This window comes from Pipistrellus kuhlii, unplaced genomic scaffold (assembly GCF_014108245.1).
Source record: "Pipistrellus kuhlii isolate mPipKuh1 unplaced genomic scaffold, mPipKuh1.p scaffold_m20_p_4, whole genome shotgun sequence".
NCBI classification, from domain to species: domain Eukaryota; kingdom Metazoa; phylum Chordata; class Mammalia; order Chiroptera; family Vespertilionidae; genus Pipistrellus; species Pipistrellus kuhlii.
The window spans coordinates 51,305,016-51,449,194 of record NW_023425540.1 but is presented as its reverse complement, the minus strand read 5'-3'; the positions used below and the strand labels follow the sequence as shown (position 1 = coordinate 51,449,194).

Here is a 144,179-nt window from a genome sequence, read left to right as displayed (position 1 = left end):
CAGCCGTCATTTTCTCTGCTGCCCAACTGTACTAAAACTATTAACATAGTCTGAAGCTGTATGTTTTTACTTGGAGGATACTATTTGTATTCAAACTCTAACAGGGATTTTGAAATTGTGTTGATTCCACTAACATCTTAGAATTTCTGGGGTGTGTTAAATGCTGGTATGTGATTTGTCCTCTACTCAGAAAAAAAAATTGATTTTGCAGTGAAATTAATGTGAACTATTTTTCAGAGAATTTATATTGAGTCTTGCAGACCCCTGATGACCATTTAGTCACATAATGGTGCTATTTACTAAGAGTCATTCAGGGACCTTAAGAAGTCTGCTGAATTATATATAAGTCAATAACTTTATAAGTGGCTAACACATATTTGTGTTTAATTTTTTTTTTTTTGTAAAAATAAAAACCAAGAAAGTGCATATTTAGTTGTTTTACAAGTTATAACTAACTGTCAGACAACACAAATTTTAAAAGCTGTTCTTAAACAGCTTATTATTTATTTGTTTACATTTTCCCAGGAGACTATTTGCTTCTTGGTCAGTTGCTTTTCTACAACTAGAATCTCTGAACTGTCTTTCTCCAATGATCTGCTCATATATATATTTTTAAATGTCACAACAAGAGCAAGCATTTTGTACTAAATGGTATGAAACAGCAAATCCAATCTGGGTGGGGCAAAGTAGTTGTATTTCATGTTTACAACAGTGCTGAGGACTAACTTTCCTCCTCCCTATTTATCTCTGTCATCGGAATCAAACATTGTCCTGTTGGTTAGAAAGGCCAAGAAAAATTGCCTACTGATTTATATCATCTGTGCAAGTAATAAGCTGAGAAATTACACCGCAAAAAGCTTAGATAAGTAAGAGAAGGCTGAATATCTCTTCTCAGTAATGAATAATCTATAAGTTCCCATCCTTCTGAATCATGAAGTGCTTATCCAGCAATTCTGCTACAGACATTGTTGGGTCCAGCATTCACTAGGCTCACATACACAGGGTCTAATTGGAAAGCCTTTAGCGAAATTCTCCCTTTGCTTCTCCACATTTCATAGACAGTGCTTTAAAACAAACACACACCACAGAAAAAAAAATCACATATGAAATCTGATCATTTTAATGTTATTCAAGCTAGCATAACCATATATTGCAGTGTACCAGTTTTTACTTGTTTTTTCGAAATCCTATCTTGTCTATTAACTTTCATCCTAGACAAACGTAGGCTGGTTTAGATATCTACCCAAAAGGCAAAACATTTTTTTGAAATATTTTTATCTTCTTAGAATATGTTGAATATGTGTGTAGAAAAATCATATAGATATGCTTAAATAAACCAAGAAGCTATTACTTATCCAAATGAGAGATCCTTCAAAATTATCCTGTTTTAAAATTATATCCATAGTGGATTTTAGGTCAACTGATGGATTAAATATATACTGAACTGTCTGTTGCTCAAAATTTGTTATGATTTTTATGCTTATAATTTCATAAAAATTCCCAAAAAGCACTAGCCATAATAATAAAAATAAGTATTATTATATGAAAAATGAAGCATTTCTCATTAACCATAGGCAACGTAAGTGAGGATGACAAGTAAACAAGTATATGAATAGCTTATCAAATGACAGGTATACTTTGCTGAAATTTTAAAATAAGGTAACAAGCGTTAATAGAGTATTAAGAAAGGTGAGCATTTATTCACTACTGGTAATAAATGGCATAAATCAGTGTTATAGAGATATTTCTGGATTTTCTTCTTATGAAATTAAGTATATGTTTCAATGCTTGCATCTAAGACACAATCCCCAATGGTTTCATGAAAGACGTTCTCAACTTGTTTGTGGGGCAAGAGTTGAAGAAAACTGAGCCACCATCATAAAGAAAAATATTAATAAAATGTTTTATGACCATACTATTTATTATGCTTAAAACATAAACTGAATTTTTAAAAATCAGAAAACTATTTAGCATTATTTGGTTCAAATAAGCAAAATTATAAATCAAACTAATGTATTTTTTAAGTATATTCTTATCTAAAGACATACGTTAATATATTAATAAGATTCCTCATGTGAGGTGTGGGAGAGAATAATATTGGGATAGAGGCAAGAAGTGGAAAATAATCCTATATAATAAAGAGGTAATGTGCAAATTGACTGTCACTCCAACACACAAGATGACCCCCCTCCCAAGATGTCCAGCAGGAAAGGGCAGTTGGGAGGAATCAGGCCTACAATGCAGGGTAGTTGGGGATGACCAGGTCTGCAGAGGAGGGCAGTTAGTGGTGACCAGGCTGGCAGGGGAGGGCAGTTGGGAGGGACCAGGCCTGCAGGGGGAGCAATTGAGGGGAACCAGGCCTGCAGAGGAGGGAAGTTGGGGCGGGGGGGCGGGGTGTGTGTGGAGAGAGACCAGGCCTGCAGGAAAGAGCAGTTAGTTAGGGGCAATCAGGTCAGCAGGGGAGAAGTTAGGCATCAATTAGGCTGGCAGGGAAGTGGTTGGGGGGTGATAGAGATAAATTGCCTTAAATATTGGTGATATGTAATCTATCTGATAGTTTGAATAGCTAACAGAATGGAATGTCTTAGTAAAGAAGAAATAGTCACTGTAAAAGAACCATTTCAGGTTATAAGTTTGGTGACTTGGGGCAAATTGGGAGAGACAGTACTTTGAGGAAATAAGACTGCGAGGTCCTCTCCCAGTCATAGAGCAGATAGAACACCTTGCAAAACTCAGAACCAAGAGACTACTGAGCCATGAGAAGCCCACAAAAGCAGAACCAGTTCTGTTCTTGTCAGATCCCAATGACACAGCACAATCAGTTTTTTTTGTTTTTTTGTTTTTTGTTTTTTTTTTTTTTTTGTGTTTGTGTGTGTGTGTGTTTGTGTGTGTTACAGTAAATTGTAAAGTGAAGAAATATTCATGGCAATGTAAAGTCATCTTCCAACCCCTAAAGAGAAAAAATGTCTGACTATGTGGCAAAAGACTGAGGATCATAGTGGGTGTTTATACAAAAAAAGCAAACCTGCATCTTCCTCTGCTTGTCGGGCTCTTGGGCAAGTATTGGGTCGGCAACTAAGTAATTGCGGGTTTTACAATATATGGCTTCAGTTGAATTTTTAGGTTTGCAGACGTAGTACAAATGTAAAACACATTTTGTTTTTTGATAGTTGGCTATTCAGCTGTTAATCAGTAAAAAAAAGTTTTTTGATCTGTTTTGTAGTTTTCGTTTGGCGTTCGTTGAAAAATGGAAAATCAAAAGGAACATTTTCGTCATATTTTGCTTTTTTATTTCCGCAAAGGGAAAAACGCATCGCAAGCTCATAAAAAGTTATGTGCTGTTTATGGTGACGAAGCCTTAAAAGAACGGCAGTGTCAAAATTGGTTTGCCAAATTTCGTTCTGGTGATTTTTCACTCAAAGATGAAAAACGCTCTGGTCGTCCAGTTGAAGTTGATGACGCCCTAATCAAAGCAATAATCAATTCGGACTGTCACAGTACAACACGTGAGATTGCAGAGAAGCTTCATGTATCACATACATGCATTGAAAATCACTTAAAGCAACTTGGCTATGTTCAAAAACTCGATACATGGGTTCCTCACGAACTGAAAGAATCACAGTTAACGCAACGCATTAGCAGCTGCGATTTGCTAAAGAAACATAATGAAAATGATCCATTTTTAAAACGACTGATAACTGGCGATGAAAAATGGGTTGTTTACAACAATATCAAGCGGAAAAGATCGTGGAGCAGGCCAGGTGAACCAACTCAAACAACATCAAAAGCTGATATTCATCAAAAGAAGGTTTTGTTATCAGTTTGGTGGGATTACAAAGGAATTGTCTACTTTGAACTCTTACCACCCAACCGAACGATCAATTCTGATGTCTACATTGAACAACTAACGAAATTAAACAATGCAGTTGAAGAAAAGCGGCCCAAATTGACAAATCGAAAAGGTGTTGTATTCCATCATGACAATGCAAGGCCACACACATCTTTGGTCACTCGGCAAAAATTAATGGAGCTTGGTTGGGATGTTTTGCCACATCCACCATATAGTCCTGACCTTGCACCATCTGATTACTTTTTGTTTCGATCTTTACAAAACTCCTTGAATGGTAAAAATTTCAATAATGATGATGATGTCAAATCGTACCCGATTCAGTTTTTTGCTAATAAAAACCAGAAGTTTTTTGAACGTGGGATTATGATGCTGCCTGAAAGATGGCAAAAGGTCATTGATCAAAATGGGCAATACATTACAGAATAAAGTTATTTAGTTCCATGAAAAAATTGTCTTTGATTTTCTTTAAAAAATCCGCAATTACTTAGCTGCCGACCCAATAGATATCCTGATATATATCCATATAATTTAGAAGGAGTCTGGAATAAAGAAAAGCAGTGTCTTGTATACCATGTGAAACTTGAGTAAACAAATTAAACAAAAGCAAAATGAAAAAACAAAATCTTTACTTTCAGTACACCAGTAACACCACCATTTTCTTTTGAATATGAAATGGCATGGAAAATTATTCCCAGGTATTCTGTATCTCCAAAACTTGTGGCTAGGGGTAGGAAAATAGGCCTGAAGACACTGCTCCATTGGCTAAGTGTAACAGCACTGAGAGTGACTAGAGAACAAATATGAGGACAATTCAATTATTGGTGTATAAGTCCCTTCCAAGCCTAGAAAAGAGAAAAAAATAATAATAATAAGGGCAAATATGGAATTCACTGATTAACTACTAGGAGAAAAAAAAAAGTAGAGAAAGAGAGGGAAGGGGAAGAGAAAGGAGGGACAGAGAGAGAGAACTGGTTTGACCTTACGTTGACAATAATTTTCTAATAAAAGCAGAAATTGGGACCCAATGCCTAAGTACATTTTGAAAATAGAGTTTTACTTTGGCAGTCTTTGTTTGCCGACCACGACCTCTGTACCTGCTCTTCCAGTGAAAACGCCTCCGTACATTAATGACCATCTTATAAAGTCAGTGTCACTGGTTAAAAGCAGCACTAGCACGTTGTACCTAATGCTTTCAGAATGTTTGAACAAGAGAAAATACTAAGAAAAATGCCTAAAAGAAAAAAGGGGAAAAAATAGCTCTCTGTATTATTAACTCTGGAATAGGGTGACCTGCAAGGTGGTAGAGATGCCACGCATGTCTGCATGAGTAAAAGGGGAAAGGGAAAAATTGTATGCGATAGCCACTACCTAGACTGCAGTTATTAACCTTTTAGAAGGAGAGGGAATAAAGTAGATGATTTCTCAAAGTACAATCTAGGGCTGTCAGTCTATCATACTTTGGCTCTTTGATGTCAAAATGCAATCCGGAACTTTTGAAGTATATTAGAAAACCCAGTATAACGTGCTGTCTCCTGGGCCCCAAGCCAACATGAGGCTTATGAAGGAAAGTGTCAGGGATGGCATTCACTAAGGATGCAAAACTCACCCAAAGAAATAGATGAGAGTGGAAATGGATGGTGAAGGATACATTAAGAAGGGAAGTAAATAGTGGAGATGTAAGAAACTCAGGCTGAAACAACCTGAATTAAGATGGCGTGTAAGGAGTTTGCTTATCTGGTTTTATCCACTTCAGATACCTGAATTTTGAATGTTAATAGACAAGCACTTTTCAGATACAGTATGGGAAACTATACAACTGTGTCTAGAGGAGTGTTTTAAAATAGAGTGATATGACGTAAAACGCTTTATTGAGAATATAAATCCTGGAAATAAAGTGTGTGAGGGGGTGTGTATGGGAGAATGGAAGAGAGAATGCAGACATATATATGGGGACACTGACATTATTAATCCTTCAAATGAATGCTTATGAGCACCTACAGTAAAGTAGGCATAAGGTAAAATATTCTGCACATAAATTAGTAAACAGGACAAATTCTTTCTTCTCCAAAAGCATTTATACAGTAGTCAGTGTCCCCTACTTTCCCCACACTCTGTGTATTGCAGTGGGGCTGATGCTCACAGAGAGCATCTCCCTGGCTCCCATGTCACCAGGCTCCAGTCTAGGACCTGTCACCGAGAGAAGGGGGAGAGAGAAGCTAGGATATTCCTTGCCCTCTTTCTCTACTTCTGGCCATATTTCCAATGGTGTCTGCAACTCTTCAATGGTTCTCACTTCTTCCAGATGGTCCCTCTGCACATGATCCCATATGAGACCTCAGACTCACTGCACCATCCTAACCATGTGTTTAGCTCTCATGTTCTCATCCTGGTTTGGGGGCTCTCCTAACACCACGTTTTTCTTTGGTTGCTCAATAGTCAAATTGTTGCTAATATCTTGGTGGCTTTTCAGCACTTAAAAACCTCTATTAAACTTCACCCTGTATACTCCGTTTTCCTGCCTTAACCCCAAATGATTCACTGCCTAATACAGTGGGATTATAGAGGACCTAGGATGATATAGACACATTTATTACTGGGGCCTATCTTATTCTTAGGTCAAGGAAATGTCTCTTAACTCAACTGGCATTTATGCTGGCAACCGATGAGTGGGCAGCAGCCAGTTACAATAAAAGGAAGATTTTAGACCTGACAAGAGCAACCTCAGAGTTACTGCACACACCCGTGTGTGTGTGTGTGTGTGTGTGTGTGTGTGTGTGTGTATGCAGTGAGAGCATTTAAGTTCCACTCTTAGCACATTTATTATATACAATAGGTTATTAAGTATGGTTGACCTATAAGTAAAAGTTTGTATCAATATTGCCCATTTCCTCCAGCCCCTGGCAACCAACATTCTATTCTTTGTCTAAGTTCAACCTTTTTACATCCCACATATAAATGATATGATACAATATTTGTCTTTCTGTGTCTGGTATATTTCATTTAGAATGATGTCCTGTAAGTTATTTTGCATTGTCAGAAATGACAGCTTTTCCTTTTTTTAAAAGGCTGAATAGTATTTAAATTTAGCTGTCAGGTTCCAAGAGCTGTGGATATGTTAGACACAATTGGAAGAGAAATAGATACAACGCAAGGTAAGCAAGTGAGGAATTTGAACAATGAGAAGAGGGTGAGGCATGGACAAGTAAGGATCTTTGCATTTTTCCACAATAAGAAAGCAAAGAAATGTTAATGCTTACTATCACTATAAAATCTCTGTAATAATATTTTCTAGTACTCATCTTTCATTTTCTTCCCCCAAATAACTAGGTGGCTCACTATATCAGCTCATTCAGATATTAACTCAAATATTATCTACTCATTTCTTCATTCAGTTTAAATCTCAGACTCCACCCAGCATGACCTATTCCTCTTCCTTGCTATTTTTCATCTTTGTTTAATTCCAATAATCACTAATAAAGAAGATTAGTTTTTACTCTATGTGCTTTGCTGCTCTGTTTCCAGGATCATATCAGTGACATAAAAATATAGTAAGAATTTAATAATTATGTATTTAATTCAATTTGATTAAATTATCTGCTAATTCTTTTCTTTCTGGCAGTAATTTTAATGAGCTATTATCACTAAATACTTAACCTTTGAAAAAACAAACAAAAAAACCACAGTTAACTTTAAGTAGAATCTACATTAATTGATTCCATAGAGATATTGCTTCCCTATGAGGTGTTCTATAATATGCCAACAGCTTTCCTTGTTAGTCACAGGAATAGTGTCTGTCTGTCTGTCTGTCTGCAGAGGCTGCAGCTCCCTCTAACTTGAAATCCCCTACTTCTGGGCTCTTTGTCATGTTACATGAGGGCCAGAGAAAGAATTTCCCTTGTGTGAGGTGTGTACTAAAAATGGGCTCTCTTTTTATATAGGGCTTTAATATTTCCTCTGTCATCCCAATAAATATTCCTTGGAAACAACTTTGCGTAATCAGTTTGGCATGTTCCCAAAATAGACCCAAAGACAGAGATGTGTGTGCAGAGGTGTTCTACAGCACACTGAATTTTATTTAATATATTATGAACATTTTAATAAATTAGAATATTCTTGCAAAGTAATATTTTATTGTTAGACATCATTCTATGACCCAGAGGTATCAGGTCATGTTGTTAGGGATGGTGTCTGAAAGGAACACCTAAAGCAGGATTGGGAGGGGAGGCGAGAAGAATTGGGTGCAGTAGGAACAGAAGCTTTAGATCTCCCCAGAGAAGATCTGAGATGAGGAGGGCCCTTCAGAGAAGTGCAGAACAGGACTGGCCACCTGCATCCCACATTTGTTATCTTGAGCGATGGCCACTCCTATGTCCATTCTCATATATCGGGTGACTCAGCTCCTTTAGTCAAAGGCATTTCTACCAGTTGTCATCACCCAGCACTCCTGGTTTCTAATGGTGCAAGTATGACTTGAGTGCACACCCAACACCCACCACAAACTTCATACTTATTTATGGGATTAGCAAAAGAAGAAAAAGAAAATAGAAAGAAATTAGAGATACAAGAACAGGATTCCTTTCTCAGAGGTAAATAAAAGAATGGGTATAAAATGGAACAGATAGATCGAGAACTTACAACAAGTATAAGATACCATAATATCTTATTATTTGATCTAGGACATAGAAATTATTAGTTAATATTTGTGTGTTATCTTAGAAAAAAGCAGTTATTTTCTGTTGAAATAAGGCATTATTAGTATAATATGTTTGAAACAATTATTTTTTTCTTCACAGTCATTACTGAATATTTCACTTGAAATTATCATCGCTTTACAATTATTATATTCAACATGAAAACATTTAAGTAGTAAAAAACAATAAGGAAAATAAGAACACATAACCCCACTACCCAGATGATGCTTGTTATAGTTGGTCATAACTCTTTCAGGATGCTAGCTAGTAGTGTCTGTCTGTCTGTTTCTCTTTTTTTATAAGCATTATACATACTAGTACATATACACTGAGTGGCCAAATTATTATGGTTCAGAGATCATAATAATCTGGCCACTCAGTGTATATACACATAAGGCATTCACCCACACTATTTTTATCATGTCATATATTTTTTGTCATTTTATTTACTACATCATGAACATTTTAATTACTTCAAATATTCTGATAAAATAGGTTTCTATTGTTTACACATCATTATATTATATAAATGCATCTTAATTTCTATGTTCCACAAGATTATCATAATTTATTTAACTGATAAACTTCTGCTTTTGATATAGACAGCTAACACTATAAACCCTTTTGATTTTTTCGTAAGCCTTGGGCAGGTTTTCCTGACACTACTGCTTTTGATATAGACAGATAACACTTTAAACTTGTTTTTTTTTTTTTCTTAAGCCTTGGGCAACTTTTCTTGAAATCAAGTTACTGCAGAATATATGACAACATATTTCACATGACATGTTTATAATTTCTCAATATGTTCCTCAGCATGTTAGGAGGCTTTGAGGCAGAATATATCTTTGAAGGTAATTAACACATTAAAATGTTGAACCACTTAAACATGATTATTTGTATTTCATATTTGATTGAATCCAATTTTTCATTATTAAGGAAACTCAGCAATTATTACTAAGTTCCCTGAAAGAGAATAGTACTTAAATCTTCTTCACATAACTGAGAATTATTGGATATAATGTTCCTTTTGCTTTATTTAAATCCTTCATTTAATAATAAATGCACAATCTTTAAATATTTAATTCTGAGTAACTTGTCAGCACGTGTATTGCTACTGAAGGCACCATAACAAGGGGTAATTAAATAAATTGGTGATGCATTAGATAGATTCTTAACATTCTTTTACAGTAAACTCATTTTGTGTAGTAATAAGTTTTGTCATTACAAATGAAATGCACCACCTGGCACAATTAGAGTTATGCCTCCTTTTTTTTTTTTTTTTTTTTTTTTTTTTTTTAGTAAGTCTCAGAGCTGTAGTGCAATGTTATAATTTGCACTGTTATAGCTCAAGAAAAATGTTAGCACTTGATTCAAAAATGTATTTCATTCAGAGGTCTAGGTGCTATGAACATTTTAAAGGTAACTTGGGTTGACAAAATTATGGCCAAAGTATCATCTAAATATCTATATCTATATATCTATATATCTATATATCTTTATATCTATATATCTATATATCTATATATCTATACATCTAGATGTCTATATAGATATATAGATATATCTATATTTATATCATTTATATCTATATCTATCTATAAATATATCCTATATAATTAAAGAGTAATATGCAAATTGACCAAACAGCAGAAAGACCAATCGCTATGATGTGCACTGACCACTTGGGGCAGACGCTCAATGCAGGAGCTTCTCCCTGGTGGTCAGTGCACTCCCACAGGCTGAGTGCCGCTCAGCCAGAAGCAGGGCTCATGGCCGGGAAGCACAGAGGTGGTGGTGGGAGCCTCTCTTCCCTGCGGTGCACTTTGGGCAGTAAGGAGCGAAGGGTCCCTGACTGTGAGAGCCCAGGATTATGAGAGGGATGTCCGCCTGCCAACTTAGGCCTGATCCCCTTGAACTGAACTGCAAGAGGGCACAGGCTGGACTTAAGGACATCCCTCACCCTATTCACAGTGTACAAATCTCATGCACCAGGCCTCTAGTGTGTGTGTGTGTGTGTGTGTGTGTGTGTGTGTGTGTATGGCTAATTTTCAGGTAAAAGAACCTGAACCATGTAATTCTGTGAAAATTAGAAGGCGATATGCTAATTAAAATAAAAGCTCAATACAATTAATCATGTAATTTATTAAACTATATAAAGGTAAAATTTTAATAATATTCAACCAAAAGATATAAATTATCCTTCCAACATATGGGCAGATGGGAGGAAATCTTAAAGGAATGGTCTACTCAATGGGCTTTATTAATGAATTTGAGAACAGCTCTTTGCAAGATGAATATAGCACTGTCACCATTAAATTTAAAACAATGATTACTCCAGTACAATCGTCAAAACTACATATAGTAAATCTCTCAACAATGAAACAGGTTACTAAGTGTATATCAATCTCTATCTCCAAAATTTCATTAAAACTACTGAATGGGATTTTAAAGACAGGACAGGCAGTTTTAGGGAATAAGAAGGGTCCATAGGAAAGGAATGCATATGTGAAGGGCAGAAATAGCTCCAAGCCATCACATGCTTATCATACTCTCACCAAGGACAGGGAAAAGTCACAAGACATTGGGAAGAGGGAAACATATTTTCACAGAGAATAGGCGAATGTTGCAAGATAAGGGAGGGGGAGCACAAGATGGGCTTTGACCTTTGAAACTGATACTATGTAGCAGAATGGCCCATGGGGAAAGCATTGAGGTCCTAAATTAAGGAAGGGCCCAATTAGTAGGGGTCATGTTCAGACAAGGAGCTGCAGCCTTTACTAGGTGTACTGGATAAGAATGCGGATTTTTTTTTCAATAGATGGAGTTACACATAAGGTGATATATATGTGATTTATTATGTATGCTATTTTGTTGTATTGACAACAAGCTTCAAAACTTCATATGTCCAATTTTCTGAAGGTGTTAACATCATAGATATTTTTACGCTTAAAAAATGTCAAATTTCATGCCAAAAAAAAAAAAGCATTTGCGGGAATTACTTTATTTGAAGAAAAATGCTGCTGAATACTTTGGAAAGCTTATGGTGAACATGCTCCAGCTCAAGATACTTGCAACTGATAGTTTAAAGGCTTTAAAAGTGATAATTTTGGTGTGAAAGACAAAGAACATCCAGGTCAATCAAAAAAGTTTGAAGACCAACAATTACAAGGATTATTGGATGAAGATGCATTTTTTATTTAATATATTTTAGTCTGCAAGTTTATTCTTCACACTTCGTAGTGATAACCGGCATGGTGAGCCAATGTGTTTTGCCAGGTTGTATCTCAGGAAACTGAAGAATGAGCTCTGCAAACCAGATGACTTAAGCAAAGTGTGGAAGATTTATATTACAAGCAGATTCAGACTCCCCGAAAAGGGGCGGGGCCCCCATCCAATAATGGGCTGCCCATTAAAGCCTAATAGCCCAGCGATGAGCCTGCTCTGTGTCTACCTGAGTCCTCAGCTGATTGATTCCCTCAATTGTTCTTGCCCAGCAAGGGACCTAAACTTTCCCTGTCTATGTGCACTTCCTCTGATCCTATGCTGAACGCTCCCTGTCTCTATGTGCACTTCCTCTGTTCCTATGCTGATCTTTCTCTGTATGTGCTCATAGGTTTTGTTTACTGCAGCCCCCCCACCCCACCCCACCCTCCTTGGTTTCCCATGCCTCCTGCTTTGAATCTAGAAACAATTTATTATTTCTGTGATCAGGCTGCTCAAACTGCCATGTCTGCCCCTGCCTATGTTTCACCTGCCTTTGTTTTCCCTGCCCTGCCCTGCCCTGTCTGCCTGTGCTTCAAGTTAACCTTCTCAATTTTGTCTGCTCTCTCTGCTCTTGTAAGGTCAGGCCTGTTTCTAACTGCCCGGGAAACGGCCAAGAGATTGCAATCTCAACCTTATGTTTGCATTTCCCCAGGCCAATTTCCCCAGGCCACCTGGGTGTGGTTTCTGCCTATAAAAGCTTGTAACTAACCTCTGTTCAGGGCTCTCAAGCGGCAGTCTTTTTCTGGACCGCTGCTTGTGGGTCCCTGCGCAGCGCTTGGAATAAACCTCCTGCTCTTTGCATCAAGACTCGGGCTCTGCGTTTGATTTGGGGTCGCCGCTCATCCTTTGGACCGGGGGTCTTTCAGGCCTTACATTCTGGGGGCTCGTCCGGGATCGAGCGGCCCCCCCCTCAAGCCCAGAACCGATCTTGGAGGTAAGAAGGGGTACCCCAAAGTTGTCTGTCTTTGTCTTGTGTTCTGTTATCTGATCTGGTTCTGTGTGCGCACTTCTGTAATCTGATCTGGTTCTGAGTTCGCAGCCGTTCGGCAACTCGTGAGGGTGGCCGAACAGTGGTCGGTAGACGTGTCGGAGGGCCACAGGCTGCAACCCTGGGGGACGCCCCAAGGGTGCAGGAGAGCCAGGGGCGCCTGGCGGTCTCCTATCAGGTGTCGGGTTCGAGTCCCGGCAATCAGGTGTCGGGTTCGAGTCCCGGCAATCAGGTGTCGGGTTCGAGTCCCGGCAATCAGGTGTCGGGTTCGAGTCCCGGCAATCAGGTGTCGGGTTCGAGTCCCGGCAATCAGGTGTCGGGTTCGAGTCCCGGCAATCAGGTGTCGGGTTCGAGTCCCGGCAATCAGGTGTCGGGTTCGAGTCCCGGCAATCAGGTGTCGGGTTCGAGTCCCGGCAATCAGGTGTCGGGTTCGAGTCCCGGCGAAGATCGGATAGGTTTGGTTACTGAGACAGTGAGGCAGCCGCGACCGTCTGCCCCAATCGTGTGTTTGTGGAAGAGATTCAAGTGGAGACTCCTTGGCTCTGTCTGGGTTTGGAGTCTGGAGATTCCCTGGTTCTGGTCTGAGTGAGTGTTTTGTGAGTGTTGAGAGAGTGCGGCCGCAATCGAGTGTGTGGGAATTGATAAAAGTGCAGTGTTTTTGTTTTTACTCTTTTGGATTTGTTTTGGAATTATTTGTTGCCTAACAAATTGAGAAGAAAGAGAAAAATGGGGCAAGGAAACTCAAAGGAGAGTCACCTAAGTCCCCTTGAATGCATGGTTAAAAATTTTCCGGACTTCAAAAAACGAGGTGAAGGCTATGGTGTTTCGGTAGATGCCTTCACTCTCCGGAGACTGTGAATTGGAGTGGCCGACATTTGGGGTTGATTGGCCTTCAACAGGGACCCTACCCTAGACATGGGGCCCTACACGGGAGTCCGGCGGATAGTCTATAGGAGCCCTGGGCATCCGGACCAAATTCCATACACTGATATCTGGATTGATGTTCTTTTTGATAACCCCAAATGATTGAAGGAGTGTGGTTGTCTCCTTGACAAAGGAAAATTGGGAAAGAGACCTCCCAGGTCCATCTTACTCGCCCGGCCACAGGCGAGCAGAGAGAAAGAAAGAAACCTTTAATTTGTTTAAAGCTGAGTGCTCTGGTGGCAGCACCGCCTTCGTCACCTGGGACCCGTTTGCTCCCTGCCTCCATTCACCTCCAGGAGTTGAGTAGCTGGAGGCAGCAGATAAATTAAAAACTGGTTTCCCAAGTCATTGTAAGCAGCTCTTGAAATTCCCCGCCATGAGGCGGAAACTAGATGGTAATGGTAACAAGTTTATGTGAATGGTGGTGAATGGCCCTGAATGGCCAGGAGTCTTTAGGTAAAGAATGTGTTCATTTGCATTTGAATGCTGCTCCAGCAGCCCACAATGGTTAGTCTTTGTCATTGGTATCAGCTAAGCAGAGTCATATAGCTACTTAAGTATGAATTGTGATTGAGAAATGTAATGTTGCTTGCCAGCTTTAAAGGTTCAAAGTATAAATTGAATTAGGAAAAGTTAATTGCAGTAACTAAATGCCTAGAATATGGCAGGCTAAATTGTATTACATGTGATGAGAATAAGCAGTAATGATCAAAGATCTCAAGGATTGGTTTATTCTCATTTGTCAGATGAGGAATCTATATGATGCTTGAGCCCTATCCAGGTTGTTTCATACAGACCTAAGTAAGAAGTAGGCCAAGTCATATATTTTTCTCTTAATGTAGAAAAAGTGATAGCCATATTAATTTGTTTTGTTTTGCTTTTCTCATATGCCATTGTTATCATTTCTAATTGCATTGTAAGCTTGAATTTGGGCTTGTACCTGCATCTTGTATTTTGTTTAAACTTTGGGAATAATTTTTGGTTTCAGTCATGTGTGACTACTTTATAGATTTAAGTAGACTTCAATAATTTATTTAGAATTGTGTTAAAACAATGTGAAACTGCTTGGACACTTTTCACCGTGTTCTATTAGGGGATTTAAAGGCACAGTTAAAATTCTCCTGTGCCCCTTTTCAGTCTTATCAGAATCTGAGATCTTTATCTGTAGGAAGAATGTGGCAGTTTAAAATTCAAGCGGCTATTGGGAACAGAGTGCTAGACCTGCTCTCTCTTCCCTCTGCCTTTCCTAAATATTCTAAAATAATGGTTATAGATTTTTGAAGGACATAGGAAGAAGGTTTAAGAGCTAATGTAAAATAGTGAAAGTTTTTATAAAAGTTGTACATGTGATGAGAAGGTAGGGAGCGACTGACAGTCTATCTCCAGATTCTAGTGGCCGGCCTCAGAGGAGCCGCGCGTCGGCCCACCAATTTGGCTAAGGTAAGGGATGTCCTTCAGGGACCCACGGAGCCTCCCTCGGTCTTTCTTGAGCGACTAATGGAAGCATTCAGGCGGTACCCTGCGACCGAGGGGCAGCGGGCTTCGGTGGCTATGGCCTTTATTGGCCAATCTGCTTTATACTTTGCAGGACTTAGTTAAGGAGGCAGAGAAGGTGTAGACAGGAGAAGAATCTCACGCGCATCTTGGCAGCAGTGGTAGGTGATAAGGGAGAGGTAAGGGTAGAACCTGGGCGATCGCCTCCCACTCGACCGAGATCAATGTGCCTACTGTAAAGAAAAAGGACACTGGAAGAGAGAATGCCCAAGAAGGCAGAGGAAGGAGAAGGAAGCCAAGACCATTTTGGCCTTTCATGAGGACAGTGACTGAGGGGGACGGGGCTCGGAACCCCTCCCTGAGCCCAGGGTAACCATTCAAGTGGAGGGGAAACCAGTAGAATTTCTGGTGGACACAGGAGCACAATAAAAGCTCCCTTGGGGCCGATATCTAAGAAAACTTCTTGGGTCATTGGGGCCACCGGTAATGAGCAATACCCGTGGATGACTAACCGGACTGTAGATCTTGGGACTGGGACGGTCACCCACTCTTTCCTTGTGACCAAAGTCTCTTGTTGGACGAGGGGAGAGTCCAATTCGGGGCCCCCGTGACATTGAATCCTGCCTCTCTGCTACCAGAAGCAGACTTGGAAAAGAGAGAGATTCTGCATTCCTGTCAGAAGATATTGGCTGAAGAAACGGGGGCCAGGCGGGATCTCAGAGACACACCCCTACCCGGGTCCCCCCTCACTTGGTTCACAGATGGCAGCAGCTACCTCTCGGACAGGAAGAGGAGGGCAGGAACCGCGGTAGTCAGCACGGATGAGGTAATCTGGTCTAGCAGTCTGCCAGAAGGCACCTCAGCACAGAAGGCAGAACACAAGCCCTCAGGTTGGCTGAAGAGTCAACATCTACACTGACAGCAGAGGCCATACATGCCCCCAAAGAAGTTGCCCAGGGCACCAAAAGGGGACGTCTGAGGTGGCGGAAGGGAACAGGAAGGCAGATGTTGAAGCAAAACAGGCTGCCTTGGGACTAAACATCCTGCCGCTAGCAAAAGTCTCTTTGGACCCTCCTAAGTCCTTCTCTTACTCCCCAGAAGAGGAGGGGGAGATGGCCAGAAAGCCTGGCAAATACGTCAAGGATAAGTACGGGGTCTGAAAGGATAAGGCAGGTGAGAAGATAATCGTCCCTGAAGAAATGGCAACACCGCCTCACCCATCTGGGTCCAAAATCCGAAAGCTCAGCTCCCTAGCCGAGAGAACTGTCGCTAGCTGCAAGGCATGCTGCAAGGCATGAAATTCCCACCCCTCGAAAGGGAAAGGGGAAATAGGCCGGGCAGCTATTGGGAAGTTGACTTTACGGAAGGAAGTCAAGCCGGCCCGGTAGTCTTTAGCGAAACGGCAACCACAGTAGCCAAGATTGAAGACATCTTTCCCCGGTTTGGAGTTCCAGAGGTAATTGGTTCAGATAATGGGCTGGCATTCATCGCCCAGGTAAGTCAGGGAATTGCCAAGGTGCTGGGGATTAATTGAAAATTGCATTGTTCATGTAGACCCCAAAGTTCAGGACAGGTAGAAAGGATGAATAGAACGTTAAAAGAGGCTATGACTAAATTATCCTTAGAAACTGGCGTGACAGACTGGACAGTCCTCCTTCCCTTTGCCCTATTCCGTGCCCGGAATACGCCCGGGCCCCTGGGAGTAACCCCTTTTGAAATCCTTTTCGGGGCCCCACCACCACTCACTGTTGACCCGTGGACAGAAACTCACGCCCCTCAATCCCTGCTCGCTAGGTTGAAGGCGTTGGAGACGGTCCAAAAGGACGTGTGGGTCCCTTTGGCTGACCACACCAGTTCCAGGTTGGGGACTTTGTCTACGTTCATCGTCACTGGACAGCCAACTTGGAACCCCGGTGGAAGGGACACCCACCGCCATCAAGGTAGACGGCATCACCTCCTGGATCCATGCCTCTCATGCCAAACCTGCACCACCGCCTGACGATGGATGGACTGTGGAGACTGCTTATAGACACTCTTTGGGGATGGTGGCTGCCACTGACTCCTACTCGCGGCGGGTCTTGATGATGCCCCGCCCAATCAGTTCCCCTTTTATGGGAGAACAAGGAGTGAGGCCCGGCGGTGTGGAGGGGCTGAGGTTTTCTTTTGTAAGAGCTGGTTTCAATAACCCTAGCTGTCTTGCTGGGGCTAGGGGTAACCGCCGGGGTGGGGACTGGGACAGCAGCTTTAATCCAAACCCCACAGTATAGAAGGGCTCAGAGTGGCAATACGAGCCATTGAACAATCCATCACTATCCCTGACCTCGCTGTCTGAGGTAGTAAGGACGGTGGCCTGTGTGCAGCTTTGAAAGAGGAGTGTTGTTTTTATAGATCATTCAGGCATGGTGAAGGACTCTATGGCCAAACTGAGAGAGAGACTAGACAGGAGGCAAAGAGATAGAGAAGCTCAACAGGGGTGGTTTGAAAATTGGTTTAATCGTTCCCCGTGGCTCACCACCCTAATCTCCACCTCATGGGGCCTTTGATTACTTCTAACCCTCGGGCCCTGTATCGTAACTGGGCAAGGGGAAACAGAATATGAGTTCCAGGGTTGAAACTCAGTCCTGAGAAGAGGAGGGAATGTAAGGTCAGGCCTGTTTCTAACTGCCCGGGAAACGGCCAAGAGATTGCAATCTCAACCTTATGTTTGCATTTCCCCAGGCCAATTTCCCCAGGCCACCTGGGTGTGGTTTCTGCCTATAAAAGCTTGTAACTAACCTCTGTTCAGGGCTCTCAAGCGGCAGTCTTTTTCTGGACCGCTGCTTGTGGGTCCCTGCGCAGCGCTTGGAATAAACCTCCTGCTCTTTGCATCAAGACTCGGGCTCTGCGTTTGATTTGGGGTCGCCGCTCATCCTTTGGACCGGGGGTCTTTCAGGCCTTACACTCTGAGCCCTGAGTGGCTTAGCCAGAGCCAAAGGGAGAGAGCCGGGGTGCTTATTAACAACTGCTCTTTTGTTTGCTTAGTCTGGCATGTCTTAGGTTGCAAGTCTCCTGAGGCTGGAAGTCGGGAGTTTCTTCCTAACTGGATGGCACTCAGCCTGGGGCAGGGTTAATGGCAAGAGTGTGGCTCAGTCTTTCCCAATCGGTTTTATCTCAGTATTTTTTTCATTCACCTGTGTGTCCCTGGGATGAGGGAATTCAGGAGTTTAACTATATTGCTATCTTGGTTGAAACCTAAACTTTTTTTTAAATTTTTTTTTTTTTTTTTTTTATAAATTTGATGGCAGGCATTGTGAATTTAAAATTGTTCATTACTGAATTTTGTTGTCTGACCTTCAACAATTTTGAACTTTGTTCTAATAGACTGGTGATTTACCTGAATATCCTTTTGATCAGTTTAGAGGAAAAATCAGCAAACTTTCTGTAAAAGGCCAGCCCTTATCTCTCTTAAGCTTTGAAAGCTATGTGTCCTCTATGTCAACTCATCAGCTTTGAGGTCATAGCACAAAAACCTCCGTGGGTAAGTAAATGAACAAGAAGAGATGTGTTCCAACAAAACTTTATTTACTGAATCAGGCAGTGGATGAGATTCTGAACCCTGGTCTAGAGTCATCGGTTTTATAAGAGTAGCTCAGCCTAATTACTACTGCATGACTTTTCTTTTTTTCTCCACTAAGTTCTCCATAAACTTAATATTTTTTCAGCTTGGTAGCTGGATTTGAAAGGATTCGTGACCCTGTTTGAGGTACAATTGTTTGGTTTACAAAATACCTGGCAATTATTCTTTCCTCTGAACATTTTTTGTTTTCTCTCAGAGTTTCCCCCTATCCACACAGATTGATATTCCACCATAGACTACAGAGCTCATTCTCACTGCTTATCAGCTTCGATCATTCTAGTCACCTCAACACGTAATGTGGAGTGATACTCCAAACTCAGCTCCTCAAACAAAAGGTGCACCAGGGGTCTTTTGAGTTGGGTCTCCCTGCTCCAGGATTTAGAAATCACCAGTAAGCAGAAAGCCAGAGTGACTGAGAACATTGACCTTTTTGTTTCTCTTATCTAATAGTCTTGTGTTGACTGTTGTTCAGTATCCAAAAGCAATTGTCTAATTTTTTAGTTGTTTCTAGAGGTAAATAAGACCTTACTGAGAAGCATATATTTATTTTTTATGAAACTCTTTTAATAGAAAATTCTCTACCAAGACATTTTTTTTCCCCCCTGAGGAACACTTTCGGCCACTTCTGATGCAGGTGTCTTACTGTGCGTTCTTGGCTTTGCACAGGAAAGAATTCAAATTGCAGCCACCATAGAGTTTAAAGAGAAAGATAGTTTATTGGTGAAGCAGTGGGACAGAGAGAAGGCTGCTCCACAGACAGAGCAGCTCTTCCATAGTGAAACTTACTTTTTTTTTTTTTTTAATTGAGGCTCATTTAATCAAGGGAGAGGGCACTCAATAACGGAGAGAAATGTTCAGGGTTTTTCTCGGAAAGGACGAATACTTCTAGGAGAGCACCTGTGCCATTTTGTGTCTTATATGGTTTTTCATTTCTTATCTTGGCAGCTCAGGGTGTGATGCTTAGTCTTACAATTTGCATTTAATAAGCTAGAGATTACTGCAAGGTGAAATTAGTCACTATGTTGGATCAAGCTGGTCTTCTGACAGTTCTATGCTCTAACTCCATTGGGGGTTCATCTTATCTCTGTAACAGCCCTTGTAACCTTTACTAGTTATAGCCATTTTGCCAACTACCCTATTTTACTTCTATAAATAAACAAACAAACAAACAAATAAATAAATAAATAAAGTTACAGAACAGACAGAATATTATTCTTCCCTAACAATCCATAAGAAGTTAAGGGGCTGTAGAAGTTTCTCAGTATTTTAGGATGGTAGAGTCCTACTTTTGAAGTTACCTTAAGAATAGTTGCTATAGTTCCAATTGTTCTTATATATTAAGTTTGTATTTTGCTCCTTTGGAGTATTAAAAACACCATTAATTTAAAATTATTTTATGTATAAAATTTTATTGTATATTTTGACTGATTCTCCCAGGTAGAAAGGTGTTAAGCAGGAAAACTTAAAAGAAAAGTCACATTTTAACAATGACTTTAGGAGTTTTTGTTTGTTTGTTTTACTTATCTGTCTATTCTATACCTATATGTTGTCATTTCCCACCTAAAACAGATGGTATTAATATTTTTAGTAATTTTAAATTCCTTCTTTCCTTTTCCATTTCATATTGTTGTATGTAGTGTTCTCAAATATTTAATAAGAGGCTTTCATTGTCACTTTCTTGAGAGTGATAGCTTGTATATAATCATAAACCTGCCCGGCAGTGCCATTATTGATACAACCTCTCCACTAAGCAGATCCAATAAGATATATACTGGTACATATAGCTATAGAGATATAGAGATATATATTAGGGCAGACGTCTTCCGGACAAAGTCATAGTGGCTGTGAGGTCTTGGGTTCAGGCAGCCATGAGCTCAGGCAGCTGTGAGGGGGGCCCATGGCAGCCATGGGCTCATGACAGTCATGGACTCAGGCAGCTATGTGCTCTGGCCTGGGGCTCAGGCCTCACAGCTGCCACAGCCGGCAGAGGCAGCAGCAGGGTGATGGGAGCAGCTCCCTCCCCTGATCGGCCTGTCACCTCCCAGGGGGAGGGCCTAAGCCATCAGTAGGACATCCTGAGGGCTCCCAGAGTATGAGAGGGGGCAGGCCAGGCTGTAGGCCCCCATCCACCCCCGCCCCGCCCCCCAGTGCATGAATTTTTGTGTACCGGGTCTCTAGTGTGTGTATATATGAAACCCACCTACATTATAGAGAGCAATCTGATTCACTCAGTGCTCATCAACTTAAATGTTAATCTAATCCCAAACAACCTATGTATTGACATCTAAAAATTAAGCATCCTAATAGCATTTATATTAATCCTGTAAACCTTATTAAAATACTGACAAGAAGATAAACTACTTACAATGAATATGCTTAATAAACTAAAAAGATATGCTGCTTTTATATAATGTAATGGAGTACAGGTATTATGAGGAGGAGGAGATAGAAGTGATAGAAAATGCATTAGAATATAAAACACTCAAGTTGAGATAAAGAAAAACATACTTTATATATTTTTGTATCTTATTATTAAATGTCTAGACTCTAGAGTATCTATTATTATCCCAAAGACTTTACATACTGATGGCACATAAGAATATCTATGACGATTCATGAGTACTAAGGATTGCAGATACTTAAAGGATCATATGTGAAAAACCCACAATTAGTGTGATAATTAATTAGTAGTTTTAATCACACAAGGGATAAGGGATTTTTTAACCTTGGCTTTGGTGTAAACATTCCTAAAGAGAAAGCAATACTATTCACAGCAATAATGAAATAACTAAAGTTTGTTAAAAGATTCCTGGTTCTGCCTCCCAATCTATAAGAATCAAATTGATTTTATGTGTGTGTGTGTGTGTGTGTGTGTGGGGAGCCTTTTTTTTAACCTCTCTTACTGGCCCTAAAACAAGAGCCAAATAACTAGTGTTCTGACTTTTTTGTAAATAATTCTTGCCAGCTAACTTATTTTCTTTCTTTTTCTTCTCACAGAATACTTAGAATATGTAAAATTACCATTCTCCCTTAATTCTTATCCCCACTCTCAAAACTAACTGCTTTTTCCAGCGACTAGAAATATTTGGTTTCATTATATAGTCACACTGGGTGAGACAGAGAATAAAGAAACAGAATCTTGTGCCTTTTATCTCAAAAACATCACTTTTCCAAGTACTCAATGGTAATTGAGCCACATCCATTTTCACAAGGTTTGACACTTTATTTTAAAAGTTTATATTTAATCTATGAAAAAAAATAATAAAATGTTTTTATTCTGAAAAATATTTTTATTTCAGAATAAACTGTAAAATATGTATATAGTTCTCATAGTTTTATATTTGGGGGGGAAAAACAAAGACCTATATAAACATTAGTGAGTCGATGATGCTAGTAAAATATCAACGAGGTCTGTTTTCAGTAATCGTCCATTCAGCTGTGTACTTTCAGTCTTTGTATAAGAATCTATCCCATGGCAATATGAAACATTTAGGTAAGTGCTACTGAACATTATGTACAACTGGGTGATTATTCATGGATGTTTATATGAATCTTTCATTGCCCATCCAAATAAATGCTACATTGAGCATTCAATATCTTTGGATGTAAAACCTCTCACAAAAATATTCTTTCTCCAAACCATAATGTTATACAGTGTCTTACTATGGGGATTTTACTATATTAGAGTATCATTCTGCACACATCCTCTTTGGGATTTTGTGCTGTGAGCCATGAGATGCTCCTATACAGTGGTACCTGGATCAATGGACCTGATCTTTATTATCTCACTGCAAAGAGAATATCAAAGTGAGGTCCTTGCCACTTATATGACTGTCTCTTATTTTGATTGTTGTAATTAGACAATAAATCTCGGTGGCATTAAAGGTGATCTGAAGGTTAAACACCAAGGATTTCCAAAATTAGCAATGGATGCTTTAAAACACAAGATTAACAAACAAAACTATAGAGGTTATTTATTTATTTTTTCTTCCCTTCTTTTTTATTTTCTTTTAAGTAGGAGGCAGAATAATTAATTAAATAGCCCATTTTTTCTAAAGCCTACAGAGAAACTGAACTTGCTGATGTCAGCCTTTGTAAGAGGTGTCAGAAATATGTGTTATTTTTTGCTATAAAATCCTGAGTTTCTTGAAAAAAATCCCATAGTGTAATTCCCATCAAAATGTTAAATAAAACTTTCCAACATGTTTTGCTTAAAGTAGCCATAGTATGCATCAACGTTGATGATAATACAGAATAAACTTAATAAAACTGAAGCTAACTTACTTCATACTCTCAGAAACTATGGCAGAAATAGGAAGGGAGTAAGCCCCTAAAATCATTATGCATGCAAAGTCAAGGTATGACCAATGTCATCCTCAATCACTTTCAAATGTAGATAATATGAGTGCCATGCAGACCCCTAGATAGGTCTAAGACACTCATTCCTTTTTCCCCTTTTGGGAATTTCAGCAGCTGAGTTTCTCTCTAGAAACTTTACCTGAGAGAGCTTCTCTTCTCAGGTCATGTCCCAATCCAAGTGGGAACCCACTCATCGTAAATACAAGAGTGTAAAGTTATGGTTCCCTTGTCTCAAGGCAAGACAACTCTAAAAGGCCATCCCAACTTCAGTGCTTCCCATGAAACTATAAAAGTTTATCCCTGTGCCTGGCCAGCGTGCCTCGGTGGTTGAGCAACGACCTATGCACTGGGAGGTCATGGTTTGAGCACATGCCCTGGTTGCAGGCTCAATCCCCAGGGGCATACAGAAGGCAGCCACTCAATGATTCTCTTTCATCATTGACATTTCTCTCTCCCCCTCTCCCTTTTGTTCTGAAATCAATAAAAAAAATGTATTTTTAAGAAGAAAAAGAGTATAATATGCAAATTACCAATAAACATAACGTTGAAAACTCTCAAAGACCAGATCACTAAAGAGCATGTACACATAAGTTCATCCCTATGGAACTCAAGAGCAAGAGAAACTAAGCTATGGTGAGATAAATAAAGAGTTATTGAAAATTATAGATGAAGAATGACTGGAGAAAAAGAAAAAGGGTATTTCTAGAATGATGGACATGTTTCGTGCTCTGATCTGAGTACTGGTTATTGCTTATACAGTTTACCAAATTCATCAAAGAAGAGTACATTTTATTATTGGGGAAGTTGAGATATCCCTTTCCCCACTTAGTGCAGGGGATGGCGTTCTTACAATACCTCGAGAAACATAATTTTCTGAGACTTGCAGGGAAGAATGATTTTTATTTGCGCGGAGTAAAACTCCCATTTCTCTTAACCCAGAGAAACTCTGCATTACCAAACTCCCATTTCCCTTAAGCAAGTCCTGGAAGAAGAGTAGCTGGGGACTCAATAGAGCTAAAAACAAAGCCAGCGTCCAGAGTTTCCTCTCCACGTTGCAGTCAGGTTCCCATTCAGCATCAGGCTGTGTGCAGCTCATTAGTCCATTGTGTGTGGGAGCACACCTGGCGGTGGGCCACACCGGAGAATGCCAGGAAGCAGGACAAGAGCCCCACCACATGGGAGTTAACGAAGAAAGCCAACTCCTTTGTTCAAGAGACTAAACATTCCTTGCAGTGGCCATGACAACTCTGGCCAATGATCTGTTCGGGGTGTGACTGACAGACAAGTACCTTCCCCGCATCACCCCGACTTTACTGGGCCTGTGTCTGTCTTCCCTGTCTAGTCCCTTCCCCCAGAGATCTGCAGGAAATAGACGGCTGGCTCCCTGGGGAGTGTAAAGCTGTAGTTTCCCGGTGAAGCTGTCTAAACGACATGCCTATAATATTTGGACTTCCCTTTGCTCCTTTCAAGTGTTATTAACAGCTAGGTTAATCACACAGTATCATTTTCACTGAATGTAAATTATTATATTAATAAAATAAGAAGTAGTCTTCTTAAAGTCTGTAGTGGATAGTGAGTAAAATAGCTAAACCCATTGTTATACCTTTGTGAATATCTCTAGTCTCATAACTATATAATTGATTCTTTGCTTAATTAAGTCATTCTGTCTTGATCAAATAAATGTTTTGTTTAATAACCCAGAGTTTTGATGCCTATCTTTCAAATAAATATTAATTTATTGAGGTGAGTAATTAAGGGGAAACTTCCTCGAAGATTGATTCAGGAGTATGTATATCATGTTGGTTTTCTGGGGTTACAATGAGGTAAAACCTCTGCATTTTTAGAATGGCATGGAGTGAACGTTGCATCCTGAGAGGGAAATTTTAAAAGGGAAGAGTGGAGATACAATGCTATGTGAAGGAAACGGGATAGCTACATAGCCATGAATACATAAATGTAACCTGACTGCATGGATAAAAATGCTAAAGAATAAATGTGTCAGTCAGAAAGGGTAAAGGTTAAACCAAGTACTGAAAGGAGTTAAAGAAGAATTAGGTAAACAGGGAAAGGGCGGGGAGGGGGAGAAGAAGGAGGAATCATGCTGAAACAAACATACATACAAACAAACAAACAAAAATGTTTGGCAGAAAAACAGGATAGCAGAAGAACAGGTTGGACAGCAGAAAAATGGGGTGTTTTGAAACAAGGATGTTTTTCTTGCAAGTATAAAACAAAATGTTGTAAAAAGCCCAGGAACCAATCAGAGAGTGGCACAAATAGACAAAGAGTTGGCCTTCAGCAGATATAAGGGGAAGAACAGAATGCTTCAGGGGGATAACCTATTTGAATCCCCTCGGAAGCAGGGATCTTGTGTTTGTTTGCAATAAGCTCCTGCCTTGTAGAACTCCTCTGGTCTGTGGCTTCATTCTTTGAGTTCAGCTTCATTCTTCAGTTCCGTGAGACACCCCGGGAAGAATTCCTATTAACTGGTTCCAGTACCAGTTCTACAGGAAAGAAATGTGAAGATACAAGTTTTGTCAGCTTCTAGTCAAGCACAGTCCTATGGAAAGAGAGCTTTGGCAATCAGCCCTTAAATACATTTAGCCCACTGGCTAAACCTTTCTTATGCTGAGATGAATAAAACAAGCTATTAGCTTCCAGCGCCGAATAACGTGTCTGCCCTCTGACACATGGAGCACTTGTAGAATAATGATAAAATCATATATCTGAGTCAGTAAATTCAGTAGCCAGACATTGGATCATGAAAAATTTACCGTATAAGAATTGCCACTTTGTGAAGGTTTTAGGGATGTGGACTAGCTAACTTTTATTTTCTAACAGTACTGTACTCATTGCTTTGTCTATTTTAATTTTCTATAACTTTTCAAAAAATATTCTTGACATTATTCTGTCTTTAAATCTATCCTTTTGGACCCTGAAGACTTTGTATTTGGATTTCTATCCATGGCAGATACATGTCTATCAACCCAGATATGTATTTATCTCCTGAATATTAGGCTCTTACTCATCTATCCATTATAACCTTTTATCTTGTGTAAGGTATCAGAGCTACTTTCCGGTGGTACACTTTATTTTTGCTGCTAGTATTTTTGTTTGTTTGTTTCTTAAATCTTTGCTTTCTTCTCTTCGTACTGAAAGCTTTACCCAGCCCCATTCATGGGCACTTGCCGTGCAGAGCCCTCCTGAAGGAGGTGCTACATTCCAATCTCATTGATGTAGGGCTTGGTCACAATACACAAATTAGCCAAAGAAATGTGAGGAATAATAATTACAGAACTGAGAAGAAACTTTAGAAGGCATCCATAGTTTCTGCCTGCTCTCTTTCGGAGGTCCCAAGTAAGGCCAGCTCCTTGAGGTTAGAATCTGGAATGAGAACACATATGGAACAGACACAGGGAAGCTGACCCCACAGCCACTGACAAATATCAGGAATAAGAAATGAATGTTTGTGTTGTAAGCCACTCTAATTTGGGGGGGGGGGTGTCTTTTTTTAGTTAATAAAGCTAATGAAATTAATGTGCTGGGTTAGGAAATAATAAAAATAAATATCTTAATGGCGAATTTGAATTACAAATTTACATCCACTTCAGATGACCTGTCAAATGAGTGAAAATACAATGTTTAAACAAGAGTGAAAATAAGATGAAAGTTATTTAAAATTCATATTAATACAAAATTAAATTTTTTAAATCCAGAATTACTAAAAAACATAATTTACCTGTTTTTTGGTTATAATATTCTACGATTAATTTAACTAATCTCATCACTTGATGATCATTCCTGACCATTTGAGGCGAGATCTCTCCTTCTTCAGTAAGGCTTTGCATGTGAAAGCTGGTTTTCCTTGAAAGGACATGTAAGTCATGGCCAGGAACAGGAACACTATTCTTTTGGTACCCATTGGAGCTTATGCCATCAGTGGTATCTCCATCTGCCATCCCTCATGCTGTCATCTACAGACCACTTAATCACCTGCCAGTAATTAAAGGATTACTCAACTCATGTAATTGTTACTTATCTCCATGATGCTTAGTGACTTTAAATAATCATAATCATATGGATGATCCAAAACTCTAGTCTCTATTCAATTCTTGTCTTTTTGATACCTAGCAAAATTTGGTTTCGCCTCAATTTAATCTTCCATTAGTCTCTAATTCCCATAGTAATTCTGTATCTTGCACCAGCATTAGGGTTTTCTCTCTTTCAGAAATCCAAGTTGCAAGTTTCTCACTCTCTGTGTGCCTATCACCTTTTCAACTTACTTCTCTAATAGCCACTAAAACTACTTCATTATATTGAGATTTCATCCTGTTGGGTTGTAGACTTTATGCATCTCTCCTCTTCTGTTTTCACTCCTCTTTTTTACATTTTACCATCTTAGGTTAGGTGGCTCATCATTATTTGCATGATTTTTTTAAGCAGTTTAAACTCTTGATTTCTCTCCCTCTCCCATATTAACTGGCAAAACCTCAACTCTGGCTGAATGCAAGTATACACATTCTGTGTGTACTACCTGTATAACTCAACTCAGCTAGAAGTACTCATGTAGCCATACAGACAAATATCTGTTTTAATTCATGAGCTCTAGCCCTAAATAGACAAGTAAATAGCACTTCTCCAAAATAATACTACATGTCCTAAATGATTTTGATTTCCCTGGCTTTGGTAAAAATATTTCAGGTACTCCCTTTCAACAAATATCTTCTTATATGGTCTCATAGTTTGCTTAATTGGTTATGCACAATATAATGGCTTCCATTGTGTTCTTTATTTTCTGACATTTTTTCCTAGCCAATCTTTTACTTCCTTGCATTTGCATTGCCTATACTCTCACCCTATAATGCTCTTGTTCAGTTCTGTGCATTGCTAGCTCCCTCTTATTCTGCAAGTCTCTCTTCAAATGTCACCTCCTCCAAGAGCCCTTCCCAAAAAGTTCACCACCCTTACTTAAACTATCCTGTTGAGGCCTTCACGGCACTTAACACAACATGGAATTACCTCCAGGTTTTCCTTGTATTATATCTATCTACATCTACATCTAGAAATCAAACTCCTCAAGAGGATGACATTTGTCTACTTTGTACTCTACTATATCTTCAGTGCCAACATAATGTCTAAGAGTATGTACTCAAGAAATATTATTGACTAATTAATACCACATGTAAACCACTAGATAACACTTTTTCGTTTTTTAAAATATTTTTATTAATTTCAGAAAGGGAGAAAGCTAGAGAGATAGAAACATCAATGATGAGAGAGAATCACTGATTGGCTGCCTCCTGCACATCCTCCCCTGAGGGGGATGGAGCACGCAACCTGGGCATGTGCCCTGGCCAGAATTGAACCTGGGACACTTCAATCCACAGGCCCATGCTCTTTCTACTGAGCCACACTGACCAGGGATTTATTCATTTTTTTTAATCTATAGAGTGAAAAAGTGATAGTACAAGGTTTCCAAAGTGTCTTGTGGGATTTTAGTTCCATCTTTAACTTCTTGACTAGGTTGTGGATAATTGTACTATCATATTAATTGGGTACTTTTGAAGTCTCTTTTGCACTTGCTCTACCATTTATCATAAGAGAGCTGATGAGATAAGTCTAATTTTGATGCTTTCTATAGGGGACTTCATCTTACAGGGATATCAGTATCCATGTGCAAGAATCAACTGCCAGACACCTCTGTTCATCTTAACAAACATGACAGGTGCCTGAGATACTAAGGACACACATTCAGTTCATCTTCACAGGAATTCTCCTCATTAGGAAATTTATAATAATCCATTTACTGTTGAGAATTTCATGTAAATTTATTCCTCTGTCAAAAAGATATATAAGTGGTTAAATCTAACCTACTTTCTTTTTCATATCTCCATTTAACACACATGGTCAAAAGGTAGCTAGTTTTGCATTTAGGTTACACAAGAGAGGTTACAATGATCAAATAATTTGGATTTTCCCCAAAGGATTTTAAAATGTATTTCTTTATTTTCCTAATAATAGAAACACAATTGTAACCAATATAAACTATGACAATTTGCACGAGTTATGAATATATTAGCATATGTTTAATCATAATACCTATCTTAACTTTAGGTATTTGCATAGTGAAGTTTTCTGGTGAAATGTAGGTAAATATGATTGTGTTTATGCAGAATACAGATCAATTATTCAATGATGAGGCACAAGTCTGATATGAATTAGACTCATTATTTTTCCTTTGTTTCCACAGGCTCCCTCCAATAAGTATCTATTTATTCATTCTCCCACAGCAGCTTTCTCCTGCTGTCAAATTAAGCATCTCTGAACTTAGCTTTCAAAAGTTTAGTTCATAAGGACTTAAGTTATTTGCTCAACTATTCACTTAACAAGAGCCCAGGTTATCAAAGTTCCAATCCATTAAACAGGTAAATCATGAAATAATTGTGTATCGTTTAACAGAATTATTTAATTGAAAGATTGTAAATTCACGTACTTGCAGGGACCAAGTAGATAGAATAAATGAATTGAGATTTTTGGAATAAACACAAATTGTGAAATGAGATGAAACAATTGTTATTTAAATGCCTCCTAATCGTTACTATCAGAGTAGGTGAGTCTGGTATTAACAAATCTTATGATATTGAAAATAAATTTGTATTACTGGCACTTAATTGTGTGTGTGTGTGTGTGTGTGTGTGTGTGTGTATTTAATTTTATTCCATTTTGTTGGAAAACAAGTCTTCTAGAAGTTATATCATCACTAGTATACCAGCTAAAAAGGCCTCAATGTTATTTTTCTTTAAATATTTTAGTGATAAACAATAAACCATTTAAAACATCTGGTTCACAAAGTTCATTTTACACACAACTGTTCATAGCAATATTTTCCAGAGATACTTATTATATACTATTATAACTATAAAAGTGATTGAGTAGATAAAAAGAGATAGGCCTACACAAATAATTGTTTTAGCTTTGAAAAATGTATAATACTATTTCCCTTTGCTTCCTTTATGATCAATTGAAAATAATACAAAAAGAAGGTTGGTTAAATTAAAAAAGAAATTAAGTGGATGGTTGGATTGGGCAACATGAGAAAAGAAAGATGAGAGAGCAGAAAGAAATTGGCTAACACAGATATAAGAGACTTAGAAAGTAACCTAAGATTAAAAAATTATGACTCAGCACTAACCTGTTTGGCTCAGTGGATAGAGCGTTGGCCTGCAGACTAAAAGGTCCCAGGTTCTATTCTGGTCAAGGGCTTGTACCTTGGTTGTGGGCACATCTCTAGTAAGAGGTATGCAGGAGGCAGCTGATCAATGTTTCTCTCTCACTGATGTTCTTAACTCTATCCCTCCCCCTTCCTCTTTATATAAAAAATCAATTTTATATATATATATATATATATATATATATATATATATATATATATATTTTAAATTATGACCCCAAAACAATAAGCTCTCTAGATAGTGACAGAGAGAATTGCTTTGGATGTGACCACCATTCAATAGGAGAACAGTTTGGGATAGGTAATATTTATCCTGATAATTACCATATTTTTTGACCATAAGACGCACTTTCCCCCCCCCCCCAGAAGTGGGGGGAAAAAGTCCCTGCGTCTTATGGTCCAAATATAGCCTACACATATACTTTAAAAAAAAAGTTTTTTTACTTGCCTGGCTCTGTGTGGTCTCTGTGTGCTTGCCCGGCTCTAAAATGGTCCTAATTGCTGCTGTTTACTTTACAGGGTTGATTACATGTGTTTATGACTGTGATGTTGGGTTTTAATGCATATAAAATATTTTAGGACACTATTTATTTCAGAATCTTTTTTTCTTCATTTCCCTTCTCTAAAAACTGGTGCGTCTTATGGTCCGGAGCGTCTTATGGTCCGAAAAATACGGTACTCTATTTCTACCCGACAGTTCCTCCCCTCACCACTGAGCATGGAAACACAGGAAAAGTAGAACAGAGAAAATATATCACTAGGTAATAAGGTGAGACTTTAAGGATTTCCCAAAACATGTGAGGAATAGTGTGTCTGTTTCAGGGGTCTTTGCAGTAGGGAATAAAATAGCAAAGAAAACTATAAACCAAATGAGATAAGAGTTTAAAAACAATAAAAATGTGTACTATGAGCAATTGAAGTTCTATTCCAAATTGGAGTACATTGGACTAGCAGTTGTTAAAAGATATCTCAGAGAACATTTCAAATGGATATTATAAATTGAAGAATATTTGACTAACAGTGTGTAAGAACTGTCTTTTCTAGAGACATTTATATTTAAATAGTGCTCAAATAATAAATGCAAACAAAACTGTAAGTGGTGGGGTTAGATAGTGGAGAAGAAGTGAGAATGGCAATGATGGGATTTTTCCTGTTGTTCCAGAAATTATATTAATAATTGTATATTGTACCGATAGTCAAGATCACCCTTCTGTTATTATTACATTTCCTTATTATGGATAAAAAACACAAAACACAAAGAAACAGAAGGACAATGAACCTACATAACTGAACAAAAATAAGTGAAGTTTATGCATAGTTATATGAGCAAAATGAATTAATTCAGAATAAATTTTTAAAATGAGATATTTTGTCCAGAAAAAAAATTAAAAGAGACTGAGTTGCCTAGTGGTGAACAGCTAACTTTTCATTAACATGTCTCTTGTTTTTCCTGATCATTGACTCACAGGTAAAAGGCTTTCATGAATAATCCTCAGTATATTGTAAGGTCATTAATAAGAATTTTAACCAGCCCATCTGCATCTGTGATGATTTTATGTGCCAACTTAATTAGTCCATAGTACCCAAATATTTAGCTAAATGCAGTCTAGATGTTGCTGTGAAGGTGTTTTTTAGTACAGAGTAACTTTTAAATATAAAAATTTTGAGTAAAGCAGATTATCCTCCATAATGTAGATGGACATCACCCAGTAAACTGAAGGCCTTAAGAAAATAATAGATTGAGGTTCCCTAAAGAAGAGGGGTGCCTGCTTCCAGATGTCCTCAGAGTTGAGCTTCAATATTAACTCTTCCTTCTTATAATTGGGGAATGCTAACCTCCACAATTACATGATCAGTTCTTTAAAGTAAATCTTTCTCTTCTCTGTATTTTCACACGTCTTATGGTTCTGTTTCTCTGGAGGTTCTGGACTAATATATCAACATTCCCATTGTAAAAATGCCATGGGTACTAACAAGGAACAATTGGAACTTGAAATTACAATAAAATACATTTATGTTAGCACTCAAAAAATAAAATACTTAGGTGTAAATCTAACTAAACATATACAAGATCTATATGATGAATACTGACAAAGTTTGATGAAATGAATCAAAGAGTAACTAAATGAAGGGATTGCCCATGTTCATGTTAGGAAAGCAATATTGTCAAGATGCCGCTTTTTTCAACTTGATCTACAGATTCAACAATTCCAAGTTATTTTGAAGATATTGACAAACTGATTTTAAAACTTATACTGAGACAAAAGATACAAAATAGACTACATAATATGCAAGGAGAACAAAGTTGGAGCACTGAAACTACAAGATTTTAACTCTTATTATAAAGTTAAAATAATAAAGACAATGTGATTGTTTGTGAAAGAATGCACAGATAAATCAGTGGAACAGATAAAGTCCCAGAAAAAAAACCATTCTAGTGTATTCAACTTATCTTTGAGAAAAGAACAAAGACAGCACAATGCAGATAACATTGTCTTTTTAACAAATGATCCATAAACAACTAGATAGCCACATGCAAAAACAAACAAAAACTTAGACATATAACTTACACTCTTCACAAAAATTAAATCAAAATACACAGTAGACATAATATAAAAAGGGAAATTATGAAACTCCTAGAAGATAACAGGTGAAAAATTCTAGATGACCTTACATTGACAATGACTTTTTAGATTCTTCAAAGGCAAGAATGATGGATAAACTAGAAGAGTTAATCAAATTTGAAATGTCTGCTCTGTGAAAGATGCTGTCAAAATAATGAGAAGACAAACCATAGGCTGAAAGAAAATATTTGCAAAACATATGTGGTAAAGGACTTTATCCAAAAATATACAAAGAACTCTTTAATTCAGCAGTAACAAAATGAAAACCCCAATTAGGCAAAAAATCTCAATAGGCTTCTCACCAAAGAAGATATACAGATGGCAAATAGGCATATGAAAAGATGTTTTATACCACTTGTCTTCAGGAAAATGCAAATTAAAACAACAGTGAGATACCACTGAACACCTATTTAATGGTCAACATTGAAAATACCAAATGATGGTGAGGATGTAGAGCAACAAGAACTATCATTCATTGCTGGTGGGATGGAAAATAATACAGCCACTTGGAAGACAATTCAGGTTTCTTACAAAGCTAACCATAGTCTTACCATCAATCTTACCAGCTACTATACTCATTTGGTATTTACCCAAATGAGTTGATAACTATGTCAACACAAAACAACTTCACATGGATGTTTACAGCAGCTTTGTGATTGCCAAAACTCAGAAGTAACCAAGAGTACCTTCAGTAGGTATTTGGATGCATACTGCAGTATATCAATATTAAGGAATATTATTCAGCATCGAAAGAAAAGTGAGCACACATGCCATAAAAAATACAGAGGAATTTTAAAAGCATATTATTAAATAAAAGAAACCAATATAAAGGTGTTACATACTGTATAATTACAACCATATGACTTCTGGAAAAGGCAAAACCATGAAGACAGTAAAATAAAACAAACAGTGTTTGCTAAGAGTTAGTGGGGAAGGAGAGCAGAGCACAGAGGATATGTAGAACAGTGAAACTACTCCATATAATACTTTTAACTTATTGCACATCTAGCAAAGTCCATAGAATGAATAGTGAACCCTAAAATAATCTATGGACTGTGGGTGACAATGATATGTCAATGTAGCTTCATTGATTTTAACAAAGTACTTCTCTGGTATGGGATGTTGATAGATGGGGGAGGCTGTGTATGTTTGGAGGTGATGGTATATGGTAAGCCTCTGTACTTTCTGCTCAAGATGCTGTAAATCAAAGACTGTTCTAAAAATAGTTGATTAAGAAAAACTGTCATGGGCCATTAAAAACTCCACTCTGAAACCCCAACTGTCTATCCACTTATTTCTAGCTAAAGTTGAGGGCAGAGGCCGCAATTAAAACATGATTTACATTAAGTCAAAAGATAAAGCAGCATTTTAAAAGCAGCTGCCATTATTTTCATTATTTATTCATAGGGTACTGTGTAATTGCCGAATTGTGCTGAATAAAGATAAATGTGTTCTCTTTATTGAAGAACTTACAGTACAAAGATAGAATGGAGATTTAGGAACAACTTGAATTTTTCAGGATCATCAAAACAGGCATTCTGATGGAGTAAGTGAATCCAAAAGACTCTTGTGTGGGTATGTTTTCTTGCAAAGCATTTATGTTTATGGTTTTTATGCCTAATTACATATTGAAAAGAACCAAACTGTCCTCGATTTGGACCAAGTGTTGGCCTGTATGCTTTTTATTAACTTCGCAAGTATAGATGCATATTTCATGAATCTAATAACATGATTAGACAAATGACACTAAAATACACTCTAAACACTAAAGTGTCCAAATATGGGAAGTGGAAGCTCTTGAGTCTCACTGATCCATTATCAATCATTCAGAAGTGTTTACATCAATATAAAAGGTGCCATGCTTAAGGAATTTGGAAATAGCAACATTATACAATTCAGGCATTCATTTCCCCCCTCTTCTAAAGGGGTAAAGAGTTAGAAACATCAATGACAGAGAAATATCAATCAGCTGCCTCCTGCTGGGGATGTGCCTGCAACCAAGGTACATGCCCTTGACCAGAATCAAACATGGGACCCTTCAATCCATAGGCCGACGCTCTATCCACTGAGCCAAACTGTACAGGGTCTCTTCTAGGTGTTTAAATATGTTTTCTGTGTTCCTATAACTTGTACTTGGTGTGCTTTTCTTCTGCTGTTGGTGTGTTTGTTTTGTTCTGTGAGGGCCAGATGACCAGTTCCCCCTAATTTAACTTAAAGCTTAATACAGGAATTAAACACACTTTCTTCTGGCAGACTTTCTTGTTGCAACTCTCCCATTAGAGGAGACAGCTTGACCTTGTGGAGCTACAGAATATGATGATCATCCTGAAGCCTTTGTTCCACTAAGCTTCCTTCCCATTTCTATTCCCACAGTGCTAAACTACTCCAAAAATCCCCAAAGCACACGCTCTTTTCTCTACTTGTTGTGTCCTAACCTCCTCTGTCTGGCTCACTCCTTAGCTTTGCAAACCTCGGTTTATCTATGCCCTCCCTCAGGAAGCTCACTGTCCTTGCTGCCCAAAACTTAAACACTACCTTTGCTTCTACTCAGTAGTTTACCTACATACCATGCACATGCTTCAAATGCTGTTGTTAATCATGGTGCCATATTGCAATTTACCTGTTTTACAATCTGCCCCCAACCCTCTGAGTGAGGGAACCTCATGTCTGATGCTGTATTTTAATCATCTGAATGTTCAGATGTCTTCCATATTGCTTTCAGTAACTGCTCAAGATATGTTGGCTAAATTTAAGTGATGCACATTACACTATCACCATCAGTGAGTGGCGTTTTATTTAAAATCCAAAATTTATTTACTGTTTCAAAATCAAAAGTTTGCCTGGAGGATTTAGCATCCTAACCAGGCATTGCTCATGTCCTCCCCTTCTAAGTTTCCTTTTTAACTGAAATAAGCTTTTCCCTTACTGAAGTTTCTCCAAGTTAAGAAGGCAGTGTGATAGAGATGCATTAATGCAAGGGGGAGTTGCCTAGACATCAATAAACTGGAAAGGCTCCCAGCAGACCACTTGTAGTGTCAATAAAGGCTCATAATTACTTGCTCCTTTGAGCATTTTAGACCCAACCCCCTAGTTCCCTAGTTTGTTCTGCTGTGAATAGAGGCTGGTTCTTAACTTCCCAAACCGTAGGCAAAGAATGTCAGACTTGGTGAGGACCTGGTTTCCTATTACAAAAAGCAGTTAGATGTTATCATTATTTTAAGCTATCCTGAGACTGGTAACTCATAACTCCTTTTCCTGCTCTCCTCCAGCATAGGATGGGTGGTGGGCCTCACCGTTTCTGGCTTGTGGAGGTGTAAAACCCCAGGGACAAGAGTGGATGACTGCTGGAGCTGCTGTAGGCCAGGTACAAAAGGTCACCAGAGTGGAAAGCCCCAGGTGGCTAGCATGGGACAAAATATAGGGTGGGACCTCACCCTGGGTGACCTTTCCTCCCCTAACCTACTGCTGCTGGTCTTGTGTTTGGAACCCCTGACCTTTCCCCTTAGAGATAACATCTAAGCCTGGGTTGTATTTCAGCTCCAGGCCCAGATAAGCAACAAAACCAAGGGCTGCAGTCATGAGGACCAGACCCATGGAATAATCAGTGCCGGCCAATCAATCAGTGGAGACGACCACCCTGACATGACACACCTGGAAGAGTACTGGATATTCTATTAAGATCATTCTCTGGGACCTCTCCTAAAATCTCCACCTTTATTTATTTTTTTTTTCAGATTTGTGCTGCACTTTAATAAAATAATGCTCATAATATAAACACCTGTTAGACAAAGAAAATACCATATCTTTTTTTTTTTTCTTTTCATTGTACAAATCTCTACCTTTAAAACCCCCAGGATGAAAGACCCAGTGTGCTTGCCCTCCAGGGAGCCTGCCCATGCCCTCCTCTCCCCCTCTCTGGCCCAGGCACATTACCCTTAGCTTCCTCACCTCAAGTTCCAAGGGCCCTTCCTTCACCCTCCTAACTTGTATCCTGAGCCTCTGCTTCTCCTAAGAATCACTACCTCTGTAATTTACTAAACAAATGTTCTCTTACAGTTTGGGTCTCGCTCTGAATCCTTTGACTCCTTTTCCTAGCCAGAACCCAAGTCTGGAGGTTGCTAAACCCAGGTTTGGTCTGACCCCACAGGTCAGACACCTGTACCCTTCCTGCCACCTACAAAAGAGCCACTGCTCAACCTGAAGGAACAAAAATTTCAACTGACAAGTTAGGGGTGCAGGGAGGGGGAGAAGAACTTGGGATCCTTGCCTGTACATTACTTTGGTGAAAATCCTGGGCTCCGGGCACTGTCTCCTGCCAGGAGCGCTTTGGATCCACACCACCTGCCCCATGCTGAAGAGCCAACCCAGGGTGTGGGATGGTCAGAAGCAAACTTCTCTCTGAGTGAGGCCTTGGCCCAAAGGACAGTGGAGAAATACTCAGACTGAGCACTGGAACTGGATGGGGAAAATGCCCCTGCCTTAGAAGCGAGGAAACAGTTGGAGGGAGGAGAGGGTGAAAATCAGAGGATAAATACTTACTGAGACTTTTGAAGAAGACCTTCCTTCCTTCCTCCCTCCCTCCCTCCCTCTCTCCCTTCTTTTTCTATTTTCCTTCCTTCCCTTCCTAACTTCTTTCCTGTTTTCCTTCACGTGTGCAGGTGTACTTGAATTTTTTTTTTTAAGTTCCTTGGTGATTGCTTTTTCTCAGACTCCTGTTTCTCCTCAATGAAATGTAAAATGTAAGTTTGCTTGACTTCTGTGGAGTTTCCGAATGACAATGAAAGAGAGTCACGTAAATATCCATCAAGTGCCTCACGTCATCACTTGCTTCCTACAGGATCCTGTATGTGTGTGTATTGTGGGGGGTCACACACCACCACCCTAAGAGGTGATGGGCTCATCTGTGCCTTCATGTATTTACACTTTCCAGACTGAGCTGTGCTTGGTTTAGAAAACGCCTCCTTTCTACTCTCCCACCCCCTACCTTCCCCTCGCCCCCCAAATCACTCTATTTGAGAGGCATGCGGATGCCTATGGACGCGCATGTGTATGTGTGTTTTCAAAAGCCTCGAGCGTGAGAACCCTTCTTGCAACACACCCCTTCTTTATCGCTAGGATTTCGCCACCAAGAAGCCTCTCTCATCTGTCCGCAGCAGAAGTGCCTTCTGCACGCCGCTAGGGCCAGGCCACCTCGGCGGGCGCTTCCCAGTCCTGCGGGCTTCGCTCTGTGTGCAGGGAGAGCCGCCTGCCTGCCTGCCTGGTGCTCCCTGCAGGGCCGGGGGCTGGCTCCTGAGCGTGTGAGTGAGTGAGTGTGTGTGCGGGTGCACGGCCGCCCGCCCGGGAGCCCGAGGCTTCCCCTCCCCGCACCGCGCAGGCAGCCGGCAGCTCCGCCCCCTCCGCCGCGATTGGCTGGCGGCGCTCGGCGCTCCCTGCCTGGGAGAGGGAAGGGCCAGCGACGCCCCCAGCCCCGCAGCAGGAGCCGCGTCTCCTTCAAAGCACAAGGTGTCTGGTCTCGGAAGAAACCGGAGCCCCCCCGGAGGCGAGGCGAGGCGGCGCGGGGCGATCCCGCGAGGGGCGGGCGCGAACCGCGAGGCAGGGCGCAGGGCTGCGCTCCGGGCGCCGCGGAGAGCGGGGCGGACCCACCCCCGCGCCCCGCGCCGCAGACCCCGGCTCCAGCTCCCCTCGCCCTGACCAGATAAAGCCCCCCGCCGCCGGCGACTGACATCTCCCAAAACGGAGCTTCCAGACCCGGAGAAGGCGCAGGAACTGGGGCAGCCACGCCTGTCCCAGGCTCCCAAGATGCGGTCCGTTAGGAAGCGGTGGACCATCTGCACGATAAGTCTGCTCCTGATCTTCTACAAGACAAAAGAAATAGCCCGGACCGAGGAGCACCAGGAGACGCAACTCATCGGGTAAAAACTCAAAGCTTCCTCTTGGGATGCATGGTTTTTTGGAAAAGTCGAGGCTGAGAGGAGAGGTGGACGGAGACAATAGAGGGAGGGTTGGGGTCCTCTGTGCGTTCCTAGGAGCCTATGAGTGTGTGTGTGTGTGTGTGTGTGTGTGTGTGTGTGTGTGTGTTTAGTCTGGGAATTAAGTAACAAAGGCAGTTGCCGAGGTGTGCGTGCTTCCCTGTGCGTGTTCCCAGGGAGAGTTGAACTTGCTGCTGAGAGGCGGCGTGGGCTCCAGGGCTCGCACGCCCAAGGGGAAGTCACTGCACAAGTGTCAACAAAGAACGTGTGTGTGTGTGTGTGTGTGTGTGTGTGTGTGTGTGTGGTTGTCCTTTCAGTCCGCGGGCGTAACTCCTGGGAGGTGTCCTGATGCACCCTCCGGTTACCCTTCCTTCTGTCTCCGATTGCTGCAGAGAGGCTTGGGGGAGGCTGGCTCTCCCAGAGGCTGAAGTTCAAGCCCAGGGGCAGGACATGTGTCTGCACCCTCTCCCGGCTCTTCTCCGGCGTGGGGTGGGTCTGGGGAGCTCAGTGTGAATGAGAAACTCCACTACAGTGAGTTGCTCTTCTGTTTGTAAAACACATGGACGTCCTGGGTACTGTAGCTTCAGACAGATTGTATTTCTGCCTTGGTGTGTTTTTTCTTTTTTCCTTCTTTAAGTTTGTCTAGTTGAGTTCAACATCTTCCTCCACCCCCAGTAACTTCTCTAAATATCACACTTCCTTCCTCCTAGCCCCTGGCCTCTGTCTCTTTGAAGTTTCACCCAGCGGGGTGGCTGCAACTTTGTGTTGCTTTCAGGGCTGGGGAGCGTTTGCTGAGGATTGGAACCTGGTTGTCAAAGGACCCAAGTCCTGTTTTCGGAAATCCTGCCTCATCCTGGGGTGCCCGCTGTGGGAAACTACACACTGGCGGAGATGCCCGCTTTGCCCGCTCGGTTTTTATCTTCCTCGGCATTTATTAAAACGAAGATAGAATCTCTCTCTCTCTCTCTCTCTCTCTCTCTCTCCCTCTCTCTCTCTCTCTCTCTCTCTCTCTCTCTCTCTCTCTCTCTCTCTCTCTCTCTCTCTCTCTCTCTCTCTCTCTCTGGCATAGGAGTGCTAAAACGTGCACAGGCACGCGAACTTCATGCACCCCATTTGTTCATATCCCTTCTCCCTGAGAAATGATCCTAAGCGAACGCAGGCTTACCCTGAGGGAAGTAATTTGCTATTTTATAGAGAACTAAGGTAGCCAGAAGTACAGTGGAGTGGACCTGGAAGGTGATGAGAAGGCTAATGAGGAATGGCCTGGATGGTCGCGATGCACCCACAAATCCCCAAGTGGGTCTGTTCGTGGGGGGCGGTGTGATGAGCTCGATCACATGGAGTGGGGAGGTGGGCTGCGAAGGAGACCCAGCTCCGCGGCCAGGAAAGGGGGACCTGGGGCGGGGGGCGGTGGAGGGCTTCCCAGGCAGACAAAGGGGGCTTGGGGAAGGTGCCGAACCGGCGCGCTGGGGAGAGGCGGACGCCGGGGTGTGGGGGAGGCTCTTTGTTCCCTTCCCGGCCGGTGGGCTCCGCAGACCAGCCCGCGCCCAGACAAAGCGGCCCGGCCTCGCCTGGGCGCCGGGAGCGCGCCCCCCCGCCGGCGACCGGGAGGCAGGGGGAGGCGTCCCGCTCCGGCCCCGAGGGACGGCGGCGCGCACTCCGGTCCAGTCCCAATTTGGGGGTGGGGGGTAGCAGACCTAGGACGCCCCCCATTTCCGGGGCGATGTCGCTCCCGGGACCCCGCGGGGCGGTGGGCGCTGCCCAGGACGCGGGGAAGCGGGGGTGGGCGGGCCGGGCGCGGCGGCTAGGTGGCTGGGCCGGGTTTCACATCGCACCCTTTGCGGGGTGAGCCGAGGTCTCTTCCCTGCTCCCCTGAGACAACACCAGCCTGGGACTGGCGCTGGAGCTCATCCCTGGGAAGCGAGGTGTCTGCTCGGTTTCTCCCCCTCCTCCTCCTTTTCAGAGCTGGCCGCGAGGGTGGGAGGATGATGAGAAGACAGGGCGGGCGAGCCTTTTGCAGGAATCGGGCCCCTTTAAAAGAGCATCTTGCTCCCCCGCCACCTGCTCCTCCCCCTTCATTAAACCCGCAATCACAGGTGTGCGGGGCCCGCGCCTCTGTGCCCACCGCGCACAGTCTGGGCAGCACGGGCTTCCCCTGATTCCGGGAGTTGGACAGCAGCACCTGTAAGCGCTCCCCCTTTTTCTTCGGGATAAAGTGTTCAACAGGAAAGCTCGTGATGTCAGTGAAGGATTGCGTTTCCAACGCACAAATGGTGCTTCTGGTGGAGGGGTGGCTCATCAAAAGATCCTTTCCTTGATCCTCTACCCACGCCACGTGGAGGGGCTAGTTTCCAGACCAGTGAACCGGAGTGGAGGTTTGGTCCCAATGCCCAGACCAGTATTCCAAATGGGAGGGGGGTGGGGGGTAAGGGAGGCAGTGTCTGACCTTTGGGGGGCACTGCGTGCCTTCTGAGCAGGCTAAGAGGATTCAGTGAAGGGCATTCCATATTCCTCATCTCTTAGGACAGCCCCCTAGGCTCCTGTTTAGCTGACTGCTACCATTTCTCCATAGGCAGGCAGTTTCTTTGTCTATTGGACTTGTGCCTTTCCTAACTGCGAGTCCCAGCTAGAACCAGCGCGGCGCTCCTCCCAGGCACCATGTGGAGCAGTCATTCCGAGTGGGAGTGGAAGGAGAGAGAGCACAGTTTTCCTACCGCCCATCCACAATCTCATCTGTCCACAGGAACACTAGCAGCGTGGTTTTTCTAAGGGGCTGTGTGAAAATAGATCAAGTAATTATTGGGCATTTAAAACGGAAATTCCCTTCCTTGCAAACCTATTAATAAAGTTGAACTGAAAGGGTATGAAGTGGTCTATTCTTGATGAACAGTTTTTCCCCTATAAATGGGGAAAACGACACTTGCTTCGCAATTGGCCCAGGATTTCACTGACCCTGTGAGTGCTCTTTGGGTGTAATTGGAAACGTGTTAAGTGTCCTACGGGTAACGTGTATGGGGGTATGCTTATTTAATGAGACAATGTATTTGAGAGAGTATGACAGCAACTTGAATATCATTCAAATGTTTGTTTTGATTGTGATTCTTTAAAGTTTGCCACATGCCATTTTCCTGGCTGACCACAAATGAGGCTCTAACTGACATTTCTTATCATTTAGAGATCTTTTTAATTTGACTGTGTATCTTGTGTTGTCTTACGGGTATTAGCTCTGAAACTTTTAACTGAATTGACTGCGCAAATAAGCATTCCTACTTAGACTGCGACCATTGCCGGCAAAGTTCCTTTCAGAGTGTCCTCTTGTACATCAAGAAACCCAGGGTCTGTGCGTCCCTTCACATGCTCCCTTTGGAGCTCTGCTAACAACCATCAAGTAGTGAGTTACGGTAGTACATTTCTCAGTTTACTAGTATTTTTCGTTGTTTGACACTAAGGTAGTGAAAACAGAAAACTGACTGCTGTTTGTGTTCACGCTAACTTGGGTGCAAGTTCTTTTCTTTTAAATGATTTTCAAAATTTTATATTAACCAGGAGATTTAACCTAATCCAAAGGAGACACATTCATTCCAAAAACAAAGCATGAAGAGTTTTTCAGTGGGGGTGAATTCAGGGCTATTGGGATCTGATTTCATGAAACAAAATTAGTATGTGTTATGTGACTTAATAAATTGTAGGGATGCCTGACAACTCATATTTCAAATAGAAAGATATTTGTAAGTATTAGTAACCTAACTATTGATTAGTTTCTGTCACTAGCATTGCATAGATGACCATCTAAGAGGGTTTCTCTTAGCTTCAGACAAGCAGGAAAATTTTATATATATATATATATTGCTTTATGCCATATTATTTCCTCGATGTGTCTTATATTTTTCCCTGCAGAGGTACATAGTGACTCTTACTGTATATAGATAGCCCTATGCAAATGTTTTCAGTGCAGCTGTTCAGCAGTCATGTCTGACAGGGAATGAGAAGCTAGTAGAGGGGGTGGTAACATCCTTGCACGCACGGGAAGGAAAAGCCTTTTCTAAGAGAATGCTACCAAGTCCCAAGTGAAAACCCCTTTGGGACCCATTTAACTTTATCCAAAGAAATTTGCTTCAGAGCCTCAGAGTGCACTACGCCAGGCTCTCTCATGCAGGAATTTCATTGACCTCAAGAAGTTAACTAGTTGCAGCTGTTTGCATTCAAAGCTCTTTCCAATGATAAAAACCTGAAATGTGGCTTATCAGCAGTTTTAAGTGAAAATAATTCAAATGGAAGAGTAACCTAGTAGCATTTCATTAATATAAATTTGATTTAAACTTTAAACACCCCCTTTTTTTTAAATCTGAGGGGTTCTGAAAAGGCTCCACACAGCTAGGTACCTCATAACAATCATCCTGTCATGTAAAAATATATCAATAGTAATCTTCCATGGATATTTTAAGATGTCAGCCTGTGCATAGTTTTACTTCTCCCATACAAGTTTATTAGTGAAAATAATTATAATCATAGCAATCTATGGTTAGAAATATATGATATTGATAGGCCAGTTATTAACAAGATGTAGATTGGAAAGATTCGTATCCCTGGAAATGGTCAAAGTTTGTGCCACACTCTTAAAGGCATACCTACAAAAGTGTGAAAATTAACTTCTGTGTATATTCACATTTTCATTCATATGTAGTTATTAGATATATAATGTAAAAATGGACTTCTGGACCACTGAGTAGTAAATTTCTCCCTGTGTTTTCTTGCATCCTAAATGACCTCTAAAAAATGATCACTATTTGCCATATATAGGATTGCCAATCTATCATTTTCATCAGTAAGATAGGTTAAATATTAATTTTTACAAAGTTCTAAATTTTACAGTGAGTAATTGCATTTGATGCCGTGAGTTGCTTCAAATTGGAAGTACATGTTTAAAAAAGAATGCAGACCAAAATATCACACTATAAACCTCTAATTACAGAATTCATCCAACAGCTGTTACACAAGCAATGTTTCCACTGATAGTAGGAGAGGATTGCCTACGTAATAAACAGATTTAGGCTTTCTGATTGAGCAAATAGTTATGCTATTTTTAAATTATACTTTTGAGAGTCTAAAAATTAAAAGGTAATATATAAAGACATAAATTCAGATGTTGAAAAGGCTATGCCATAAAAAGGTGGCTTTCAGATCCTCTAAGCCTGGCTTTACATCTATAAAGTGCCAAGAAAATTGTTTAAACAGTCATCTAGTCAGCTATTAATGTTCCAGTGGCATGGATGTAATCAGAGATATCTGTCACCCTCGTCATTATTTCCAGCACCCCTGCTACTACCATGACACATGTGATACTTGATTGACACTATGGATTGAGGGGAGTAGTACAGTTAATTTCTTTAATGTACAAGAAATACCAGTAATAATGACTACTCAATGAGTTTTCTCCCCACTACAGTCTCTATCTCCCTACCACCATCAGCTGTCAGGAAAGTGTCTCTTGTTGAGATGACTTAAAGTAATCTTAGCAAGTAGCATGTTAATAGTGCTTTATAAATTACTTTCACATTCAGAGTCCCACACAATCCTCACAAAGTCATTGCAAATTAGATAATTTTATTGCAGTTTCACAAGTTAAGATAAGGATTTAGTGGCCTAGAAAGAAAAAATTGTCCGAGGTCATACAGGCTAGCAAGTGATAGAATGACTAACATATCCAGATCACCTGATATCCCAAGGCCTTCTTACTATAAAACAAAAGCGCTTTCCAGTATGCGTGTATGCCTTCTGTGAAAATAAAATTACAGTCTTGGGAGTCACAAATATACAGATGCAGAAGAATTGGCAAAACATCCTGTCTCCATTGTCTAAAACAGTGGGGAAGGATGGGCTAAACTGGAACAGGGCTTTGATGAGAATTTTTTACTTCTTTAAATATCAGAAAGGTCTTTACATTTTTTTTTAGGATCCTTTTATTTTTTTTAAATCTAGATAACATTGGTTTTTATTGGTTAACAAGGGTTTATTTTGGTATATAATATCATGTAAGTTTCAGGTGTTCAACATTATAATTTAATATGTGTACACTACAGCATACTCACTACCAAAGGTCTAATTTCCATTGTCACCATGCAATTGACCACTTTTACCCATTTCACTCTCCCATCACCCCTTCCATTCTACTAACCACCAAAAAAAAAAAAAAAGTTTGTTTTTACTTTGTTTTAATTTTCTTCTTTCCACATATGAGTAAAATCACATGGTATTTTTCTATCTCAGTCTGACTTATTTCACTTAGCATAATGCTTTCAGGATCCAACCATGTTGTCTTGAATGTCAAGATTTCATCTTTTTAATGGCTAAGTAGTATTTCAATGTGTGTGTGTGTGTGTGTGTGTGTGTGTGTGTGAATCAGATCTTTATTCATCTCTGGGTAGACACTTAGGCTGTTTTCATATCTTCTGCATTTTAAATAATGCTACTATGAACATACGGGTGCATAATCTTTTTTAATTCGTATTTTTATATTCTTTGGATAAGTAACTATAAGTGGAATAGCTGGATCATACGCTAGTACTATTTTTAATTTTTTGAGAAGTCTTCATACTGTTTTTCATAGTGGCTACGCTAATTTGCAGTCCCCCTAACACTATACAAAGGATCCCTTTTCACAGCATCTTCTCCAACACTTGTGTTTTGCATTTTTTATAATAGCCATTTTTACAGATGAGCAATGATATCTCACTCTAGTTCTTATTTTCATTTTCCTAAAAATTAGTAATGTTCAATGTTTTTTTTTATGTTGTTGGCCATCTGAATATATTCTTTGGAAAATGTCTGTTCAGATGCTCTCCTTATTTTTTATTGGGTTGCTTGTTTTTGTTGTTGTTGAATTGAATGAGTTCTTTATATATTTGGATATTAACATTTGTATAATTTGAAAATACCTTTTCCCATTCAGTAAATTGCCTGTTTTGTTGATGGTTTCCTTTATTGTCAAAGGCTTTTTCTTTATGAAATAGGCTCTATTTAAAAAAGAATAAGTGTAAATGATTGTCCTGATAAAATCATATTCACTTAATTTTTATAATACTTTTTATCATGGTTATTTAACTCTATTAACTTGTAGAAAAGATCTATCTACAATTTGTCACTAATTATCTAAATCAAATTATGTATTATGCTACTTAGATAAATGCTTATTTTCACCAAGCTGGCATTTTTTATTTTGTTTCAGAGATGGTGAGCTATATTTGAGTCGATCCCTTGTCAATAGTTCTGATAAAATCATTCGAAAGGCTGGCTCTTCAATCTTCCAACACTCTGTAGAAGGTTGGAAAATCAATTCTTCTTTGGTCCTGGAGATAAGGTGAGTTTCTTTAATTAGCCATAATACATTTCACATCATGTTCTTGGATATATTGGGCTTGGCAAACTTATATTGAATATTTAATTTATGATTTAAGTATGAATACTTTAATATAAGAGTGAACTGAACCAGTTATACTAAATGTTACTCACTGAAGAATATGAAGCCATAAAACTGAAATCATTATACAGTCAGAAATCTAAGGATGAATATACGAGTTTGAATATACTGTCTTTATAGTAATGGAATAATATATTTAAGTGAGTACTAATGTTTAACATACTTTTCTTCACTCAATTACTCAGGATAGCCATATTTTTGTGAATTATCGTTTACTTCCCTGTTAAGTCTTCATACTGATTTTGAGAGTTTTCTCGCACTAGATGAAAATAGAACTTATTCAACTCCTATTTTGCTGACAATTATAAATGAATCTGACATTCTATCACTGAGTATTTCTATATGAGCTTCTGTAATAAAAGTCTCAGTAATTATATCCTAAATAGGTAAAAAATCAGAAAATAATTTTTCTATAATACTGATTTATTCTTTGGAATATTTTAGGTGAAACAAGCTCTTGAAAACAAACTTGGTGCCTACGTATATCCACTATAGCTTGTTTTTTTTTCCAGTTATAATCCTACTAGAGGCTAGGAGCATGAAATTCGTGCACTGGGGTGGGGAGGGGATGTCCCTCAGCCCAGCCTGCACCCTTTCACAGTCTGGGAGCCCTTGGGGGATGTCCTTAGCACCACTGTGGAGGCAAGAGAGGCTCCCGTCACCGCCACCGCTGCTGCGCTCACCAGCAGTGAGCCTGGTTTCTGGCTGAGCAACGCTCCCTCTGTGGGAGCATACTGACTACCAGGGAGCAGCTCCTGTATTGAGCATCTGCCCCCTGGTGGTCAGAACATGCTATAGCAATTGGTCATTTTGCTGTTCAGTTGATTTGCATATTAGCCTTTTATTACATAGGATTACTAATAAAGTTAGGGTTAGACTTTCCTAATTATGGGGAAACAGACATAATTTTTCTCTATAGTTACATTACTGTATTGGTCAGCAGGTTTTAAAAAGAGCATTTTAGTAAATCAGAACTAGTGTACTGATTGATTGTTTAATCTTTATTGTTGATAGTGTTACAGATCCTCCCTCCCTTTTTTCCCCCCCTTGCTTCCCACCACCTGGTTCCCACTCCATCCCAGGTTTGCACCACCCCATTATCTGTGTTCATGGGCAATGCATATATGAATATAAGTTCTTTGTTTAATCTCTGCCCACCCCCTCTTCCCTCTGAGGTTCATCAGTCTGTTCCATGTTTCTATGCCTCTAGTTCTATTTTATTCATCAGTTTATTGTGTTCATTAGATTCCACATTTAAGTGAGATCATATGATATTTGTTTTTCTCTGACTGGCTTATCATAACCATCTCCATGGTATCTCAAAGGTTAATGGATCCCCTTGTTTTATAGCTGAACTAGGGACCCAGTGCATCTTGAAAGGAACTATGGGCCACAATGATGTGGAGGGCACAGGGGTGGGTCTTGGCCCATCCTCTAAGCCCCTGCCTGGCTTCTTCTACCACAGCCCCTGTCCCCTGTCTGCCAGCAGCCCCACTCCCACTGCTGCCACACCCACATGCTGACAATGCCAGTCTCACTCATACCCATTTCTGGCATGGAGCCATTGGGGCTGGTGCCAGCAGTGGGTGTGAGCGGGGCCAGTGCTGACAGCAGGTGTGAGTGCCAGGCTAGACTGTGGTTGCAAGGCTGGACTTTAGTAACTAGCAGAGGCTCATTCCTATGACAGCAACTGGTGCCCCACCTTGGTCTGGAGTCCCTGCTCACCTGTTCCACCATCCCACTAAGACTGATGCCTGCCATGTTCCTCGCTCTGCTGCCTGCTGCTGATGCCCTCCATGTTTTGTATGTGCCCCCTGTGGTCAGCATTTGTTATAGCAACTGGTTGTTTGATTGTTCCACCATTTGGTCTATTTGCACATTAGACTTTTATATATATAGACTAGAGGCCCGTGGATGAATTGGTGGGGAGGTCCCTCAGCCTGGCCTGCACGCTCTCCTATCCGGGATCCCTCTTACATCTGGAATCCCTGGCTCCTAACCATTCACCTGCCTGCCAGCCTGATGGCCCTAACTGCTCTCCCCTCCTGGCTGATCCCCTTAACTACCTAATTGCTCCCCCCTCCTGACCTGATCCCCATAACTGCCTATTTCCACTCCCCTCCTGGCCTGGTCCCCCTAACTACCTAACTGCTCTTCCCCTTCTGGCCTGATTCCCCTAACTGCTCACCCCTCCTGGCCTGATTCTTCAAGCTGCCTATCTGCTTTCCCTTCTTCTCCGTGCCCTTTGAACACCAGGCACAGGCATGCTGAGAGCTCTCCACCATGCCCCAGCCTGATAGATTGCTACATGACAGAGTCACGGCCAATTTGCTTATTCCTCTATTATTAGTATAGACTAGTAGCCCAGTGCACAAAATTCATGCATGGTGTGTGTGGGGGGTGGGGGGGGGGGGGTTGTCCCTGAGCTTGGCCTGCACCCTATCCAATCAGGGATCCTTCAGGGGATATCTCACAGGGATTAGACCTAAACCAGCAGTTGGACATCCCTCCTGCAATTCAGGACTGCTAGCTCCTAAGCGCTCACCTGCCTGCCAGCCTTTTCTCCCCAACTTCCCTCCCCCCACCCGCTGGCCTGCTTACCCACAAGTGCCCCCCCTCCCTGACCAGATCATCCCCAACTGCTCGCTCCCAACTGTTCCCCCCCCCCCCCCCCCCCCCCGGCCTGCTCACCCTTAACTGCCTCTGCCTCTGCCTCAGCCCCACCAGAAAGACATCTGGAAGGTCTCCCAGTCTAATTAGCATATTACCCTTTTATTAGTATACATTATTAGTATAGATAGTACTCCATTGTGTAAAGATACCACAGGTGGGTTTTTTTTTTGTATCCATTCGTTTACTCTTAGCACTTGGGCTATTTCTAGATCTTAGCTATCTATAATAATAAAAGTGCAATATGCTAATTAGGCTAGACATCCTTCCAGACAAGTGAAGCCAGGGCTGGGAAAGCATGGGTCCTGGGTGCCTGCTGGCAGCTGAAGGAAGCCCGGGTACCTGCTGGCATTTGGAGGGAAGCCCGGGTCCCAGGTGCCAGAGGAAAGTCAGTGCTGGCAGCCAGGGAGAGGAAGGCCTACTCTTGCACGAATTTCGTACATCTGGCTTCTAGCTGTAAATAATGCTGCTGTGACCATCAGAGCGCAAATATTTTTTCTGATTGGTGTTTTGGGATTCTTAGGATATATTCCTAAAAGTAGGATCACTGGGTCAAATGACAGTTCCATTTTAATTTATTTGCTATTAATCACTGCCTGAGGATATATTTTCACTGATTTTTAGGGTGGAAGGGAAAAAGGGAGAAAACGGGAGGCAGGGAAGGAGAGAGAGAAAGTGTGAAAGAGACATACTGATTGGTCACCTCCCACAGGCACGCTAACCAGGGTAGGGGATTGAACCTGCAACTGAAGTGCATGCCTTTGACTGGGGCACCCAAGACCCTTTGGTCTGCAGGCTTATCCTCTAACCACTGAACTACATTGGCCAGACCCATTTTTAGTATTTTGAGGAAGCCACACTGTTTTCCATAGTGGCTGTACCAGTCTACATTTCCACCAGCAGTGTGCTAGGGTTCCTTTTTCTCCACATTCCCACCGGCACTTGTTTGTGGATTTATTGATGGTAGGTTGCCATTCCGAATGACCATCTTTACAAAATAAAATTATTGAATACTTCTAGTATTGACAAAATTCTAATTATCCATTTATTAGATATTAATGTGTATGATTGGATAAAGAAAACATGGTGCATATACTAGTAAACAGTGGAATAACATTCAGCCATAAGAAAAGATGAAATACTTGCAAAAACATGGATCAATCTTTCATGCTTAGCGAAATACTAAGTCAGGCAATAAAAATCAAGCACCATGTAATTTCACTCATGTGGAATATAAAACTGAAAGCAACAAATGAACAAATAAGACAAACAAATAAACAAATGAAACGTGACAGACACAGACAACAGTATGGTGGTAACCAGAGAGGAAGAGGGGTGGGGAAGGTGGTAAAGGGTAAAGGGGGTCAAATATATGGTGGCTGATGGAAGGCCACCATATATTTGCCTTTGGGTGGTAAACATGCAATGCATTAGAATGTACAACTAAACCTATATAATTTTACTAACCATTGTCACCCCAATACATTTAATAATAAATAACATAAATAAAAAGGGTATATTTGTTTTTTAAGGATGTCTCTAAAGAGAATTTTTAAATGGAAAGATTTGAAAAGGGAGACATGTAGGTAAGGGAAAGATCAGGGGAAAGGGTAATGGAAGATAGCAAAGTAAAATAACTAATTGGCAATAGTTCAATTAATGTAACTGGCCATGCCTTCCTAGCATCTGTAGAAAAATGAAAGTGTAGTTGTGCATGAGGCTACAGAGCTGTATTTTGCTATTATTAAGATATTCAAATTAAATGTATTAAACATAAACTGACTCACGCAGTTCATTATAGTAATTTTACAAATTAATAAGGGTTGCATTCATATCTTTTAGGGTAATAGTTTATTTTTAATTATAACATCTGATACTATGTGTAAAATATTAGTATTCTTTTCATATGTTTCTTGTTAACAGATAAAGAAATAAGCAATAATACGATTAGCAAATATTAAGTAATGCATACAAAGCTGTCACATACATTGAAATACTACTCAGTGGAATGTCAGGGAATACTATTATTAGGGAATACTATTCCACATCTACAGAGGAATACTATTATTCTTTACAAGGAAATATTAATTTCTAAAACCATTATTGCACAACATGCAAACAATTCATTAAAATTATAATTGCCTCTAGCAGTAGTGACTAGTGATTATTAATCAGTATGAAACTTGTAATAAAAAATTTAGAGTACAAAATGTCTTATTGTTGTTCACTTTTATTTTTTAAGTCACACTGGAAACTAATTGTACAGTGTTTTGAATTAAGTTTTCTATTTTCTTTCCATATCTATAGCATTTATGTAGAACCATATTACTTTGTGTCTGTGAGTGGGTGTGGACATATTTCATAAGTGTTTTCAAAATTCTTTCAAGTTATTGATTAAGAAATTACAACTAATAATTTTTTATCTTATGTGATTGAGCCACGCTTACAAATCTTTCTCATTTAAAAAAAAAAAAAAACCTCACTAAACAAAATGCTCTTGTGACATTCCTAGTAAATTATCTATTTACATTAAGATGTAAAACAGCTACTGAAAATACATTTTTCCTTACATTTATAAACATGATTTTCTTTTTATTACTAATTCTTTCAACCCCATCTGTACTCTGCTACTATCACAAACATATCAAGAAAGCACTCATATATATTCATCAAACACTGTACCTTTGTTTCTAAGTACCTTTGGGAACTTAGAAAAGAGAGATGGTTTCCTGTACTGGTTCATTGTATTTTGAAGATTCATCATGGTTTAGGGGAGTTTATTCACACTACAGCTAACTTTATAATTAAAATAATTTGCGTAGTTTAAGGCTTGATTTTATTAGTTCTGGTTCTTCATTATTATAAGCTAGGAAATGGCACACTTAAGATGTGAGTAAGTCTATGAGCATTTTACTGAGATGTAATTTGGTCATGTCCAACATTTGTGACTTGACTTTGCTTTTCCCATCTTTAAGTTGTATCTTGTCTTTCTTTTTTACTTATTTTTCATATGTTGAGTAGAAACCTAAAGTCTTATAATGCCAAATATAGATGTACGGAAATGTATGAGCTCAGCTACTCCTCAGGACAGATTAAGCATGTCATAATTAGTCAGAAAATATACTTTCAACTCTCAGTATTACCACATATCAACGTTCTCAAACAGAAAAGGCTAGCAGAGCAACTAAACATAACTGCAAATTTATATGTGCTTATCTGTAAAGAACGAATTATCTGTTGCCTTCATCAATTTACTTTAGAAAAGAGTCCCCATATATTTTGTTCAGTGAGTGACCAGTAGAACACATCTTGGGTCTCACAGCTTCATAATGGCAGAGTCAAGCTTTAAAACCAGGTCTAATTGGAAAACAATATTTTAGTACTAAAATTATCAAATGTATCTTTGTGAAGCAAACAATAGTTTTTATGCACCAAAATAATAAAAGACACATAAGATAATGGGAATCCAATATTACCAAATGCTGGGTCAAATAGTAAATGGCCATCTAAGTGGTAAATTAAACCAAGAAATGCTTTTCTTTAAGCAATTAGAGACAACTCTGCCTTTTTATTTGTTTGATTTAGGATTTTATTTTATGTCATAGAGGACCCTAACTAAGCTCAGAAGCCTGAACAACCTATAGGTTATGTTCATTCAGAACTGTGAGGCAACGTGCTCACGGAAATAACCTTTTGAGTTAAAAACATTTGTGTTATTCCTGCTTTCCCTAGGCATCATGAAACACTTGGCACTCCTTAAATTATTTTTTTTTTCTTTTTAGTAAAGCATAACAACTGATCTAGCAATTCTTGTCTGGAGTCAAAAGTTTGTGTGTCACAACCTAATTTGCTTCTCAACTTGTGATGCATTCCAACTGTAAGATCTGTCTCCCAGTATTTGCTGATGGAGTCCACAGTGCCATTTGGATTTTTTTGTTGCCAGAGCACATGTGTTTGTTGTTGACAAGTAAGCTGCAGAGAAGAAAGAGGGGCACCTGGTGATAGGTTCGCCCTAGTTCACATTTCACAAGTGAAAACAACATTTAGCAAACTAATTCTCTGAGAGGCTGCAGCTGCTGCTTCGAGTGATGGCGCTTGTTGAAAGGGAAGTTCTAGTTGAGAATTCAGTTGACAAGTTTCTGTGTAGAATCTATTTCTGTCAGTTCAACTGTCTACCTCAACTTTTCAGTTGAAGCCAGCGTTGCCTAACCAAAAAAAAAAAAAAAAAAAATGACCTTTCTGACTAGGAGTTAAGTCTCACTGAAAGTGAAACAAGTATTTTTGGTTTTTTTTTTTTTTTTTTTTTTTTTTTTTTTCAGTTAGCATTAAAACAGTCGCTGAGTTTAGGTGTGTCCTTATCCAATGGGATTTCAAAAGTTACTTGATGTTCACAAAATGGCAAAGACATTAAATTAAGTCTTTCTGTTGTTGTTCTTCTAAGTCACAAACAGAAAGCACAACCCCCTGCTTTAAATATCTAGTAATAATAACCTGACTACTTATAGGAAAACTTGTTCAGCAGGTCCCTGAATAACATGGTTTCATTCAGTGTCAGTCCGTTATACATTGATGAGAAAAAATAATAATTTCCTGGTTGGGCCACTGTTTGTGTGCAGTTTGCACGTTCTCCCCACGTCTTTGCGGGTTTTCTCTGGGTCCTTTGGTTTCCTCCCACCCCAGATACATGCATGTTAGGTGAGCTGGCTTGTCCACACTTTCCCCATCTGAGTGGGTGTGGGTGTGAGTGGCCCTGAGCGGGAAGGATGAACCCTCCAGGGTGGGTGCCCGCCTTGCCCTCTGAGCTGCTGGGATAGGATCCAGCTGCCTGTGACCCTGCACTGGAATAAGCGTGATGGGAGAGAATTCTCTTATTTTAATTCATCTTTCTTAAATGTATATACAGTTCACATTTATTTCAGTGTTTTAATATTTGAAATGTTTTGGGTTTTTACTTAGAAGTTTGATGATGTTTTTGTGACCAGAAATGTCTCGTCGGAATTTCACTCATAGATATCAGTTAGACTGTGGCAAGATTGGCTTGATTATATGTCTCATTTCTCTTGAAGTCACAGTTTCGAAGAACCTATCCACTATATTAAATATGAGGACTTACAGTACTGGTTCAGCCTGCATATTAATAAATAGCTTTTGTTGGTTCATGATTCTTTAGAGCCCAGAAGTTAAACTGAGTTTTCTTTCCATCGCTCTCATTCTGAAGTATAATAAGTTTGTTTAACCTGATCTTTTCATTCATATTAATTATCTTCTGAGCAGAATATGTCAGTTATCCTTGATGACACTTAAAGGTTGTTTCAGTTGCAAGTAAGTTCACTAGTTTTTCATGCTTCCAAGGATATTTAGTTAATTGTACTTAAGCTCTAGTTTCCTTCTTTCTTTTTTCTATAGTTCAAACAGCAACTAGACTTAGCAAATCCACAGAACATTGTATAGTCTGTCACACCTAGAATCTAAAAAATAGCCCTCGCTGGTTTGTCTAGAGTAGGGGTGTCGAACTCAATCAGAGAAGGGGCCAAAATCTAAAATCCAGCCTAAATCGCGGGCCGAATGGTTTTCTGAACAGTCATAAACTGTCATTGTGATGGAAACGCAGCCGAGTGCAGTGATGACAGCGCGGTGCGGGCCACATTGCAAGGCCTGGCGGGACAGATTTGGCCCGCGGGCCTTGTGTTTGACACATGTGGTCTAGAGGGTCTGCCAAGGACTGAAGGGTCCTGGGTTCAATTCCAGTCAAGGGCATGTACCTTGGTTGCAAGGCCCTGGCCCCAGTCAGGACTCTTGCAGGAGGCAGCCAATCAATGTGCCTCTCTCACATCAATGTTTCTCTCTGTTTTCCCCCTCCCTTCTACTCTCTGAAAATCAGTGGAAAAATATCCTTGGGTAAGGATTAACAACAACAAAATGCCTATAACCTGCTAAGGAGAAAAAGAACTAACATTTTCTCTTTGTTTTAAAAAATAAGCATCAAAATACAAATATTATTCGCTAACTAATTATTTTCAGTCTTACTTGCATCCTACATCAGAAAGCTTAGCTCAGATCAAAAGTCTCCAAGGTGGGTTCAATATAAGAAAAAGAACAAACTAGAAACCCTCAAGATTTTTCCCCCTTCCCCCTCAGTTTTAAAAAACAAATACTACACAATCATTCTGAGTTTTGCCTACAAACTTATATTTTTATATTTTGATTAGTCTATGTGAATTGGTATTTTTATTCTGTCTTGGAAAGTACTTTTACTATTGATATTTTTTACTGCTGCCAATAAAACACACACACACACACACACACAAATTTTGAGGCTATAACAGTATTGGAGGAACACTCACAAATGTATCATCTCTACTTAATAATTATGTATTTCATTAAGCATTCTTTTCTTCCAAGAGTAGGACATTATGTTGTTTTTCAAAAAATTTCTGAACTCTAATAACCCACTTTATTATATGAACTTTTCTCTGAATAAATAAATTAAAGATGATCATTGATAGTCAGGGATTTAGAAGACTTAATGCTTTAAAATATTTTTACTGCTTTTGATCACATGACAAAGGTTCTGTAATGTGAAAGTCCCTCTCAAACCTTCTTGCAGTCAGCTGACAACATTTAAGTGTTAATTTTTTTTCATGAGGAAAGGGATTTCCAGGCTCTAAAGATTCTTCTTTCAAATCTGGGCCTGAAATCTATTCACTTCTACTTGCATACTTGTGAGTACATCTGCAGATATCTCCTGCAACTCCTTCGAATTATGTTCAAAGGAAAAATGATAATATCATGGCCTTAGGTAATCTGACCACATCCGTGCAGCCTTTATTTTAGAGCCAGCCTTGTCGTTTTCACAGGAAATGAACATTTTTTTTCATTAAAATACAAGTGTCAAGCATTACTTTTTTTTTCTTAAATAAATTTTATTTTATAAGTCTGTATAAAAAGTTATATAAATTGCAGCCAATTGTTAACTTTTGTTAAGAATCATATATACTTAATGAAATGAAAGACTTCTCAATTTTCTGCAATTCTTATGCCCTATAGTTGCTAAATATATTGGTTGTTTCTTCTCATATAATTTGTACTTTGTTAAGATAAGTTATTATAGTGTCTGAAAACATTTCTATTAATTTTAAAATTTCACTATAGTGCATTTATACAGGTTTTCCTGTACAAATTCTACTCTTTGTGAACCTAATATTCCAAATGTTTGAGAAATTTTTTCAAAAAATCATTTTCTTTTTCAGAGAGAATATATCTATATCTATATCTATATCTATATCTATATCTATATCTATATCTATATTTATATCATTTATAAAAATCTGGCAAAATTAACTTTTAATCACCTGGCTTTTTAATTATACCACACATTAAATTGGGACTTATTTTCTCCCTCTTTCCTAGTCATGATACTGGCTTTTGTATGATTTGATGAATTGCCTTGCTGGTGGATTGATGGGAGGACAGCCATATTTTGTAATGAAGTATATAGACTGTGAGGGAGCTTAAATAGTAACAGCACTAGAGGAAAAAATATGTCTATTATAACTTGAATGTAATAATAATGGCATTGTATACCAGCTGCAGTAGTACACTTTAGTAAGCAATATCCAATTCTCAATCTAGAAAAGAGCTTTCTCAAATTGCTTCTAGCTGGTTTATGTTTGGTAGTTTAAGGATAAGCAATCCCAGACTTTGTAGACCCAGTACATAGTGTCTTTGGCAATATAATTCCCTCAAAAATTTATTACACTGCTGGGCTACTTCTTCGTAGTTAGTGCCTGGTATAGTTAAACCCACCCCAAATATCTTCTGAACAGGGCTCTTCACTGATTTTGCTCCCTCAGTTGAATGGCAGCTACTCTTACATCAGTTGAATGACTACACTTAGATGGGAAGGTGATATCCCTCTTGCTGCTAGGATGGCTCTGATTTGTGGTTGCCTCTCTTGCTCCCTGGGGTATTAGAAACATTGGGGAGGTCCCAATTACTAGATTCTCACATGGTTTAGATTATAGGTCGTTACTAGAAATTATCCTTTCCATCTCAGCTTGCAATTTGGCTATTCCTAACTTTTAGTGCCTTGCTCAAAGGAACAAGCAACTTACACTTTAAAACCAATTTTCCAAGAATGACAGGCTTTTAGGTATAGACTATGACTCCCAAATTATTGCAGATAATAGTTTTTATCAGGAGCTTTGCTGTATCATGCTAAGGGTCACTACCTTTCTAGCCTACTATATCTCTATTTTCATTTTCCATCATTACTTAACATATGTATATATGTTGATGTGGCATCTCACATCTTGTATTAATTTCTTTACTAGTTATAGGCTAAATTTTCTTTCAAAAGACCTTAAAATATAGTGGATTAAACAAGTTGAAATTTTATTTTTCTCTCCAATAGTTACTTTCATGATTCACTCATATACCATTTAAGAAAACAGACTGCATGACCAAACCCAGCGGCACTTGGGTTTGAAAACTTGGAAATGTTCTAGATGACCATCCATGTGCTCAATTAAAACTTAGAGCATTCAAATACTGAAAGGAAGCAGGGGAACAAGAACACTAAGGAACAATTAGCTATCACTGCCCGAGTCCAGTGTTTTATCTATCTTTTCATCAAATTTACCCATATTACTTCCTGAATCGTTACGCTCAGAAGAAAGCTTTTCTATACATACCAGGGGCCCAGCATGTGAAATCGCATTAGGCGCCCCACAGGGCACTGGGCCAAGAGCTACTCCATGCACTTCCTGATGACCAGTCGTTTGGTCGTTTTGGTCTTGACACCTCTTGGCCTTTTATTATTATGATAGTGCTATAGTTTTAATTCTTCTTCAAATAATTATAATATTCACATAATTTGAGTAAATGTGTATAAGTTCATTGGAGGGTTCAATTATTTTAATAGAGTTTATTAAGGTGTAATTTCAAACAATTTCATGTTATTTCTATTCACCTTGAAACAATATTAAACAAAATAGATAACTATAGAGCATTAATTAACACTAGTAGAATTAATTATGCAAAATCAAATCATCACAATTGCATTTTATTTATTAAACTAATCTTTCTGTATATTTTAGTAAATGAGGGGCTTTTGCCATTCCACAAATAGGTGTAGATACTATGTTTATTTAGAAAATCATTGAGAAACTATGTGCAAATGATTTTTAAAACATATATTCTATTTCCTGTAGAATCTGTTTAACTTGTTGCTTTAATTACCTAATCACAATTTGAGATTATTAATAGTAATTTACCAATTTACATTTCATCATATGCCACTTTGTAAATTATATCACCAGTTCCTTGGTATGTTGTCATTAACAGAAAACTTTGTGTTTCAAATATAGGAAGAACATTCTTCGTTTCCTAGATGCAGAACGAGATGTCTCTGTGGTCAAGAGCAGCTTTAAGCCTGGTGATGTCATCCACTATGTGCTGGACAGGCGCCGGACACTAAATATTTCTCAGGATCTGCATAGCTTGCTCCCTGAAGTGTCACCGATGAAGAACCGCAGGTTTAAGACCTGTGCTGTTGTGGGAAACTCGGGCATTCTGCTGGATAGTGAATGTGGAAAGGAGATTGACAGTCACAATTTTGTAATAAGGTGAGTTTTCTTTTTTTCCTGAAGATTGTAATTTCTTCAAAGAAGTTTAATTTAGAAGTACAAAACTGGCAGAAATGTTTAAACCTAACATTAATATCAAGGATTATTGAAAGCTCAAACAAATATTTATCTACAGTATATTTTTCTGTGTCACATCCAAATTTACATTTACCCTGAAATATAAAATTATTATATCATTGAAATAAAAGATTCATACCAGCATTTTTCATCAAATGGCAATTTTATTGTATTTAATACTATATAGAGAAACTTTTTATTAATATTTATTCTTTATATTTATCAATTTAATATTAAAGAATTCATGTGTATGGGAAATTAATTATATGTGTGAATGAATTAATTCAATTAGTTATATTCACAGTTCTCTTTAAAGGAAGTATATTATATTACTTTATTTGTTTACAGACATTACAAATATTAATATGCAGTGATGTAATAGATGTAAATTAATTTTACTTTATTCTGATAATTATTTAGCAAATTTCAAGGACATAATTTAACAAGTTTATATTTGATATATTAGGCCAAATTATTTTCATTATTCTTTTATGTGGTATTTGTATTTGTTAGTATATTTTAATTTTTGAATTTTCATACACAATTAAACACACCTGATGGTTTGTCATTGAGGGTAAACAGATATTTGATGAGTCTTGTGCTTGGTTAACTTTAAATTAAATGAAGAAAACACAACTGTAGACATGGGATTGTGATGGTATCATAAATATTAGTAACTTATAATTCCTGGTTTTTGTATTTGAACAGAATTTTTTTGCTTATTTATTTTTTCTAGGAAATTCACTGAATAAATGAAATATGTATACTGAAATGTGTAACAGAGCAGTATAATGATAGATAAAAAGTATGCTGACTTGCCATGTTGACAAATAAACTGATCATAAATAGGCCTTTATTGTGCCTCCCATTTTCCCATTCTCTGTTGTTCCCATCTTCTCTTTAGCCTAGACCACTTTCTTCTAAGTGTCCCCTTTTTTCTTTTGTTTCTCAGTTCCTGCCATGCTTGACCAATTCCCTCCTAACTTCCTCTTGGTTTATATTTTTTCCCTAAAATTTAAGAACAGCAATGAGAGATAGTTAAAATATCCATTTAAATATATCCACATTTATATAAGTAAATCTTGGATGCTCAAATCACAGTTATCATCTACCAGCATCAATATTATCTGGTAGCTTGTTAGAAACAGAATCTCTGAACTTGTACTGGAGCTGCTGCATCCGAATGAGCATTGAGCAGATGATTTTTATGTGCATTAAGGTTTGGGAGGTACTGAACAGCTCAATATGCCTGGACAATGCTCTAGGCCAGTGGTTGGCAAACTGCGGATCGCTGCTCTGTTGACTAATGAGTTTGCCGACCACAGACCCAGACTCTCAATTCCAATAATTACAGGCTGTTGTTCCTTGTGATTAAGCCCCTATTCAGTGGTTGGCAAACTCTTTAGTCAACAGAGCCTCAATTTGCCGACCACTACGCAAGCTGATATCTCCAACAAATCTGATTTATTAACCCTGTGTCTTAATGATCTAGTACCGTAATTGGTATGAGGTATATAGTACTTATTAAATTAAAGAATTAATGTAGGATTTGAGAAAATTTTGGTTCTTGTTCATGTATTGTTGTCTTAGATTTATACAACACTGTATTCCAAATTTAACATCTAAGTAAAATTCATTTAAACCCTTACAATGAAAAAGAAAATATAGGAATATGAAGAGTAGTTTAATGAAATGTTCTAGATATTAAGGATCAGAAAATTGGGTTCCTGACAATTACTAGAAACATCATATTGGACAAATATCTTAAGCTGCTAAATAATCATTACTTCCACTCTCCAATGGTATTAATAACAATAGACCTATTATTTCAAAGTGTTTTTCTAAAATTGAGATGGAGAAATATAGTAAAGAAATGCATAAACTGTAAAGTTAATAATGATTGATACTAAAGTTCATCTTGTTTGAATTAAATGTTGTAGTTGAAAATTAAATTTGTCACTGCATTTTCTAATAGCAGTGTCCATGGATTAGAAATAGAAATTCTCATTGTCTGATATAAACAAAGGACAAACTTTCCCCATATTTACCAGATATGTGAATAGTTGCTGCTGAATAATATGAAATGCAGACACATGAACACTGCTCAAACAGAAAGGAGTATCTATAAAATCCGAATACATAAAATTGGAAATAGTTGTAGTGAATGTATGTATTTCTTTAGGAAACTAAAGAAATAAGATAAACAGGTTTTACTGTATGATGTTGTAGCTTCCTAAGAGAAGAGATGCTATGTTTCACAAAAGAAAAAGATGGAGGAATTGACTTGCCTTGACTGATACAATGTGGTTTTATATTTCAATCAAGTTTCATTCTCCACTAGTAGATAATTTACAGCAAACTTTAAATCATCCTCTTGATATTCTATGAATGCCTGCTCTCTTAGAGCAAAATAGACTCTTTTCTAGAAGAGGGGGGAAAAAAGTCTGCTTTTCTGTGTGTTCACAAAATTTTTTTCAGGCTCTCTCAGAATATGTTTGTTTTTAATTCAAATGTTTTACATGAAAACAGCTAATTTTCTGGTAGGGATCCAAGTCCAGGGAATTATAAAGATTTTTTAAAAAATTCTTATTGATTAGAAAAAGTAATTTATATTTTAAGAATAACAACATTGGTTATGCGATATTACTACATATGTGTTCTACCTTATTTTTACTTAATATATTATTGATATTTTTGATCAGTGACATTTTAACATTTTTAAACTAATTTTCTTTGTGATATGTATTAATTATAAAATATAGGTAGAAATCAGAATTTTTATTTTATTCTTATTATTAATTATTTAAAAAATTTAACAGTGTGGTTATTATGGGTGTGGAAGGAGATAATGGACGTGGTAGAGGACATAGAGAGTATAAAAGCTTATGAAAAAATATAACAAAATAAAATTTAAAAGGTCATCTTCAAACTAAATAAGGAATTTCTTATTTCTTATGATGTGAGGTAAAGCTCTAACGTTTTTCTTCCAACCATGTCACTCCTTGGATAAAGAGGTTTTATTTACAGTAGATAATTTTTAAAATGGAAATGACAATGACTGATAAACTATTTTAACTTTTAAAACATTTTTTTAAACTAGAGTATTATAAACAGATACAGTAACTCATCTATCAATCCAGCAAGAACTTTAAAGTTCTGCATTTTCAGTACAAAGTTTCAGTGATACTGGAACTCATGTAAAACACTTTAAAATTGTAAATTGATAAAACTTTTCTAAAGATCAAGTTGATAATTTCTAACAAGTCTTAAAAATAGTATGTTTCTCTAATCAGTATTTCCAGGAACAAGAACCTGTGCAAATGTGTATAAATATTTAAGTAGAAAGGCATTTTATAATGACAAGAAAGGACAAATAAATCATCATACACCTGGATGATTAGTCATTCAACACATGGAAAAGAGGAATCTCAGGCACAGGAACCAGTAAGCACAAAGACAAATGCTTCCTGTGGTCTTTGGATAAAGCAGAGTTTGTGACCATTCTATTATCACATTCATAATGAGCATCTGTGTGAAAGGGGAAATGGCAAGGAATTGGTGCTTAAATGATGAAGTTGTATTACACCATGTTAAGGATTTACATGATATCCTGTAGTCCAAGAAAGAACCTTAGAGTTTTTTTGGTTTCTTGGCTTGTTTTTGTTGAGGTTTTTTGCTGTTGCTATAAGCCAGAGAGGAACGGATTTAGAGGTACAGAAGCATGAGCATGTTTGCAGATGGAAGGACCATGCAATAAATAATCAAAGATCAGAAAGAACAATCAATAAACTACAAGAAGCAAAAGATGATAAAATCCAAGTCATAGGACAGAGTAAGGTGATAAACCAAGCTTATTTGGTATGATTGGTATTAATGTCAAATATTGTAGAGATCATCCTTTCCCGACATCAAATGAGCATTGGTAAATCGGCATTGATCCGTCCTTCTATAGATTTCAAAGTGTGGCTTCAGTTTTGGGTTTAAGGTAGTTGTTATCTTTCATCTATCAAACTCATCTGTAAGTGATCATAGGCCTAAATATGTACTCCAAAGCCAAATGCAAAGGTTTCAGGTCATAGATAGCATTGCTTTGATTTTCCTTATAATTTATTGATGATCCCCTTCACTTTTTTATTTGCCTGTTTTAGGAAGAGATACAGAAATGGAGAGCAGTCTGTACATTGAGATGATCACAGTCTAGTAGAGATAAAATAATGAACTAGTAAGGTGCATATTGCTTTATTAGAGGTACGCAGAGAAGTAGGCACTGGTAACAAGGCACAAAGTAGACATAAGGGGTGGTCAAGGATGATTTCCTGAGAGAGATAGCACTTGAGCTATGTCATGAAGGCTGAGGAGGCAAGTATAGAAAGGAAAGGAAAAAGCGTGAGACCTAGTCCACACTGGATCTATGGTGTGCAAAGGGACCTGGGCCTGGGATCAAGTGGCTTTCCCAGGACCAGAAGTAGTGTCAGCATGCTGGAATAAAGGGTTGGGTGGGCATATGGAAGCAGGCTGGATTGGAGAGGAAGCTGGGAGACAGGTCATTCCTTCCTAAGGGGGTTGGGCTTAATTTTGCATAAGGTCTGTGGAGACACTCAGTTGAGGAATGGCTTGACCAAATTTAAATTTCAAAATGCATCTAGGTGATAACTAAATTAGTGGAAGACAAGCACAGTAATACTGAAAAGAGTTTAAAAGTAAAAATAATAAATGACAAAGTAAGACAGTGACAGTGGGAGTCACTTGGAAGCAAATTAGGAAAACTAATGAATGATATATATATGAATAGTAAAACAAATGGAGAGTGGAAATGATAATGAATGTGAGTATGCTTCTCCTTAAAATGTAACTTTTTAGGGGGACGACAGAAAATGAAGACTCCAGATAATATTCCATTATATTTGGGTTTAAGGTATTTGTTACCTTTCATCTATCCAACTCATCTGTAAGTGGACGTAGGCCCTAAACATGTACTCCAAAGCCAAATGTAAAGGTTTCCTCTAAGGTACTTAGGATTAGGCTTACAAACTATATTTTCCCATAGAGAGTTTTGAGTGTTTTTCCTGAGTGTACACAATAAGTTGGAGAAAGAAGCAACAACATAGCTTTTTCACAACTATCTTAGGTGATGAATGTGTTAACCTTGTTCTGGCAATCATTTCACAGTATATATCTGTATACCGAAACATCATGTTGTACTCTTTAAATTTACACAATATTATTTGCCAACTATCTCACACTAAAATTGGGGGCAAAAAACAATTTTAAAAAATCAAAGAAATAAAATATAAAAAAAAAAACCTCAAGCTGACTTTTGAGTGTTGAACAGTTTCTCCAGTTGTGGTCTATGGCCCATCTGTGAGAACTTCTTTTTGTGTGTCAAAAGAATGTCAGCTAAGTGTGCAGGAGACTCAAGACCTTTTCTCTCTAGGGAGCTAACCTCAATCAAGCAGGTAGATGTGATTTCAAGTTTCAGATTTTTCATTATATATGTATATTATATTCAATCTTAAATGATTTGTTTGCTTCTCTTAACCACAGATTCTTCATATTTAATATGAAGAAAATAATCCCTACCTTTAATTTTATAAATTAAATGAGATAATACTTGTGAAAGGGTCTACTATAAACCCAAGTATAAATTAGCTATTAAAGAAATGTAAAGTTTTCTTCTTCTGATGGCATAGGATTAATATTCATTCTAGAAAAATTGTATCTGTGACCTGGGTACACAGAAAATGTAAATATTTGCAGTTAAATGGCCGTTTGTTACTAGGCAGTGTGTATTCTCCCATGAAGTAAAATTAAAATGATACTTATCTGAGAGTTCAGAAACCTGGATTCCCCTGCTGGCATTGCTGCTCAATATAGCTGTGTGACTTGGAACCAGAAGGTAAACCATTTTGGGTTTCAATTTCCAGATATGCCAAATGCGGCAGTTGAACTAGATGGAAGAAAAAATTCCTTTCTGAATCTGAAACTCCATGACACTATTTTCCTATGATTCAATAGATACCTTTGGAATAAGTCCTGTCAGCTTGCATTGTTGTTTAAATTTTTTCCTTCTGGTTGCCATGCTTTATAAAGATATTTCTTCCTCATCAGTCAACTTGTAGAAATATTTCCACTTCATACTGTATCATCTGATCTGGCTGTTTGTTTCCTTGGGCCCAGGAGTATTGCCTTTCCTCATGATGTATGCACACAAAGGGTAAGTCTTAAAATCAGGAAAGGATAACTTCTTAGCCAAAGAAAAATAAGGGTAAATTTTAATGATTCATAATGATTATTGAAAGGTCAGGAACTTGGAAAGTCACAGTGCGTTCAAAATATGTAAAGAAACAGTAAATACAAGTGTTATTACAAGGATAGAGAAGTTATTTCACATCAGCATCATTTAATATGCTGTTGACATTTCTCTGGAAGATAAGACCTCCCACTTCCCATATCTACTTCACTGCAATCACTAAAATTCTTGGAACCACAGAAAAGAATATTTTCAGTATATAATTTGACTCATGCCATTATTGGAAACTTAAAAAAAAATAATAGTGGTATATTATCAACTATTAACAGTGATTGTATTTTAGAGGGAAACTTACCAGTGCTTTCTGTTTGAAAATTAGTTTAATTTCTGTTTTTGGTACTGATGTTTATGTGTGTGTGTATTTTCTCATGCAGTGAACACAAATAATGCTTTTCAATTGGGAATGAAAGTAATTTTAATTAAAAAAAATTATGTTAAAATCTGGAGTATGGACTAGTAGGATGCTGTACTATGGGTTAGGAGAATTGGATTCATATTTCTTTCAACTCTGACACTACCTGAGTGATCTTAAGAATGATATATGTTTTTATAAAAATTGACAATATAGAGTTTTATAGCCTGTAGTTTTGAGTATTCTCTCTTAATGTCAGGTGTGTCTTATTTGTGGAGAGGGAGAGGGAGAGGGAGAGGGAGAGGGAGAGGGAGAGGGAGAGGGAGAGGGAGAGGGAGAGGGAGAGGGAGAGGGAGAGGGAGAGGGAGAGGGAGAGGGAGAGGGAGAGGGAGAGGGAGAGGGAGAGGGAGAGGGAGAGGGAGAGAGAATTTGTATTTTGGATAATCAAAATCACTTGATTCTGAAATATTGTGTAGTATTTGGCATAAGATAGATAGTAACCATTGGCTCTCATAATGGTTAGCTAATTATATTGGACTGAACAACACAGCCTTGAGTCAAGAGCATGGTGATCCTATAAGCATTGGGAGTAATATTTCTGCTGAGATTCATAAATTGTTTAGGAAAGATGTTAAAAATTAGAATCCCATAATTATTTTTGAGTACTACTTTGACCTTTGACATTAAGTGTATGGCACCTAAATATGATTGTGTGTGTGTGCGCGCGCGTGTGTGTGTGTGTGTGTGTGTGTGTGTATATATATATATATATATATATATATATATTGAAGTTTAATAATGGAAGTGGTAGTTTAATTCATCTGGTTGTTGCATAATTTAACAGGTATTTCTTTCTTAAAAAAACAATGAGCAAGCATCCCCTAGATGCCAAGTTCTGAAGGACCTCAGGAGGTTTTAGGGATACAAAGCTAAATTGTATGGTCTATCTTTCTTGGAATTTTCAGTCTGATGGAGTAGACAGACATGTAGAAAGAAATAAGAAAATAACACAATAGCAGTACTAATAACAAAGCTAGGAAAAAAAGTATTGCCACCAGGGAGACAAAAGGAATTAATTATAAAATGAAAGAATTTAAGTTTTATTGCAGTTCCTTTTGGAAGAGGAAAAATAATTTCCTTTTGAGGACTGTCATATTTTTATGCACATTCTTGCCTTTATTCTTTGTGCTTATCATCTTAGCAATGTATTGTGTGGATGTGTTTTTCATGATGCTCTTTAGCCTCAATGATTGAGATCATTAATAAAAATCCTACCCAATTTCTTAACATACTTTGCCCTTCATTTTAATTTTTCAAATTCTCCAGGCATGGCCTTCTATGTGTATTTAAGGAAACTATTAATATATGAGAAGCTTAATTTTGTGCATTTTATATTAAAATACTATATCTATTCTTTAATTATCTAAGGTATTCTTTAATTTCTAATGTACAATATGCTTTTAGGCATATTTTAATATTTTATGTGATGTTCAACAGAAAGCAGAACATTATCTGGATTTAGCTAGAACTGGAAGTTTCATTTTTACAAACCAAAAACTGAATCTGTAACGCTTTAATAAAATAAAAGGGGGGAGAATTGAAGGATCTAAACTCTGTAAGGTTCCCCCACACACACACTTGCTATCCTTATCTACCATATTTTCTAATGGTTAAATTTTGAGTTTTGAATGTTTTAAAAAATCAGGATGTTTTAAAAGTCAACTTTTAGAACTTCTGTAGTTTCCTAATTTGTTCTGAATGATGATGATTGTGCTTTCAGAAAACAGTAGTCACCTAAAATAGTTTGTATTTCCTGTTTACTTTTAAATAATTCCAACTTGAAAGGATGATTAAAAAAAAATGATTTTTGGTCTATTTTAGTTAGCACCTGTGGTTAAACTGCAGCTTAATATATCATATTTGTTTCAACTTTAAAAAATCACACTATATCAACTTTCTAATGGAACATCTTTAACATATTGATTAGAACTAACATTTAAAAATGAAGATTGACGTGACTGTCCAGGGAATCAGAAGATTTAGTGCAGATCTCACAAACTGACAGCCTGGGGGCTCAATCCAGGTAGTAGATTTTGTTGTTGTGTTTGTCATTTATCATCACTGTCCCTTTAAATAGGGAAATGTATAAGCAAAATTACCCATTCTCCAGAGTTACGTTAATCTCTGGTCCAAAGGCCTGCATGTTTTCAGACCTGCTTTAGAGCATCAGTGGTATTCCGAGAAGACTAGAGAGATCAAATATCATTGTATATAGTTCTCATTTCACATACACAGTTCCCTGTTTATGACAAGAGAACCTAAAAAATACATTCTAAAAATTCTTGCTTGGTTTCCTACCATCTTGTCTTAAATATTCCTGTCATGGATTTCTGCCTAGACAATGAATAAGAAATCTCTCAACTGTCAGAAATTACCCTTCACATCCTTTAGAAAAATTAAAGTTATCTATACTAATAAAAGGGTAATATGCTAATTAAACCAGATAGACTGGGTGTCTTCCTCATGTCACTGTAGGATGTCCTTCCTGACAAAGCTGGAGGCATGGCCGGCCTGCAAACAGCCTGCAGCCCCTCGCCCAGGCTCGGCTGCCCCCCAGTGTGGACCCCACCCTGATCTGGGACCCCTTCAGAAAAGGCCAGCAGGCCCCCACCTGCGCACCATGCCTCTGTCCTAGATAATGAAAGGGTAATATGCAAATTGACCCTGAAGGCAGAATGACCACTGGACCAGTCACTATGAGGATCACTGACCACCTCTTGGTTCCTTTCCCTGGCCGGCAGGCTCTGATCGCCTGATGGACACCTGTGGCGGGGGCAAAGCTGGTGAGCAGGCAGGAACAGCTGAGCTCTCCGTCCCTTTCCCTGGCCGTCAGGCACCAATCACCAGATGGTGAACAGTGAACATGGGGATGGAGAGCAGAGGGGATGGGGCCCGCTGGGGGCACCTGGGGAAGATGTTGCTGATCACAGGCCAGGCCTAGGGATTGTAGCCACGCACGAATTTTGTGTGCCAGACCTCTAGTTTAATTATAAAGGAAGGATTAAGAGAGTATGCTTAGTATTTATTCTATATGCTATTGCAAGAAACATGACATTTATAATAATTCATAATTTATTTTTTTATAAAATAATCACATGAAATTTCTTAATTATAATAATGGATTAAATGAATAGCTCATAGTTAAATTACTTTGAAAATCCATGTGGTATAACAATATGTTTTTCACAATGCTCATGAAGTTTATTAACTTTTATAAATATATTGTGAAGTTCTAGATAGAGAACAGCTAGTTTTTACCTTAAAAATCACTTAGTGCACACAACCACACACTGTTATTCAGAGGCTATAATATCTTATTTTTAATGGAGAAAAATATATTTTTAAATTGTTATCCTTCTGATGTCTTACTTTTTCCTCTTTTGCTTCTCCTGTTACTCCTTTTACTCCTCCTCTATCTTTTATTTTCTTGAAAAATGGGTGATGACTTATAAGTAGTCACCCACTCAAAATTAATTGGGATTAAAAGTGAAGGATAATAAATGCTAAGTTTGAGCTTGATTAAAAATGTGAACTCATATCCTAGCTGGTTTGGCTCAGTGGATGGAACGTCAGCCCTCAGACTGAAGGGTCTGGGGTTCAATTCTGGTCAAGGATAGGTAACTTAGTTGCAGACTCCAGACCTGGCCCAGGTTGAGGGCTCATGAAGGAGGAGACCTATTGATGTGTCTCTCTCAAATCAATCAATCAATATGTCTCTTTCCCATTAATGTTTCTCTCTCTGTCTCTCCCCCTTCCACTCTCTCTAAAAATCAATGGAAAAATATCCTTAGGTAAATATTAACCAAAAAAATGTGGACTCATAGTGGAAACTGACTATAACCACCTCCCCTGATTTCCCTAACTCTTGCCTTTTCATATGCTAGGATTAGTCATGAGAGTCATAGGCAGAGGTCTATGGAGTCAAATTTGTATTTTTAGCTGAAATCTTTAAGTCTGCACTTTTAGGCCTTATTTTTAATCTATTTTATCAGAGGAGATGCTTGTATTTTATATCACATTTAAATTCATTGAAGTTACAAATAGCCCTCCAGTACTCCCTTAATATTTTGAGATAGTTTCAGTATCCTCTCATTATGTTAAGATCTGAGTTCCAATGCTAAAGAATATTTGTCCTTTCAGCAATACCACTTGCTCATATGTAGTTTTTCATAATGGGCACTTTTGATAAATAAATCTCCAAAAACAGAGAAAAGAAAAACAAAAATGTATTTATTTCTAAGTTAAGCTCAATCAGTAGACTTTACTTCTTATTCTCACCGTAAACAATTTCCTTCTTTTAGGGAAAAGAACATAGTCTAGTAATTTTGCTATAGAATTTTGATTTGAATTCACAAGTGATTACAGGAGAGATGAGGAAGGATTGAACCTCTATCTTAGCCAACTAGACTTTTAGGCCAGACTTGTGAATCAATGAAATTAATGAGATGGTAAAAACCACAGCTATACTAGTATCATATTCAAATGTAACTAAATTTGTGACTGAATCCTCTATATTTGGTCTGTGGTCTAATTCTTACTTTTCATTCAGAGGGATTAATGGGTACTCAATATTTAAGAGCTTAAAACCTATCTCTACTACTTACTAGCTATGTCAATTTGTGCAATATACCACAACTCAGTTTCTGTCTTATGGGATCATTATGAGAGTTGCATATAATATCACATACAAAGGAAATAAAACAGTTTCTGGAACATAATAAGTGTTTAATAAAACCTAGTTTTTATTCTTCTTAATATCATAATGAAAGATCTTTGCTACCTTATATATAAACCATTTTAAAGTTCTAATTGTAGAGCCTAATTCCCTTACACACTTATGTCATAATATTTTTTTATTGGCGTGATACTGATTAACAAAATTATACAGGTACACAATTCCACAACACATCATCTGTACACTGTATTGTGTGTGTGCACATTCTAACCCCAATTAGTTTCAGGGGTGCCTAACTTCCAAACAAAATGGTTTATTAAATGACCTATAAATAAATCTTTCTTTCCACACTGTTGCTCAGTAAGTCCTTCCTATTTGACATGCTCTTTAAATTGTTTGTATGCTTTTCTTTTGACTCTCACAATAGGCTGTAAGAGGAAAGAGCATGTAAAAATGATAAACATTAGCTAATATTTATTACCAATTCTAAGCAATCAATTCTGAGGATATTTAGATATTTTGTTCCTCCCTCAACCCCATTATCATTCCAATTAGTGTTGATAGGTTCAATTATAGAAAAAGTTGGATCTCAGAGAGGTATTATAATATATGTGAAGTCACATAGATTGGAATGTGAAGACCAATGCCCATATAGCTACTAATTAAAAGATGGCTGAGGGCAGAAACTAAGCTAAATACCTTTTATTTCTTAAAGTAAGCCAAAGTTGGATATCTTTAAATGCACATTTAACATTTTATTTGATTAAGCATAATATATCAATTTCTTGGCATCCCTTCTCCTACCTCCTTCCAAAAAAATGTTATTAAATAATATGTGTGCAGTTGTAGCAGATTTTCCCAGCGATTCCATTTTGGTTTTGGTTCCCACTGGAATGTGGGAATGCATAGTGTAACATTTCTGGGTATTCAGATGTTTATATTTTATAATAAGCTTGATTGTTTTTTTCATTCTGTGATTTCCCTAGAAATAATATGACACTGTTCTCGCCAACCTTGCCAGTAATGTAAACAAATCTGGATTTGTGAAAAAGTCTCTTTTGTGTTTAGTCAGTTGTTTTCATGACATATGTCATTAGTGTTTATTTCTGTCAAGCTTAGGATTTTATTGATATTTTACCATCAAACATAAAGTGTGATGTGCACATTTTTGTGTTCCCCCACCATACTGAAAATGCAAATCTTCAATATGAAATTTCATCTCTATTTCTTACACACTGTTTAATTTTTCCTCCAATATCATTACAATTTCCCTTCATATTTCAAAATGACCTAAATTAGATAGGTAATCCTTCTGATTGCATTTTGAAAAATTTTCCTCAAGAGATCTGAAGTATGAATATTATTTTCATATTTAATATAATTAAAGCCCCTTGTTTAATAACTCCTCAGGATTTGGGGAGTGTTTATGGCTGAGTTGCTTTATATAATATGCTTAAGTCCTGGGAGTCTGAGACTGGAATCTGAAACTAAATGGTAAAGTACTCTTTATCCTACAGGAAATTAGGGTGAATGATGAGCATATAAACATTTCCTCTGACTCTGAAAGAAATCACACGTGTAAATTATGTCATTTAGAACTTCTGTCCTGAGTGATTCTAAAGTAGCTGTGCTTTTTCTTTTATATGTACTATGGCCTAGGACATATTTCTAAATGACTTTGACCTTACTTTCTCGTCTTCAAAGTGGAGTTAATACTACTTACCTGAAAGTGTTGCAAAAAGTATTGGTTTCAAGTCAGTGAGAAGCCTAATACCCTCACCTTAAGAAAGTTAGAAAGACTGATAGATTGCATGTTCTAGCAATTTTGAGAGGATAACCACAAAACCTAAAACACCAAGGTAGCAGAGAGTATTTATTCTCTTGGTTCTTCAAGCTCAAAGTATATAGGAACCATAAACTTCCTCTGGGAGCAGAAAAGAGAAGAGGCTAGCTCTCTTTTCATGGTTTGTTGACAAATGTGGTTCCATTGGTAACAATGGTTTGGGCTAAGGGATTTTAATGCTAGTACACAGACACACACAGTGGAGTTGGTCAAAGGAGAGAAATGATGCTAATCATGTGTTTGGAACTTGTCTGTACATTAACTAGTAGTGAGGAAGAATAGAATTTATTCTTCAATGCACTCAATTTTATTTCCTTCTCACTTAATCTATGTTATATATTATAGGGAAGTAATTAAAACCTTCTATATCACAGTGCATGCTCTTTTACCTCAGTATTGTGGATGACGAGACCTGTAGGTAGCACAAATGTATAAGATGAACCATGGCATGATTAAAGATATGGCTAAATCAATGAGCATTATCTTACTGGTATTACTGATAATAGCAAAAAATACTGTATTTTGGCCAGGTTATATCATTGTAAAAATTACTATTAAATATTAAGATAGCTGGAAGAGTTCTGAACATATGGTGTAGTATTTTTGGAATGAACTCTCAAGAGAACCGTTGAGCTATTGAGAGAAGAACTTCTCAGTTGCTTATACTGTTGAACTATAACATAAGGAGAATGTAGGGAATATCAATAAATCTAAAAGATATGTCTTCCTAGGGAATTCTGTGATCTTTAGGTATTATACATGAAATAAGCATTTCTTCACTTAAAAATTAAATGAATTAATGTTAAAATGAACGTTAAAAATTACATAGCCTTTAAATAAACAAAAGCACCTTCAGTTCTGCATAGAAGGAATGTTGAAAGGCAATCACACCTAGTCTGAGATTATTGAAGAAATTATAGAGAATAAGAGGACCTAGCTGCCTTTCTTTAGCATTTTCAGTTATGATGGTAAATAAACCTAGAGAATATTTTAGGCAGCTTAGAGTAAACAGGAAGTTTGGATAATACACATATGTCTTCAGATTTTTAATATGTCAAAACTAGTTGGACAGTTAAAATTTAATTTGACTAAAGAAATTGAGCTTAACTATATTAAATATTCTTATGCTCTTAGTAATTTTGACTCACAAAATCCATCATTTATAAGTTGTCCACTCTTAAATTTTCTGAGATTAAGAATAACATCTAAAATAATGTGTTACTTCATAAATACTTGCGACACATTCTGGGTACTTTTGAATATTGTGATCCCTAAGAAGATTTAAAGAAAAGAAGATGAAGTGCATGTGATTGGGAATCTATTCATAATCTTGCTCAATCAGCAGTATTGCTACTAGTATCGCTATGTGGTTTGCAAAAAGTCTACTGAATTGCTGGAGTACAACACAGCTGGTTGCTTATTCTGACTTGCTTAATGCTTGCCCTGATTATGTAGCGTTCAGCTAAATATATGACTAAATATCTGACTCAGCCACAGAGTAGTTAATTTATTTGCCACATGTGAGCAGGATGTTAATCTTTCCTTCCAATGAAAAATTAGACATAGTCACCCCAAGGAAAATGAACCAGCTGAACTCCTGGAGCCAGCATAGATAGTATTTTACTATGTGTCCTTCTGTCATGCGATTTCCATCCCTGGAAAAGCCTGGTTGGGCTGTACTTAAGTCATAAAAACTTTACAATAAACTCATGTGGATTAATTACTCTTTGATCTCTTTGTTCCCTTTAGTTAGCACCACAGTCATTTAGCATTCCTTGATTGCATCAGCTATGTTGTTTTGTCTACTGGGTCAACCCTATTCTCCAGAAATGTTCTTCTGTTAGTTTCCTTTTACTTCCAAGGTGGAAAGTACCTGTTTTTCAATATCCAACTTTATGGATGAATGTCTTTCTAGCTCTGAAATTATACGTGACCAAATAATCATGTTTTAGTAACATGCTGAGTCAATTCTTAAAAAGTGGGTGTTAGGAAACTTGGGGGTGGAATAGCTTTTAAATATGTGATAAAGAAAAGTAAAGAAAAGCATAAAGTAAATGAATGATTTTTTTTTCCTGAGAAGATAATTCAGTTGAATGTTTTTTTTGTTTTTTTTGTTTTTTTGTGTGTGTGAGTGTTCTCTTTAACTGGGTTGGCTTGGATAATTTTTATAAGTGTAGAGAAAGTGAAGCATAGATATTGTTTTTCTATAGTGGGAATCCTCTGAAAAGAATTGCTGAGGAATTGTTATAGCAAAAAGAATATTTGATGCTATCTCTCCTGACTGGAGCATGTTAACTGTAATATTAACATTGCCTATTTTTTATCTGTGGAAGTAAAAGTGTCTGTAATAAAGATAATAAGAACACATTTTCCCCACAGTATCTAAATTCATCTTATAATCTGCTTGCTTAGAATTTTAGATTATTTTAAAAGTTGTAGTGGAGTACATTTTAGGCCCTCAAAATTCACCACATCCTCAGTCTTCCACGAGTTCCATTGCAGTATGCTCACTTTGGTTTCTGTTCACATGTGGCTGTTCTTTTCCAGGGCAATCCCATCCATAATATTCTGACTGTGGTGGGAATGAATAGTGTCTAATATCAAAGAGTGTGTGGATCATGGATAGAGACAAAAATACCCTCTCATATTATAGTGGATGTATTTAAATATGCATAACTTGAAAATATTATCCTAATATATAAAAAACCAGGGTCCATCACAACTGAAACAACCAGACAGACAACTGAATACAGACTGTATGGGACAAGCAGGTGGGGGGGGGGCACCCGTTTGGGGCAACCAGGCAGGCAGTGGGGCAGTTAGGGGTTGACCAGGCCAGCAGAGAAGGGAAGTTTGGGGTGACCAGGCCAGCAAGGGGCGAGCAGTTGGGGGCAATCAGGCAGTCAGGCAAGTGAGCAATTAGGGGCCAGCAGTCCCAGAATGGAGAGGGTGCAGGCTGGGCTGAGGGGGAACCCCTACCCCGTGCACAAATTTCATGAACCAGGCCTCTAGTTTCTAAATAATATGATGTATCAACTTTTATTTGTTTTATCTCCGTAGCTCATCTTTGATAAGACTTTGCTTAATTCTGTAAGATGAAAGATATTTGTTGTGATAGCTAAATGTTTTTAGAGATCTAAGAAGTAATAATGCATATATTAATTAAAAGAGATAAGAAAGGATACATATACCAGTATTTTTAATAGCAGAGCATACACTTTATTTTTTAATTAAATTTATCTGGCTTAAGAATTTAATGAATATGGCTAAATGCATAAGGAAGAGAAATGTGAGAAATTTTCATAATGCAGTCAAATCTGTAAAATGCAGAAAGAGGAAATCATTCTATTTTTCCTTCCCTTGAAAGGCTGAGATGAGGAGAGAAAAAGAAAAGGAGAATTCTGTATGACTTTGTGTGTGTGTGTGTGTGTGTGTGTGTGTGTGTGTGTGTGTTTGCTAGTGTGTGTTTTGAAGGTGTACATTGAATAGATTCAAATGATTTTTTTTCCAAATTAGCAAAATCTTGTTTGCTAAACATCTAATTTTTCACTAATCAACTAATTAAAATTTACCTTTCCTAACAAGTTAAAGTACTTTAAAGTAAAATACTATTTTCAAGTAGCCAAAGATCTGTGTCACAGAATCAAAATAACATCACAAATTGGTTGAAGACTATGTTCAAGGTACTTTCCTAAGTTTGTAATACAAGAGTGAAATTAGTATACAAAACCAGGAACAGGCACTTTGCAACATCCAAGAACTCGGATGTGAGGACAGGTCAGCCAATTCTGTCTATCCCGACAGAGGGCAAGTCTCCTATTATCAGGGAAAACAAGCATTTTGAGTATGTCTTCAGAGAAACAGGAGGGTATTTGTCTCTAAAGCAGGGTTTTTTGCATTATTTAACATCTCAAAAATGCATATTAAATATGAGAACTCCATTTTTCTTACTTTAATTTCCCATTTAGGTCCCTAAAATCAATTATAGATATGTTTATGAAAAATGCTTTAAGGAATATACAGTTTACAGATTACAGAAAAGCCATCGTCACTTATTTATGTTTATAAAGTTGTTGAAATGACTTAAGATTGAGAAGTGGTGCAGATTGGGATATCAGGTTTTACTTACGTATAGAATACCATGTGGTTAGGTTTCCCACCTGCATGGCGACAGCCAAACTTACTGTCATAAATTCACCGATTAGGAATTCATATCATATGATTTTATGATGATTACAGCAAAGGGCATTCTTAGACAGCAGGCTGAATTAATGTAAGTGACAATTTGAACCTTACCCTGGGAGTGCACATCTTTATTGAAGAAAATTCCTGATGCATGGTGATTTATTGAAAATGTAATTTTACCGGATTATTATTATTTTTTTACCTCGTTAAAATAAAAACTATGCTCGTTTCTCATTCTTCTCTCCGTGCATACTATTTTAGGAGTAAATGTTTCATATTTATTTCTCACTTTCCCATTAATTTTTTCCTCTTCAGGTGTAATCTAGCCCCTGTGGTGGAGTTTGCTGCAGATGTGGGAACTAAATCAGATTTTATTACCATGAATCCATCAGTTGTGCAAAGAGCATTTGGAGGCTTTCGGAATGAGAGTGACAGAGAAAAATTTGTGCACAGACTTTCCATGCTGAATGACAGTGTCCTTTGGATCCCTGCTTTCATGGTCAAAGGAGGAGAGAAGCACGTGGAGTGGGTTAATGCATTAATCCTTAAGAATAAACTGAGAGTGCGAACTGCCTATCCATCATTGAGACTTATTCATGCTGTCAGAGGGTAAGTGTCTGGAAAGGGCCAGTCTGTCCTTGGCACAATGGAGCACATAACTAAACATTTTCCCTAGGCTGGGAGGAGCCTCCATACACTCTCCCAGTGGGTATAAGTTTCCATATTTTGATAATGGCTACTCTGTTCACCAACGTGAGTTTTATTTATGAGCTATCATATTTCAGTTTATTCTTTTTTCTTGAAAAGGCAAATATTTGAACTTGGCACTTACATATGTCTGCTCATGAACAAACTACTGATTTTTATACTTTTACGTGTTAAACAGTAGTGAGAATTCTTGGTAAAATTGATAAAACTTGGGTAATGAAACAATGGAAGTGCTATTGTTGAAGCATACATGTTAAATGTATTTAAAGAGCAGTTAAGACCCATCTGTAGCTAAGAGGCCTTCTGGAGATAGAGAAGCTGGCTGAAATAATAATCCATAATGTTTTCCCCCCAAAAGTTACAATTCTGTTTTTATGAATTAAGTTAACATTTCCCTTTTATTTATTAACTCAAAAGCAGCAGAAAAACCTAAGAAGTATACGCTTGTTTAAAAGTGACAAGTAACCAAAAGGTCAAATTCAGTCTTGTATATATGTGTTTGTGTGATATATATAAGGCAAAGATAAGCAATAACTTGTGTTTATTGAACTCTTACTGAGTGCCAGGTGCTGTAGATACAAAAATAAAACAGCACTTGTCACTGCTTTAAAGGAATGCATAGGCTTATGGTGGAAACAGAGGCATGCACAGTTGGCTAGGACATAAACAAATGGAGTTAAGGAGGTATGTTGTCCAGAGTGAAGAATTTGTCCCTCAGATTAACAAAAGAAGTCTTAAAAGTCGAACATTTGAACTAGACCTTAAAAATAGAATAACAATTGTCGGAAGAGCAAGAGACAACCAAACAAAGAAATTCTATGGCATCGTTAGAGCAAACTGAGGCAGGAAATGATTAAGTACACAGGACATCTGTGGAGTATTGTGGGGCATTGTACTACAAAGTTGGAAAAATTACTTGTGTTCTGGTTGGGAAGAGAATCAATTTTATCCTGCATTAAGCACAGTTAGCTGTGTGCATTTAGGAGAGTAAATCTTGTAACTGCCGACTCTGCATTGGCAAGAAGAGGTGCTAGAAGAATGAAAACCAATTAGGCTTTTGACTAATTGACTCATAAATTGATAAAAAATGTAGTGCAGAATCAGTGTAGATGGAAAGGAAGGGCAAGTTCAGGGGACCAATTGAATACAGTGGATAGAAGTCCTAAAAGAAAGTGGTTAACAACCGCAGAGTTAAAAATAGTTTCCTTCATCTACTATAATTGGGTCTGGGCTAGTATTTTCATTTTGTTTTGTTACTGAGATATTCTCCTCAAAGATTTACCATTTCCTTGTTCTGTCTAAAGATAGTTTCTTGGATTGTATTATTCTGAGCACAATTGCATTCTTATATTAGAGTCCCAGGGCATGAAAAACTCATGCACTGGAGGGGGGCGCGGGTTCCTCAGCCCAGCCTGCCCCCTCTCACAGACTGGGAACCCTCAGGGGTGGGAGGTGACCCATTGTTCAGGGGAAGGCGACGCCCCCATCACACCTCTGCTGCTGCCACTGCTGGCAGTGCAAGCCTTGGCTGCCCTGCGTGGCTGGGCAACCACTATCCGAAGCTTGCCTGCACCTCCGACCGGCCCTGAAAGGCTGAGCAGCCGCCACTTGAGGCTTACCTATGCCTTGGGCCATCCAAGGCAGCTACCATCCAAGGCTTGCCTGCACCTCCGAAGTCAACTAAGAAGCCTACATCTGAGGCTTGTCTGTGCCTCAGGCTAGCCCTGGGCAGCTGGAGGGCTGAAGAGACTGGGGGACTCCAGACGTAAGTGTGCAGAGCTGCTGGCCCCATCTGGGCTGAAGGGACTGAGCACTGCCATCTTGTGGCTATGGGCGCTGCCATTTTTGAGGGTGTGGCAGTCAATTAGCATATTCCTTTCTTATTGGATGTGGGTGCCACCTTTTGTGAGGGCATGATGGTCAACTAGCATATTTCCTCTCTATTAAGTAGGATCATGTTTATTCAACATTCATTCTCCTGATGTTTCACAAAGTTTCAACAAAAGGAGATAAAAATATGCCCATTTGGAGGAAAAGTACTTTTTGGTTACAAAGATTTCTATTAATTACAACTTGAAAAAACAATGCTCTTTTTAATGTGTTCTTAACACAGAATCACAATGCATTATGCTAAGAATATATACTATTCTTTGAAATGCCAATGCCATTTGATTCAGAGAAAAACTTTAAAATATGCTGTTTTACATGTGCACACCCTCTGACACACACAGTCCCCCTCATTAAGATTTTTAAAAAAATGTTTTGAAGTACTTCCTGAGTATAGGAAACTAATTAGGAAATCTATTACTCTGAATTAGTACTTTTTTTGATAGACTATTTTAATAGCAGTTTTAGGTTCACCGCAAAAGCATGAGAAAGTCACAAAGATTTCCAAAATACCCATGCCTCCCCAAACACACATAGCTTCCCTCATTATCTACATCTTTCACAGAGTCATACATTTGTTAAAAATGGATGAATTTTCATTGATACGTTATTATCACCCAAAATCCATAGTTTACACTGCAGTTCACTTTTAGTTTGCACATTCTGTGGGCTTTGGCAGATGTACTATGACATATAGCCCCCAATAAAGTATCACAAAACAGTAGTTTAACTGCCCTAAAAATCCTCTATGCTCAGCCTACTCACCCCTCTTTCCCCATTAATAAATGGCAAGCACTGATCTTTTTGTTGTCTCCATAGTTTATCCTTTTCTAGAATGTTACATACTAGAATCAGAAAGTATGTTTCCCTTTTATATTGTCTTCTTAAAATATGCTTTAAAGATTTTCCCTTGTCTTTACATGGCTTGATAGCTCATTTCATTTTTAAAAATATATATTTTATTGATTTTTTACAGAGAGGAAGAGAGAGGGATAGAGAGTTAGAAACATCGATGAGAGAGAAACATCAATCAGCTGCCTCTTGCACAACCCTTACTGGGGATGTACCCTCAACCAAGGCACATGCCCTTGTCCAGAATCGAACCTGGGACATTTCAGTCCACAAGCTGACGCTCTCTCCACCGAGCCAAACGGGTTTCGGCTCATTTCCTTTTAGTGGGAATAATATTCCATTGCCTGGATGTACCAATTTATATATTCACTCATCTGTTGTTTCCAAGTTTGGGCCCTCATGATTAAAGCTTCTGTAAGCACCTGTGTGCAGATTTTTGGGTAGACATAGTTTTCAGGTCATTTGGATAAATGGCAAGGTATGATTGCTGGATCTTAGGATAAGAGTATGTTTAGTTTTGTAAGAAATTTCCAAACTGTCCTGCAAAGTGTCTGTACCATTTTTACATTCCCACCAATAATGAATGTGAGTTTCTGTAGCTCTACATGCTCACCAGTATTCTGTGTTCCCAGTGTTCCGGATTTTGCCTAGTCTAATAGGTATGTAGTGATATTTTGTAGTTATTTTAATTTGCATTTCTCTGATGACATATGATAAAAATAGAATATATTTTTAAAAGTTTAAATAATGAAGTTTGCCTCTGCACGCCTGCCTCCAGAGCCCCCCAACCTCCTCCGCCCCCAGCCACCCAGGGCTGGCCCAGCGTCTTTTAATGTGCTTGTTTGCCATCTGTATCTTTTCTTTATTGAGATGTCTTTTAAGGTCTTTGACCGAATTCTTATCCAGGTTGTTAGTTTTCTTGTTGAGTTGTATATATTTTGGGTAACATTTTTATCAGATATATATTTTGGACTTATTTTCCCCTGGTCTGTGACTTGTCTTCTCATTGTCATGACATTGCCTTTTGCAGAATATTATTTATTATTTTTAATGAAATCCAGGTTGTCATTTTTTCTTTTATAGATCATGACTTTTCATATTATGTCTAAAAAGTCATTGCCAAACACAAAGTTATGGAGATTTTTCTCCTATGGGTTATCTTCTAAGAGTTTTATAATTTTGCATTTTACATTTATATCTGTGATCTATTGTCAGTTAATTTTCGTGAAAGATGTAAGGTTTGTGTGTAGATTCATTTTTTTGTATGCCGATATCCTGGAATTCCAGCGCTATTTTGTTGAAAATAGTTTTTTACTCCATTGTATTATCTTTGCTTCTTCATCAAGTATTAATTGACTATATTTGTGTAGGTCTGTTTCTGGGCTCTTTACCTATTTGGTTAATCTGTTTGTCTATTTTTCACCATCACCTAGTAATCCTGATTACTGTAGCTTTATAGCAATTCTTAAAGTTAGGGAGTGTCTGCTGACTTTTTCTTATTCATCAATATTATGTTGACTATTATGGGTCTTTTGCCTTTCTGTATAATCTTTGGGATTGATAACTTTGTTCTTTAGATATTTATATTTATCAGCTTACCACACATAACAAAACACAAAATAAGAAGCATGGTTCAAAAAGGGCATTTTCAATTAGAGTCCAGGTAGAATTAAGCATTATTAACAACAAATTCATATGGGTTTTTAACAGATATATTAAACATAGAAATTGCACAACTTTTAATAATGAGTTCATCAGAACGCCCCTTTTACATTTTGAACACTTTTCTTCCCTATCTTTATAAGTAGAAACTACTTCACTAATTTCTAAGCATTTTATTTCAAAGAGCAAGACCAAACTTCTGACTACGTGTGGTGATGTTAATGGTATGCTTTCTTTTTATTATTGTGCTTTAGGTGCTTTTGACAGGACTTAGCTTGAATTCTCCAGAAACAACTTATCTTGCTACTTTCCCGGTCTTATCTAATTACACTTTCCCCCTGAAATGTCAAGTGATTGAGTTCTAAACTGTAGCCCAGGATATCAAAAGTAGCTGTAGAGATGCCTTTCACATTTCAAATATTTTGGAAATCCGTACACACGGTGTATGTGAAAGGCAATTTCACATACAGAATTAATAATACATTAGTGCATGTAATGTTGCGTTTTGTCATGATGTTTGTAGTCTGTGCAGCTACTGAAATGCTGAAAGAAAATAAGGAAGTGATGAAACCAGAGTCACATGATAACAAAACAAGAGCAAAGTTCCCAAAGATCTGTTTAACATCTCTCTGAAACTGCATGGTTTATACACTGCAATAAAATAATTTAGAGAGTTTCATATCCTCTGCTGATTACTGGAGTTTGTTGTGTCTCAGGAAAGGTTTAGAGTACTCCGTATATACATTTTAGGGTGCATGTAGTCACCATGTTAAAATGTGAAGGCCTTCCCAAGTACTGCAGCTACAAGTAGAAAGTTTAAGCTACTGGGAAAGCAAAGTTTCCTGAACAGAATGGGAATCATCTAAGTAGTTTTCAATTTGTCATGCTTCATTATTTAAACTTTTTCCTCTCTGAAAATTATGATGGTTTACTAATTTTAAACATTCATCCATTTGCAGGTTTTTTTTGTTTTTTTGTGTTTTTTTTTTTTTTTATAAAAGCTCTAAAATATAACTATCAACCTTAAAACTCAAAGAGATTCTTACATGATTTTTAATATATGGCCATTCTTCCCAAGCCATAATAAGTGAAGCAGGAGAGAAAAATTATAGCTATTTTCTCTAAGTTTTAAAACAGTCAACATAAGGAAAGGATAATTTAACAGGGAAAAATAAAATATATAATTACAAATTTAAATGTATCAACTGGTTTGGGATTGCAAGCTTCTCACTGGTGTTCTTTAGAAACCTACATGTCTACTTATTTTATTATTTTAAAAAATATATTTCTTATAAAGAATGGGACAATTTTCATAAGATTTTAAGAGTAAAGAAGGGATTTTGAAACTATAAAATGACTAATTGAAACTTTAAAAATATTATTATAATATGTAAAAATTACCTAACTCATAATATAATATAATATAATATACAATTTTAAATTACAGTGGTGCCTCACACAACGAACTTAATTCATTCCAGGAGCAAGCTCGTTATGTGAAAAGTTCGTTATGTGAAACGCGTTTTGTATTATGTAAAACATTCAAAATATTTTATAAAATATGTTAAGCAAAAATATAGACTTTTATAATTAATATAATTTGATTCATAACTAGGTACTGTTGTGTGTTTTTTAGGGATTGTTCTATTTAATTTCTTATATTTTAACATGGTAGCAAAACAAAACAAACACACACCAAAAAAAAAATGAATTTTTAAAAAAGTAGATCCTCAGTTTCACTATCAACTGCTATAGATAATTAAGAATTCTCCCAGGAATTCAGCCTGGCTGATGTTGCTCAATGGTTGAACAACAACCTATGAACCAGAAAGTAATGGTTTGATTCTTGGTCAGGGCCTATCCCAGGGTTGTGGGCTTCATCCCCAATAGAGGGTGTGCAGAAGGCAGGTGATTTTCATCATTGATATTTTTGTTTCTCTCCCTCTCCCTTTCTCTCTCTGAGATGAATAAAAAGCATATTTAAATTAAAAAAAAATTCTCCTAAGAGATAAATAAATGAGTATATTTTAAAATTATGTTTACATAACTAAATATTTGTAAATTCTTAGTTGTATATTAGAATCACATGCACACTTATGCAAATTTTTTTGAATTTTGCACTTTAGGGAGTTTGCTCTTATCATTCTCATCTTCATTCCTCTATTTCTTATAGTGCTCTTCTCTCTATTCAGATATTTATTTTTAAGAGCTATTGATTTAAACTTTAGATTCATTTACAATCAGTCCAGCAAAAAAATTTGAATATTTATATTTGGATCCTTTGCCCTCTGGCAATTATTATGATTATTATTAAAATATTTAAAACAAATCAATTATTTTTAATGTATAATATATGACCCATTAGTTTTATTATTTTAATTCTACTATAACAAAAATAATGTATATGCCCTATTTTGTCACCACATTCTAACTAATAATTTGTTTTAATATAACTGCTTCTACTCTCATCAAATTAATAAGCTTGTACTTTGTATTAATTGAGACAAACATTTGAAAATTTATTGGTGATTATTGAGTTTGGAAAAGGTAGATATGTTCTTTGATGTCACTATTGTAGTCATTCTAAAGTTATCCAACAATTTTATTTGCTAATATCTTCAACAAAATGAATTTTAAGGAAAAAATAAATTGAGTGAATATAGATTTTTAAAATTTTGGTACAATTTCTATTTGTGATGTTTGTTCTTTATCTTTTAGTGGAGAATACATATGCTATCCTTTTATTTTTTTTATATTTGACAAATATTCCAGATGTTTTTTATTTGAAGGATAACTTAATAACTATAATAAATGTGAAAGTATGAGATAAATTGACCAAATAACTGCTTTAATTTTTCTTGGAATTAAGAATTTTCATTTGAAATGCCTGATATGCCCCTCATGACCTACAGTCGTGTTTCTCAAGTTAGAGTTTGCAGACATATATTGCAGAGTGTGAAGAAATGTCCTTATTCTCTTTAAAACATGTTTTTACATTCATCCAAACTGAGAACATTTTCTTAGAGAATGTGTCAATAATATTTTAGAAGGTTGATTTCCAAGTATGGTAAACAAAACAAAACAAAATGAAAAAACACTTCTCCTATTCTGACTGTAGACAAGGCTATTTTCAATTTTCAGTCTCATATTCATATCTTAAAACATGGGTATTGACATAAATAATCATTTGTATTCCTTTGAGTTTCAAGTTTTACTGCTTCTGTACTTTGTTCTTACTAAAGTGCATATTCAAACCACCACAATAAACATTTATACTTGATTTTCATAAACATCTTCAAAAATATCTTCTCTATAACCTAAAGAAAGTTTAACTTTTGAGCATCACAGTAATAGAGTTAGCTCACTAAAATATTCCTATTTTATATGTTCAAGTAATATCTCTTGGAACTTAAATATTCTTAATATTCTTTAATACCATAAATTAATTAACTTCATCTGAATGTTTACTGTTGATAATAAAAGATATACACACAACCAAATGTATATAAATAGATAAGAGAAAATATAGGCACATATGTTTGTTACGTTGCTACATAGTCTATTGAATTTATTCTTTCTTTGGATTTCTGCAATTGTTCAAGTTTAAAAAATCATAACTTTATAAATGGAGATTATGGAAAATTATTTCTTGACTAGTATATGTTACATATATGAAAAATAAAAATAGAATATACAGATGCTATATATACACACAGTGTACACTGGGTGGCCAGATTATTATGATCTCTGAATCCATAAAAATCTGGCCACTCAGTCTGTGTGTGTATTAGAGGCCTGGTGCATGAATTCATGCATGGGTGGGTCTAGCTAAGTTTGGCCAGCGGGAGAGAACATGGGCGGTTGGCCGGCCTGCCTGCTGGTTGAACTTCTGGTCGAGGGGACAATTTGCTTATTAGACTTTTATTATATAGGATTTATACTGAGTGGCCAGATTATTATGTGTTCATAGATCATAATAATCTGGCCACTCAGTGTATATGTAATATTTAATATACTATTAATGTTTCATATATACTCAGGAAGTACATAAAACAATATATTGTTACATATATTTATAGAAAATATAAAATATGAATAGTGTGTATATATTCCACACAAGTTGTTTTGCTAGACCTTTTGCACATTAGACACAGTATTAATAATACATTGACTTTCCTTATAATTTTGATATATTGTTGATTTATATTCAACTGGTTATCACTTGAGATTTTCTAAAATTGATTTGGTATACTTAATATGTAGCGAAAGTCTCGTACTTTATACTAGAGGCTCGATGCATGAAACTCATGCACAGGGGCTGGGGAGTAACCGGCAGTCGGACAGCCCTCTCAATCCAGGACTGTTGGCTTCCAACTGTTAGCCTGCCTGCCTTCCTGATTGCCCCTAACCGTTTCTCCCATGCCAGCCTGATTGATGTCTAACTGCTCCCCTGCCAGCCTGTTTGCCCACAACTTCCCTCCTCTACTGGCCTGTCATCCCTAACTGCCCTCCCCTGCAGGGTTGATTGCCTCCAACTGCTCTTCCTTGTAGTCCTGGTCCCTCCCAACTGCCCTCCCTTGCAGGCCTGTTGCCGCCCAACTGCCCTCCCCTGCTGGCCATCTTATGGTGGCTATCTTGTGTCCACATAGGGCAGGATCTTTGACCACATGGGGCACCCATATTGTGTGTTGGAGTGATGGTCAATCTGCATATTACTCTTTTATTAGATAGGATTGTTGGTATTTGTTGTGTTATCATGAATTTATTCCTAGTAATTTAATTTTGTTTTGGGAGGATAAGCATTTTTTATACTATTCTGTGACTACATAATTTTTTAGTTATTTCATTTTATTTAGAATATATGAGAAGATTCTAATCAATTTGCATACTTCACAAATAGTATACATATTTTATTTTTGCTATTAAACAAAATTATGTTGAGTAATGAGGTATCACTTAATACACCCTCCTAAATTTCCCAGAGTTTTGCTGGGTTATTGATGTTTTTTTGTGGCATGCAGCCAGTAAACTGGCTGATTCACAATTAACAATCAAGGTCATAATTCCTAGCTTGTTGGTATACATGTAAGCAGAAATAACAAGCCTTAGAGAAATCAAATCAAGTGACATTTCTAGCTCACCTCTTATTTATGTAGCTGTCACTCTGTTGTAAAATATTTCTTTAGTCCAGTGTATCTATTAAAAGACGCATGCTTTAGTTGCTAAAGTATGATTTTTTATGTGGCTCTTAACAAGGAAACAGATTATGTTTTCACACATCTTCCAGTATTAACTCCCCCCCCCCCCAATTTTAAGATTACTTTAGTTACTGCACTTACTTTTCAGATGTGAAAATTTATCAATTTTAAATGAGTATACTAAAAGGCTATATAAAATTAGGGTGATCCTCTGCAGACTACTCGTAAGTTCATGTGAATGGCATGTGCTTGCCCAATAATTTGAATCAGACCAGCCTCTGAAAAGAGCCCCCTCTAAAATAGACCACTAGCAGACTTCAGGAAACTTGTTTATCACGGTTGTTCAAATGGATTGTGTTGGAATACTGAATCTATTCAATCACATAAGTAAAAGCAATTTAATAAAACAACTTTGGAAATGGATACATTCACTCCACATGCCTTCTGGAAATGGCTTGCTTGTTCTAAATTTAATCTTATGCCAAACACATTTTCATCTGGTTTCTATTTTGACCAATGAGCAACACAGCTGTAATATTTCTTTCTAAAACATGTATCCTTCTTTATCGCCTTTGAGCAGTTAGACACTGCATTTTGGGTGTTCTAAGCCTCATAATATTTTCGTAATTGAGTATTTCTTCCCTTACTGGGGACTCTGATATTCACCCTTCTGGCATTGCTCCATTTCCTGATACTTTAAACTTTTTACTCTTGTGTCAAAATAATATTTCCCAGCAGTTCCAATTATTCAATTTCATCCCAGAATGTGAAATTATGAAGAGCTTATATCTGAGAAGTCATTCACAGGTGTATGGCTCAACCAGGAACCTGTGAGAAACAGAGATGCCAGGCTGCCCTTGGCCAGCATGCTTCCCATTCTTGTTCTCTCATTGAGACTAAAAGGCTCTGCAAATATCTAGAATGTTTTTTTGATGAGTGGGGAAGCATTCGTGGCACTCCGTGACATAGGCATATCCTGGTTTTTCTCCTGGGTATGCATTTTTCTCTCGTCTCAACTTGGATAACTTCCACTCCTTCTTCAAGTCTCCATTGAAAGGTAAATTTGAATAGGGCACAATTCCTCACTCTTGTGTCTTTGTGTTTTCTTCACAAGTAATGCATGTCTCTAATAAAACATTCATCAAAATGTATGATTATTATTCATTTTGTTCTCTGTCTATATTATAAATTATATGAGAACAAAGATTGATTTATCTCTATCTTAGAAGTGTGAAAACCTCATACTCTTTATGGTGAGGGCTGAGGCACAGTTGCAGAGGGGTAGAGAATAGAGTCATGAAAAAGAACAAAGTTGTGTTGAACTTTGGTTTAGGTTACTTCTTTAGAGCAATCAAAAAAGCAAGGTAGCAAGTAGAATGGAAGAAAAACATTTTTAATCATTCTGGCTACCATCAGAAATCATATTAGCTTATGTTGAAGCAGAGGGAACCCATGCCAATAAGGAAGGTGTGAATCTCAAATAATGAGAATAGAACCTGGATAGCTTGTCTTCCCAGTAATTTGTTAATTAACCAACTCATACATATTAAGAACCAACTTGTGCCCAGTATCTAACAAAAATCACAAAATTGTGAAATGAATGCTTACTAAATTTTACCTGCCTAAGGTGTTATTAGAATGAAAATATAAGATTGACTTCTGATTAACAAATAAGTGGATCATAATAATGAAGTGTGAAACTTAGGAACATATATCCTGGCCAGCTGAAAAAGTTACCATAGGTATATAATTTAATATCTTAATTTTATTTCTTGAATATAATCTTTAAAATTCTGATATGTATGTTAGAGAGGAAGAGAGAGGAGGGGAAGAGGGAAATCTTGAATATTTTATAAAGAATTTACTATGCAGCTCTTGAGAAGAAAAATTGTTTCTTTAAACAATTCCCACTTTAGCCAGGGAACGAAATGTATTTTCATCATTAAGTTCCAAGACTATATTCAGAATAAAAGTTTATACTGCTATATTTAAGAGCTAAAGATTCATACATTTATTTTATATGTTATATTTGTTACATGCATTTGGGTTGGGGTGTGTATATGTGTATGTTTTTTGCCTTACCCAATCTTGTAATGACTGGTGGTAGAAAATACATGCATAATCTTAGGAATCCCCCTGTTTCTCTGACCTTTCAGAAAAAAAAGAGGAACACTGATCAATATGTAAAATATGAATTGAATTAATCTGCATAAAGCTATTCTAACTGAAATCAAAGTGACTGGGCAATTACTACATTCAGAGATTTCTTATAAACATTAAAATAATTAGTTGTGAATTTAAAATAAAAAGCAAACCTAATGGATTTTTAAGAAGTGAATATCTCTAGATATTGAGTTTGCTGAGAAGGTTATTGAATCAAGTGTCCCATAAATCTTTAAAAATTTACAATTTCTTATCTCCTTGGAATAATTTAGCTCTGGTTTAGCTTGAAGGCAATAGTTTAGATTAGGTATTTTCAAATGATTTATTATAAACAATCAATTAACTCTAACTTCTAATATGGTTGATCAGATTATCAGGCTACCACTTTCAAATTATGGCTGTAGGTATTTTAATGCCAACTCAAGATAACAAATTAGAAGAGAGTAAAGCAAAAAACTTGGGGTTTGTCCACTAGACTTTCCTTGTAGGAAAAAGTCACTGAGAGACTTTGGTATATTCAAAGGTCTGTGTAACAGACCTCATTACCTAAGCAATGATATTACTGTATATATTCCTTGATTAAATTTTCCTGAAGAAAATATAACTGTAATGCTAGCATATTAAGTACTCAATCACATTCAATTCTACTCTATTCCACTTTTATCTTCCAAACTATCACCCAATGACCATTTTTGGTGGTCAAATGGAATGTGTAGCAGGGAAGATTGGAGTGGCAGTTGCTATTTTATTATTAGTCTCTTATCAGGAACAAATTTTGTTTCAGGCAGTCTACATTTTCATTGTCGGCACCCAATTGTATTCAAAATAAAAGTATGGTCCATAGTGCTTGTCTCATTCTCTAATTCCTCAGTTAAAGCACACTCTTGAAGAAAAGATTGCCATTTGATGTATTTCTAGAGATGGTCAAATCAGTGAAAAAATCCATTTAACCTTCTGTAAAAAATACATACAGCTTTATATAGTAATTGGGAAATCTTAGGTACTTAGTTTGTATAGGTTCCATTGATGAATTATATGGACTATGTTTCCTTAGCCTTTATCACAATTTCAGAGAAATTTTCCAAGTTTAATTAAGCTAGAGCACCAACCAACCGAGTTCAGAATTATAGCTTCCTTATTTCAGATACCCAACAATATTTATGCTAGTTAAATTTTTGTTAAATAGCTAAAACAATCATGTAATGTCTAAAATGCAAAGAATTCTATATTATACTATTAATATTTTTTATAATTTAGTCTAATAAAAGCAAACATTTTTTTTTCTTTTTCTTTGCTCCAGTGGATTTTACAATACTTAAAGTAAAATTATCACGTGCAGATAAAGTTTTCATTTTGGATTATATTCCATTAATGGATGATCTTACTTCTCTCAGTAGAATCCTGTAAACTTTTTTTTTTAATATTTATTTTATGTATTTTGTCGAATGAAAATAGCAATTTATTTTAATTCTTTAAATGCAGTTAATAACAAAATAGCAATTGATATCTCAATAAATTATTCTGACATATGCTAGGTGTTTTACCTGTGTAAACTAATCTAATTTGTATTACCAATCTAGATGTGTGCTTTTTAAAATTTTAATTCTTTGTTGTTTAAAGTATTTAATAAATCTCCTTTCTCCCCATTGATCTCTCCCCCATCGTTTCCACCCCCTAGCACATGCCCTCACCCCTCTACTGTCTGTGTCCATTGGTTAGGCTCATATGCATGCCTGCATGCATGCAAGTCCTTTGGTTGATCTCTTACACACACACACACATACACACACACACCCCTACATTCTCTCTTAGGTTGGATGGACTGTTTGATGCTTCTATATCTGGATCTATTTTTGTTTATCAGTTTATGTTGTCTTTATACTCCACAAATGAGTGAGATCATGTGATATTTATCTTTCTCTGACCGGCTTATTTTGCTTAGAATAATGCTCTCCAGGTCTATCCATGCTATTGCAAATGGTAGGAGTTCCTTTTTTACAGCAGTGTAGTATTCCATTGTATAGATGTACCATAGTTTTCTAATCCACTCATCTGCGAAAGGGCACTTGATCTGTTTCCAAATCTTAGCTATTGTAAATTGTACTGCTATGAACATAGGGGTTCATATGTCCTTTCTGGTTTTTGTTTCTGTTTTCTTAGGATATAATCCTAGAAGTAAAACACTGGGTCAAATGGGAGTTCTATTATTAATTTTTTTGAGGAAACTCCACTGTTTTCCACAGTGACTACACCAGTCTGCATTCCCAACAGCACAGCAGTGCGTGATGGTGCCTTTTTCTCTGCATCCTTGCCATCACTTGTCATTTGTTAATTTGTTGATGATAGCCATTATGACAGGTGTGAGATGGTATCTCATTGTTGCTATGATTTGCATCTCTAGGATGATTAGTGACTTTGAGCATGTTTTTATATGTCTTTGGACCTTTTGTATGTCCTCTTTGGAAAAGTGTTTATTTAGGTTCTTTGTCCATTTTTTTATTGGATTGTTTATCTTCCTTTTGTTAAGTTGTATGAATTCCCTGTAAATTTTGGAGATTAAACCTTTATAGGAGATAACATTGACAAATGTGTTCTCCCATGCAGTGGGCTTTCTTGTTGTTTTGTTGATGGTTTATTTTGCTGAGCAGAAGCTTTTTATTTTGATGTAGTCCCATTTGTTTATTTTCTCCTTAGTTTCCATTGTCCTAGGAGCTGTATTCATGAAAATACTGCTACAATGTATGTCTGATATTTTGCTGCCTATGGATTTAAAAAAAAATATTTTTATGGTTTCCCTTCTAATATTCAAGTCCTTTATCTTCTTTTAGTTTATTTGTGTATGGTGTAAGTTGGTAGCCTCCTTTCATTTTTTTGCAGGTATCTGTCCAATTTTCCCAACATCATTTGTTGAAGAATCTGCCTTGACACCATTGTATGCTCTTGCCTCCTTTGTCAAATATGAATTCTGTAAACTTTCTACAGAAATTATTTTATAGCCATTTATGAAATTTTCACACTATTACTCACTGACCTTACACTAAAATACCCGTTTCTCAGTATTGCTGTAGAAAAGTAGATAGTCATGTAAATGTTTGGCAGTAGCTATTTTAAAATAATCAGAATTAAAAAAGCAGTGTTTGGATGGGATCTGAGCACTTTCTCAAAACTCTCATCTGTGTTTTGCTTGTTACTAGGCATTATTTAAAAAAAACAAAACTTGATATTTTGTAGAATCCATATGTATGAAGGTCAAATAATCCATCAGCAGGAAGAATCAGTGCTGCTAAGCATATTTTGTAGTTTATTCAGCTGGCAAATATGTTCTCTTTCTCTCCCCCCCCCCACCCCCCAAACAGATGCCTACAACAGAATTGCTGTTAGTTTCAAAAATCAGTAAGCTGATTATTTTATGGAAAATAATTAACACAATATATGTTCATACACATATTTTAGTAATGCACAGAGGGATAGCATTTTTTTCAGTCAGGGTAAATAATAAAATACAGAATTTTTCATTTAAAAATTTTATTTTAAAGCAGAAAAATACTTAAAATCACGTAATTCTGATGGAAAATATGAATAGAAGAATTTCTTCACATTCATCCCTTCAACAACCTTTATAGATAGAGTACATTTTGTGTCAGGAATTGGGCTAGGTCTGAGGTTGCAAAGCAGATAACAAAAGGATTGGCTTCCTTAAATTGTGGAATCCCCACCAGAGATTTGCATAGAAAAGGGACAAAGTAATTTAAGAATGCAGGCCCAAGAGTTTTGGCAAATATTTGGAATCCCTCTAGTGGGATGTATAAGCAGGGTCACTGAATAGACATGAACAGAAGAATTTCCAAGCAGGATTACAGGTCAGCTAAATGTATAGGCCAAAATGTACAGTAGTGCCTACTCACAGCTATACACTGCATAATAGTCCTCTTTTCAGAGAACCAAGTGTAAATAACTCCACATCTTTATTATTTGATTTGAAAAAGAAAGAAAATAATATTAATCAGATTCCCAATTTACAAAAAGCTTCAAGATCCAAACAATGGCTTGACAATGCTAAAATTTATTCTAGAAAGGTATGGGAGATGATATGAGGGAGCATTTATATAACTGCTGAAATGAGTTCCCCATTTAGAACTAACACAAGGTGACAGAACAAATTATGCTCAAATAGGTTTAGGAATCTCTCTTCTTTTTCCACCATGATATATCGTGAATTTGACATTTCCCTTATTCTAGTTTTCTCATTTAACTTAGTGTGTACAGGAAGTAACTCCTTGGATAACTCTCTATGGGACACAGAATATGAGAATAGGGAGGCACACTCTTGACTTCCAGGAGATTAGAAGGAGGGCAGGTACCTATTGGAGAAAAGAAAAAGAACAAACTACAATCTGCATTTTTTTTGTTCTTTTGCTTCTATGTAAGTGGTTTTTGGAGACTGGTTTTCTTATATCCTTAAGGAATCTGAGGCAGGTATGTGACAAGAGCTTATGTAGGCTAACTGGGAAAAAGACTGAAGGCAAACTGAGCACTGTTCAAAAACACTGTTTCCTACTGGCCAGCCGCTGACAGTCATGTGACTTTCTTTCTGGAAGTTAGTATATTAGGAAATGACTGCATTGCACAGAATTGTGACTCATGATGAAATGAACCCTTTGGGGAATTTGGCATCTCCTCCCACCCTCACCCCCCCTCAATCTTCTGAACCTTTTAACACATAAGTTTGATTGGGGACTTTCTAACCAAGCTGATGGTTGGCAATATTAGGGAACATTTTCATAGCTTGCTCTTTATTTCATGATAGTAATGCAATGAAAATAGTTTGTATAGTTTCTGAAAATCCCCAATCTTTTACCTTAAAAGAAACTCTAATGTATTTTATACACTCGTCAAACAGCTGCATTCTCTACTTTGAATTTCTTTAAAAATAGTACTATAATCCTCCCTGAAATATGTTAAAAAATTGGAAAAGTGTGGAAATTCATAATTGATTAGAAAAATCCCAACTCATTTGGAAAACAATAAAGATTCTTATTTCATACATCAAATAATTTTGCTTTGTTTCACTGATAAACACAAGATTTATCAATATATATCACAAGACTTCAGGACCAAGAATAAAGATTTTAGGTATAGTGAAAATATTAAAATGATATAATATCATAAATATATTAGGCATAGCTAATGTACATGTATCACAGAGACTTTTTTTTTTTTTAATGTGCCTCAGGCATGAACCAGCTCTGGCCACCGACACAGGCATCAAGCTAGGATGAACTAAGGACTGTACGTCTGCTTTGCCCCTGACTGATATAAGACCAACACCACCAATCAGGTGTCTCCTTGCCCATTGCCAGGGGGTTATCACAGAGACTTTAATGACCCTTCCACATATCTAGTTGAGCCCCTCATTTTGCAGAGCAGGATATTGAGGCCCAGAGTTTCACCTAAGACTAGACACTCAGTGGCAGAGCCAAACTTGCTGATTCCAGGAAATTTCCACCAATATCTCTATAGAAGATGTAGCTTTATATTAGTATGGCAGTATTTGTGTTATTTCATTATTCCCTTTTGATGTTTATTTTTCAATATAATAAAACATATTAATTTATATAGCTTTGTACTCTTTTCCAAAATGATATTCAGGAAGTGAATGCATTCCTGTATAAATGTCATCACAGATCTTGAACTCTTTCTGACTTATGTTTCCTATCCAGAGAGAAAAAGAAGATTATTTTCCAGAGATAAGAAGAGGAAACAACTAAACAAACTGTCTATATAGTTAAGGACTATACTCCAAACTTCAGACACAGTTAGTTGTTAAATAATTCTAAAATAGAATTTCTTCCTTTTATTATTATTATTATTTTTTTCATTCAACTCTAAAAGAGAGAACACAAGTCCTAGAGCTAGGTTCTGAAGCATTTCATTACATATATATTATTTTATCTACTCAGGCTTTCAGCCAACATCTGTAGAGCAAAAGCAGGATCCCTTCTAGAGAATTATTTATAAAACTCAAGCCATGTAAATTTGAAATATTCTAAATAAAATTTGAAACATAATACAGAACTTCAAGGTATATATTTAGCTAGAGAAGACATGCAATTTATATCATAATAAAAATATCAATTCTCACACATTCTAAGTTAATGAAAGGTTATAGGAATAAAAAAATAATATATTTTTAGTTCAAGCTTTGTCAGCATGACTCAAATAAGTTTGCTGAGAAGTTTAATGTGGATGACAAGTAATAGAATCAGAATGTCACTGTTTCACAATTTTCAGAAATTACCTAGTGACAATTTTGTTTTCTATTGTACACATTTATTATTCTATAGAAAGCAAATATTCTTGAGGGTATATCTGAGAAAGGTGCCAGGGACTTTATTCTAAATAACTACAATATTGATGACTTGCACTTGAGTTGCTTCCCTCAGGTCTTTATTTTAAATTTGAATTAAAATGGTAATTGCACTCTTACAGATAAACTAGAGGCCTGGTGCATGAATTTGTGCACATGTGGGGGTCTCTCAACCTGGCCAGCAATCAGGGCTGGTGAGGGGCGGCAGGGGAGAGGAACTGCAGGAAGTTGGCTGGCTGTGGGAGGTTGGGAGCACACTGAAAACCAGAAGGAAGCTCCTGTGTTGAGCTTCTTTCCCCTGGTGGTCAGTGTGTGTCATAACAACTGGTCGACTGGTCGTTCTGTTAGTTCTGGCCACTTGGTCATAATGGTCACTTAGGCATCGATATAGATATAGATATAGATATAGATATAGATATAGATATATAGATATAGATAGATATAGATATATAGATAAAGATATAGATTAGATATAGATATAGATATAGATATAGATAAGCAAATAAATGTAGTAGTGTGACTTTTAATATTTAATTTAACAAGTTGTTTTCTAGTATTCACTGTAGTGTTTCAAACATAATAATTTACAAATATTTGGATTAGAATGAGAAAAACATGTAACTTACATATTATTTTTACTCCAGACAGACTTATAAAATATGTTGTTTTCAGAATCTATTTGGCACATATCTGATAGCAGTATAAGTAATATCATGTTGGTCTTCATTAAAATCCCTGACTTATTTCATTTCTCCCGTAGAAACACCCTATTGCCTTTTCTGTTTCTCTTTCTGGTTGTAGAATATGAGTAGCAAACTCATGAGTAACAGTTTGATGCCTGTTTAACCACACAGATATTTATAAATAAAATTTTTGCCCAACATATAAAAATCGTGAATTTTCAAATTATATCTTAATTTTTGTTGATTCTTTAGAAAATCAGGACATCTGACGATGCTGGAACTTTATCACTTCTTGATAACTGTGTACTAGACCTGATTTATTTTTCTATAGTGTAAGAGTTGTTACTCAGTTTGTCGCAATCCATGCACTTCCTTTGTCTTTTCCATCATGACATTCAGCCTGATACGTTTATTTCTGACCACTAGATTTTAATCATTAGTTTTATTATTCTACCTATTGGAAGAAGACTGAGTTATAAACATATGGTACTTAATTTAGACAGTCTGAGAACTGGAGAAGACTGCATATCATCTAATCAAAGGACTCAGTTTCTCTGTTATAAATGCTTGAAAGCTTTTTACATGAGTAAAAATGTTCTATTTTAATCTAGAAACTTGGTAATTTTGACATTGATTCTCACACTTATGTAATTGGAAAAATATGATTTCTTTAACTACTTAACCTAAAAACTAAGATGATATTAGTAAAATGATAATTTATCTGAGAAAATAAAATTCTATTGTCATTACCTTTAGTCATAACTAAATATTTAAAAATAAAAATAATTTCCGTAAATTATAGACAGAAAATATAAGTAAATTTTAATACTTGATAATGCATCATTAAAATATTATAAAATGTATATCTATCTATATCTATATACATATATATGTATGTGTATATAAGTAAATATATATGTATATATGTTTTATATATGTGCATATCTGTGCATTCCACTTAATGTACACCCAATTCTGTATATCATTTCAGAACTTTTAATGCATTATTTTGTCAACTAATTTAGTGAACTTTTAATGCATTATTTTAGTGAACTAATCTTGTTAATACATAGTAAGATTTATTTCCAAATAGAAAAATATATATATATACAAAATAGTTAAGATTTTAAAAAAAAAATTATTTCATCTGTAATGTTTTATGTTAATTCAGTTATCTAATTTACTAGAGGCCCAGTACACAAAATTTGTGCCCAGGGAGCTTGTCCCTCAGCCCAGGCTGCACCCTCTCTAATCTGGGACCCCTTGAGGGATGTCCCACTGCTTGTTTAGGCCTGACCCCAGTGAGATTGGACTTAAACAGTTGGTTGGACATCCCTCTCACAATCCAGGACTGCTGGCTCCTGACTGCCCTCCCCTGGAGGCCTGGTCCCCACCAACTGCCCTCCCCTGCTGGTCTAGTCTCCTCCAACTGCCCTCTTCTGCCAGCCCAGTCATCCCTAACTGCCCTCCCTGCTTGCCTGATTGCCCACAACTGCCTTCCCCTTGCAGGCCTCCTCCCTCCAACTGCTCTCCCCCACAGGCCTGGCCTCCTCAACTGCGCTCCCCTGCAGGCTGGGTCCCTGCCAACTGTCCTCCACTGCAGGCCTGGGTCCCCCACATCTGCCTTCCCTTGCTGCCCTGGCCTCCCTCAACTGCCCTTCTTTTGGCCTGGTCACCCATAACTGCCCACACCTGCCTTCCCCTCCTGGCCATCTTGTGGTGGCCATCTTGTGTCCACATGGGGGAAACCATCTTTGACCACATGGGAGCGGCCATCTTGTGTCTTGTTATGACAATCAATTTGCATATTACTCTCTTATTAGATAGGACAGGTGTTTTAGACTAAGAAACTGATTTTTTTTTTCATTCCATAATGAAAGGCATTTTATAGTACAAGGAGTTAGAACCAAATCATTTACAATTGTACTTGAGATCATACATAGTTCATCATTACTCTGTTTTCTAGCAGTTTTAATCTTCTATTTGAAGAGAATGATTTTGTCATCTAACACCTCTTATATTCACCCTCAAGGTTGAACACAGTTCCATCCTAACCACGGCATCTAAAATATTTTCCCCCTCTTGAAGGAAAATGACTTGCCCAGTGCCATAACATTATTAAATGTTATAAATGGTGAATCTTCACCATTTGTTTTCATTATTTTTTGTGGGGCAAAAAGAAACAATAAGAAAACAGGCAAATCCAACATTTGATTTAGAAGAGCAAAGAAAGATAAGATGTCTAGATGAATATTTAAAAACTAGTAAAAGGTAGCTGTTGGTGCTCACAGGAATTATATGCCCCATTTATTTTATTTTGTCTGTGGCAAAATGGGGAGGGGGGGGGAGAGAGAGAGAGAAGAGAGAAGAGAGGAGCCAGGCGGGACCTGTGCAGATTCCATGGGAGGCAACAGGGACCCGTGCTGCTTTCGCAGGGGGAGGGCCGGCCGTGTCCTCTCCAGGCCTGCGCTCGGCGGCAGAGACTGCAGGCCAGCCCCCCTGTCCCTGTCCATGCCCGCTCCGGCTCCTGGGGGGTCTGCTTGAGCCGGGCATGGCGATGCAGCAAGCATTCCGCCAGGCTGCTCACTCTGCCTGCTCTCAGTGGCTGTCCCCCTGGGACTGAGGAACTCTCCAGCTGGGCTGAGAGAACTGGGTGCCACCATCTTTGCGACAGAGTGACTGTTAATTTGCGTCTTACCCGTTTATTAGCTTATTTCATTACTGGCTTATTATGAGGATTGTAATCTCAGAAACTGCCAAAGGGAAGAGATACATATGGCAAAGATGGGTTGGGGGAAGAGGGATAAGGGAGATGGCTAGGAGTTTTTAGCACCTTGGTGTGTATACTATCTGGGAAGCTCTGTGGATCTCCTTGTTCAAGAGTGTTTATAACCAAGTTCCCAGTCCCTTCCCCTTTCTTCTGGAGGTCAGGGGTGAGGCCAAAAGTCCTCACCCACTTACTGGTTTGCCTTTCTTATCACCAGCCCCAGACCTGAGGTATCTAGGGGCTCCACCTGTGTCACCTCCTCAGTGTAAACGCCAGGGAAATGGAAAGTGACCTTTGATGAATAAGAAAGATACTGCCAACACTCAGGGTCTTCCAAAGGTCTTATGGTCTCAGTGCCAGGAAGTAGTGACAAAGACCAAAAGGACCATTTGTTAATAGATCTGTGAGTTTCTTTGGAATTTGTGATTGAGAACTTGGTGTGTGAGTTATAATGTTAGTATGTCTGGGGTGCAAAGCTCAATAGCTATACATGTAAGAATATATTTTGGAAGATTTCCATTTCTTCCTTGTTTTATAGCTTTAAAAATATTCATCCAACCAGGATGGGTCAATTTCATCAAGAGTGACAACTTGAGAATGAGGAAAAAATATTAAATGTAAAACAAATTCTTTTTAAGCATTTAGAAATTCAAAACTATCAAATTAAAATACATCATGCATTAATTCCTTGCAGCAATTATGTTTTAATGTCACCATTACATGCTAAATCACAAGCATTTTCACAAATAAGGACTTTTTTTTCTGTGTGTGAGATCGATAACCATTAGGTGTCTGTGTTTAATATCTAAGTAAGGTTTTAAGAAATGCTAAATCCTACTCTCTCTTCATTTCCCACAAACTAACAATTGCTCCTTTTGTCATTATATAATTTCATGTTTTATTTTATTCTATTTTTGTCATTTTTACTTCTATTTCTATTTAAATAGGCCTCAACATCATATATGCATATATTTAATCACATTTAATAGTAATCTTATTTATTATTATGCTTATACTCATTTGAGTAAGAGAATTTCCTAAACTTCAATTTTCTTCAGTAACTTCATCTAGCATTTACCTTAAATCAAACATCGGCCGTGTGCCATGTACTTTATAGATCCGAGGTGCAAATTTGGATTAAATAGACTTAGCTCTCACCTTCTCTTGGATGATTATATCAGTATAACAAGTGCTGTGATTGGGGAGGAAAGGACAGTGTGGGGTAGTCACTTCTAAAAGAAAGAAAAATAGGAGATTGATGAAAAGAAGAAGACCGGCTGGAGAAATTGATATTCTAGTTAATTTGGGAGAAGGGGGACTGTTTAAGGCAAAGAGAATGGCATGTGTCAAGACAGGTGACTGTTTGCAATCTTTTCACTGTTTAATTTCAGCTAACACTCATGTAACTTACTATGTGCCAGCCTTTTTTTTTTTTACAAGTTGTTTTCATGCTATGTAAACAACCCTGTCAGCTAGTTCTGCTGTGACTTAAATTTTTCACATGAAAAAACTGACAGAGAAACTAGTGAAGGAACTTGCCAAGTTTATACAACCAGTGAAAAGCCAAGCCCAAGTTCAGACAAGCAGCTTGAGTCTGTACTCTTCCATAGTGCCTTTCACAATGGAAATGTATCAAAGTAAAAATTTAATTAGTTACACTAGGCATTCATTTTGGAGCCCAATGAAACCAGTAAACCTGTTTTGGAGACCAGCTCACAGTAGCTCAAATCATATAAATTACCAAAAAGCCGAAGTGCCATTTATAATGAATCATAGTCCACAACAGACTAGGAACTCACTTCACTTCCACAAAGATTTATTGTCTCTCTCTCTCTCTCTCTCTATATATATATATATATATGCAAAGTTCCCTGCCAGGACCCAGGGACATAAACAACAATTAGTTTAAACTCTGAGGTCTTCAATTTTGTCTAAACTGATGTACGAACCAATAAGAGGATAAACAACTTACAACAAATTGAGCAGACACCTGCCTGATATAAGAGCGAGTTTTCCTTATTTGCCTTTGATTTCAGAGCACAATGTCTAACACATTATGTATGAAATGAATGAATGAATTTAACAACGTACTATAAAGGGAAAAACTGCTTTCATCGATGTAAAACATGAGATATTTCATTAAAATGGGCAGTTTGGAGCCCTGAAGAGTGAATTGGATTTCCCTAATGGAAGATGGTAGAGTAGCAGGATAAATGAACCTTGCTTAATATATAAAGGATGAACAAAAGCATTACATTAGATAAGTAAATAACTGAGTAAGGACATAAAGTAATACTAAAGAGTTTGGCTAGTATAAGATTCCAAAAAGCCTTGAAGGATGCACAAGGAACCTTATTCTTTCAAAAGTAGAAAATTCTTAGAGGTTTTTTGAGCAAGAAGTAGCAAGATCAGAGCTGCACTTTCATAAAATTAGCCTTGTATTTGGTAACTGGAACCTGTAATAATGTTTTAGAGGCTAATTTGTTAAAGTGTGTTCAAATTAATGGTGGTCTGAAGCAGACCAATAAAAACAAGAAGATAAGGAAACAGAAAGATGTGGACATTAGCTAAGCGTATATTGAATTTGTAGAATTCTGCAATAGGTTTTAATGCTCTAGCCTACACTGAAAGAGGCACACTTTGAAAATAAGGACAATTCCTTCACTTTATTGAAGGAAATAGCAAATCTTTATTCTTACTAATATAGTTGCTATGGTCCAAAGCATGCTTGAAAAGGAAATACCTATGATACCAAAATGTCTTTAATAAAGAAACATCTGGGATACTGAAATATCCTCAATATGTTTTAATAACTGGGAAGGCTTCCCTCAGGTATATGTCCCAGATATACAGTATTACATTTTAGGTCTAATTGCAAAAACTGTGGTGCCCTGACAGAGTCCCCAGAGTAAAAAGTAATCCTTGTGGAGTTGTTTTGTGTGTGTGTATGTTTTAAAAGGATAAAACAGTGGACTGATTTTATTAAAGTCCTTTCTTTAAGTATAAATGGATAGAGCATATTTAATTTCTCCAGTTATGAAGTCTTTGTTATTGATATTCAGTATCTATTTAGACAAAGTTAAATAGTGTGATGTTCAAGTAAAACTAGATTCTGTTGAGAATTCAGAGATGAATTTTCAGTCTTTTCCAAAATCAGTATTTTAAACAAAGTTATGATTCTAAATTCTGAGACCATACTCAAACACAATTACTTGCATATATAGATTCCTATCATGTCTCAATTCACATGTCACCCATCTATCCCACCTTCAAAAAACAACAACAACAACAACAACAACAACACACACACACACACACACACACACACACACACACACTGTAAAACGTTAAATCAAGAGTCAGATGAGGAAAATTTAAAAAATAAAATTATTTGTTTGGGGCTCCTTCAGAGATAATCAGGTCATACTATTTAGGAATATGTCATGTGGAAAAGAACTGGACTTGAATTCCAAGAGAAGGTTAAGTAGTGGAGCAGAAGTAGTGAAGAATGAAGGAAAGATGAATGTGATAAAGCAGAATGGGGAAGAGGTGATTTACTGGAGAAGAGTTGGATAAGACTTTGTATCTCTTTGTCTTCTTTAATTGTACCTCAGAAAAATGAGTCTTACTCAAAGAAGACCATTTCCCTAGCTAGAAACATTGTGGTAATTCTGAAGGATGTGTTGAAGCATTTCAGAGCTTAAGGACACAAGTCATTTATTATGTCCATTTTGTGTTCACCGTATGTCTTCCCTTTCCCTATTATAGATCTACCACTGTTCATGCCCTTTATATTTCAGCCTTTTCTTTATTACTTTAAAGTAGAATTCAGGCAAAAACCAAAAAACTTTAAGTAAATGAAAAGATGTATGGAAGCATGGGGCAGTAATTGGGAGGGGTCAAAGGAAACGGATCAAAGAGGAACGTACACCTATGTTTGAAAAAGGTTAGATTTCTAATCTGTGAGAAGGAAAAGGGACAAGGGGGTGGACATCGGGCCTAAAGATGACTGCTCTGAGGGGGAGAGAGACAGTGCTGGGGGATTCCCTGGTTCACAGCTCCCAGACCTCCGGGGCTCCCTTGTCTCTTGGAATGAGAAGGCAGAGCAGGACTGTAGGGCAAGTGTGAGCCATACCCTGTTATTCCTATCTGCAGGATATTCACAGTTCATAGGTAAAAATTTGTGTTTGGGACACAGACTCGGCATCAGAATTCATTGGCATTTCATAGTAAGGCACCTGGCACTGCTTTGTTCTTTTCCTGACTGTAATCATTTAGCTAATGAGAATCCCTCTCGATCTCAGACTTGTGAGGACCATTTCATAGAAATTGGAGGAAACAGAGCTCTTCCCTTGCTCAATTAGGGAGTAGTATTAACCAAGCTCCCACACCCCATCCAAACTGCTGATCCTCCCCTTAGAATTCTGGAGCTTTCCACTTAGTAGATTTTCAAAGGCAAACTGCAGGTTTAATCATAAAACAGCCCTAGATGTCTCTGGTGTCCCACAAGTGAGAAAATCTAGGGCACAATCTAGGCTTTTGGCCTGAAATGAGTTATTTTTTTTTGTGTGTGTGTGTGTGTGTTTTTATTATTATTATTATTATTATTATTATTATTATTATTATTATTTTATTCCATTACAAGCAGCTTTCAGTTAGGTTTTCAGAAAGGCATTGGTTGCTTTTTGAGGTCTTTGAAAAGTGCTAAAGGTGTATGTCAATGCTGCCTGTGCATGTCACTTTCTGCTTGCAAAAGGTGTAGCGGGGAGTTGTTCTCTCGGGGCTCTGGTGAATGCCCGGGAAAGCTGCTTGCCTGGCCCATGCCAGGAACTCTGGACGGCAGAGGGAAATACTCCTCGATCCAGCCCCTTTGAGCGTACCATCCCTCAGCTCATTCGGGTTTTGCACAGAGGTTGGTTTGTGCAGGCCATAGTTGGTAATAAACTTGAGGAGTAAAAGCTCACCCCTGGAGGAAGCAGGGACTCGCCCAGGAGCAGTAATTCACTTTCAGTGAATGGGAGTGGACTCATGTTTGGTTGTTACAATTACACCTTTGCAAATTCAATGTTTTATTTTTACTCCAGTGCATACATCTGTATATGCTTCGGTGCATGGATGTAGATACAGATTTCAGTTTGAAACTTGAATCACTTAACCCGTGTCTGCCAAGTGTACACGGTACCGATGCAGCATGTGGCACCTGGGAAAGTGCCACAATGAGCCCAGGAAATCTGTGCTCTTACAAGGCACGTGGCAGTGTCCTGATCGAACCACAGACACCGCTGCCGGTGCCTGTCACTGCTGTGTAGGGAGTGACAGAGGTACACCTTAGCCTGCAGCCGCACGTGCAACTTGTCTCTGAGGCCATGAGGGTCTGATTAAACCCAGCCCACCCACTGCGAGAGAGCTCTCGGCATCCCAGCTGCCATTCAGAATGTGAAATCCAGGATATGACCTGTCAAGATGAGCCACTTGAGCATAGTGTGGCAATGCAGCTGTCATTGAGATGCACCAGCCTCCAGAGGAAAGCATTCAAACTGTTTCCATGGTAGGGTGAATACAAATACACAGCTCCAGTCACATTTGAATGTGATTGCTTTTCAGCAAGATGGTCTATGCTGAATATGCACATTAATGGAAGTGATCCCTTACCTCCTCTCATCTTTGCTGAGCATTTTCTGGCAGCAAACCGGTTCAATATTTCTTTTGGTCTGGAGTTGAGAGGGGCATGGGATATTTGGATGCCATACAAATTTACAATATGCATTTTTCCCCTTCTGTTTCTTCAATAGAAACAAATTGCTATAGATCCCCAAAGGTATTTTAGTGAAAAGTTTGGAAACCAGACAGCTCCACAATCCAGATTTAAAAGATGGATTTTATTTTTATTCCTTGACACTGAACTTATTCTAGACAACATTTTTTATATATGCCACTAACACCAAAATTTATACTAGAATTTGAAAATGTCTAACTTGTGACATGAATGTCAAGAGAAGATCGGTGAATAAGATTAGTGATTATATAAGCATTTTCCTAATGGTGAATTAACATGTATGACCTCTCAGCTGTATACACATGGTGGCAGTAAATCAATTTTAGAGTAAATTTATTTTTTTAAGTTACTATTAAAAGTTTCTGAAAAATAGGAAATATGTTTGAGTTTGGTACTTTCTTGATAAAACTGGCGGAAATATGTCTCATAACAAAAATGCCTCATCATAGACAGAGTTTTGTCAGGAATTATACCAATCTGCATTGTCAACCAACTGACTTCCTTTTAATAGCATAAAGGAAATGAGAGATTCAGCTAACATTAGAGCTTTAAAAAGTCTTTCTATCCCCAATATTTTATTTTATTTTAAAGCAATATTGTCAACTGCGTATTCTGAAATTTAAATAATTATATCTATGAGATATTTGTTTGCATATATATAATATATTCTCATAGAAAACTAGAGGTATATATTTACATATGTATAATTGCATATGTAAACATAATAGGTGACATATAACTGTATATTATATAGACATACTTGATAGTATACTTATATATTCACTTGATTAATTAGAATGAAATGTTCTCTTTCTTATAATAATTCAGAACTTGTCTATCCCAAAATACCTGAAAGCCACCACTGAACTTTGAAATAACCTTGAGGCTTTCACACATGTCATTTCCTCACTGTACTGTGACAAATATTTTTTCCCAAACACCTATCATATTCCCCAGATGGCTTAGCAGTCATCACTGGCAGAGTGTGAATAATGTTTTAGGTTGAACAGATGAAAGCAATTTGTAATTTTCCCCCTTTCTGAACCAGCTTTGTTTTGATGAATCAACTGGAAATGGCAGAGAAAACTTTTGTAGAGTTGTGTTTGAAAAGGAGCAGTGTTTTCCCACATTGGAATACGTGTATGTAATCAGCTCTGAAATGTGGTAAGAGACAGGGAACAGGGCAACTGGCCAGACTGTGTGAGAATAAAAACAGGAAGATCATTACTTAGCATTGCAATGTAGTTCCCAATTTCTTTAGTCTATATAGAACCACATATATAAATCATTGTAGGTCAAAGCAACCAGACCTCAATCACATTTTGAAAAGAGGGGTTTTTATACATTTTTACATATATTTATCACATTGCCCATGCTTCTTTCTCTCTGGTCAGAATACTCTTTGAAGAACTAGAGTTCTGGAAATGCAGAAAGTGCTGATGAAGTGTTAAGAGAGTAGGAAATCACCTATTCTTCTGGCAAGGATTTGTTTATCCTGCCAAGTTAATTTTATATAAGTTATAATTGTATTTTTGACCTTAATATAGTCAACTTAAATTGAGCCTTACTGGCAGTTCAGTTTCAGGGAAAGCTCTCTCCAAATATAAATTAAATACTATTTTCTTTTAAAGAAATGGTTTTAAAAGTCTACCTAAAACAAATTTATTTCCATGGTTATAAAAAGCACATTTACTGATGCATTGATATTCCATTTACATTCAATATAATTTATTTTCCTCATCATAACCAGTGGCCAGGCCTAAAAAGCCACTTAATGCCCAGAGTTCAGTCACTCTCTGCACATCGAGAGCCTGTCTCTGAACTGATAATTCTGCTGTTGGAAGAACAATCATAATGGAGTATTTTTAGTTTTCCTTAAATTAAGGCCTATAAGACCAACTAATTGACAATTGGTCTAGATTAGATAACTCTGAATTCTTGAACACTTAAGAATTTGGGAACTTTATATTCTACAGACATAATTTAATAACCCAAACATGAACTATCAAAGAGCCTCAGTGCACTTCTTATCCCTTCTCGTTACTACATTTCAACACCGTTGACAAAGAGGGTTTAATGTTAATATTGTAAAATGAAACAGTATACGGTAGGTAGAATTTATAGACCATTCTCACAGAAATTTTTAAATCTGCTCTATTTGAAAATCATGAAATTTCATACACTCCTTTGGAATGTCAAAATAAATAGTGCAACTTAAATCTAATAAAAAACAATTAGAATATTTATTATGCTGTTTCTACTGGCACTTCAGAAAGCCACCTGTTTTACCTTCTTCAGTGAACAATCACTAGTCCTAATAAGGTGGTTAAGGATCTGATCTACCAAAGTCATGTAGCAGCCACTTTGAGGAACTTAATAGGTATATTTTCTTATTTACTTATGGAGCTCTACAGAATGGCCTACGTTGGTGTCTTTTTGTCTTTTAGATTCTCTAAGTTAACATTTTATAGACAGACAGGTCAGTTCCTGAGCTACTGCTTTTGCTTTCATACACTATTGGTAGGCCATGGATGAAAAGTCTTGTTTTCATGCCAATACAAAATGAAGGACCCTCTGGACAGTTTTTACCGGGCACCCAAGAATTGTAATGATTTATAGCCTTTTTGGTGTTGCATTTCACTTATTCTCTTTATTTGAAAGGATCTATATTAAGATAGCTACTAAGACATTGTAGGGATGTTCTTATTAGTTAAGCAAGACCATCTGAGAGTCAGTATGAAATTTCTTAATATTTTAACCTAAATATTCTTATTCCAAAACTTAAATGTGATTTATTCTTCAGTAATGTGTACTCCTTTTCTCAACCTGTCTATTTCCCAGATTCATCTTTTGCTCTCCCCTCTCTAGGGATGTTTTGTGCCTTCAAGAAGTTTACAAATGAAATTTGAGTCAGCATACAAAACAATAGTACATGAGTGTACTAACACAAGAAAAACAGATGGTCAAGAATACCATACACATGCTTTGTAAGCCAGCTCCCGCAGATTGCCAGTTTTCAGATATTTCCCCCCCAAGTAGAACCAATCATTAGACCAGTGATTTGAGAAGCTTTATTATGGAAATATTCCTCTTGAACAACAACAACAAAAAGCCATTTCAATTTCTTTTCATTTTAAAGAAAGTTATGTTTCACCCTCTTGGTAAGTTTGTCATGAAGTCTGTGCTAATTTTCTCCATCAACTCACATTCTTATTCAAAGTGACTGAGGAAAAAGTGTTGTTACTCTAATTCCTGAATTTCTGTTATATCAGTACAGCTAAAAGAAAACAAATAGTATGAAATAAATGGCTGTCCTAGACCAACTGCCTCTAAGTGTATGTGAATTTCATTATTGCTGTATTTAGTTGAATTGTATAGTTCACATTCTAGATGGAACCCTAATGATTATTTCTCTCTGCCTATTAAAATGTAGCAAGTTTAAAAGAAGTAACTATAGGTTTTTTGTTTGTTTGTTTTGCTTTGTTTTCCTAGGTGATTTTTTAAGCCCTAGTATTAGAATGTAGGCAATATTTCATCAAGTTCTTTAAACAGAAACAAGAATTAAACTAAACTGAACTCGAATTCACTAGTTGACTGTTATGTAGCCATGTGCATAGGTAATGTGATTGGCCATTCCTAATATGACTGCATCAACATACTATATTAAATTTCATATGTATATAAATTCATAATGAACTGGGAAAAAAGGCAAAGGTTTGATCAGATGTCAAGGGTGGTCAAGTATCAAAAGTAGAGTAATTCCTCCTAAGTTAATTTGGCAGGATTCTTGCTAAAAGTACTCAGCAAGGATAGACACAGAAGGCCAAAGGACTGGCCTAGTTGACAAGAGGGTACAGAAGAGCCTAAATAAAGTTTGGTCCAAGAGAGAATATTATACCCATGAGTACAATTACTACATTATAAGGTAACTGTAGGTTTAACCCTTTGAGAAACTTTCAGACCTTGTTCTACATCATTTTACTCTCAATCACAAGCCCAACAATATATGAAGGTTTCAGTTGCATCACATTCTCACCAACACTTAATATTATTTATCTTTTTAAAAGTTATAATCATTCTTATTGGTATGAAAAAGAATCTCATTGTGACTTTGACTCACATTTCCTTGATGGCTATTAATGTTGACCATCTTTTTTCATGTTCATATTGGCAATTTATATCTTCTTTGGAAAAAATGTCTATTCCTTTGCTCATTTTTAAATTAAGTATTTTTGTGTATCTATTATTGAGCTATAAAATTTATGTATTTTAAATGCACGTCCCTTATCAGTTATGTGATTTGCAAATATTTTCACCTATTCTGTCGCGAGGTGTTTTTTTGTGGGGGTTTTTTTCTTCCCATTTCATTTTTATGGTATTCCTTGAAACACAAACATTTTTAATTTTGATGAAGTCCAATTTATTTTTTTTATCAATTGTGGTTTTGGTGTCATATTTAAGGAGGCTTTGGCTAAGGTCATGTTACATTATTCCTCTATTTCTTCTAAGAGTTTTACCTCTTAACTATAGTGTATGATTCACTTGAGTTATCTTTTGCAATGGGTATGATGAAGGGGTGCAACTTCATTCTTTTGACATTGAATTTTAACTGAATATTAAAATAACTGAAAGGGGCAGGTTAAAAAAAACACAATAGTCTGGTTGTGTAGTACTGTTTTCACTTCCATATTTTTCCATTGTAAAGAATATTATATTACATAATGTAATATAATATTATATTACATAATGTAATTTCTTATTGTTTTATTTCTTCAGAAGTACAAGAGCATTCTTATAAAAAAATATCTACTAATAGTCTTCCATTCAGCAACTACTTTATAAATGTGCTTTATATATTAAGTGATTCTCCTTAAAAATATGTTAAGGAGATCAGCAATAGTTATGCTAAAAAAAGAGAAAAGGGAGGAAAATTGCATTGATTCCATGAGATTGAATTTGCATCAAATAAAGATTGACATCTGGAGGGGGAAAATAAGTATTTATTGACATTTGACTTGATGAAATATATTACATATCAACCTTATAGCCCTTCAAACTTTATATAAAAATTTAAATTTATACCTTAATTAATCATGTGGAACAGTTCTATTTCTAGTGATACGTAGCTTTGGAGTATAACACAGAGCTCACAGCCTGCATCCCTGGCATTACGTTAGCAATACCCCCATCTTTGTTGTTTGTTTGTATGTTTGTTTGTTTTTAAGCTAGAATCTCCATTCTATACTTACTAAATGTCCTTTACTGCATGATAAATTATGCCAAAGACAAGGCAAATGTCTGAATGTCAAGTCACTTCAGCATCACATCCTCTATGGCAGGAATAAAAAGAGAATAATGACCTAAATCTAACTAACCTCCCCCCATGCTGTTATTTTGATACTTGCTGGGAAAGCTTTAAAAAAACACTTCAAACCTGCTTATGGCCATTTTTTATTTCATTACTTCACTGGATTCTGAGAAGAACTCAATCTTTGGCTGATAATTGTACACTTTGCTACAAGCATTCTACATTACTGAATGGATTAGAGATCACATTTTTGGTCCATATTCCTTCTGAAATAGATTTCAGTACAATTCCTATCAGGAAGGTTAATGTAAACTAAACATATACATTTGAAAATAGCCCAAATCAAGCATAAATAAGATCAGACCATTAAAAGAGTTGTTTACATTTTGTAACAGTAAAATGGACTTTTACTGGGAAACTGTTTTTATGTTTGGCTAAGGGATATGGAAATGTAATCTCTAAGTGCTTCCTTAGACTAAATGTTTGTAAAGGAAACATTTGCATGAGTAAAATACCACTTTCATCTTACAATATATGACTCATTTTTTTTTTTTGCTAGGTTTTGGGATTATCTATCCCAGTTGATTTTCTTTCTTTTTCTATAGAATGCCATGTCTTATGATAAATGATTTTATTGCTTCCTTTTAATTGTAATAATAAAAATGTAAGGTTTGTTTTTTACAATTGTTGATTTTTAAAAAGCAATCTAATCTCATAAGAAAGATAATACAAAAAGATTAACCTCATTTAACTTCTTCATCATGCTTCAAAACCATATCCCTTCTATGTTGCTTATATTTCACCATTGGATGTCACCACTTCCTCATTCTGACATTTACACTATTAATTTCAATTATCTTTCAGAATTCAATCTGGTTAAAAAATAGCTTATTAAAACCTTTGTCTTTACATCCACTTTATTTTTGCCATAACCTCCATGTTCCAGTTCAAAATTTTAAGCATAATATTTAAGTAGTCTCAAAATAGTTAGAATTCATTTATGTATTATAATCATTTTTAGATTCTCCTTCTCCAAAATCTAACTAACTTATGATATACTTTTGGTGTAGTCCTTTTAAATTGATTCTGGTTTCTGAAATGATAAAGTCTAAAGGATTCCTCTGTTTATTTTTGTTTACTTTTCTCTCGTCTCAACAAAATTCCATTTTCCTATGTGATATCATTCTCTCCCATTAGTTTTACCTTTGAAATTATAGTGAATAGTATTATAATTTTTAGAAAATCAAAAATTAATTTATTATGACTGTGTAAGTAAACTTTATGGCCACTAGTTAAAAGTATTATAGAGAATTAGAAATTAATTTTCAGCAGGATTGATTTTATCAAACAGCTCTATAATGTTATTGAAGGGAAACGCTGCATGTTATTTCAGATCACACATATCATAAAATAATTAGTAGTGAATAACTACAAGCAAAACATAAAGTGTAGATTACCAATACAACTGGATAAACTTTCATGTTCCTCAATCCAAATTCAGGTTGCTGTGACCTTTTATAAATGACAGTTTCACATGTGGTAGAAACCATATCAGGGATCTCATTTTATTGGTTGATAATGTGCCACTGAATAAGTTTAAGGGGTTTGCCCAAGATCACATAATTTGCTAAAGGTACAGCCAAGCCAAGACTTCCACTTTTTCAGTGCTTTCCCACTATTAAATACTGTCACTCAGAGATGTGTGTTCCCCACTTTTTTTTTTTTAACACTACATATCGCCAAAAGGCCAGCAAGAAGAAATTAAATAAACAGTCATTAGTACGTACTTTGTATCCAGCACTGTGTTATAATACCATGAGATGAAATAGATTTATCTTTCTATTTTATTACATAACTAGAGGCCCGGTGCATGAAATGTATGCTGGGGGGGGCGGGGGTTCCTCAGCCTGGCCTGTGCCCTCTTGCAGTCCGGAACCCCTCACTCATTACCGCCCGCCTGCTCACTGCTCATTACCGCTCAGCTCCCTGCTCCTTAGCTCTGCCATGGATGCAGGATAGGCTTCCACCGCTGTGGCTGCACTTGCCAGCTGTGATCTCAGCTTCGGGCTGAGCAGTGCTCCCCCTGTCAGAGCACACTGACCACCAGGGGTAGCCCTTGCATTGAGTGCCCACTGGTGGTCAGTGTGCACATAGCAACCAATTGTTCTGGTAATTCTGCCCTAATGGTCCCTTAGGCTTTTATTATATAGATACATAATGTTAAACTTCTGTATTAGTATGTAGTGAAGCTATCTTTACAGATATGCAAGTCATTCCCCTATCTTCTCTCTTTACAAACAGGGCAAAAATAAACAACTGCATGGAAATTTCTCAACGGCACCTTTCTCTAACTTTGAATTTTCTTATACAAATCTTATGGAGCTACAGGTCAGGAGGTATACTTTCTATGTCTTTTCTGCAGTCAACGGTATACTGGAGCTGGCTTGCAAGAACTGATTATGTCATGTCTTCCCATCTCAGTGTTCACTGATGTCAGGTTAGAAGCCTGAAATCGGCTGTGATGGGAACATTTACACCACGGAAACTGGCAAATGTTGTGGGTCTGTAATGGTCTCCCCTAATCAGTGTCTGCTATTAGACATTTACCAACATACCAACATACAATGCATTGGTTGAGCAAAATTGGGCATGTTATTTTACTTCTTAAGCTATTAACTGCTCCTTCTGTGAAGTAGGAATGCTAATACAATATATACTATATGATATATAACAGAATTTTATAAGGTTCATGTGAAAGTACTTTGAAACTGAGTTTCAAGTAGAATGACTATCGCAGTCATTAGAGTTGTATGTTCACTAATAAAATATGCGACACTTGGCAAAACCAATATAGTTTAGGTAGATCGAGAATTTCTTAACACTGCACTTACACATAAACTGACTAGGGAACTGGCCAGATAAAAAGAAAAAGAATGAAATTCAGAGCTAAAGTCAAAGTCTGGATTTCTAAAGTGGACATCTAATAACATAAACAGGTACCAAACAGAATATAGAGATTATTGGGACTAAGGTATTATTATTACTTTTTCCACATGCCATAATTCCTCTGTGCCTCTGATGAATTAGGCTTAGGAAGGTGGATAAATATTTTCTGTATGTAGATTATGAAGGCTTCTGCAGAAAGAATTTTCTGTTTTCTTTTTATCACCTACTTAATACAGACCTCTGTATACAAAGGGCTCCCAGATAAAAATATTGACAGATTGACCTCTTGAGGTTACACATCCCTGCTTTCATTTCCATGACACTTAAAAATACTTTTAAATCTGCATGGAAATCCCTACCCTTTGATACAGTGTCACTGCCTTTGGCATTTGCAGTGTGGTTAAGTAAGTTATATATTGAAACTGTAAAATCCTCTTCTGATTTAAATACTTTTGAGAGGGTATAAAACGTGGCTCCTGCATATTGGTCAGCTCTTTGAATAAAACAAAACAAAAACAAACAAAACAAAAACATACAAAAGACCTTTGTGTAAAAAACATTACCAACCAGCAGACTGTTAATCACCAAAACATATTCCAGTCCTTTCATTTTTCCCCATGTGAACTCCATGTGGAAACTAGACTTCTGGGACTTGCTATTTCAAGCTGAGTAATCTTGAAAACTAAGGAAATCAATTTTAACTAAAAATAAATTGATTTCCTTAGTTTTCAAGATTACTCAGCTTGAAAACTAAGGAAATCAATTTATTTTTAGTTAAAATTGAAAATATTATAGTCAGATAGATGTGGACTTAAATCTTGGTTCCATTACCTGCAATTTCCATGATCTTATACTGGTTATATAATCTTCTCAAGCCTGGTTTCCTCATATGTGAAATAATATCTGATCATAGGTTTAAGGTGAGTATTAAGTGGAGAAAAAAAACAACAGCATACCTAAAACTCTTAACACTACCTCTGCCCATTGTGGATACTCAGTAAATTATTATCATCTTTGCAGCTTTTCAATAGATTGTTTGTGTTTTTTACTCCTGTGTTTACTCTTAGCTTGCCAAATCACATAAAATATGCCTCTCTGTCTTTTTGTTTCTTCACACAAGAAGAAGATATAAGATCATTTTTTGCTCCCCTGGAATAATATAAGGATTAATTAATTCATGGTGGATTGAATTATTCTCAGGGTGTACAGTACTGAAAGTTCTATTTTTGTTTAAAGAAATTATCACCAACCTTTCTTTTATGGCAAGACAAATTATCTCATAGTCTTTAAAAACAAGTATCACTAACTTTACCAAAAACAAATTTAAGTTTTATGCATTTAACAAAAAGGAATTCGTGTTATGTTTCATACTGCAGACTGGGAATACATGAAAGGACTATTTGAACAGTTGAAAGCAAAATACCAGAGATGTTCTAGTTCAGCATGCCCAGGATGACCGCTTTAAGTTTTACTTTATATAGCCCCTCCACACGGGTTACTCTAAAGAATGAACTAACACATTGACAAATATGTAGGACAGAATCCCTGTGGTGAGCCTTTACCTGCTGGTAGACAGTGTGCGTCATAACTACCAGTCAGCTGGTCAAACAGTCAGCTGATCGAACGGTCTGCCAATCACTTAGGCTTTTATATATATATAGACTAGAGGCCCAGTGCACCAAGTTCAGGCACGGGGCTGGGGGTGGAGGGGAGTCCCTCAGCCTGGCCTGCACCCTCTTGCAGTCTGGGACCCCCCGGTGGATATCCCTCAAACAATTCAGGGTCCCTTACTCCTTACTGCCCACCTGCTCACTCCTTACTGCTTGGCTTGCCGCTCTTTGGCACTGCCATGGAGGTGCAGTGGGTCTAAGTCTAGATATATTTGCTCTTCCCTGAAAAGCTTCATGAATTTTTTTTTAATTGAAATAATAGTATATAAAATCTAAGCCAAGTGTTTAAATACAACTATGACCAAAAATCTAATAATTTTCCCCTTACATTTGGATGGCAGAAATATATTTCCTCAAATAGGAGATATTAATTAAAACAAAATTTAAAAAAAATACGGCAATTTATTATTGGACAACTTTGAAATAGGGAAACATCTATAACCCTTTCAGCAGGTTCCACACAAGGTAATGAATATATCAAGAACTATTAGGAACCCCCTTCCATACCAGAGATGCTGATTAACTTCTGAGTTTTTTGTGCTTGTCATGCTTGTCAAATGAACAAAGTGTGGCAACAATGATGGGTTATAACATTTTGGGGTTTTTTAATGCCTTTTAAAATGAATAGTATAAAATACTTATTAGCACTGACATATATTTTACCAATTTTACAAAATGTTAAACTGAATAAGTGGTGAATTAGTTGCAAATATATGTTTTATGTTGTTCTTCTATGGGTTGAGGCAATGTTTTTAATTAGCCTTAATAAAATATTACTTGGACAACTGAAGTTGAAGAAATATGTTATTATAATGCAGGTAAAGAATTTATTTGTTTGGGGTTTTTAAGTTAAATAAGAAGTTTTGAAAAACTATAAGCATAGTTTCAAATTCTCTTTACCCAGGAGATTACTTAGTCACTGCCCACTTACTATGCCTTTCCCAACATATTTAACACTTTCTGAGAAGATTCCAGTCTGTATATAAATGTTTTCTACTAATTTATTTTTAATATAAGATTACACAACAATATTTACCTAACATTTCAGGTACCCTGGCTAATTCTATGACCTTAAAATTAGCAATATAACAAAATAAACGCATTAGTATTCTAAATGCTTAAGAGATACATTTCTTCAGTAATCTTTGTGTATTATTTATAAAGATACTTTTCAAATTTCATTTACTTCAATTCTTCATAGTATATTTGATATAGGCTATGTTGTATGTTTCTCTAAATTATCTTTTCTGTGTATGTGTGTGCTGTTGTTTTTTCCAGTTACTGGCTGACAAACAAAGTTCCTATCAAAAGACCCAGCACAGGCCTCCTCATGTACACACTTGCCACAAGATTCTGTGATGAAATTCACCTGTATGGATTCTGGCCTTTCCCTAAGGATTTGAATGGAAAAGCCGTCAAATATCATTACTATGATGACTTAAAATATAGGTACTTTTCTAATGCAAGTCCTCACAGAATGCCATTAGAATTCAAAACATTAAATGTGCTACACAATCGAGGCGCTCTGAAACTGACCACAGGAAAGTGTGTAAAGCAATAAAGCACATTTGAAAACAGACAAACAAACTGAATATGCACTTCTTTTCTGAAGATGCTTCCTAAGATCTGAAAATAGGATCCAAAACAAAGACTGGGTTTCAGCATCCACCAATTACCTGAAAGGTGATCAAGGACATTCATGAGAAATCCACTACCAGCTGATGAAATATCTGCCAAGTGCTCTAAAATTTAAATATGTAGACTTCAAGGGTCCTAGTAAGTGCCACTTCCACGAAGAACACAGTTTGAATGTATAATCAGTACTGTTTACAAGATCCAACAATGCACTTGTCATTATTTACTGAAACGAAGATGTTCATCACTGTCGGGCTGCCTCTGTGATGCCACACACATGAGAAAAGGAACAGCGGAACACAACTCAGCCCTTGGGGAAATTAACCATTCTTGTCAGCAGATATGAAGATGGAAACTGAGCAGAGAAATACACGAGATTCAACAACTCAAGGAAATGCCTTTAGTCAGGACTCTGAGTCTGATCATGGGTTTTATGTTTCCATTTCTGTTTTTATTTGTCTGGAATCTCTTTTGGTTTGGGGTGTTTAGAAATTCTTTCTAAGACAAATATGAGTGAGATAAATAACCTTCATGTGGTCATTTTTAAACTTCTTAAATTTTTAAAGAGCAATCACACAATGACTTTGTAAAAAGAAAAAAAAAAGTTTTATTTTGCACAACTCTAAACCTCCAGAATTTTTTCCTGTGATATAGAAGGTACCAGCTAAACTATACCATTAAATAATCTTGAATCATTCTAAAGAAAAGATGTTCTATGTCACCTAGCGAGAAAAAAAATGTACTTTTGGTACCAAAGATTATACTGATGTTTCTACACAACAAACCATTTTCTTTTCGTGAAAATAATATATTAATGTGTTATTTTATTAATGTGAAAGTCCTCTTTAGGTATTTTAAATTTTCAAAACTCAAACTTTATTTTTATTTGAAGGAAGACTTACATGGTGTTTACATTTCATCATAATTTTGTGGAAGCACTTTGGCCTTTAAGAGTAAATGTTCACCTGATAGGACTGAATGTGACTTCCAGTTATTTGATATCCCCCTGATTGAAATAGAAAGGTTGGCATGCTCCTTATAGCATAGATTTTCTCAGTGCAGAAATAACATGAGTTTTGCTTCTGTAACAGAGATGATTCATTTTAATAGGCTTAACAGTGAAACTGTATGTCAGTATTTTGCACTTTGAATGGATTCAATTGACCAACATTTTTTCTGTGGTTAAATTTATTCAGTGTTATCATATTAATATGTTTTCATAGAAGCACATGGAGTTATTAATAAAGTGAGTTAGGATATTGTAGCGTGTAACAGAATCGACCAGTAGGCCTGTTTGCTGGTAACTCATGCTACACTGGTAGGTGATTCTGATGGTAACTTGTTTCTTTTGAAAGCAGAAGTGCTCCGTTTCCACTTCTACTCTTGTGTGAAACAACTCAGTTGACTTCTTGTTTTTTTAGGCAAGGCAGTTTGAAGAAAGAAGAATAGCATGCAGAGTATGTATGCTTTGTTTTTAGAGAAGACAGTCTGAGGGGGGAAAAAAGAGTAAATAGCGTGGAGCATGTAAATGAAGTCATGAAAAAAAGATATCAGTACAGTTCTTAATATATTAATGATATTTGGTATTTTTAAAAATACGTTAGAACTGTGTGATATAGGAGACTATATTTTCTGAGAATTCATGTGTCTCTAGGAAAACAAAGTAGAATAAAGAGATGCTTAGCTACAAATGGATAGAACATATGTACTTTTATCATTAATCTCCTATCTTCTAGAAATTTAAAAAGAATTAGGCACATGTTATGAATGTAAAGTTGAAAAACCTGATGGACTTAATAAATCAAAGATAGGGGATTTATAGAATCTTCATTTTGACCATTTGTGAATAAGTTGTTTGAGTAGCCTTTTATTGAATTTTATAGAAATTTTGAAATCACAAGTAAATCTTATATGTAAAATTAATCTCAGAACTTATTTAAAGTATGTCCTAAAAAATATCAGCAAGGTACCTTGCCATTTTTACTGCATTTTAGACAAATGTATTTAAATAATTTTAAGGCCACAGCAAAAGCATCCCAGCCATTCACTGTTCTGCGCATTGAAGCTTATCTCATAGATGCATTGGGTAGTGCCTTTTTAGCTTCACATTGCTTTGTTACCCCGTCCTTTCTGTTTTCTAAATGCGTTGCCCAGTTCTGAAAATGTTCGGCTTATAAAAAAGGGCTTCAGTATCAACTGAGACTACTTTTGTTTATCTCAGGGAGCTTTCCATACTCAAGAATGAATTCAATTAAGGCATCAAAGTGTTCAAAGAATACAAACTGTACATGATCATTTCATTCCCTATCATAAGCCTTTCCATCCATGCCTCCTGCTTCAAGAACTACTGTGGCCTTAATAGGGCAAGGAGATCACCGAAAGCTGACAGCAAGAATAGGAAAATAATTGAGGTTTGACCAATAAGGAGGCAAAAGGGACCGTGATAAAATCAAATTATACATGCATACTTGAAATGCCAGCTTTTTTTCTTTTGTACTATTATATGTTCATAGCTTTAGTTTTAGGTTTTTTTTTTTATTTTTATATCTTTGTTACGATTTAATCCAGTACCTGGCAATGCTCAGGCAGCTGGGTGGGAAAGGTTCCTGTCCTTCGGAGAACATAGATGTTACTGTGCTGTTGACATGAGAAGGCCATGGGAACCTGTTCATCATGATCACCCAGCCTGTTCTATTGTTAATATTAAGTTGCTGGAATTAAAAAAAAAAAAATCAGTAACAGATTTTCTGGGCAACTCTAATTAATTATTCAGCCCACAGGACTGCTGAAATTATTGTGGAAGTTTTTCTATCTAAAAGAAGGTGCTGGGCATTCAAATGTATTTATGTATTGTGTATCATATGAAGTGTGTATCAATTGCTAATGGGAATTTCTACATATATGCTTATAGAAGCAATTTATTTCAGTGACGCTATGCTTGCATTGGTGGTATAGTGGTGAGCATAGCTGCCTTCTATACATTATGGGTAGTGTACATACCAAGTAGTTATTAAGCTACTACACAGGAAAAAGGTGAGTAAAATAATTTATTTCTGACCGAGCGAGTTCGTCCCAATGCACAGTATTTGGTCCATAAAAGAGTTGTTTTCACGTGGTTATTGTTGGAAGTAGCTATAATTGTGGAAGGGGTGTAGAAAGAGTTAAATAGAATTAGTTGTTACCTCTACAGGTGTGAAATTTCCCATCAGACATTATCAATATACCAATGTTGTAAGGATTAAGTGAGAGGAGGTTATTGGTTGTATTTAATGAAAGAAAATCCAAATAAAGACCACCTAGAAATAGATATTTTATTATATATGTGCTATAGATATATCTATATAGTACAAATAGACATGTGTGATGCATATATACAATGCTATATATGTGTGTTTGTGTGTATACACACCGAGTCTGGAATATACACACACTAGACTTGTGTTATGCTAACGTCTTCAGGGGCCGCACCGTGAAGCACCCTGGAGATAAGACCCCCGTAGAATAAAGAAGTCCTTTTGAGACTTCAGTTACTAACCTGCTTTAAGAGGTGTCTACTTTATGAGTTCTTTGTTGCTCATACCTAGAGTTACAATAAGGGTCTAGTCTGTCTGAATCTTAAATAAAAAGAAAACTTTAAAATTAAAAAAAAAATGTCTTCAAGCTGGCAATGTGTTTGAATTGCAGTTTTCAGATTGTGGTTTCAGGCTCTGTGTCTCCCATTTAAATAGCACCTTTTAATAGACATGGTTTCTTTGAGTAGGCAAAAGCACAAGTGGTTCAAATGTAAATAGCAGGAAAAAAAGTTTACAAAGATAGCATTGCTGCACAGAATAATTGCTACTGAATATTTCTTATATAATTTGTGGAAATGAAAGATGAGGTTTATTCTGTCAAATTCATTCTGTCCAACACTGTTTTTCCTATTGTTTATGTAGAGCAATTGGATGTTATTGTTTTATTATTTGTAATATTGTAAAATAAATTAAATCCTTTTTTTTTCAATTTTCTCTTATTTCTTATACCCAAGCCCTTGGTTTTACTTTGTACACCAATATAAGGTCATGGTTTAGCTAATACCTTTGTCTTCCCTGCCTCTCAGTCTCAGCCATTGACAATTTGGCATTTATTTAAAGAGTATGCATGAGACTGAACAAAATCAAAAGCCCATGAACATCAGGAAATCTTTAACAATTTTATGTGTGGTTCGTTGTGTTTGTAGTTGAAGGAAGAGAATGTTACACAAGTTACAGCCATTTCTATTCAATTTATAGTCCTGCTAACTGCTGTCAGCTGGTCACTACAGCTTTATGGCAACAGAGGTCAATGGTTTCTCACACACTGCACATTCTCAAGGTTTTCCTATGACCTGCGATTTCAAATTTGCTAGTTTTCAGTTCACTTCCAGGAGATGATTCTGGAAAACCAAATGTTTAAATCCTTTAGTCTTTGTTTTCAGACTGCACTATTCCCCCCCCCCCCCGAAATTATATTACATATGATCACTTTTAGCATTCTGCAATTCTGAAATATTTGCTAGAGATCAACAGTGAATCATGGATCATTAATAATGGTTAATGAATATTGATCTTATTTATATCTGCATAATTACTTTTTAATTTCAAAGGTCTATATGCTATGGGGTCATTCCTCTCTATTCTGGACATATAATCAGTTCTTACCATAAACCTATGAGATAGATATTGCAAATGAGAGGTTGTGCGACTTTTAAAGGTCACACAGTTCAGAAGTGAGAGAATCAGTATTTGAACCAAAGCCGTCAATCTAATTTCAGTGTCTACCTACTGTCTTAACCATCACATTTTTTATTGTTGAAGGTATTATAGATATCCTCTTTTTTCCCCCAGTGACCTCCTCCACCCCTACCCCTGACCCTCCATCCCACAGGCTATGCTGCCTCTTTTCAACTGGAAAGAAGTTCCCTGGGAAACTGAAGGTTGCAAGTAAGTTATTTTGTAATGAACACAGAACAACAGTATAGGTGTGTACATAGGAGGGGGTGTCTGACATTGGCTTTAGGATAGTGTAATAAATGGCCCCTGCCCTCCATAAAAGAATGATCTCTAATGACAAGATGTGAGCCTTCTAGTTTTCCCCCTGGATAGTGCTGCATAAACAATGCCAACTTTTGCTCCAAATTTATTTATTTATTTATATATATATATATATATATATATATATATATATATATATATATATTCATACAAGGAGGATTATACTTATGTAAGAATCTGACTTTATGTGTTACAAAACGTATTTATGATAACAATTTTAAAGTCTAATTGTGAGGTTCCTCTATAAACATTTTTATTGAATTTGAGTGTTCGATTCATCTCCATTAGCAACTATTTCCGGAAATATCTTAGGGTTGAACTTGTGCAGATAGCTAAATTCATCCATTTTATATTAATTAAAAATAAAAACTAGTTTCCCGCTCTTGCTCAAAATGAAAGGAACTTAATCTCCAAATTAAGGGGATTGCTTAATGATTCTCCCTATGTATGACCTTCATTGTGCACAAGCCCATGAAAGTTAAAAAAAATTTTTTTTTTCAGATATAGGAATAAAATTAGTGTTCCACCCATTTAAAAAAGATTTTGGACACTTCATTGCTTAAGTTCTGAAATTTCAATAAACAAATTATATGAACTAATTGAATGCCAATATAAATATCTCCTCTTTTTTGCTTCTATATTGCTGATTTCTAATTCAATCGCCAAAGTAGAATCTCTCAACTAAACACGAGAATGTTAGTCCAGGTCATGCTCTACAAAAATGCCTGAGTGAATGACAATTCTGTACATCTCTCCCTTGGAGATTCAGAGATGCACTAACATAAAAAAAATCAAAGAAATTATATAATAAAAGTTTATTATTTTTTAAAGTCATAGACAACTTTATACATCACTTCTGTAGAGTATTAAATTATGTTTTACAGACCATACATGGGGCTAGTACTTGCAAATAACAAACAACACAAGATAACAGGTAAAAGCTGCAGTTTTAGAAAAGCTGAGCCTGACTTTATTCAGTATTATCTTTTCCCATAGACCAAAAATATTGTCTTAATAATATTTTCAAGCATAAAAATAATTTAAACTGGCACTTATTCTCTAAACTTTTAATATTAATTTTACATTAACAATTACTCTCTCTGAACTATTAATCATATCATGCCTAAATTCTTAAGAGCAGTCCCAAAGGTAAACTTCATTGCTCATTATAAGTAGTGTACACAAATTAGTTAGTGTTAAGACACTAATAGCACTGGAAGGGGGAAAATATGCAATGAGGTGCTAATTTGCATTTCTAGAGCAACTCAGTATATTACCGTAAGCTCTCTCCCTACTGTCCATCCAGCCCAGCTTCCTCCAGCCTCCCATCACCACACAGATGGGCTGTCTATGAGCACATCTGCCTGTGCTGCCACAGAGTAAACACACCCAGCTGGTAGCAGATGTTTTCCAGGAGAGATTGCTACCACTGGAGTTGTTCCGCTTTGGATTCTGTGTTAGTTGATCTCCATGACTGGGCAGAAGGTCATTGTGTTCAAATACATCATTTGTCTCTCAGGTACAGAACAATAGCAGGGTAGATGCAGACTCCACTGTTTGATATTACCATGTGCATGTATGTAGAAATGCTCTGAAGGCCCTCCTACTAAGTCAAAATTTTTCTTTTTATAAAATATGAGCTGTTGTAAGACACTTTTTTTGCTGAGCTCTTCAAGGTAAGAGAAAAATAAGTAGAGTCTCTGTGGTAACTGTTGCAACGGTTAGTGTTCTTGTGGGTTGTTATGATAAGTGTGTGTATTCATGGTTCTCAGTCTTGCTTTATATCAATATGCTAAGCATTCATTAATGGAATAATTTTATGTAATTCTATAGATACTGATAACATGCTTTTCTTCTGTAAGTTTATTATTTCACTTAGGATGGATATATTTGAAAACTTACTGATGATATGTAAAATCTAAAAATACTTCATCTTATAAATGGTTACCTTTGTTGGCATTTATAAAGTAATACTACCTGCTAGGCACTCAAATAAAACACGAGGAATACCTTTCTACATGGTATGTTTTCAAAATTTAAATAGAAAAGATATACAAGAAAATAACCATAGTCTTTGGTGGCAAGTGTTCTATTCCCAGAGTGCCAGAGAATTGGGGAGCGCAGAGGAGGCCAAGCAGAGGGCACAGGTTGCATTGAGTAGGGTTTGCAGTCAGGTGGTAAACACTCTATTAAGAGAGAAGACCCAAAGAATGATTTCTTTAGTAATCTAATCAGCAGGGTTTGAGAAAGCATTATCCTATTATAAAAACACTTTCTACCTCTGCTCCTGACCAAATTTCCCCTGAATCACCATTGAATTACAAGTTTAAATAAAATCGAAGTCCACCCTAAAGCAAACACTTATCACCAAGCCCAAGTAACTGCAAACCTAGTGAATGATCTGTTGTACAAGACTCTCCACTTCCAGATATCTGTCTTAATATTTACTTTGTGCTTCCAGCTGAGTGAAAGCACCATAAAAGAAAATGTTTTGAACTTGCTTCCAAATGATGACTTTAAAAACTGATTTATTTCTTTCAACACATGTTCCCAAATTATCATAACTTTTAAGTTTGATTTTGGGATGACCCCAGAATTTGAAAATCTACCTGCCCAAATTTGCTAAGCTATAGAATATGAATCTTCTATTATTCACATTCAGTGTCTCCTCTCTCTCTTCTGCCAGCTTCTTCTTTTATGACATCTACAATGTGTTTCTGTAGGATTTCCTCTTGTCTTTTATCTCCACAATTATCTATTCTGATGCTTTGTAAATTGGCAGAGGTATGGATAAGCAGAGATAATAATAAAATTAAGGACTTTATTTATAGATGAATAGGCACATTCCCATTACTTTTCTAGTTTAGATTCCCTTAAATGCAAATGGTCTATTGGGCAAATGGTTGCAGGAAGCAGAAGGACAGAACCAGGGAAACATAGACTGAATGTCTGTGTCCCTCCAAAATTCGTATGTTGAAACCTGATCTCTAATGTGATGGTATTTGGAGGTAGGGCCTTTGGGGAGCTGATTAGAGAATGGAGCCCTCCTGAATAGGATTAGTGCATTTATAGAAGAACCTTAGGTTGCTGCCTCACCTTCTACTACACCATGAGAGTCCACAGCAGGAAGATGGCTGAAGTTGAACCAAGAAGCAGGCTCTCACCAGACACCAAATCTGCAGGTGCTTTGATTTGGGACTTTACAGACTCCAAAAGTTATCAGTCATCTAGTCTATTATGTTTTGTTATAGCAGATTGAATGGACTAAGACTCATGGGAAGTATAACAGGAAAGGAGAGAAAGCTTATATAAAGATATGTTTTCAAATTGCTTCAATGGATACTGGGTGCTCAATCCCACTTGGACTATTTGAGGAAATGTATACTAAGGCTCTTATGATTCAAGAGATATAAAGAGGAAGCAATTACCCATCAGACACTCTCTTTCGCTTAGAGTTTTCCTATGAGTCATAAATTTCTAGAACTTCTGCATTACACATGTAAATTCTAAGCTAGCTCGCACAACTATCCCAAATGATACGCAGAGACACAACCAGCAGTATGCAAGAGATGAACGCAGCCGAAACTGGTTTGGCTCAGCGGTAGAGCGTCAGTCTGCGGACTGAAAGGTCCCAGGTTCCATTCCAGTCAAGGGCATGTACATTGGTTGCGGGCACATCCCCGGTAGGGGTGTGCAAGAGGCAGCTGGTCGATGTTTCTCTCTCATTGATGTTTCTAGCTCGCTCTCTCCCTTCCTCTCTGTAAAAAATCAATAAAATATATTAAAAAAAAAAGATGCAACACAGCTTGATGTGAGGAACTGTCTGGGCAGGAACTGTTTGCTGAGTCAGTGAGTGGAATTAGAGGTGAGGCAGAGGGGGAAAAAAGGTAGTTTAAGGTTTAATATATAATTCTAGTGCACTATTTGCATAGGTTAGTGTCCCCTGTTAATGTCAATCTATAACAAACTATCCAAATTATTAGCTTGCTATAAACTTTACAGAAGAGTTTGTACATGAGGGTTATTTTGCAACTGCAGTCCCTTCAACTATGAATCATTGTGAGTCATAAAATGTTCTTCATTATCTCCATTCTTAGAGTTGCCTCACTTCAGCTAGTGTGGATTTCTTGCTTATGAGTGACCCAAACCCTCAAGGAGTCTGAGCACTTAGTTGACTTGTCTGTGGTGGACCTTGATTGCTGAAATTGTTCACTCAGATTTATTTCTGGGCACTGAAGCACCAAGGGATACTCAATGAATGTTCTGGGTCTCAGAATTACTCTTCCCTTTCTTCATCATATATTACCAACTTTAAATCAATTACCCCTCGCAGTATGATAACTCCTGTCCTTGCTTATTGGCTCACTGACATGAGCAGCCCAATTTGATCAGGTAGGTATCTTAGCTTCAAGTTCAGTGAGATCTTTATTGTGTCCCCTTGAAAAAATACTCTATCAGGATTTATAATCTAACAGAGTCTAAATTATAAGTATAAAAAACAAATTTCCAAAAGGTTTACAGGAAAAATTGGATGAGAAGCTGATAGTACTTTTATTAACTGGTTATGAGACTAGTGTTCTAGGTATTAGGAACACAGAATCATATATTGACTATTATTTTAATGCATATTACACATCTGAAAGGACAGAATACCAAATCTGCATTGTGCCTTGGCTCTAAGCTGTAATTTTACTGAGTCATTAAAAGTCACTTCTTTATCATATTAGGGTAACACTTTGTGGTGATCAGATGTGTAGTGAGACAAGTAGATTCATTCCATGGCCATGGTAATACATCCATTGCTTCTCCTTGTTGGCCATAAAATTGCTTTGTTAATCTGAGGAAATTTGCAAGAGCCAGTTCCAGTGAATTAGGGATTTAGTAAGAGCCTGATGGTAAGGTTGGCAGAAGTATTATGTATAGGAAATAAAATCCATATCCAGAACTATGTCAGTTCTGATAAGGTTAAATTGTTGCCTCCTCCAGGATTGAAAGGGTATAATTCTAAAAGGTCCAGGAATTTCACCTTGTATCATTTCAGTGCGCTTCCAAATTGTTCAGCTTGTATCCATACCATACCGAGGGCCTACAGTGATTGCTGTCACTGACAGCTTGTACATTCAGCCTTGGCAATACCTAATCCAGCCTTAGGGAGAGGGAACCCACACTGTTGCGCCTATAGATAGTTCCATCTTGGCCTCCATGGACAACCTGTCCTGGAGCCTGCTGAACAAACACAGTGCTGGCAGAGAAATGAGCTGACTGGCATTAGTAGGAAGGGCCATCTTGTCCCCCTAAGTGTTTAAAAGTATCTTCTATTATAGAGGCTTTTTGTCTCTGTCAGACCTTAATGTAAGGCACAATAGTCCATAAACTTTGTGCCTTCTCCCAAATCAGTTTGCATATTATTCTCCAGACTTCCTTCTTTTGTAGTTCCCAATCTTTATCTGTCAAGGCCCCAGTTCAACTAGTCAAATCACTTGCCACTTTGATACAAAGTGAATAACCAAAGAGACTACTCCGAACTCTGCTCACTGAGAGGATTTTCTCTCACCAGGTCCTATAGGATCACACCCGGATGGGGCTGAAGTACAGCAGGTAAACATTTTTTCAGCTTACATCAACTTATTAATGTAACCATTTCAGACCCATTTGAGAACCAGACCAGAATTATCCACTCTATCACTCGGTGCTATGCAACCCGCTACAAGGACATAGATGGGAACTGGGGGATAAGCAGTGGCCCAATAGAAGTCATTGGCATGGAATTTGGGCCTTGTATTTGTGTAACTTATGTATGCACTCTAGAATGACTTAGTCCCAGTGTCACCCAGTGAATTCAGATGGTATACTGGTGCCATATAACAGGTATACAAGTAGTAGTAATTTTAAGGACGATTGGTTTGAATGCTATTGTTAAGCACCATAAATGATGTCCTAGGAAAATATAATGAATAGTTATTGCTAACGAACAGGCAATTGGAAAGCAATATGATACAGAAAACAAACTGATGATTGTCAGGTGGGAGGGGGCTATGGGAACGGGTGAAAAGGCGAAGAGATTAAGAAGTACAAATTGGCAGCTACAAAACAGTCATGGGGATATAAAGTACAGGATAGGGAATAGAGTCAAGAATACTATAATAACCACATATGGTTCAAGTGGGTACCAGAATTACCAGTGGATCACTTCATAAGTAATATAAATGTCTAACATTATGCTGTATGCCTGAAGCTAATATAATATTGAATGCCAACTGTAAATTTTTAAAAATTAAATTACAAGAAGAAAAGCAATAGGAAAGATAAACAAAAACAAAACAACAACTCCTTGGGAGCTCTCACAGACATATTCTTCCTCTGAAATGGGAAGGCAGAGTAGGCGAAGGACCAACCCAGAACATAATCTGAATAGTCCAGCATCAAAGAAGGTGAAACTCTCAACCAAGAAACTTTAATTTATCAAAATCAGGACCTTGGTTTGGGGGGAAAAAATCAGGTACCCATGAGTTGACAGCTCCCAAAATATTAAATTCCTAGATTGTCCTAAACTACTTTTAAAGTGTTCAATAGCAACATAAAGCTAATGACTATTGACTTGGACAATGCAGCTCAAGACATTCCTCCTTTGATAGATTATGGGAAGACATTCTCAGTCAATAATCAGATTATGTCTGTTCAGGAAGGAGCCCAGGGCTATAGACAAAAAGGCTTGGTCCAGTAATGGCTCCCTCACTTATTTGCTGTGAAATCTTTGATTTTCAAATTATCTGTTAACTGAAGTGAATCACACCCTCTTAGAGCCTGACACTTAGATATGCTAAGATGTAATCATTGATAGAAAATAATTTTAATGATAAAAATAATTTGTAATGTACTGTGGACTAAGGATATTACAAAAGTTGCAAAAGAACCAGTTTCTCATTACAAATAAATGATAGAAAACATGTATCCCTAACTAGAATATAGAATCCTTGATTTTCCATGATAATTTCATCATAAGTTTATATCATTAAATACTACATAGTTTATTATGCATGATTTAAGGTTAATAAAAGCAGACTCATAATCTATGTATCATTTTACTACTGCTTTTTCTCTTAGTATATGTATGCCCTATATCGATGTTGATGCACGTAGCACTACTTGATTCATTTTCCCTACAATTTGGGATTCTTTAGTATAAATGTAAATTTTTAAAATAATGTCCGTGTGAATACTCAGATGAAAGAATTATTTCAGACAACATCCAGCCTCCAGCATTTCAGACGCAAAGCCATGTGCATACCTGAATCTCAAGTCAAAAAGTTCTGTTAATTTCAGATTGATCATTCAGGTAAACACTTTCCTTACCACAGAATTTAATTCCATTCACTGTAAAAGAAACAGGTTATCTCAAGAATCAGATGCACTCTGAGTGACTAGGACTCTGACTGCAGTAAATGATAGCTATTATAAATCTAAATGTAGTTTTTCATTACTTTTTCTTATCAACCCTCATCAGCAATGTGTATCTTTTTGTCTCCTTAATTGCATTTATTGGCACTTAAACTTTAAAGGCTAAACAGTATGTTCTGGCCTTGTTAAAGTTTTTCAGAAACACTCTATTTCTTTTCCCTCTGGTCTAATCCTTTTAGCTAGCATACCTTTCCTGACACTATCTGGCTAGCATCTATTTATCAATTTAAACATCAATCTATATTTTCCTTATCAAAGCACTGCCCAACTTTCTTTATTAAGGTATGTACTTGAAACATCAATATGAGAAAGACACATCTCCCCAAAGAGGGATCAAACCTGCAACCCAGGTACAAGCCCTTGACTTGAAATCGAACCCGAGACCCTTTGGTCTGCAGGTTGATGCTCTAACCACTTAGTAACTTTTTATCTAATTTTTATCTACTTTGAAAAACTAAAGTTTAGGGATAGAGTTTATATGTATTAGTTCTATCTGGTATGACTACAGTGCCTCTTACAGTACCTACCCTGTTTCCCCAAAAATAAGACAGTGTCTTATATTAAATTTTTCTCCCAAAGTTGTGCTAGGTCTTATTTTCGGACGATGTCTTATTTTCGGGGAAACACTGTAGTAACTAGTAGATCAATTATACTTTTAGTTGAATGTATTATTTAATTTTATGGTATCTCATTGATCCAAAGGCACACATATTTTAATATTCTAACATCTCTTAAGTCAGAGTGCTGTTTAAAATCTGTGGTGCTTATAGATTGTTTGGTTTTAATTTCACAAAAAATAATTGAGCCTTATAACTGAGAATGCTTTTAATTTTATAAAAACATGGTAATTTATGATGGAAATGCTTGAAGTTTCAAATTATCTCCACACTGTAGAGTTTGACATTTAATAAATAGTAAGTATGCTAGCAACATGAACATGAATTAATTATTAACCATCAATTAGTGTTGACTAGGTATTTTCTGTCACATTTGTAGTCTCAAGAGAAGTTGTTGAACTATATTTTTCATGCAACATTAGTTTGTTCTTATACCACAAATTGCTACAACCCAAAATTTGTTCAGCAGTATACTCAAAACATATTGTTGGAAGAATTATATGATAATATCATTATGCTATTCACAATGAACATCTATTCAGCTTGAAAGAGGGACATAGTTTAACTCTAGTGAGTCAAGAAGTAAATTCCTTATAGAATTTAACCCTAAAAATTTAGTGTTCTTTCATATAGAAAAAGTAAAAAGTAAGAACTATTATGTAGTAAAATAATTGTAAGAAGTAAAATAAGTCTCCAAAATCAGTTTATATATTGTTTTCTGTCTAATTTATTTCACTTAGCATAATATCCTCTAGATCCATTCTTAAAAAAACACACACAAAAAAACACCAAAAACCAAAAATTGTGACTCCATCAGGCTGTCTGTCTTCCTATTGAGTCATCTAGCATTGGCCACACCCACCAACATTGTGTCCTTTCTGTGTGGAAAGACAGAAAATATCTCATCATGTGTTTAAATCCAAGCTCCTTTATTTGCAATTATGAGTAAAAGAAACAGAAACTACATGCAAATGATGTGGAATGGGTAGCATTTCATCTGAAGAGGAGGTGCTTTGGGCTCATTTGGAAGAGAATAGTGATTCCATATCGACCTCATAGTTGTGCCAAGACACCAGGGCCCATGGCAGAGCCTTGTTCTAAAGTCTAGACCTTCCAGGATCAGCAGGCAGGAAGCTGGTCTCCTTGTTCTAAATTGTCACTGCCAAGCACGAGCTCCCTCCCCTTGGTCCCCAGGCTTTCCTGAAGGATCAGACCCCAAAGGGCCAGCCCTGATTCTAGTTCTGGGAAGAAGGCCTGGACACAGAAACATAGGCCCCCACCCACTTCTTTACCCCACCCTTGTGATCAGCCTACTTCCCCAAGGGGCCTAGTTAGATAGAGATTTTCAGGATGAGAAGTATATCTAGATTTTCTGGGTACAATTTAGGCCTCATTTACATTGCTTTAATTCCAGTGTCCTTCATCAAATGCTCATACTTCTGTAGGTTTTGACAGCATGAATGCTAATACTCCTTTAGGTTTTGACAGTATGAATAGTTATGTGACAAAATACAATACAACCCTCTTTCCTGACTCAGGGAGAAAGCCGAACTCATGGGTATTGGCCTTGTTTTGAACTGAAAAGAGTAACTGTCAAATAAATCTTGATGCTAAAATACAATTTATGTATTCAAGTAGTGAAAAATTTGGGTGTGAAACTACTAACCTTCTCATCTCACTCAAACATAAAGTCAGTCCTAACGGTGGCCCTCCATCATCTGCAACACAGAACCACTCTCGGAGGACGGTTCCCATTCTTCATTCCACCCAGCCACACTAGCCTCCTTGCTGATCAGTCATGCATGGCTCAGGCCTTTGCTCTGCTGTACCCTCTTCCTAGTGCTCCCTCCACCTCTGCATATGTCCATGCTTCATTTTCTTTCCATCTTCTGTTCTATTTCCAAATATCACATTCTCAGTGGGTCTTTCCAGCTTTATTTTTCTCCTAAATACTCACCACTACCTGATATCTACATATTTAACTAGTTATTGTCTATTTCCCTTCACCGGAAAGTTAGCTTTGAGGAGGAAGACAGTCTTGCTTCCATTATTCAACCCTCTATTCTCAACATGTAAAGCTGTGTCTGGCACATAGTAGTCCTCAAAAGATAATATTGAGGGAAAGAAACATTCAAAATACAATATATGAAGCCTAGGAGTTACCATGATATTCAAAGTCTGTAATTTTGATCGCCAATTAAAAGATTAAAGTGAGAAATAGCATATATTTAATTCAATTTTGTACACTGGAATTCAGTGTAACATTGAGTATTGATTTTAAAAATTTAAAGTTGTAAATTTAAAACCGAGGCGCTCACCTTTCATATTTTCATATATTTATCATACCATAATCATAACTTAATTTCAGAGGAATCATTCATTCACTGTTAACACTTTTTAAATGGGTTACAAAATGCCTCATCTGTGTCAAACATTGTAAACAACCTTAATTTGGCATATCATGGGTCACCTTTTAAAACAAAGCAACCATCAGTAAATCTAGACTTTCTGACCTTAGTTATAAAACTTCATTATGCAAATAAGACAATAAGGTATTAGTTTACCTTAGCAGTGCCTATTTTTTCTTCAGTGATGATGTCAAATATCTATAATAATAAAAGGGTAATATGCTAATTAGACAGGACATCTTCTGGATGTCCTTCCTGATGAAGCATGGGCCAGAGGGATATCAGCCTGGGTCCCGGTGCCTGTGCTCAGTCAGAGGAGGAAAGCCTGGGTCCCGGGTGCCAGATAGATGCCAGTGCCAAGGGGAAGGAAGGCCTACTCTTGCACACATTTTCGTGCATTGGCCTCTAGTGATTCTATAAGTTTATCTAAGACATGGGGTCTTCTCACTTTTCCAATAGGCCTTCTCCTACAGGGTAGAAGGTAGGCAGGTTTCCCAGACCCGGAAGAGGATGCTGCATCTCACACCAACTTACACATGAATGAAAACCTGTGCCCACCCTGGAGATTTTGGGTATGTTTCTTTTCTAGTTTTAATTTTATTATTCTAGATTTTAAGTCTCCATTATGAAAAGATCATATATTTTTAAATAATATGGGTAAGAGTAAGTTTTTTCAACTAGAACCAGCTACGAACATAATGTTCAAGGCACCTTTGAATGTAAGTTAGAGTGTGTCTTAGAATAGAGGAAAATAAAGTATGAGGAGGAAAAGTAATTTTTTATCTTTTTCAAGAAACCTGATTTTCTTTGGACAATGCTTAGATTCAGGAAGGCTCCAGTAGGTTTTGAGGGGAAGGAGGCTAGGGGTTGCCAGTTTCAGGTGAGTGGAAAGGGTTAAAATTTAATCAAGCTTGTTCAGCTGTCCTTGGCCAAATGCTAAGTGGCTCTGTGGATCATTAAAAAGGAGGGCAAGAATAGGGTAGGGTGATGCTTTACTACAATAAGTAAATGTCAGACGAACATATCAATATAAAGGTATATTTGTGTCGCCAGTTTACAAAAATCCTTAAAATGTGAAGCCGAGCACAATTTCTTTGAGATATTCATTCAGAAGTAACAGATTAAAAAAGTATCCACATCAGTTCTTCAACTTTCTTTTGCCATTTGTACATGGAATTCATTCACAGTAAGATGACTGTACAGTAACATACGTGAAATGTCAAACCCTCCAGTCGAATAGATAGATAAGATGGCATTATAATTACCACCAGCTAGAGTGAGATGCAGCTCCAGTGCGGGGAGTTAAGAAATCAGTGTGATGCTATTGATGTTCTCTGGTACATCTGATTCAGCCATGTTTTTCTATTATCTATTGCTCTGGGAGGCGGTTAGTTCCAGGAGCTAAACGGTTTGTGGAATAAAATTAAAATGCCCCCACCTAATTCTAATTAAGACTAAGAGAATTCTTTGTCATGTTGAGTGTAGTTAGGCATAAAATTACAATTATTTTGACATTAAATTCTCATTACTGCATTTCTCCAGTGTGATCTTTTTACAGATATTTGTTGAAATGCTGACTGACAACAATTTCTCTTTAAATGCCATTCCGTTGCCTATTTTTTTCTTCTTTCCTCTGCCTTCATTCCCCTCGGCACCAATGTCTTCTGTGTTATGGATTTCGAAATTCATGCAGGAAGGAACTAAAAATAAAACAAAGGGTAAAATTATTTCCCCACTGGTTTTTGTAAGATGAAAAACTAAGACAAATATCAATTGGTGGAGTCGCTGTCACATAAACAGGTGTCTGAGAGCCCATTTCGGGTGTCATGAAGCTGCTATGACAGCAGGAAGAGGTATGGGCATTGCCATGTGGGGAGGAGCCCGGGCAGTTCCTCACTCTATAGCTGTTCTGGGCAGTGCCCATCAGTGGGAATGTATGAATGGACCCAGAGGTATAAACCCACCTCACCTCCAACCTGCAGTCAGGTGAGCGTTGAAGCTTGTAAGCTCCACAGACGGATTTGAGTGGCTGGGACCAGTTTCCTACAATGCCACCGAACTTTCCTGCCTTTTGCTTTCCAGAAAAGCTGACATGTACAACCATGGACAATGGAGCCTGAAAGGAGGCATGCTGGCTTCATTGTCACTTTTAAAAGTCCCTTCTGAAGGAAGTCAGTCCATAAGGCTATTGAAGCTCCCACTAGGACCATACTGCAGGGTCAGCACAGCAAGGGAGTCCTGCACTGGAGACCTGAGAAAAGAGAAGAATATTTGACTTCAAACCTCCTGGCGATTCTCATTAAAAGACATATCTACCTCAGCCTTTGTTACAGCACAATAATAAAAGGGGCAGTGTGGAAAAGACTTCATTTCATCTATCACATTTCCCCCACTGTTCTCAGCCTATGAATGCATTTAGCAGGTCTAAAGGCAGTTGGAAAGTGTATAGCATATGGTAGCTTTGCAGCCAGGTGATATGTTGTTCAATCAAGTTAGAAAACTCAAGATATGACTCTTCTTTGTTCACTTCTGGGAAGACAGCAAGAGGCAACTGAGTTTTCCTGAGAAGGGACATGCTCAAGGGCTGCATTTTGTGAAAACACAATAAGTGGCAGAATGCCACCTACCCTTTCAAGGTGACACCTCGAATGCACCAGAGGGTCTGGGATCCTGAATTGGTGATTCATTGAGAAAATCTACCCTCAACAGGTGACGCATCTCTGAGCACGCTCCTCCACACATAGACTATTTTGTGAGGGAGGTCTTCTGCTGTAGAGAGAAAGGTTAGAAGGGACACAACCTGCTGGGAAGGGTATGATCTGATGGGATAACCCATAGGCCACACGCTTCCTGGGGTGACATATAAACCTGGCAGCATGTAAATATTATTTTGTTTTTAAAAGTTAAAAAATGTTCATATATAGGTAATATGAATTATGATTAATATTAGTGTGCAAGGAAGCACTGGATTCCAAGTAAATAAATATTTGCTCTTAGGATAATGCTATCAATATCTCTAAAATATGGATAGCCTAAAAGGTGATGATTAACATTTTGTTTCAGGGCTAAGAGACCTATTTACCTGGTCATTTCTATCTCACACAAGTTCATTTTCCATACATTTTGAATTAATTATTTTTCTATATTTTTTTACCGCCACTCTTTCACCACAAATGGCAACTTTTATTAAAACAACAGTGGTGATTAGGCTTATTGCCTATAAGGGTAAATCAAAGGTAATTCCCATGTTTTTGGTTTGTGAAACAAAGATGGAGAGTGATAAAACTCATTGAGGCAAAGAACATCCAAAAAGGATCAGATAGGGAAAGTGGTAAATCAAGAAATGTGTGTAGGATAAATTAAATGACTATAGTTTTTTTGTTGTTGTTGTTGTTTGTTTTTTTAACATAAAGCTATTAAGGAGTCAGTTGAATATATTGAATGTATTTTTCTGGAGCCTAAAGATTTTGATTAGAGTGGTGATTTATATTAAGGAGAGGAATCTAGAAGCAAATGTATCAAGGAAGAGATATTGCTCAAGCCCGTATGATCAGAAAGAACTGGAAGTCAGGAAAATTACATAGGATACATGTATGGAGCTATAACCACACAGAAACTTTATTGTTTTTTAACTCTGGCCTTTTATTTTGATTTTTTTTTCCTTTGACTCAAATAGGTCTCACCTAGTGCCCTGACTCACCCACCTCCTTCTCTCTTGATTAATCGTTAAGCCCTCAGGACAGTGAGGTACTGGTCAACAACCAGTAGTCTTGGGAACAAGATGCCGTGTATATTGACTACTGAGACGGAGTTAAACATAATATCTTGGCTTCAGCTATGTTTTAGCTCTGGACCCAGGAAATCAGGACAATCTTACAGAACAAATCCTTACAAAATTGGACAGAGCAACTCCATGGCTAAAGTCATGAGTGGTGCGGTGATCAAATACCCACTACTCTAGCCCCAACCACTCAGTAGAAATCAGGAGCCAAATTCCATTATTCACCATGACTGATGATTTCCCACCCTCTATAACCCATCTTCTGGAAGTCATTGGGGAGCCAAGTCTTTGAGCATGAGCTCACCTGTGGTGCTGGGCATGGTGCCATCTCCTGAATAAATTCATACTTTTTGGCTGCAAACTTATGTTCATGACTTATTGGACTTTGATGAGTCCAGGCAAACGGAACCCCTCAGTCCAGTAGCAGAGCTTGTGGTTTGCCTCTAAAGGAATAGGTTAAAAGATTTTCAAGTTAGCAGTAATATTTGAAGCCATAGGAATATATGAAAAGTATGAGGGACAAAGAGCAGAAACAGAATAGACACTTGGCAAAGGGCCTCTTTAGATAGCAGTAGAGGGCTGGGGAGCTGAAACAGGAAATGAAGAAGGCATGCCAGTGGGAGACAAACTAAATGCAACTTCCCAGGAACTGAAGGAAGAATCTTAAGAAAGGGACTGTGAACTGTTACAAGCACCACAGAGAAACTAACGGGAAGAGACATACCCCATGAAAAAAGGCAATTTTATCATAGCTAAAGGCAGGAATTTGCCAGGGATTTGAAAAATGTGTAGATATTTCTCAAAACATTTGCTGTTTTCCAAAGGATCCAAAATCTTTCTCATACTCAATATTTCTTTATCTCTGGGCTCAACATGAGGATATCAGAAAAACAAAATATTCTCTTTAAAAATTTTTTAAAAATATTTTCTATTGATTTTAGAGAGGAAGAGAGAGGGAGAGAGATAGAAACATCAATGATGAGAGAGAATCATTGATTGACTACCTCCTGCATGCCCTTTACTGGGGATGGAGCCTGCAACCCTGGCGTGTGCCCTGGACCAGAATTGAACCCAGGATGCTTAAATATGCAGGCCAGTGCTTTATCTACTGAGCTAAACATGCCATGGAAAAATATTCTCATTTTCATGTTGCCATTACAATGTATAAAAGAAAATGTCATAACCATGTATGATAATAGTTATAGATGTTACCAATATCTGAATTACTTCTAACTAGTAGCACCATTTCCAGTTGAATATTCTAAGGCCAAGGAGATAGCAAGTAACATGGCATTTGTCTCAGAAAATCAAAGACAAAATAGCCCTATCATTTTATCTGAATAGCACTTAGAATGCCCTCCAATTTGCCTAAGAAGATTTTCATTTTCAGTGCATTTTTCTACAATTTATTAATAAATTGTAGTAAATAAGTACTGTGACTTGTTAAGTGTAACAACATGTAAAAAATGATTTTAAACTTATTAAAATCATTCTTTCTCCCTTAAATCAATGCTGACACAGGATTCTACAGAGAAGACAATGTTTTTCTTTTGTATTCTAGTACAACATGACTCAGAGTAAGCATGTCTTCTTTCAGCATCTCTTGTATGTTTGGCTCCATCCCCTAACCCCTGCCCTAACCTCAGAAAGCCAAGCTGATGTTGCTTGACCAGAAAGCTTTGAGAACAAAAGTGAATTATTCAAGTTTTTTTATTTTTTATCAAGGCCACTTAAAGAAAATTCTACCTTCAGGCCAGGGTAGTTCAAGGTTGGAGTTGATGTTTATAAGCTAATTTTCAATTTTTTCTTCATGTACACTCTACTCTTTTAACTGTATGAGGTGTAAAGTGTAGGAGAAATAGGAAGAAATTATGTTTCATACAGATGACAATAAATGCAAAAGTAACATTATCTTCAAGGGGTGGCCCTAGCATTAGTGGGCCCTAAATAGATCTGAACACGTCTGAAAGTGATGGAGACTAATAGTAATGAAGCCAAGATGTGAGTGTTGTACCACATGTTTACAACAGAGATTCCAGGCTAGCAAACATCCCCATGGCATGACCTTCAGAATCCCTGCTGACAGCAGGACGAGCGAGATGGCTGATGAGCATGGCCCTTCATGGGCTGCCCACGTTCGCCGTAATGACGGTGAAAATAGACTTGCCAAATCACTTGGAGAGAGTCGTTTAATTCCATCCTGATCAAATTTTACAGGTTGTGATTCAAATTATCCCATGTTGTCGGCTGCAAGACTTCATCAGGAATGAATTTGTTCTGCTTGGGCTCCTTAGTTAGTATTCAAGGAAGACCTCTGTGATTATCCAAATCAAAACCCTTCAGAGGCAGCCCAGACACATTCAGACTGAATCTCGGCAGCTGACTTTCCTAACAAAACATTACCTTCTCCTTAATCAAGGGCTAAAACACACGATTCTTTTTCTCATTTTCAGTAAATAATCGAACTGTGAGCTAAACAGAATCTGGAGGGACTGAGAACCACACCCCTGCCCTCCCTCTCCAAGTGATCCAGTTGCCTCTTCCCCAAGCCACTCCCATAAGTTCTCAGGTCCTCTCAGTGCAGCCTCCCGCTCACAAGGACATAAAGGAGGACTTTCGAATCCTTTGGGCAGAGGGGAGGTTGGGCAGAGGGGGGCTGGGGACTGTGGAAACCAGGCAACTCCAATTTGTTGGAACAATGCCAGCAGGCGCACACCAGGGAAGGCTCTGCCTGCCCCCCCCCCCCCCAAAAAAAAAGAGGCATTTCTACCCCACTTAGCAGCCAGAATCTGCTTTAGGTTAATTACCCTGCTTCATTGCAGGAAGCTCATTTCCCAGAGCCCCCAAGAGCTATGCTCCCCTCCGCTGTGTACACACTGGGCACATTTCCCTGGGTCTTAATGGAGATTCTAAATGCCATCATGCAGTTGCCGCAGCCTCCACGCCCCCTCTTTTTCTCTTGTTTTAAGCTCAATGACTGGCATCTCTCCTGGCTTAAGCATGCATACAAGTAGCAAATTCTGATTTCTTGTTTCATGGGTGGTTAGCTGTTTATTGTTATCATTTGCTGGCTGGCTAAGCTCTTTGATGACTTTAAGACAAGTAAGTACCTCCAGTTTATAGCTGAGTACCTCAGATGGCTTGGAGCTGTGTTGGATGCTAGCTTATTTGGAAGTCTAGTGTTTGTTCACGGTTTTGTGTGCCCTTACTTCTGCCTCAAAAGCAGCAATTAATCAAGACATCTGACCAGCCTTCCAGGACTGCTACAGAACATCTTGTTGCCCTGAATCACCTGCCCCTCAGCCCCAAAGAGAGTCATATTTATAATACTGCAGGAGATGCATTTTGGGGATGACCTTCGTGCAACTCTACTCATAAATGATGTTTTTCCCTAAACATTTATATTTCTGCCCTAATCGGTTTGGCTCAGTGGATAGAGCGTCAGCCTGCAGACTGCAAGGTCCCAGGTTAGATTCCGGTCAAGGGCATATATCTTGGTTGGGGGTACATCCCCAATAGGAGGTGTGCAGGAGGCAGCTGATGGATGTTTCTCTCTCATTGATGTTTCTAACTCTCTATTCCTCTCTGTAAAAAATCAATAAAATATATATTTTAAAAAAAACATTTACCAGTATATTTCTTTTCTGATGTTTTTTTGTGACAAACTGCCAGCTGTTAAGTAGATGTCAAAGGTGAAATCAGAGGTAGGGAGATCTGGGGGAGGTAATAGATCAACCGAAGGACTTGTATACATGCATAAAAGTACAACCAATGGACACAAACCTCTGAGGAGGGAGGGTATGTATGGGGGGGAGGGAGGAAAAAAGATAAATAAAATAAAATAAAATAGAATAAAAACAAAGGTGAAATCGTAGACCATTAGAATAATAATATAGTTAATAAGTGCTGTCTATTTTTTTTCTTATTTAATCTTCATAATAAGCATGAGAGCTACTACTAGGATATAAAAGCTCCCCACACGCACACACACACACACTGCCCTAAAGACTAGAGAACAATCCTTCTAGGTTAGCTGTCTGTGTATGCGTGGCAGAGTGAGAAATTAAAAAATACAAACATGAAAGCACCCCTGAACTGAAGACCTTTCTACCTTTGAAAGAAACTGAGGAATCGTTAATTGGCAACAATCCTGTGCTGCACGTGGGACATGGAGAGCCCGGGTGAGGATCGCATCAGAGGTCACAGGCAAACATAACTCCGGCAGTGACATTTAAAAGAGTAAATGAGTGGTTTTGCAGGAACAAGACATATGTTAGATGCTCACTTCATATTTGTAAAACTTAGATATGTAGATTTCGAGGAAAAGTAAATTTTAACTTAGAAATCTGGAGTGTGTGATAGAGCACAGCATCCAGGATGAGACAGCGAGAAAGCAAGCGGGAGATGCAACGATGCCATGTAGGCAATATCTGAACTGGAGACGTGATTGAAGAGTTAGCATAAAGACACGAAATCTGATCGTCCCACAGATATTTAGTATAAGCAATAGTTACGTTTCAGACTTTTTCATTCCAAACTTCTTAAATAATTCCTGGCACATTACTGATTGGACTCATTGGGCAAATGTGTGAAAAGAATAGTCAGAGACACAGGGAAGGAAGTCAAATACCTATCCAAACCTGAAAGTTTTCTGACAGAATTAGCTCAAAAGTCACTTTCAGGAATCTTTTTCCTTCCCTTTGTCAGAACTAATTCTTCCGTTTTCTCTGCTCGCCTGTCACGTAGTGTCTATATTACAGCACTTAATACATTATGTCTTACTTTATGGTTAATTGCTTTAAACCTCTTTCTCCCACACTAAATTCCGAACCCTTAGAGGCCAGCTGTCAAATCTTAGTATCTTCATATCCCACCTTTCACAGAGCACCTGCTTTATAAAGAGTAAGTACTTAATGTAGGCTTAGTGCTCTGGCTTGAACTGAATTGACTAGAACTATGTTAAAAGTATTTTTACCTAAAAGTTAGGGGGGTGGGGGGGAGATACACCCTGATTACACACTTTGTAAGTGGTGGTACACTGAACTTTAATACAGCAAATATGATTCAGTTTCAAACATTTATCACTGTTTTGCAATTATCAGAAGGTATAGCAAACAAAACCAGCAATGTGTTTATTTGTCAAACCAGAAGCAATTTAAAAAGTCCTGAGAGAAAGAACACTTCACCTAACAAAATTGCCTTTGTTTGTTTGAGATTTAAGGTACATTGTGGTTGTGATGCAATCCGTTTGGATTTAGTCCATCTCTTTGTTAGCTAATAGATTTCTTCTTTCTATTTAATAATTATGGTAAAGACTCTTTCTGAATAACCATGGGCTTTTTTTTTTTTTTTTTTTTTTTTTTTTTTTAATGATAGCTCTTAAAGCCTTGCTTTTTACCTTTAAAAAAATAAAATGAAATGAAAGTCTAAATTGCTCTCATTGTGTCGCCTAGGTTGTACCATGCATTAGGAAAACATTCTACTGGAAAAAATAGTAAATGGCTTTCCTAGCCACATGCCTTCTGTTTAACTAATGACCCGTTTAGAGGCGCCCTAATCAGTTCTTGCTTCTCCCGGCATATAGATGATGTAATGCATGGGTGGGAGTTATACTTACAGCATTCTTTTCCCCCCTCTCCAATGATTTACAGAAAGTCACTTTTTCAACTTGTCTGCAAAAATATTTTATTAATGAGGCTCTCTGAAGTCAAATTATAATCTACATTAAATGAAAAAGTCCAACAATGTCTATTATTTTCCTCTCTGTATTAGAAAGAGTTTATTTTCTGGTTTGCTGATTTCTCTGTTATTTTTGTCCTAGGATACTCACGCTGTTCAAATACAATAACTGAAAAGTAAGTTAGAATTACTGCCTGTGAGTGAATAAGTACCTCTTTTGGTGAATCGAGCATTCAAATATATACCACCATTTTAGGACATAGAAATGACTTTTTAAATGAAAATTATAACTGATCATAGTAAGCCATAGGGGTTCTTTCTTGCAGTGGTGGTAAGAGGGGAAAATCTTAAAATGCAGTAATGTCTAACCAGAGAGGGCATTATATTTCCGTAGCTGAATGCTACAAACTAGAGACTATTGAAAGGCTATATAAATAATTACACTTGGCTCACAGACCTATTCTTATAAAATCTAATTTTTAATGTTAAACAAAATAATGTAACATCTATCGTATTTATCCATGTTTTGCAGGGAGGAGGATTATTTGTCGTATGCTTGTCTGCAACAGCCCTAAGAAGCTACAAAAGTAAAAGCTGTATCAAGGACATTTCTCCTGCTCAGTTATCTTTCTTATGTATTCACCTGCTTCTGAAAAAACTTCTTTAATAACCTCTCTGCTCCATCAAAGAAACCTTTTCATGATCTTCCTAATGTATCACGTTGTCTTGCTTTATTTTTCTTCCTACCACTTATCATTATCTGACATTATATATTTAAAATGTTAATTGTTATTTGCTCTCCACTAGAAGTTAAGTTAAATGAGACTAGCAGTTTTTTTTTGTTGTTGTTTTTTTTTTCTGTCATGGTCACCACTAGATGCCCTGTTCCTATATATATATATATAGGATTTTGAATGAATAAAAGCAATGTGTTACTTTTAACACCAGAAAAAGTAAACACCAAAAACACAGCTGACACTTGTAAAGAGCTAGAAACAAGGAAGAAAAGAAAAAAAAGCGGGGCCTATCAGTAGAAGCCACGCAGCGGGAGTGTGGTTCACCGTGACCTGGTCTACAGACAAGCACAGCGGCCTCACGGCTGAAGAAGGAGCCTCGGGCCACACGGACGCCAAACCGCCCTGCAGATTTCCCCGGCCTCTCTCCACAGGTATGCACAGTCGCTGGTGCCAGCTGCCTCCTAAGTCCCTGCCCACTTCCTCTTCCTGCCCCTGGGGAGCCCCAGAAACCACCCTGGCAGCCAGCTCAAACCCCTGAGGTAAGAAGCCACCTAGAAACCCGCACTGTCGCGTGCACACTCTGGGCTGGCCCCCCAGCTGTGTGCTTGCATGCCTCTGGCATGGCCCTCTCTGCTGGTTGCCATGGCATTGCAAGGGCCCAGGGAAAACTGCAGCCTGCAGCCGAGGGGAAGCAGGCCAAACACCAGAAACCTTGCAGCTGCTGTGGCCCCAGATCAGGCCCTGTCTTCTGTCACTGCCATATGCCATCACACTCAAATGTAGCTCCCCCACCTCTCAGCTGTACACCTGCATACCCCTCAGCCCAACCGAACCGTTACCCAGCAGCCTCCACTGCAGTGGGCACACATAGGGGAGATTAGACAGTCAAAGAGAATTATGCTAAGTGAAATAAGTCAGAGAGGCAAGTATTGTATGATTTCACTTATAAGTAGAATCTAAAAAGTGGAATGCATAGAAACAAAGTGGAGTGGTGGCCACTGGGGGCTGATGGGGGTGGGGTAGAGAAGTGGGGAGTTATTGCTTAAACGCACACACTTCCAGTTATAATATGAATAAGTTCTGAAGATATAATGTACAGTATAGTGATTATGGTTAATAATAATATATTATAAACTGACAAGTCTAGAAGGGAGATTTTAAATGTTCTCACCACACAAAAAATAAATACTAATTGTGTGACATGATGAAGGTGTCAACAAAATTGGGTACTCATTTTGCAATATATGTGTATCAATTCAACAATATATACCTCAAATTTATACAATGTGATATGTGTAGTAACACCTCCGTGAAACGGGAAAAAAAGTGAAAAATAGCTTTCTCAGGGAAAATAATAAATGCATATTATTATAAATTCAGACAATGTAGAAATTTACAGAGAAAAATAAAAGAAAAATCTAATTATGTGGGGATTTCCACCCTGAATATATTTACATAATCTTTTACAATATGCCTACAATCACAGACGCCAGGTTTTTCGATGAGAAAGGAGTACTTATCTGAAAGTGGGAAATGAGGAGAATGTCAAATTCATGTCAGAACAGTGAGAAAAGTGGGTTTAGGATATTGCAGTCCTCCATCTAAAAGGGAAAACAAAGGTTTAAAGGGACAGGCATGGTCTGTTAAGGAAACAAGTGAAGATAACTGTCTTTGATGAGACTGTGATCATGATTATATGAATGTTAGTTCATCACAGACTGTAGACTAAAAAGACATAGAATATCGTTCGGAAACTGGAAAGCTGGAAAAGGATGTGTTGTGCTAAAGAGAATATAAAGAGGAGTCAGCTGAGAATATGGGAGAAGATAGGTGATCAGAAGGATGCCATCTTGGTCATCAGCTAGGAACTTGAGATATGACAGTTGTAGCTGCAACAAGTTGAGCAGGAAATTCGTCTCTGTAACCTCTTCCTAAATCATTGAGCCTGTAGGACTTGGGATCAGCTGCCATGGTGGTCCTTGTTCCTTCTCTCATTCACTCAAAATAAGCTTTGAGCACCTACTCTGTGCCAGGAATGCTGTGAGTGTGCAGGGTATGAACTGATAATCAAGGGAATTGTTGTCCCTCACCTCAGCTTGAATATAATGGCAAAGTAGGATGTGCTTACAAATGCCACTGAAAGCCTGCGAGTGGCCAGCACCCGGCATCTGTTTCCTCATGGAGGACAATGATCACAAAAGCAGCCCCGTGAATTGGGGAGCCAGGGAAGGAGCAGTGCCATCAGATGACAGTTTTCAGATAAAGGAATAAAAAAGCTCCATGTCTCCAAACCACCTCAAAGTTATTGGGGTTCATTCCTTTATATAGACATGAGCATTTTTAGAATTTTTAGCATACAGTATCATCAGGGAACTAGCAAACACACTCAGAGGTGCACATGTCTTAAAATTTTGAGAAAGGTAAGACACCAAGATACATACACGAAAAACTTCAATATTCTATGTATGATTATTGAATTCTCTTTAATATACAAAATACCTTAAATGTAGCATGTTATC

At 37.3% G+C, this 144,179-nt stretch overlaps 1 protein-coding gene and 1 pseudogene across 1 annotated transcript; one reads left to right on the top strand and one right to left on the bottom strand.

Annotated features, from left to right (window-relative positions):
- The first annotated feature begins 38,500 nt into the window (after positions 1 to 38,500).
- ST8SIA4 (ST8 alpha-N-acetyl-neuraminide alpha-2,8-sialyltransferase 4) lies at positions 38,501 to 119,915 on the top strand. The gene is made up of 5 exons (XM_036410327.2): positions 38,501 to 38,953; positions 46,236 to 46,367; positions 58,526 to 58,783; positions 76,602 to 76,895; positions 115,552 to 119,915. The coding sequence occupies exons 1-5, from the start codon at positions 38,841 to 38,843 to the stop codon at positions 115,832 to 115,834; spliced, it is 1,080 nt and encodes a 359-aa protein (XP_036266220.1). The 5' UTR covers positions 38,501 to 38,840; the 3' UTR covers positions 115,835 to 119,915.
- Positions 93,977 to 94,121, bottom strand: LOC118704022 (annotated as a pseudogene).
- Positions 119,916 to 144,179: the final 24,264 nt, after the last annotated feature.

Bases quoted from the DNA above. Each gene is read 5' to 3' on its own strand.
- ST8SIA4 (XM_036410327.2), top strand. From the start codon at position 38,841: ATGCGGTCCGTTAGGAAGCGGTGGACCATCTGCACGATAAGTCTGCTC. The intron at 38,954-46,235 runs GTAAAAACTCAA...ATTTTGTTTCAG, and splicing joins CAGGAGACGCAACTCATCGG to AGATGGTGAGCTATATTTGA. The intron at 46,368-58,525 runs GTGAGTTTCTTT...TTTCAAATATAG, and splicing joins TCTTTGGTCCTGGAGATAAG to GAAGAACATTCTTCGTTTCC.